This window comes from Oryza sativa, chromosome 6 (genome assembly GCF_034140825.1).
Source record: "Oryza sativa Japonica Group chromosome 6, ASM3414082v1".
NCBI lineage: Eukaryota > Viridiplantae > Streptophyta > Magnoliopsida > Poales > Poaceae > Oryza > Oryza sativa.
The window spans coordinates 19,983,683-20,111,883 of NC_089040.1; the positions used below are offsets into that span (position 1 = coordinate 19,983,683).

General features: G+C 44.6%; 7 protein-coding genes, 2 long non-coding RNA genes and 1 pseudogene across 14 annotated transcripts; 2 read left to right on the top strand and 8 right to left on the bottom strand.

Annotated features, from left to right (window-relative positions):
- Positions 1-7,135: 7,135 nt before the first annotated feature.
- On the top strand, positions 7,136-9,803 carry LOC136356933 (uncharacterized). The gene is made up of 2 exons (XR_010741966.1): positions 7,136-7,736; positions 8,059-9,803. It is a non-coding gene; the product is annotated as an uncharacterized lncRNA (long non-coding RNA).
- Positions 9,804-14,468: 4,665 nt separating this feature from the next.
- LOC107276770 (uncharacterized) lies at positions 14,469-30,146 on the bottom strand. Of its 2 annotated transcripts, none has more exons than XM_066311540.1 (4): positions 29,924-30,146; positions 29,708-29,779; positions 28,823-29,044; positions 14,469-15,463 (listed from the first exon to the last, which is right to left on the bottom strand). In XM_066311540.1, exons 3-4 carry the CDS (start codon positions 28,823-28,825, stop codon positions 14,654-14,656), a joined length of 813 nt encoding a protein of 270 aa, XP_066167637.1. In that variant the 5' UTR covers positions 28,826-29,044; positions 29,708-29,779; positions 29,924-30,146; the 3' UTR covers positions 14,469-14,653. The 2 variants fall into 2 exon arrangements, 1 of the variants encoding a protein (XP_066167637.1); XR_010741962.1 differs by lacking the exon at positions 14,469-15,463 and adding an exon at positions 20,339-20,546.
- Positions 30,147-52,314: 22,168 nt separating this feature from the next.
- On the bottom strand, positions 52,315-54,408 carry LOC136356846 (uncharacterized). Its single transcript, XR_010741873.1, has 3 exons — positions 53,722-54,408; positions 53,241-53,462; positions 52,315-52,960 (listed from the first exon to the last, which is right to left on the bottom strand). It is a non-coding gene; the product is annotated as an uncharacterized lncRNA (long non-coding RNA).
- A 4,172-nt stretch (positions 54,409-58,580) lies between these two features.
- LOC4341165 (glutathione S-transferase T3-like) lies at positions 58,581-63,982 on the bottom strand (annotated as a pseudogene). Its single transcript, XR_003242889.2, has 5 exons — positions 63,495-63,982; positions 61,916-62,153; positions 61,024-61,819; positions 59,009-59,065; positions 58,581-58,821 (listed from the first exon to the last, which is right to left on the bottom strand). The product of XR_003242889.2 is annotated as a glutathione S-transferase T3-like (transcript).
- Positions 59,157-60,304, bottom strand: LOC136356842 (uncharacterized). The gene has a single exon (XM_066311320.1). The coding sequence runs from the start codon at positions 60,232-60,234 to the stop codon at positions 59,476-59,478; it is 759 nt and encodes a 252-aa protein (XP_066167417.1). The 5' UTR covers positions 60,235-60,304; the 3' UTR covers positions 59,157-59,475.
- A 1,943-nt stretch (positions 63,983-65,925) lies between the features above and the next one.
- LOC4341166 (peroxidase P7) lies at positions 65,926-67,200 on the top strand. Its single transcript, XM_015787338.3, has 2 exons — positions 65,926-66,254; positions 66,338-67,200. Exons 1-2 carry the CDS (start codon positions 66,042-66,044, stop codon positions 67,091-67,093), a joined length of 969 nt encoding a protein of 322 aa, XP_015642824.1. The 5' UTR covers positions 65,926-66,041; the 3' UTR covers positions 67,094-67,200.
- A 157-nt stretch (positions 67,201-67,357) lies between these two features.
- Positions 67,358-68,074, bottom strand: LOC107276875 (uncharacterized). The gene has a single exon (XM_015787339.3). The coding sequence runs from the start codon at positions 68,072-68,074 to the stop codon at positions 67,358-67,360; it is 717 nt and encodes a 238-aa protein (XP_015642825.1).
- Positions 68,075-71,048: 2,974 nt separating this feature from the next.
- Positions 71,049-72,433, bottom strand: LOC4341167 (peroxidase P7). The gene is made up of 2 exons (XM_026026637.2): positions 72,063-72,433; positions 71,049-71,965 (listed from the first exon to the last, which is right to left on the bottom strand). Exons 1-2 carry the CDS (start codon positions 72,297-72,299, stop codon positions 71,213-71,215), a joined length of 990 nt encoding a protein of 329 aa, XP_025882422.1. The 5' UTR covers positions 72,300-72,433; the 3' UTR covers positions 71,049-71,212.
- A 4,773-nt stretch (positions 72,434-77,206) lies between these two features.
- LOC4341168 (peroxidase 2-like) lies at positions 77,207-78,703 on the bottom strand. The gene is made up of 2 exons (XM_015786318.3): positions 78,313-78,703; positions 77,207-78,141 (listed from the first exon to the last, which is right to left on the bottom strand). The coding sequence occupies exons 1-2, from the start codon at positions 78,547-78,549 to the stop codon at positions 77,374-77,376; spliced, it is 1,005 nt and encodes a 334-aa protein (XP_015641804.1). The 5' UTR covers positions 78,550-78,703; the 3' UTR covers positions 77,207-77,373.
- Positions 78,704-102,863: 24,160 nt separating this feature from the next.
- LOC4341169 (uncharacterized) lies at positions 102,864-106,485 on the bottom strand. 4 transcript variants are annotated; one of them, XR_010742106.1, is made up of 6 exons: positions 106,025-106,203; positions 105,313-105,910; positions 104,202-105,219; positions 103,643-103,822; positions 103,359-103,556; positions 102,864-103,288 (listed from the first exon to the last, which is right to left on the bottom strand). XR_010742106.1 is itself a non-coding variant. In XM_066311801.1 (4 exons), exons 1-4 carry the CDS (start codon positions 106,057-106,059, stop codon positions 103,815-103,817), a joined length of 756 nt encoding a protein of 251 aa, XP_066167898.1. In that variant the 5' UTR covers positions 106,060-106,203; the 3' UTR covers positions 103,682-103,814. The 4 variants fall into 4 exon arrangements, 1 of the variants encoding a protein (XP_066167898.1); XR_010742105.1 differs by having other exon boundaries at positions 103,643-105,219; positions 106,025-106,485; XR_010742107.1 differs by lacking the exon at positions 105,313-105,910 and having other exon boundaries at positions 103,643-105,219; positions 106,025-106,169.
- Between the last annotated feature and the right edge of the window lie 21,716 nt (positions 106,486-128,201).

Sequence of the window (128,201 nt, forward strand, 5' to 3'; positions counted from 1 at the left end):
TTTGATGCACTTTTCGGAGGTGGATTTGGCCGGAGCTGTGAACCCTAGTTCGCCGGCGCAGCTTTACACTGTAGCAGGGAGTGGGGAAAATGGCGAGAGTTCCGGCGGGGAAGACGAAGCGTCGCTTGGATATCGGATTTTTCAGTTAAGGGTATCGGAGGTGCTAATGGGCCTAGGCCTGAACAGTATTTCAGCCCAATACTTTTAACAGCGTGGCCCATTGTGTTCCTTAGGGACTTAGGCATATTTTGCTTTGGCAATATTATGCGCACAACAGTGTTGCCCAATGCTGATCAAATCCTTTTTACGCGGTCATATAATTCTTTGGAATTATTGCAATGCAAATTAAAAAGGTGCCCGACAGAAAGGCGTTATGCTGTTTTTGCAAGCTTTTTTAGGCTACAAAAGCTGTTTGGGTTAACTAGGGATGACTTGTTTTTATTATAGTCATTTCCTTGGCGTATTATATGCCTGTTTTCATGGTAAATAGTCATGGCCTAGGCTATTTGACTTATTTATTACCATAATCTTTATAATACTTGATGGGTAATCTTTAGAGTTTTTATATTCGGATGCCTGTCAAGTGTGTTCATTCGTGAACTTTTTAGAGTGTAAACCACTCGGATTTCTTTTATTGTGGCTAAAAAGCAGTCGGCTAGCATGCCTATTTAGGCGCCGCGTATGCTTTTGTCATATAATGCACAATTGTGTTATTATTTTGTCTTTCAACTATATGTTTAGTTTGTTAACTAATCACATAGTTGGGGGCTACACCTAATTAGGTGCATCTATTCGATGCACCATATTCTCGCCCTTTACAGTCCACTCGGCAGATTTTGGCTTGAAGAGTTTGAAGTACTCGGATTATCATCTTTGAGAAGGCTATGATGGTCGACTGCAAAGGACTCGGGGGCTACTGTGGAGATTATGGGTATCCCATATCTACACGGCGATGGTATTCGAACTGGGTACAGGATACCTAATGTAGATAGAATATCTTATCTGTATCTCGGGTTTGTTTCTTAACTTGCGTATCAAGGAAACACCCAGAGACTTAGTCGGTTACGACTGTATTTTATCTGTATCTTCATATTCCGTTAGGAATATAGATTATCTTTTGTAATCCGGACTCCTTCCCATATATAAGGGGGGTCCGGGCGCCTCTAGGGGCATATGCTGATTTTTTCCCGAATCATACAATCAATAATACACTCGGCGGATTCATCCCCGGACAGGAGTAGGGTATTACTTCTTTTATAAGAAGGCCTGAACCTGTATAAATCTTTTGTCTCCAAACCCATACACTTTCCTAGCTTGATGTTATACAATGCCTACACGCAGCGCAAGAGCAAATAGAACTTTCAGCGCTAAAGCACCTCCTAAGAATATGTCTCAAACGCCGTCTACTTGTGTCACGCCCTAAAAATCGCCTAAATTAATAATGCATATTTTAAATCATTTTTAGAAATTATTTTTAAAAGCCTACAAGTTAAACTGTAATAAGCTAGGAAAATTTTCAACATAAAATTGAGCTAGATAAAATTTTATTAAATACTTTGCTTGTTCCTCTATTTTCTAGATTTTTCTGGGAATTATTTGAGCAAGGGAAGTATTTTTAATAAATGAAACAACATTTCACAAATTATTTTAATTGAAAAAGTATAAAAAAACCCTCCCCTAGGCCGTTGGGCCGAATCCGGCCCAACACTTCTCTCCCCGCGTGCGGGCGAACCGGCCCAAGCCGGCCCAGCCGACGTCGCCCGCCCCCTCCTCCTCGAGCCGTCACATGTGGGGCCCACATGTCGGGGCCTTCTTCAACCTCCGGCCGAGCCGGCCGAGCCCGTCCGAGCCGCCGCCTTCCTCCGCCGATTCTGCCCAATCCGGTCTCCCCCGTGTCCGATTGATTGAGGGGTTTTGATCCTCTCATTCTCCTCTATCTTTACCCCCAAGATTCGGAGCAAATCGTTGAGTATATTATCCGAATCAAACTCGTTTTCGAGTTTATCCCCAAAACAAACCCTAGTTTTTCCCGGCTCGATTCCTCGCGGTAGGAGTCCGATCTCTCCAATCCAAGGCTATAAATAGGACCCCCTAGTCGCCCTCTTTCGTTTGCCCCCTTTCCCGAGCTCTCTAGTGCCCCGTGGAGTCGCCGCCGTGCCGCCCTAGTCGCCGCCATCGCCGGCCGCCGCTCAGCCGCGCCGCGCCGCCGCTTGCATTGTCGCCGCCGCCTTTTCTCACTGCCGTTAAGTGCGCGTGAGGGAGAGCTAGCTCGGCCGCCCCCTCGCCGCTGTCGTCGGTCGCCGTGAAGCCGCCGCCGCCGTCGACCGATCCGCCGCCGCCGCATAACCTCGCCGCCGGCCACCATCCGTCGTCGTTCGTCGCGTTGGTGAGTACCGTTGAGATCGTGTCGTCGCCCTCTACGCATAGGTGCCCTCTAATCGCCCGGCCAAGGTCCGTAGCGCCGGTGGTCGTGCCGCCCGAGCCGAGGCCGCCATTGATGACGTCAGCATGACGTCATAACCTTTTCTTTTTAGTTTTTTTTAATAGATGAAATAGATTAAAACTTCGGAAAATCATAACTAATTCATCGTAACTTCGATTCGAGTGATTCAAGTTGCTAATTTTTTTCTAAAATTGAGATCTACATGTTAAAAATATCCACATGTACTGTTTATGCTTGTTTTTGTACTGTTTTGTTGATTTTGTCTTTTTGCTTTAGTTTCCGACGTTCCCGAGGAGAACGTTTGAGTCGAAGAAGGTTCGGAAGTGTTTGTGGAAGCTCAAGGCAAGTCACACAGATCCCAAACGACCCTTTGAGCATGTTGAACCCGTTTAAAGCTAATGTTTTATTTCAAATTATGCATTATTTTCAAATGTCATCGGGTGGTGAACCTTTCCCAATTAATTAATGGCCGAAGATGACTTTATTTTCCTATGGGTTATAATTTGATTAGCTTGGACCTTATATATTGGATTGGTTCAGCTAAATGCCGTATGTATGTTTGCTTAGCCATGCTTAGAAACATTAGCTAATTAATGGGATTGTACACAAATTATATTACATTATTATTAATTATGGTTATATCTAATGGTAGCTCACGATGGTTAATCGTGTTATGTTATGTTAATTAATTGATAATTAAAACCTGGTTAAGGTGGGTTGTGAGCATATGGTTTTGATGGTTGTGCTCATGACAATTAAGGACCGGTTCGCGAGATACTGTTGTGAAATATTTACCGTGCCAACCACAAGCCAGCGTGGGCAACGGCTTTATCTTTTGTATAGCATGATTCATTATAGTGTGCCAGATTGTGAAGCGGCGAGAAGTCCGTGGGGGTCGCTGGGGAGTCCATTGCCTCTGGTTTTGAGGGGGAGATTATGATCCAGGAACGGTGCACTGTGGTGAGTTGTGTTGTGCGAGGGGTATTGTCACAGTTCCTTTCCGAGGTACCGTGGTGGTGCTAAGGCGCATGGTGACATGTTGTGGGATTGTATCTTGTGGGTACAGTGGTACACCTCTGATCAGAGTAAAACTATTCGAATAGCCGTGCCCGCGGTTATGGGTGAGTTGAGCAATGTTTTTCGTGATTAGTCTCACATTACACATTAATAATAATTGTGATAAATAATTTGACTCCTAGTTTGGAATGGTATATTCCTGGTATGGAGGTTTGATTTGTACAACCGGGGTTGGTTGTTCAAATGAGGTTGGGGCTATGCAACACGGGTGTGTTGTATGGTGTTTATCTAATACTGTTTAATTATTCAACTTTTTTACAATTCTCTTAAATATTTATGTCACGACCGGAAATAACCCAACGGGCGTTCCTTACGTGCGTGTATTATTCCTTGTCCCAGGAGGCAAGGTACACCAAAAGTTGATACAATTCAGAGTTTAACAAGCGGAAGCGTAAATAGTTAATTTATTACATGGGCAGCGAAGGCCCAGCACACACAACGACAAACGAGAAACAGCGGAAGACTAGGGCGACGACCACAGGCGCTTGACGGCAGGCACGAGCTAGACACCAAAGCCTTCATCCTCCAGGAACTCCTCTTCTGGGTTTGGGAAAAATTGAGCAAGACTGAGTACAACCACCGTACTCAACAAGACACACCCACAAGTGCAGAATAAATGCAAGGGAGTACAAAGGAGTTATACTATAAAGGGTTAGGGTTGCAGTAAACAGCATTTAAAGACACTTGGTTGCGCAAAGCTATTTTGGAAACACGATTCTAGAACTATACAATATTATTTATCAAGGCCGTGAACCCACACGAACCTGCCTTAACCCAAGGCCTACGATGATTCAGACCGAACTGGCAACCCGACCCTGGGTCCCAGCTCGTCCCAAGCCAACCCAGGCCAACCATTCCACATTTTAGTTGTTAAGCAGGTTTTAAGAATTAAAACACTAACTTGGGTACATTGCTCGGCTTGCCCATAACCGAGGGCGCGGCTATTCGAATAGATTTTACTCTGATCAGAGGTGTACATCTTTACCCACAAGACACATCTTCCTCACGTGTGACCACGTGCCACATACCACCACGGTATACGGACGGAAGACGTGACATAGTTTCCAACCCATCCTAGCCATAGACAAGAGTACCGACCCAATCCCACCTACGGCCGGAACCCCCGGGACAGGCAGGCAGGACTGAGCCCCTAGCAGCAGGACACCGGCCCTGTGCCATGACATCTCGACTACCGGGCCGCAGCTCGTGTAGCCTTCATTTGTCCTAGAGATGTCCATCGACCCCCGACTTCTTCCATCTCCATCCGTGTACTTTTGTTTATAACCAGACTGAGCCACAAACTAAGCCTTACCCACTAGACATGTGGAAGTACGGTAGTGCTTTGCAACAGAGGCCCGAAGACCGGTCCTTATATGGCCGAGGTGCTACTATCAAAACCACGCACCCCGAGCCCAGCCTAAAACTATTTTGGGGATTTTGAATAGAGGGGGCGGTGTGAATCCAATTCCACAATAACCAAACCATTCCATAGTGTCCAGGTGATATGAATATTCCCAAAGTCTAGAGTTGAAAAACCACCTAATGTTACCTAATTAAAATAGCGAAGCATCTACCTAAAATCATGCTAGTGGTACCATGAGTAGAGTGTCCACCAGTTGGGGTTTTGTTTATTCTAGGGTGAACAAGGAAATAATAACAATAACAATAATAAGGTCATAACAAAGGTAAATAGGCATGGCTAGATAAAACAGTGATAACTCGGGAATTTAAATAAAGCGATAATGCAATAATTTAAAGCAACATAATTTTATAAACTGGGATTCAATATGCTCAAAGATGATGTGACTTGCCTTGCTCGATTTCCCAAACGTCGGCTTCAACTTCCACGAAGAGCGGATCTTCCGAAGCTGCAGCGTCTACACGACCAACGGAAAAGAAAAGGCTTTTACTCTAATAAACTCCATATAACAAGCAGAAACAAAGCTCAAAATGGGTTCTTGACTTCTTAAGGAAAAATTAGAGACTTGAACGGTCCAATTCCGAGTTCAAATGGCCAAGTTATGGCCATTTGAAGTTTATATGCTCTTTAAATGAATATTTGCGAATTTCTTCATTTAAATTTTAATTTAAAATGGATTTATTGCGTCAGCCGAGGGGAGGGGCGCGCGGACCGGGTCCACGGGGGTGGGGCCCACGCGGCAGCCTCACGGTCCACGGTGGACCGGGCGCACCCGGGCTCGCACCGGCCGGCGCCGTGGGTCCCACGCGTCAGCCGCACCCGAGGGCGCGGGCGGCTGATGGCCGGGCCCCACGCGGCAGCCGCGGGGCGCGCCCGAAGGCGGCCACGCCGGCACAGCCGACGGGAGGCGGCGCGCCCGCGCCCCTATGGTCGCCGGCGGCGGCCATAGGCACGGCGGAGCGGCGGCCGAGAGAGGGGAGGGAAGGGGGAAACGAATCGGCGGTCCACGGCTCACCCCGGGTCGACGGCGACGACGGGAACGGCGACCGGAGCGGAGGAAGGCGGCGGCGCGGCTCGGGTGGACGGGGTCGACGATGCTCCGGCGGTCGGCAAGCGAAACGGAGGGGTGGACGAGGTCGGCGAGGATGCGGCGAAGCCGAAGGAGGCGGCGCCGAGGCGGGAGATGGTCCGGGGCAACGACGGCGGCGGACCGGAGCTCGGCGGCGACGGCGGAGAGAGAGAGCGACAGCGCGAGCTCGATTCCGGCGGGGAGAGAGAGCGGCGAGTGGCGGAAACGGTGGAGGGAGGCACGGGGAAGGTTTATATAGGGTTGGGAGTGAGAGAGGGCGGCCGGACGAGGGGGAAACAGGCGCGGAAGATCCGGCCGCCATTGATGGCGCCGGCGAGGTTAGGGGGAAAGTTTCCAAACGAATCCGAGGGAGAGAGAGAGGGAAAAATGGGGGGAAAGAGGGAGGGAATCACGGGGAATATTTCCCCCCACTTTATTGCGCGCGTGGACGGCGGGAGGCGGCGGGATTCGCGGCGGCGGCGGCGCTAGGGCACGGGCGAGGCGGCGGGAGCGGCGGGAGGTAGGGGATGACGGGTGGGCCCCACCCGTCAGCGAGTGTCACATCCTGATTTTTGTTTCAGGATTTATAGATTATTTAATAAATTATTATTAGAATTTATATTAAATGTTCATTAATTTACAAGTGAAGTTAAATGTGGGAAATAAAATTTCCTAAATATAAAGCATGGATGGATTTTATTTTTTATTAAATTCTCCATGGTTAATTATACTCTCTGGAATATTCTCGGATTTTTCGGAGCTCAATTCCTAATTTTAATCATACAAAGAGCATTGTAATTACCCACATATTAAATTAATCATTAAATGGTCTAGTTATAATTTTGTTAAGTACTTTGAGTGTCCAAGTATTTTCAGGATTTTTCTTGAAATTATTTGAGCATTGGAAGTATTTTTAACAAATCAAAGATCATTTCAGTGATTAATTTAATTGGAAAAGTAATTAAAATTCACCTTTTCCTTTTCGGGCCGAATTAGGAAAAGTCCTCTCATTCTCGGCCCAGTCTCCTCTCAGCCTACAGTCCTTTCCCTCTCTTTCCCAAAGTCTGCTTTTTGTCCCTCCTTTAATCAGTCTTTGGAAGTAGAAGCCCAGCAGAAAGTCTAATTTGCGTCCCCTTGTACTGTTCATCTTCAAGCTTGGACAGAAGCCCGAGCTGCCGTCCTGTACCTGTGCAGCCGCCGCTTCCTCCACCAAATCCGGCCTTTTCTCTTGTGTTTTTCTAAAATTAGTTGAGGGGAAATATTCCTCTTATCCTCCTCTATCTTTACCCCCAAGAATCGGAGCAAACCGTTGAGTATTTTATCCGAATCGAACTCGTTTTTGAGTTTATCTCCAAAACCGAGTTTTTGTTTTCCCGGATCGATTTCTTGCGGGAGGAGTCCGATCTCTTCAATCCAAGGCTATAAATAGGACCCCCTAGTCCTCCTCTTTCGTTTGCCCCCTCTCCCGTGATCTCCCGTGCCTCGTAGCGCCGCCGCCACGTGCTCCACCCCGCCGTCGTCGCCGGCCGAGCTCCATCCGCGTCGCGCCGTCGCCTCCGTCGTCGCCGCCGGTCGCCGTCACCACCGTTAGGTGCGCGGGAGGGTGGAGAAGCCCGGCCGCCTGACCCCCGAAGCCGCCGACCACCGCAGCCCCGTCGCCGCCGTCGACCGAAGCCGTCGCCTCCGTCGTCGTCGCCGGCCGTCGTCGTTCGTCGTTTGGTTCGAGGGTGAGTACCGTTGGGTTCGTCTCGTCGTCCTCTACGTGTACATGTCCTCCAAAGTCGCAGCCGACCATCCAATCTCCGGCGAGGTCGCCATCTTGGTCCGGCCATTGATGATGTCATCATGACGTCATCATCTTCTCCTTTTCCAGTTTTTTCTAATAGATTAAATCTTCTGAAAATCATAACTAAATAACCGTAGATCCGTTTCAGGTGGTTCAAGTTGCTAAATTTTTCTAAAATCAAGATCTACATGTTAAAAATATCCACATGTACTGTTTATGCTTGTTTTTGTACTGTTTTGTTGATTTTTGTTTAATTGCTTTAGTTTCCAACGTTCCGGAGGAGAGCGTTTCCGTTGAGGAAGGTTCCGAAGCGTTTGCGGAAGCTCAAGGCAAGTCACACAGATCCCAAACAACCCTTTGAGCATGTTGAACCCATTTAAAGCTATTATTTTATTTCAACTATGCATTGTTTTCGAATGTCATCGGGTGGTGAACCTTTCCCCGTTAATTAATGGCCGAAGATGATCTTATTTTCCTATGGGTTATAATTTGATTAGCATGAACCTTATATATTGGTTTGGTTCAGCTAAATGTTATATGTATGTTTGCTTAGCCATGCTTAGAAACATTAGCTAATTAAAGGGGATTAAATATAAATTATATTATATTATTCTTATTAATTAAGGTTATATTTAATGGTAGCTCACGATGATTAATCGTGTGATGTTAATTAATTGATAATTAAAATCTGGTTAAGGTGGGTTGTGAGCATATGGTTTTGATGGTTGTGCTCATGGCAATTAAGGACCGGTTCGCGAGCTACTGTTGTGAGACATTTACCGTGCCAACCACAAGCCAGCATGGGCAACGGCTTTACCTTTTGTATAGCATGGTTCATTATAGTGTGCCAGACTGAGAAGCGGCGAGAAGTCCGTGGGGGTCGCTGGGGAGTCCATGCCTTGTTTTATAAGGGGGTGATTATGATCCAGGAACGGTGCACTGTTTTGAGTTGTGTTGTGCAAAGGGTATTGTCACGATTTCCCCCTTTGCAATGCCGTGGTGGTATTTCGGGGCATGGCAACATGTGTGGAATCGTGTCTTGTGGGTACAGTGGTACACCTCTGGCCAGAGTAAAACTATTCGAATAGCCGTGCCCGCGGTTATGGGCGAGTTGAGCAATGTTTTTCGTGATTAGTCTCACACCTCTCACAATAATTATGGATGTTATATCTGGTAATAATTTGCTTAGCTCCTGGTTTGGAGGTTTGATCTGTACGACCGGGGTTGGTTGCTCAGGATGGTTGGGCCTGTGCAGCATGGGTGTGCTGTTCAGTGTTGATTAAAATTTCTGATTAATTACTCCACTGTTTTACTTCTCTTAAATGTTTTGCTTAATGCTGCTTTTGCAAATTAGCCTATATTATGCCATCCTTTGGTATCCTTGTGCACTTGCATACTTGCTGTGTGGCTTGTTGAGTATGTCATATGCTCATTCTTGCAATAATCATCAAACCTCAGTTGAAGATAAAGGATCCAGAAGGAGAAGACGTTTGGCTTATACCCCAGTTGAGCTGCCTGTGGGAGTGGAGCTGAAGCCATCGCTAGACCGTTAATTCCGCTGCTGTTTTCTTTTCTTTTGTAAGTATGTAACGTTATTATTATGATGGGTTTGTATATTAAAATTGTCAGTTTGTGTACCTCGGCTGATTCCTGGACGAGGATTTTATGCACAAATAAGTTCGGAAATTACTAGTGAATTTCTGGGCGTGACAGCGAGGGAGGCGGGCGGGCCCGCCCGTCAGCGGCACGCTCGCGGGGAGGAGGCCGGATGGGCCGCGGGGGAGAGGAGAGAGAGGGAGGGAGATGGGCCGAGCCGGCCTAAGAGGGGGAGGGGGGGGAAAAAGACTTTTTAGGGCTTTTCTTTTTATAAAACCATTTTAACTTTGTTTATTTCTTCTTAATTATTATTTGTGCTCTGAAAATTCCACTAAAATTTATTTACGCATTTTAGGCTTTTAGGAAATATACAAAAATCCTCCAAGCCTTATTTGACTTTTAACTTTGCACATTTTAATTGTTGGAGGCTTTCACATGGATTTTACTTATTCTATGCATAATTTAGAGGATGTATTTTAGAGTCGTTTTGGGACGCGACAAACCTACCCCCCTTAAACGGAATCTCGACCCCGAGATTCGGAAGAACTTGCGAAGAGATCGGGATGGGCTGCTTTCAGCTCGTCTTCACGCTCCCAGGTAGCTTCTTCCTCGGCGTGGTTGCTCCATTGGACCTTGCAAAAACGGATTACCCGGTTCCTGGTCCTGCGCTCCATGGTGTCCAGGATTTTCACTGGCCTCTCCACGTAGGTCAAGTCTTCGCGAACTTCAATTTGCTCTGAGTCGGCCTGCTCGGATGGCACTCGAAGACATTTCTTGAGTTGCGACACATGGAACACATCATGCACGTTGCCCAAGGAGGCGGGCAGCTCCAACTGGTAAGCGACTTCTCCGCGCCGAGCAATGATACGGAAAGGACCCATGAACCGAGGTGCGAGCTTCCCTTTTGTCTGAAACCTGTGTACACCTCGCAATGGCGTGACCCGAAGGTACACAAAATCGTCCACTGCGAATTCCAGGTTACGGCGACGGTTATCTGCATAACTTTTCTGCCGGGACTGTGCCACCTTTAGATTATCCCGAATGGTTCTGACCTTCGCTTCAGCTTCTCTCAGGATATCAGTCCTGAACACTTGACTTTCCCCAACTTGGTCCCACAAGAGCGGTGTCCGGCATTTGCGCCCATACAACGCTTCATAAGGTGCCATTTGTATACTGGCTTGGTAGCTGTTATTGTAGGAGAACTCGGCATAGGGGAGACTCTTATCCCAGGTCTTCCCGAAATCTAGGACACATGCGCGAAGCATATCTTCTAGGATCTGATTTAGACGCTCGGTCTGTCCATCCGTCTGCGGGTGATACGCGGTGCTGAAATTTAATCGGGTACCCAGCTCTTCTTGGAGCTTCTTCCAAAAGTGAGAGGTGAATTGGCTTCCCCTATCAGATACGATTTTCTTAGGAACGCCATGGAGACTCACAATCCTAGCGAAGTAGAGCTCGGCTAGTTTGTTTCCTCCATAGGTGGTCTTCACAGGAATAAATCGAGCTACCTTGGTTAATCGATCCACAACTACCCATATAGAATCATATCCACCTTGGGTTTTTGGAAGTCCGGTGATGAAATCCATCCCAATTTCATCCCATTTCCATTCTGGTACTTGGAGAGGTTGGAGAAGTCCGGCCGGTCGTTGGTGCTCTGCCTTGACACGCTGGCACACATCACAAAGGGCCACGAACTCTGCAATTTCCCGCTTCATACTAACCCACCAGTATTTCTCCTTCAAGTCTAAGTACATCTTCATACTGCCAGGGTGGATGGAATAAGGACTTTCATGAGCTTCCTGAAGTATCAGCTGTTTAAGTTCTCTGTTATCTGGAACGCATATCCGATTTCCGTTCCATAGGGTTCCATGTTCATCCTCTGTGAAACCAGCGGCTTTACCCTGTTTCATATTCTTGAGGAGTCCATGCATGTCTGGGTCGTTCTTCTGAGCCTCGCGGATTTGATCGAGCAAGGTGGGCTTGGCTTCCAGCGTAGCCAAGAATCCACGACCAACTATGCTTAGGTTCAGGGCTTCCATCTGTTGACTAAGTTCGGGTGGAATGCCACGGACGTCAAGAGTGTTGTAATGGCTTTTTCGACTTAGAGCGTCGGCGACCACGTTGGCCTTACCAGGATGATAGTGAATTCCCACATCATAATCCTTGATGAGTTCTAACCATCTCCTCTGCCGAAGATTCAGATCCGACTGGGTGAAGATGTATTTCAAACTCTTATGATCAGTATATATTTCACAGCGATTCCCAATGAGATAGTGCCGCCAGATTTTTAGAGCATGAACCACCGCGGCTAACTCCAAATCATGGGTAGGGTAGTTGCCTTCATGAGGCCGTAGCTGGCGTGAGGCATAGGCCACCACATGACCGTCCTGCATGAGCACGCACCCCAATCCTTGGCGCGAAGCGTCACAATACACCATGAAGTCCTTGCGAGTATCCGGCAAGATTAACACCGGCGAGGAAACCAGCTTTTCTTTGAGAGTTTGGAACGCCTTCTCGCATTGCGGGCTCCACACAAATTTCTCTTCTTTCTTCAACAACTGTGTCATGGGTCGAGCGATTTTGGAGAAGTTCTCGATGAACCTCCGGTAGTATCCCGCCAAACCTAAGAAACTGCGAATTTGAGTGACTGTCTTGGGTTGCTTCCAATCAGTGACAGCGGTCACTGTTTCGGGGTCCACAGCAACTCCTTTAGCAGATATCACGTGCCCTAAGAATTTGACTTCAGACAACCAGAACTCACACTTGCTAAGTTTGGCATACAATTGATGTTCCCGCAACTTTCCCAACACCAGACGGAGATGGTGCTGATGGTCTTCCTCTGATTGTGAGTACACCAGAATGTCATCAATGAACACCACAACAAACCTATCCAAGTATTCCATGAACACTTTGTTCATTAAGTTCATGAAGAAGGCAGGTGCATTGGTTAAACCGAACGACATTACCGTGAATTCATACAGTCCGTATCGCGTGGTGAATGCGGTCTTAGGAATATCTTCTTCACGAATACGTAATTGGTGATATCCGGAACGAAGATCAATCTTGGAGAATACAGTGGCACCTTTAAGCTGATCGAACAGATCATCGATCCGGGGAAGAGGGTACTTGTTTTTGATGGTGACTTCATTGAGAGCTCTGTAGTCAACGCACATCCTCTTCGTCTTGTCTTTCTTCTCCACAAAAATCACAGGAGCACCCCAGGGGGAAGTACTCGGACGTATATACCCCTTTTCTTTCAACTCTTCCAACTGTTTCTTAACTTCGGCCAGTTCATTTGCTGCCATACGGTAGGGTCGCTTGTACAGAGGAGTGGTTCCTGGAGCAAGATCTATCCGGAACTCAATCTCTCGCTTGGGCGGCATACCGGGTAGTTCTTCCGGAAACACATCTCCGAACTCCCTGACGATGGGGATTTCTGACAGTCCTATCTGATAAAGTTCTAAACTACTGACAGAGGTTGGGGGTGCAAAGAAAACAACCGGTTGTTCCGGCTCTCGGTACAGAGTGACAGTGCGTCTTGCACAATCCACTACTCCTTGGAATTGAGCCAACCAATTCATCCCAAGGATCACATCCAAGTTCTTGGTGTCTAGAAGAATCAGATCCGAGGGAAAAGGAATCCCCTGAATTTCTATAGGGACGGCAGGACTATAATACTTTGCTGTCATAACCCCTCCAGGGGTGGTGATGAGCAGAGGGTTCCTAAGCCTTTCTACCCCCAACTGATTTCTCCCCACGAATGGCACAGATATAAACGAGTGGGAAGCTCCAGAGTCGAACAAAATGGTAGCAGGGATGGAATGAATGAGGAACGTACCAACGATGACGTCTGGAGTTGTCAGCACGTCCTCGGCCGTCACGTGGTTCACACGACCCCGAATGACATCCTTACCACCGTTGTTGGAGCGGGGAGGCGCTTGGCCTTGCTGGCGCCTCGGCTTCGGGCATTTATCCGCAAAGTGCCCGGGCTCGAAGCAGTTGAAGCATAGACGCTGCGGACCTTGAACGTCCCTGCGGCCTTGACCAGGCTGCACGGCTGGCATAGGAGGACGGGGCGCACGAGTCCCTTGTTGACTCTGCTGTTGCTGCGGCTGTGGGACGCGCACCATGAATTGAGGTCGGGGTGCGGAGCGAGGTTGTTGCTGCTGTTGCTGCTGCGAGGACGATCCCCCTGGATAGGGATTGGTGTAGCGGACCCTTTGGTTAGCACCCTGTTGATTGCGGAAATTTGCCAAGCGGCGCTTGTGCGACTCCAGTTCCTTGTGCTTGGCTTCCAAGCGGATGCTCTTGTCCACCAGACGTTGGAAATCCGGATAGTCACCGGAGACTAGACGCACGGACAACTCAGGGTCCATTCCTGCCAAGAACTTCTCCTGCTTTTCCTCATCTTCCCGTACATCCTCCGGGGCGTACCGGGCCAGGTTGTTGAACTCATGCAAATACTCCATCACGGAGCGGTTGCCTTGCTTCAACTCTCGGAATTCCCTTTTCTTAAGGGCCATGACTCCGGCGGGCACATGGGTCCTCCGGAAAGCGGCGGTGAAGCGGGCCCAAGTAATAGGCTGCCCCTCTGGCTGCGTAGCCTGGAAATGGTCCCACCATAGAGATGCGGGCGGCAAAGACGACTTTCTCCTCATCGCTGCACTGCACAGTGTCTAGCTTTTTCCCCACGGCATGCAACCAATCCAACGCATCCACGGGGTTATTGGAGCTAGAGAAGGTTGGTGGACGGATGCGGAGGAACTCGGCGAGTTTAGAGTGTTGTGGGGGTGGTGGTGGAGCATTATGTTGTGGCGGATTTTGGATGTGGTGGAGGAAAGCAGCCATCATGTTGGCCTGCTGGGCGAGGATTTGGGTGAGAATGGCGTTGGTGTCTGGTGGTGGTGGTGGAGGCGGAGGAGGAGGTGGAGGTGGGCTGCCATGGTTGTTGTGGTTGCTGCCCTCAGGTTGGTTGCCATCACCGGTATTAGCACTTCTCCTGGTCGTCACCATCTGAAAACCCCACACAGAACCAGCAAACAGAGAGAGCTGACAATTAAAGCTAACCATCCACGACTACCATAATTCTTGAATTTATTACTGCTATTAAATTGGTTCATTAAAGTTCAAGTTGCTTAAGCAAATAAAATAAAGACAGGCTCCGACACAGTTATACCACACACCGGCATAACCATGCCCCACACAACTCCAACAAGAAGACAAACGAGAAAGAACACACGCGCAAGCCTACTAACTGCTCGTCTACCGCTGCGACGGGCCAGGACGGAAGGTGAGCAACAGCGCATCCTCCGTGCTACCAACGCCGAAGGCTTCCCCCTCCTGGGGAACCACAGGCGCGGGCTCGGCACGAGGGGTCTCCACGAAGCAGGTCCACGCCAGGGACTGACGAACAAGCTCGGGCCTGGAGGTGCTCTTGCGGGCGGTGATCTTCTGGCTGCGGCAGACGCGGCGGCGCTTGGGGCGACAGACCTCTCCCTGGGCGATCTTGAGCTGATGCAGCTGCGCCTCCACTGTGTCTAGGTCCTTCTTCAGCTGCAGATTCTCCTGACGCAGTTCCAGGATCTTCATGTTGTTCTCGACCATCCCACGGCGCACCATCTGATGGAAGTCGATACGAGCCGCGTCGTACGCCTCCACCATGCGCGCCAGGTGCATGATGGTAGCGTCATCCTCCGAGCTAGCATCCCGGAAGGTGGCGTAGTCGCGGGCTCCTCCGCGACGAGGGTGGTAGCGGTAGGGCGAGTGCTGCAACTCGTCCGGGTAGCGCTGGTGAAGAGTGCCGATGGCGAGGAGAGCGGCGTTCTGGCAAGCGGCGGAGAAAGAATCTCCACCCGCGGTGACTGCCAACGAAGTCCTCTCGGGTGAGCCAGTGAGGATCACTGTAGTGACCTCCCAAGCAGCGTGGGGCTCTGCGTCGTCACCCTCCTGCTCCGGGAGCGGCCTGCCCTGGTAGTCCACTCCATGCGGATACCCCAGGACAACGCACATGCCCCGCAGCTCCAAGACGAAACCAGTCAGGTCCAGACCACGACGGCTGATGCTGCCGGCCATCTACAAACAAAAACAAAAAGAAAAGCAACATTTAAAAGGTCAGATTTTGGCGATAAATGAAGCAGCAGGACAGAGAGAAACTAGAGGATTTTCACAAATAAGAAAGGATTTTTTTATTTTTGAAAATATTGCTAAGGCTTGGGATCTAAGGCTCGTCCTAGGGTCAAGGGGGCTCTGATACCAACTTGTCACGACCGGAAATAACCCAACGGGCGTTCCTTACGTGCGTGTATTATTCCTTGTCCCAGGAGGCAAGGTACACCAAAAGTTGATACAATTCAGAGTTTAACAAGCGGATGCGTAAATAGTTAATTTATTACATGGGCAGCGAAGGCCCAGCACACACAAAGACAAACGAGAAACAGCGAAAGACTAGGGCGACGACCACAGGCGCTTGACGGCAGGCACGAGCTAGACACCAAAGCCTTCATCCTCCAGGAACTCCTCTTCTGGGTTTGGGAAAAATTGAGCAAGACTGAGTATAACCACCGTACTCAACAAGACACACCCACAAGTGCAGAATAAATGCAAGGGAGTACAAAGGAGTTATACTATAAAGGGTTAGGGTTGGATTAAACAGCATTTAAAGACACTTGGTTGCGCAAAGCTATTTTGGAAACACGATTCTAGAACTATACAATATTATTTATCAAGGCCGTGAACCCACACGAACCTGCCTTAACCCAAGGCCTACGATGATTCAGACCGAACTGGCAACCCGACCCTGGGTCCCAGCTCGTCCCAAGCCAACCCAGGCCAACCATTCCACATTTTAGTTGTTAAGTAGGTTTTAAGAATTAAAACACTAACTTGGGTACATTGCTCGGCTTGCCCATAACCGAGGGCGCGGCTATTCGAATAGATTTTACTCTGATCAGAGGTGTACATCTTTACCCACAAGACACATCTTCCTCACGTGTGACCACGTGCCACATACCACCACGGTATACGGACGGAAGACGTGACATAGTTTCCAACCCATCCTAGCCATAGACAAGAGTACCGACCCAATCCCACCTACGGCCGGAACCCCCGGGACAGGCAGGCAGGACTGAGCCCCTAGCAGCAGGACACCGGCCCTGTGCCATGACATCTCGACTACCGGGCCGCAGCTCGTGTAGCCTTCATTTGTCCTAGAGATGTCCATCGACCCCCGACTTCTTCCATCTCCATCCGTGTACTTTTGTTTATAACCAGACTGAGCCACAAACTAAGCCTTACCCACTAGACATGTGGAAGTACGGTAGTGCTTTGCAACAGAGGCCCGAAGACCGGTCCTTATATGGCCGAGGTGCTACTATCAAAACCACGCACCCCGAGCCCAGCCTAAAACTATTTTGGGGATTTTGAATAGAGGGGGCGGTGTGAATCCAATTCCACAATAACCAAACCATTCCATAGTGTCCAGGTGATATGAATATTCCCAAAGTCTAGAGTTGAAAAACCACCTAATGTTACCTAATTAAAATAGCGAAGCATCTACCTAAAATCATGCTAGTGGTACCATGAGTAGAGTGTCCACCAGTTGGGGTTTTGTTTATTCTAGGGTGAACAAGGAAATAATAACAATAACAATAATAAGGTCATAACAAAGGTAAATAGGCATGGCTAGATAAAACAGTGATAACTCGGGAATTTAAATAAAGTGATAATGCAATAATTTAAAGCAACATAATTTTATAAACTGGGATTCAATATGCTCAAAGATGATGTGACTTGCCTTGCTCGCTTTCCCAAACGTCGGCTTCAACTTCCACGAAGAGCGGATCTTCCGAAGCTGCAGCGTCTACACGACCAACGGAAAAGAAAAGGCTTTTACTCTAATAAACTCCATATAACAAGCAGAAACAAAGCTCAAAATGGGTTCTTGACTTCTTAAGGAAAAATTAGAGACTTGAACGGTCCAATTCCGAGTTCAAATGGCCAAGTTATGGCCATTTGAAGTTTATATGCTCTTTAAATGAATATTTGCGAATTTCTTCATTTAAATTTTAATTTAAAATGGATTTATTGCGTCAGCCGAGGGGAGGGGCGCGCGGACCGGGTCCACGGGGGTGGGGCCCACGCGGCAGCCTCACGGTCCACGGTGGACCGGGCGCGCCCGGGCTCGCACCGGCCGGCGCCGTGGGTCCCACGCGTCAGCCGCACCCGAGGGCGCGGGCGGCTGACGGCCGGGCCCCACGCGGCAGCCGCGGGGCGCGCCCGAAGGCGGCCACGCCGGCACAGCCAACGGGAGGCGGCGCGCCCGCGCCCCTATGGTCGCCGGCGGCGGCCATAGGCACGGCGGAGCGGCGGCCGAGAGAGGGGAGGGAAGGGGGAAACGAATCGGCGGTCCACGGCTCACCCCGGGTCGACGGCGACGACGGGAACGGCGACCGGAGCGGAGGAAGGCGGCGGCGCGGCTCGGGTGGACGGGGTCGACGATGCTCCGGCGGTCGGCAAGCGAAACGGAGGGGTGGACGAGGTCGGCGAGGATGCGGCGAAGCCGAAGGAGGCGGCGCCGAGGCGGGAGATGGTCCGGGGCAACGACGGCGGCGGACCGGAGCTCGGCGGCGACGGCGGAGAGAGAGAGCGACAGCGCGAGCTCGATTCCGGCGGGGAGAGAGAGCGGCGAGTGGCGGAAACGGTGGAGGGAGGCACGGGGAAGGTTTATATAGGGTTGGGAGTGAGAGAGGGCGGCCGGACGAGGGGGAAACAGGCGCGGAAGATCCGGCCGCCATTGATGGCGCCGGCGAGGTTAGGGGGAAAGTTTCCAAACGAATCCGAGGGAGAGAGAGAGGGAAAAATGGGGGGAAAGAGGGAGGGAATCACGGGGAATATTTCCCCCCACTTTATTGCGCGCGTGGACGGCGGGAGGCGGCGGGATTCGCGGCGGCGGCGGCGCTAGGGCACGGGCGAGGCGGCGGGAGCGGCGGGAGGTAGGGGATGACGGGTGGGCCCCACCCGTCAGCGAGGGAGGCGGGCGGGCCCGCCTGTCAGCGGCACGCGTGCGGGGAGGAGGCCGGATGGGCCGCGGGGGAGAGGAGAGAGAGGGAGAGAGATGGGCCGAGCCGGCCCAAGAGGGGGAGGGGGGAAAAGACTTTTTAGGGCTTTTCTTTTTATAAAACCATTTTAACTTTGTTTATTTCTTCTTAATTATTATTTGTGCTCTGAAAATTCCACTAAAATTTATTTACGCATTTTAGGCTTTTAGGAAATATACAAAAATCCTCCAAGCCTTATTTGACTTTTAACTTTGCACATTTTAATTGTTGGAGGCTTTCACATGGATTTTACTTATTCTATGCATAATTTAGAGGATGTATTTTAGAGTCGTTTTGGGACGCGACAATTTATGAAATGATGTTTACGCAAATGAGCTTTATTATGCCATCCTTTGTTATCCTGTGCACTTGCATATTTGCTGTGTGGCTTGTTGAGTATATCATATGCTCATTCTTGCAATATTCATTCATCAGAGGAGGAGTACTTCAGTGAAGGTGATGTTCTGGAGGACTAGGCTTGATCTAGGTTAAGTTGCCTGTGGAGTGGAGTCGCCATAGCTGTTCCGTAGTTTGTTTTTATTTTTCCGTTGCGTAGAATGTTATTCTTTGAGAGGAACTATCCACCTCTGTAATAATTTATTATTTGCGAATATTAATTAGCTGTTTATTTGTACTCTGTTATCAATTTGTTATTGTGTGCCTCGGCTGATTCCTGGACGAGGGTTTAACACACATGTAAGCGTTTGGAATTTTGGATAGAAATTCTGGGCGTGACAAGTTGGTATCAGAGCCAACTTGACCTTAGGACAAGCCAAATGGTAAACCTTAAGTAGCCTTCAAAATATTTTGAAAAATAGAACTGCTCTTCTCTATTCTCTTACAAACTAATTAAGTTGGCAGCACATGCAAGGTTATGCACAAAATTTATTTAATTCTATTTCTTTTCTTATAAAGCAAAAGGCTGTTCTTCTCAAAAATTTTCTTTTTCTTTATTACTCAGGGTATTAAATAGTTTTCTGAACTTCATTGATTAGTCGGCACTGTACATCTATTATGGTATCAATTTAATCAGGATAGCACTAGTACTACTCATCCCTTATAATGGTGACACTGTACCGTGCTAACAGTAGGTCTTAAGTATTCTGGTTTTATTTTATTTATTTGTCTAAAATTATTTGTCTCTGTCCAAATTTAATTTAAATTCCAATCAATATATATATATATATATATATATATATATATATATATATATATATATATATATATATATATATATTTGTTCCCTATGTTTCTTTTCCTTTATTTTATTTTCTTCCTTTTTGGGTCAAATCAATTAAATCTGGGTTGTGCAGCTAACTTAAAAAATATGCATTAATTCCTTCTTTCCATGTTTCTTTAGATGCCGCCTCATCCACCGAAAAACTTGATCAAGGTGCTAGGATTCGTCACGGAGTTGAGGTTGATGGCATTTGAAGTAGGCTATGAGGTTGCTCCCGAGTATCGCCAAATTCCCCATGACCCCAATGAGGAGTAGTGTCGTGTTCGTGTAACGTTGGCTAGCGATCATGAAGACCTTCCGTCAATAAAGTTCGAAGCTGGAGGCAGAAAGTACAGTCATGCTTGCCAGGAAGCAGCTTTGGTGGCCATTGAAGAGTTGCGTCATCGCTTTGAAGAGGAGCTAGAGTCGTCAGTTTTCCAGTACCATCCCCACAAGCCTCATGGTCAAGATTATGGAACCTACAACTGTCCTGATGGAGAAGATAGTGCCACACTGACACATGCTGTGCATATGCTTAGTGCTATGGATGTAGTAGGTGTGGAGCGAGAGAAAGCAGCTCATGACAGGGAAAACTGGAATCGAGGCAAGATTTGCAAGTTGGAGAGCAAGGTGTACCGTCTACAGAATCGAGGCAAGATTTGCAAGTTGGAGAGCAAGGTGTACCGTCTACAGAAGGAATTAGCTGAGCTTAAAGGAGAAACACCGCCGCCAGCACCCAAGCTTCGCCTCACTGCAAGGAAGAGAACTTGTCCACCACCTCGTCTCCAGTTAGCTTCGAAGACTCGTGTGGTGGGAGACGCTGTGCCTGATCATGCCGAACCTGTCATCCATGTCTTAAGTGATGAGGAAGAAGAGGAAGACCCAGAAGAAAGAGAGCCAGCTACTCCAGAGGAAGAAGATCCATCGCTTCGTTCCGACGCAAGGCGGGATTAGTCGCTTAGTTAGATCGTTGACGTAGTTCGCTGTGTTAGATTGCTTGCTTAGGTTTGCTTGTGAGTGTGTGGGTTTTAGCATGACCTAGAGTTGGCAGCGGTAGTGCATGCATTGAAGATTTGGCGTCATTATCTTTTCGGTAACCATACGAAGATCTATACGGATCATAAAAGTTTGAAGTACATTTTCACTCAACCTGATTTGAACATGCGTCAACGAAAATGGTTAGAGTTGATCAAGGATTATGATATGGAAATTCATTATCACCCGGGTAAAGCAAATGTTGTAGCAGATGCTCTCAGCAGGAAAAGCTACTGTAATATGTCAGAAGGACGACATCTACCTTGGGAGTTATGCCAAGAATTTGAAAAGTTGAACTTGGGAATAGTCAGCAAAGGTTTTGTGGCCGCTTTAGAAGCTAAACCTACTCTGTTTGATCAAGTCAGAGAAGCTCAAGTGAATGATCCTGACATACAAGAAATTAAAAAGAACATGAGAAGAGGTAAAGCCATCGGTTATATAGAAGATGAGCAAGGAACTGTGTGGCTAGGAGAAAGAATTTGCGTGCCTGATAATAAGGAGTTGAAGGATACTATCATGAAAGAAGCTCATGAAACTTTGTATTCCATTCACCCCGGAAGCACTAAGATGTAACAGGACCTGAAGCAACAAATCTGGTGGGCCAGTATGCGACGTGAGATAGCAGAATATATGGCTCTATGTGATGTATGTCAGCGAGTCAAGGCGGAGCATCAGAAGCCAGCCGGTCTGTTGCAACCGTTGAAGATTCCAGAGTGGAAATGGAAAGAAATAGGAATGGATTTTATAACCGGTCTACCCAGAACGTCGGCAGGACATGATTCCATTTGGGTAGTGGTCGACAGGCTTACTAAAGTCGCTCATTTCATACCTGTCAAAACAACTTACACGAGAAATAAGCTTGCAGAGTTATATATGGCAAGAGTGGTATGTTTACATGGTGTTCCCAAGAAGATAGTGTCAGACAGAGGTAGTCAGTTTACTTCAAAATTTTGGCAGAAACTACAAGTAGAGATGGGTACTCGTTTGAATTTTAGCACGGCTTATCACCCTCAAACTAACGGTCAGACCGAAAGAGTAAATCAAATTTTAGAAGACATGTTGAGAGCCTGTGTTCTAGATTTTGGTGGAAGTTGGGATAAGAATTTGCCGTACACAGAATTCTCATATAACAACAGTTATCAAGCTAGTCTGCAAATGGCTCCACATGAAGCATTGTATGGCCGGAAGTGTCGTCCGCCGCTCCTTTGGGATCAAACTGGTGAGCGTCAAGTTTTTGGGACAGACATATTGCGAGAGGCAGAAGAAAAAGTGAAGATTATCCAAGAAAGGTTGCGCGTTGCTCAGTCGCGTCAGAAGAGCCATGCCGACAATCGTCGTAGGGATTTGGCTTTCGAAGAAGGGGATTATGTGTACCTACGGGTTACGCCGCTACGAGGAATTCATCGTTTTCAGACCAAAGGGAAATTGGCACCATGCTTTGTGGGACCTTTTAAGATTGTGAGTCGAAGAGGTGAAGTACCTTATCAGGTAGAGTTGCCTCCGTCAATGGCGGGAATACATGACGTGTTCCATGTGTCGTAGTTAAATAAATGTTTGCGTGTTCCTACGGAGGAAGCAGATCCTGAACGTATAGAGCTTCAAGAAGATTTAACTTATGTTGAGAAGCCAGTCAGAATCTTGGAAGTGAGTGAAAGGAACACCAGGAATCGTGTCATACGGTTCTGTAAGGTTCAGTGGAGCAATCATCCAGAAGAAGAAGCCACTTGGGAGCGAGAAGATAAATTGAAGTCAGCTCATCCTCATCTCTTCGCCAGTTCTTCTAAATCTCGAGGACGAGATTCCATTTAAGGGGGGTAGGTTTGTCACGCCCTAAAAATCGCCTAAATTAATAATGCATATTTTAAATCATTTTTAGAAATTATTTTTAAAAGCCTACACGTTAAACTCTAATAATCTACGAAAATTTTCAACATAAAATTGAGCTAGATAAAATTTTATTAAATACTTTGCTTGTTCTTCTATTTTCTAGATTTTTCTAGGAATTATTTGAGCAAGGGAAGTATTTTTAATAAATGAAACAACATTTCACAAATTATTTTAATTGAAAAAGTTAAAAAAAACCCTCCCTAGGCCATTGGGCCGAATCCGGCCCAACACTTCTCTCCCCGCGCGCGGGCGAACCGGCCCAAGCCGGCCCAGCCGACGTCGCCCGCCCCCTCCTCCTCGAGCCGCCGACATGTGGGGCCCACATGTCGGGGCCTTCTTCAACCTCCGGCCGAGGCCGTCCGAGCCGCCGCCTTCCTGCGCCGATTCCGTCCAATCCGGTCTCCCCCGTGTCTGATTGATTGAGGGGTTTTGATCCTCTCATTCTCCTCTATCTTTACCCCCAAGATTCGGAGCAAATCGTTGAGTATATTATACGAATCAAACGCGTTTTCGAGTTTATCCCCAAAACAAACCCTAGTTTTTCCCGGCTCGATTCCTCGCGGTAGGAGTCCGATCTCTCCAATCCAAGGCTATAAATAGGACCACCTAGTCGCCCTCTTTTGTTTGCCCCCTTTCCCGAGCTCTCTAGTGCCCCGTGGAGTCGCCGCCGCGCCGCCCTAGTCGCCGCCATCGCCGGCCGCCGCTCAGCCGCGCCGCGCCGCCGCTTGCGTCGTCGCCGCCGCCTTTTCTCGCCGCCGTTAGGTGCGCGTGAGGGAGAGCTAGCTCGGCCGCCCCCTCTCCGCTGTCGTCGGTCGCCGTGAAGCCGCCGCCACCGTTGACCGATCCGCCGCCGCCACATAACCTGGTCGCCGGCCACCATCCGTCGTCGTTCGTCGCGTTGGTGAGTACCGTTGAGATCGCGTCTTCGCCCTCTACGCGTAGGTGCCCTCTAATCGCCCGGCCAAGGTCCGTAGCGCCGGTGGTCGTGCCGCCCGAGCCAAGGCCGCCATTGATGATGTCAGCATGACGTCATAACCTTTCCTTTTTAGTTTTTTTTAATAGATGAAATAGATTAAAACTTCGGAAAATCATAACTAATTCATCGTAACTCCGATTCGAGTGGTTCAAGTTGCTATTTTTTTCTAAAATTGAGATCTACATGTTAAAAATATCCACATTTACTGGTTATGCTTGTTTTTGTACTGTTTTGTTGATTTTGTCTTTTTGCTTTAGTTTCCGACGTTCCCGAGGAGAGCGTTTCAGTTTAAGAAGGTTCGGAAGTGTTTGTGGAAGCTCAAGGCAAGTCACACAGATCCCAAACGACCCTTTAGCATGTTGAACCCGTTTAAAGCTAATGTTTTATTTCAACTTATGTATTATTTTCGAATGTCATCGGGTGGTGAACCTTTCCCAATTAATTAATGGCCGAAGATGACTTTATTTTCCTATGGGTTATAATTTGATTAGCTTGGACCTTATATATTGGATTGGTTCAGCTAAATGCCGTATGTATGTTTGCTTAGCCATGCTTAGAAACATTAGCTAATTAATGGGATTGTACACAAATTATATTACATTATTATTAATTATGGTTATATCTAATGGTAGCTCACGATGGTTAATCGTGTTATGTTATGTTAATTAATTGATAATTAAAACCTGGTTAAGGTGGGTTGTGAGCATATGGTTTTGATGGTTGTGCTCATGACAATTAAGGACCGGTTCGCGAGCTACTGTTGTGAAATATTTACCGTGCCAACCACAAGCCAGCGTGGGCAACGGCTTTATCTTTTGTATAGCATGATTCATTATAGTGTGCTAGACTGTGAAGCGGCGAGAAGTCCGTGGGGGTCGCTGGGGAGTCCATTGCCTCTGGTTTTGAGGGGGAGATTATGATCCAGGAACGGTGCACTGTGGTGAGTTGTGTTGTGCGAGGGGTATTGTCACAGTTCCTTTCCGAGGTATCGTGGTGGTGCTAAGGCGCATGGTGACATGTTGTGGGATTGTGTCTTGTGGGTACAGTGGTACACCTCTGATCAGAGTAAAACTATTCGAATAGCCGTGCCCGCGGTTATGGGTGAGTTGTGCAATGTTTTTCGTGATTAGTCTCACATTACACATTGATGATAATTGTGATAAATAATTTGACTCCTGGTTTGGAATGGTATATTCCTGGTATGGAGGTTAGATTTGTACAACCGGGGTTGGTTGTTCAAATAAGGTTGGGCCTATGTAACACGGGTGTGTTGTATGGTGTTTATCTAATACTGTTTAATTATTCAACTGTTTTACAATTCTCTTAAATATTTATTAAATGTTGTTTACGCAAATGAGCTTTATTATGCCATCCTTTGTTATCCTGTGCACTTACATATTTGCTGTGTGGCTTGTTGAGTTTGTCATATGCTCATTCTTGCAATATTCATTCATCAGAGGAGAAGTACTTCAGTGAAGGTGATGTTCTGGAGGACTAGGCTTGGTCCGGGTTAAGTTGCATGTGGAGTGGAGTCGCCATAGCTGTTCCGTAGTTTGTTTTTATTTTTTCGCTGCGTAGAATGTTATTCTTTGAGAGGAACTATCCACCTCTGTAATAATTTATTATTTGCGAATATTAATTAGCTGTTTATTTGTACTCTATTATCAATTTGTTATTGTGTGCCTCGGCTGATTCCTGGACGAGGGTTTAACACACATGCAAGCGTTTGGAATTTTGGATAGAAATTCCGGGCGTGACTTTTCCTAGATTATTAGAGTTTAACTTGTAGGCTTTTAAAAATAATTTCTAAAAATGATTTAAAATATGCATTATTAATTTAGGCGATTTTTAGGGCGTGACAACTTGGCCTGGCAATGATTGAGCGTGTGAAGAAAAGGCAGGCCTCCCGCATAGCGAACATAAGAGAGGAACACAAACACAAAATTTTTCCATCTCAAAATTAACGCGCGAAGAAGAAAGAACAACATTAAAAGATTGCACAAGAAAGGCGACTAGGTTGTGACCCACGATGACAAGGAGATCGTAATCTGCGAGCACTTTGGAAGGATAATGGGCTAGCCGAAGCCAAGAACGTGTGAGCTCAATTGGCAGGCACTACATGTTCCGACAGCGGACCTCTCACACCTAAACGAACCTTTAACAGAGCAGGAGATCTACCGGGTAATTAAGAAGATGCCAATTGATAAGGCACTAGGGCTAGACGGCTACACTGAAAACTTCTTCAAGGTCTGCTAGGACATCATCAAAGTAGAAAATATTGTTGCAGTCTTCAACTCGACCAACAACCTATGATGCGCAAACATGAGTCTTTTGAACTCGGCCAAGACTGCCCTAAATCCTCACAAGGAGGGTGCATAAGAAGTGACAGATTATTGACCCATCAACCTAATGCATGGCATAGCAAAGATCCTCTCTAAGCTGTTGGCGCTGCGCCTAAGACCCGATTATGTGGACAGTCATCTCAGTCAATCAGAGGCCTTTATCAAAGGCAGGAGGATCCATGATAAGAAGGTACCATAGAACGAGGCAGTCAATGCTACTTTTCAAACTTGACATAACCAAGGCATTCGACTCAGTGCGCTGGGATTAGCTATTGGCTATGCTACAGCACGATGGATTCCCGCAGAAGTAGACATATTGGGTGACAACCATATATTGCACCTCCACATCGCAAGCAATCCTCAATGGGATCCCGGGTGGCAAAATCCTACATGATAGAGGCCTAAGGCAAGGCAACCCACTATCGCTGCTTATTTTCATCCTGGCAATCGACCCCCCCCCCTATAATAGTTCCTTTCCAAAGCAACAAATCTAAAGGCCATACCAAGCTACAGGGCAGAGCAACCCGCCTAAGAATCTCCATGTACCCCGATGATGAAGTGGTCTTCATCAATCCCATCAGGAAGGATGTCCTGACCTTCATTGACATCCTTATGTGTTTCCAGCATTAGACATGGCCTAGCCACAAACAAGCAAAAATCTCAGGTAGCCACAATCAGATGCGAGAGCATAGATCTGGACTCCATTCTAAATGGTGTGCCATTGGTGCGGGCACACTTCCCTATAAAATACATAGGACTGCCACAACTCCTTGGAAGGATGGGCTAGATGGATATAAAACCAACCTTTCACAAGACTGCAACGCGGGTCATTGGCTGGAGGGGGAAAAACATGGGACCAGCAAGGTGGTCAACACTGGTCAAGTCAACACTGACAGTGCAGCCCATCTACCTTCTCATGCCCTCAAGGAGACCAAAGAAGCCCTAGGTCTCCTTGACACAAAAGATAAGGAAGTTCCTATGGGCGGGGACAAGGGCCATCACAGGGGGGAAATGCATGATTAACTGGAAAAAGACGTGCATCCCAACCACACCAGGAGGACTGGGAGTTCTCAATATGCAGAAGTTCATGAGGGCCCTACGACTAAGATGGCTCTGGCACGAATGGAAAGACCCCACCAAGCCGTGGGTGGGCCTTGAAACACCACCTTACGAAACAGACAAATTGCTCTTCGCCGCGGCCACTAAAATAACCATCGGGGATATCAACACAATTCGCTTCTGGGACTCTGCCTAGCTAGATGGGCAAAGGCCAAAAGACATTATGCCACTAGCCTATGTAGTGTCCAAAAAAAGAGGAAATTCCTTGCCTGAAGGCATTGAGAACATGGTATATGTGATCAATGAACTCGTGTCCCTATGGGACGCAACCCAGGGCATCCTTCTCGACCAAATTGAGCCTGACCAAATCACTTGGAAGCTATCGAACCATGGAGAATACTCAGCCTCACCAGCATATACTGCGCGCAATGCCTAAGAACCAAAGGTACCAATAAAAATGACTTAATTTGGAGAGCACGGGCCCTGCAAAGTGCAAATTTTATGCGTGGCTAGTGACACACAATAGCACAATAGAGTATGGACATCCGATCAACTCGTTGCTAGAGGCTAGCCAATCAATGAGATATGCCCCCTCCGCCACACGAACAAGTTGGCAAGCCACCTAATTAATCACCCACTGTAGATACAACAAGAGGATTTGGAGCCTAACTGCCTCCTGGGTGGCATGCCAGCAACGGGACACGAGCCACTGGGATCCAAGCCAGAGCGTCCAAGACTGATAGGAAATACTAGCCAACAAAAAGGAAGTACCCAAATGAGGCCTACGGACCATATTACTATTCGTCGACTGAGAAATCTAGAAGGAAAGAAACCAACGGGTTTTCGAGCACTAGGAGACCGTGGCTCCTAGCGTCCTGACAAAAAAACAAAGGAGGCAAGAACTTGGGCTATGGCAGGAGCAAAGGCGGCTTAGGGAATTTCTACTAGACCAATCAAAGGCTGTGCATAGCACTGTATAGTCTTTTGTTTCCTTACCCCAAGGAGTTCTATTTTTTTACCTCTATGTTCAATGAAATAGCACAATCTCGTGCTGATTTCTTTCAAAAGAAGATTGATTTGGTGTGACGCGCACCGACAACACTTCTGCACACTAGCGGTTCTTTTTAGTTTTGCTAAAAATCCCAGGACTCTATCTTTTTCTATGATACACATAACCGTTTGAGAAAATTATGTAATAAGCTTTTCCTATGGCGGTCAATTAATTCTCAGGTTCAATTCTATGTGGGTCTAAATTATTTATGTGGGTCTAAATTAAATAATTAAAGGCAAAATTACATAAACCACCTCAATTATCAACTTTTTTCTATATTTCGCCCCATAACATACATTGTTGCAAAACCACACATACCCACCCAACTCTTCTAGACCAAAATTGGCTACTTCCCACCGACACTTGAGCATTGGGTCATATCACTATACCAGCCAGGTCAGGCTTGTCCCGAGTGGTGTGATGAGTTTGACTCAAATTAACTCGTCCTTAGCTAAAGAATGGTGTTGCTTCCAGCTCACAGTAAACATGTATATAGGTCCAATAACGAGCTTGAGCTGGATTCAGCTCTTAGCCATGCTGGGCTGATATGGCCATGGTGAATTCATGTTGGATGAAATGGGCTGAATCAGTTACTCATGTACGCAGATCAATTTTGGATGATTGAGATTTTACAATAAAATGGGTTATGTGGTGGAATATTAATTAAAACAAGGACGAGATCAATGTAACAGTTTACATAATTCTATCATTGTTAAAAATATATAATTAATGTAGAATATGGTAAGGCGTGAGCCGGGTTTAATTACCATTGGCAGGGTTGACGCCACGGTTCTTGAGCTCGCGGTACATCTGGCTGAGGGAACATCTGTCACAGAAGAGCTGCAGACAGCAGTCGGCGCAGGGCTCCGGCGCCATGCCGAACGTGGCGCGGAGCTTCTGGCGGTAGGACCAAGAGTACATGGTGTGCATGCCTGGGAGCACCGTGCTCGGCCGCATCCAGCAGTAGGTGATGCCTGCTATGGCGCAAGCTGCACACGTCCGTACACAAGCAAACATATAATTTAATTATGTCACATAACTAAAGTCATACTCCCTCCGCCTCAACAAAAAAAAAAAAAAAAAAAAAAAAAAAAAAAAAAAAAAAAAAAGACAAACCCTGGGTTTCCGTGTTCAACATTTGACCGTCCGTCTTATTTGAAAAAATTATGAAAAAAATTAAAAAGACAAGTCACATAAAAAGTATTAATCATGTTTTATCATCTAACAACGATAAAAATACTAATTATAAAAAATTTCATAGAAGACGGACAGTCAAACGTTGGACACGGAAACCCATGGTTTGTCTTTTTCTGGGATAGAAGGAGTAGTAGTAAATATCTTTGCTAAATATATATAAGAGAGTATAGCTACTCCCTCCGTCTTATTTTAAGTGCAACCATAAGTTTCCGTGTCCAATTTTGATCGTCCGTCTTATTTGAAATTATTTTTAATTAATATTTTTGTTGTTATGAGATGATAAAACATGAATATTACTTTACTCATGACATATGTTTTTAATTTTTTAAAAAACATTTTCAAATAAGACGAACGGTTAAAGTTGGGCGCGGAAAACTATAGCTGCACTTAAAATTAAAATGGGACAGAGGGAGTATCTAGCTAGCATATGTAATTAATTGATGGCAGTTCGTTACAGATGCTGCCCCTGTCGAGGGTCTCGGCGATAAGGCCGAAGGCAACGCACGGGCAGAAGAACGTCAGGCAACCTGCACATACAATATTGTGCACCAACCATCAGATTGCTTAATTAGTAGCTAGCCATATTATTATTAATTAACCCTTCAATTCAGTTCATATATGGAGTACTACAACTAGCCACAGTGTACAAAACTAGCTCTAGCTGAGCTCACAGCTGTTGCAGTCGTCGCAGCAGTCGCAGAGGCCGGTGGTTCATGCCTGCCCGACCGGCGCCTCCGGCGAATCTCCGGCCATCTTAATTAATTACCTAATTTTCAAGGTATAGCGCTACTACCTAACTTGCTTGCTCGCTCAAAACTTACTTGATCTAGCTAGAAAACTATATATGCATATGTATATAGTAGCATTAGCAATGCAATGGCGACATTGCCTGCATGAATATGTATTACAGTGTATTTATAGAGCACACCAGCCAATAGCAAAGAGTCTTCGTGAGGCTGGGAAGAGTCGACGACAACGTTGACGCCGCACAATGCTATATCAAAGTCACGTATATGAGACAATATGCAGAAAAAGCGTGGCACTGACATGTACACATCATGAGATGTTGATCTCTCCATCACTCGTTTAGATTCACTAACATCTATATAAATTTAGACAAAAATATATAAAACAGATACAAGAAAACATGCATAAATCTATTAAAAATCCAAAATATATTATAATGTAAAATAGAGTCATGTACTCGTAATATCATCGTGAACCGGACCCAAATTTACCATACCTCGAGGGCTAGGTTATCATGCCCCGGTGGTAAAGCACGATAAACGTGATAACCATGGCAAACCAGAGTTTCATGAGTTCCTGCACAACTATCATTAGTACCTGGCGGTAAGACCAATTATCGCGATAACTAACACTGTTGGGGAGTTCATTTTTGCTCCTGGTTCACAACGCAACTTAGTCTACCAGGACGCACAATCCAAGACTAGAGATAACTATTTTTAGTCCCGGTTAAAATAACCGGGATTAAAAATACATCTTTAGTACTGGTTGGTGGTGTTGATTTGTACTACCGGTTATTGCCACCAACCGGTACTAAAGATCTCGGGGAGCCTGACATGCTCCGATAAAGTGTTAACCGGAACTAAAAATAATCTTTAGTACCGATTGGTGTTACTAATCGATTCTAAAAATTGCAATATGCCGTTGGGTGTTTTAACCGGTGCTAAAGAACGTCTTTAGCACTGGTTCGTTATACATCCGAGTTATTTGCTGTTTTTGCCGATCGAGCAAAGATCGATTCTCCAGAGAGAGTAATTAGTAGTCCAATAGCCAACAGTATTGTCGAGACTCTCAGTTTAACCGGTTTCATACTTCTAAAGATAGAACACAGCAGCACATACATATAAATTACTACTCCGTATGTGGCCTGTTCTTTTTGCTATCGCGGATAAAGGTTGATAATTTTTTTTTCCCTGAGGTTTACAGAGATATGGACTAGACCTTTATACTGACTGAATTATATATCACAAAGTTTGATGGACAATTCATCTCAAAAAAAAGTTGATGGACAATATCAACATAGTTAATTATGTAAACAACGTACATGTAAAAAAGTATCGGATAAATCATGTCGAACGCGTGATGAATAGACCGGTGAGTAAGGTGCCGAATATTGAGAGCACTAACTCCTCAAAAGTATAACTAGGATCGATCAAGTGCGATGAGTTGGTTGTTGAAAAGGACTCACAGCTCCATATTTCTGCATGGGTCCATATGCTTAACGGCCACGGGGCTAACTTGTATAGTCGATGTATGTGGGGGAATTAAAATACCGATTTGCATTCATCTATTTTCGACACATGGCACCTAGCTACGTCTGCATTCTCTGCTAGCCACAGGAAATGAATAAAAGATGGTTAATTACCTTATCCGAAACTTCAAAACGATATAGGATGTAAACGACCGAATTTGAATTATAGAAACCAAATCCGTTTTCAAGGGGCCACTACTAGTCTATTACTGGCGGACTAACAAAACAAACGCTAGTAAAAATATATTGGCGGAGTCTGGGTCACAAGCCGCCAGCGAAAATCGATTTTCACTGACGGACGGTTAGGAGATCCGCCAACAAAAATAACTCAAATTTTTTAGGCGGACCTCTTAAGGGTGCGCCAGCAAAATTTAGGTTTTTGCTGGCAGTATGTAAAGAGCACCGCTAGCAAAAACAATTTAGTAATTAAAAACCCAACCTCCCACCGCCCTCCTTCCTCTCCTTGGTTCCCTCCTCTTCCTTAGCCCTACCCTTGGCTTCTCCACCACCACGGTACTCTCATAGACGATGACAGCGTCCGTGGCGGCAAAGGCGGCTGCAGCAGTAACAACGACGAATCCGGTGGCGCGCAGGCGTGCGGGTGGCGGGAAGGCACCCGAGCAGCAGATCCGGCGACAGGGAGGAGCACGCGGCGGTGAGGATGCGCCCAGGCGGCAGATCCAGCGACGGGGAGGAGCGCAGGCAATTGATCAGGCAGTGGGAAGGCGCCCGGCGGCACGTATGGTGACGAGGAGGACCGGAGGAGCGCGGGCAGTGGATCCGGCGGCGAGGAGGAACCCAAGCGGCAGATCCAGTGGTGGGGAGGAGCACGGATGGGCCAGTGGAGCTTGGGCAACGGGGAGTCTCACGGCGGTGAGCAGGCCAGCGGAGTTCCAACGTGGCTTCGGCTACAGGCGGGCAGCAACGGTGAGGCTATTGATAGTCCTTAAGTACCAAATCCGACTGTCAACTCCTGCACACAAAAGCAAACAAAAGAATATAAAATGGAATATCATAGTTGGAGGAAGTGGTTATTACTAACCATTTCCACATGTCTTGGTGAATATTTGTATGCTGTTGAATTATGGACGAAAACCACCCGCCAAGCGACAAAACAAGCATCCGGCTAATCAGACGCGAGTACCCACAAACCACAGAAAAACCAACAAATTTGAGGACAACCCCCATGTGCTGTCATGAGGGCCCACTGGACAGTGACCTGGCAAAAGGGGAGGCTGAGAGGAGCCAAAAGTGGTTCGGCCGAACCACTTTTGTGGCCTCTCAGGCTCAACCTTGGCAGGGAGGTTCCCACCGACCTAGGAGTCCATTCAGGCCTGCATGACTAAATACAGTGGATCCAAGGGTGTTAACAACAGAATTTTGCATCGGATTCAGAGAAGAAGGAAGAAGATCGAAGCGGATTTGGTGTGGAATCGAGTTGAATTTGGAGTCAAACTGCGCATCGGCTCGATATCATATCGGCTAGAAAATAGAGTGTGAGTTGATCAAGGTTGATAAGGATGATAACCGATACAACCGATATGGTATACCTTGGGCTCGGTTTGCGCCTAAATCATGATAACCGTCATTGTCAATTAGAGATAGAGCTCAATTAAGGCAATTATATCTATTAATTAGGATAGTTATGTCAGTTGTGATTAGTTTTGGTAAGAGACCACTGTATATGCTCTTGCTTGTATTTTATCTTTAGAAAGGTTTCAGTCATGTCCATAATGGACTAGTTTGTACTCGGGGTATAACTATGAACCCCTTAGCACTGTAAAACGGGGGACAATCCAATACAACTTCGGTGCATCGCTACCCTTTTCGTTTTTACTTTTCAACGAGTTCGCTTCACAAGAGGTAACACGTATCGATGGCTTGTACTATCGGGGCTATTATGTCGCTTTAGATGTTTTAGTCCTTTTATCATGGTCATCTGCTATCATATGTCTTAACTAATCTAGTCTTAGTATCTAGATTTATCTCTATCGGCTGGTTCTCGCTTTAGGGTTCTTGACGGTATCGGCTAAATCTTCCTACTTGATTACATTAGTTAAGGCATCTACCATCCTGAAAAATAATTGTTTACTTGATTGTTTAGACTCTAGGTTTCTTTATCTACTTTGCGATGCATCATCCCTAGTCTTTTATTCGAGCCCTAGAAACTAACCTGGAAACAATCATAATTAAGGATAGTATCAGAGTTTCAGCCGATCTTACCTAATATACATGCTTATTTACTAAGTTTTATGTATATTTACCACTTATATAGATAGATCATCCTATATAATCATATCAAGCTAGATCGGTATCCGCTGGGCTATCTAAATTACTAACTGATCATGATTTGATATGTTTATATAGATTGATCTGCTTATATAAGTCTGTACTAGAGTATTAGCTAGTACTTTATCATTATCTATATATTCTACTTTAAGCATTGTTCTATCGGCTATTTTCATAATATTGCCGTAAGCTTCTTTATCAAACTTGATAGGCAATATTACAGCCGATGAGGCATGTTTAGGGGGTCTATTATTCAATGATCTATCCAGTCCATAGCTGATTTGGTCTAACTACATCAGCTATGACCACCAATGATACCCTATCGGCCTATCGGCCAATCGGCTATTTACTGACTAACTTTGCTTTTGTCTTTCTTGCTGATTGCAGGATCAAATCAACTGACACGCCCTTGACACACTCGAGGCTAGCCTTAGACCTGGACTGGAATTAAGCAGATCTCTCAGGCCACCGTGTTTTCACATCAACAAAGGGTCAGCCGAACAGACATCGGCTCCCGTCACCATCTGCTGCCACGTGGAGGACTAGGATGCACTCTGAATGACGGTTGTGGGTGGTTGCCTCCCTATTAACCGTCATAGCTACCCTATAAAAGGAGTTCTCCATTTCACTCACAAGGCACAACACAACAAGTGGAGTACAGCTCACTTATGTACTTAGGCATTGCTCTAGTAGAGTACGAAAAGAGTGAGGGGAAGCTCCGAAAGGAGTGCCCCAAATATCGGAGTTTTCTTCGGAAGTTCCGGAGGAGTGCCGGAGATATCGGCATTCTTCTATGGGAGTTTTGTAGGAGTGCCAGAGATGTTGGCACTCTCTCCGATTTTGCCGGAGATATCGGCATTCTTCTATGGGAGTTTTGTAGGAGTGCCAGAGTTTTGTAGGAGTTCCGGTGTTGACGGGAAACACGGCGGCTTGGGAGATATGCTTAACCGCAGTGCAGTTCCAAGGCTTGCCTCGAGTATGCTAACGGCGTGCTAGCTGGTTTGATCTTGCAACTAACAAGGAAACAACAAACATGATTAGTTAACCGATAGCCGATCGGCCGATAGGCCGACGACGTATTGTTGAGGGTCTCAGCCGATATAGTTAGACCAGATTGGCTGTATACTGGATAGGATAAAGCATGAAAAAAAAACCCTTAATAAGCTTATTAGCTGTAATATTGTCTGTTTAGTTTGATAATTCAATTTTCAGACAATATTACAAAAATAACCGATGGAACAGTATTGAGAGCGAGATAGGTAGATAAATATAATGTACTAGCTAATACTCTAGTACAAACTTATATAGACAAATCAATTTATAGAAATATATCAAATCGAGATAAATTGTCAAATTGATAGCCCAACCAATACTGACCTAGACTTGATATATTTATATGGAGTGATCTATCTATATAAGTGGCAAATATACATAAAACTGGTAAAGAAGCATGTATATTAGGTAAGATCGGCTGAAACTCCGATACTATCCTTAATTATGATTAATTCCAGGTTAGTTTTTAGGGTTCAGAACAAGACTAGGGATGATGCATCGCAAAGTATATACAGAAACCTAAAGTCTAAATAATCAAGTAATTAACCACTTTTCAGGATGGTAGATGCCTTAATTAATATAATCTAGCAAGACGATTTTGCCGATATCGGCTAGAACACTAAAGCGAGAACTAGCTGGTAGAGCTAAATCGAGATGCTAAGACTAGATTAACTAAGACATATGATAGCAGATGGTTATGATAAAAGGACTAAAATATCTAAAATGACATAATAGCCTCGATAGCACAAGCCATCGAGACGGGTTACCTCTTGTCGAGAGAACTCGCCAAAACAAGAAGAACAAAAGGGTGGCGATCCGCCGAAGTTGTATTGGATTGTCCCCCTTTTACAATGGTTTGGGGTTCATATTTATACCCCGAGTACAAACTTAGTCCGTTATAAACACGACTCGAACTTTCATAAAGATAAGATACATTCAAGACCTTCATGGTGGTCTCTTGCCAAGTCTCTAACAAAACGACGTAAATACCCTAATTAATAGATACAATTGCCTTAATCAAGCTTTATCTTTAGTTGGCAATGACAATTATTTCAATCTAAGCCCAAACCGAGCCCAAGTCATATATACCGTATCAGCTGCTTGCCATATCGGCCAAGTCAAGCCCCTGCCCTGTTTTCAGCCGCTGCGCAGTCCGACTCTGAATTCAACTCGATTCTCCATCAAATCCGCTTCGATCTTGATTCTTCTTTTCCGAGGCTAATGCAAAATTCCGTTGTTAACAGAAGGATGCTTCATTTATAGGTAAGTATTCGTGATCTCCTTTGGTATTTATTTTTATTTTTCTTATTTAAGTAAGATATATTCTAATCATTATTGGTTCATTGCTTTGCTTAGATAGAGTACCTAAATATTCTATGTGACATCGGGATTAGGGTAGTAATTAGTAGCATAGACATGATGTCTAGGCTGGATGTTACCTTTGTTTGTTGTGTGCTCCACGGGTTGTAGAGGTATGCACGGCAAGTGGTGACAGCCTTGTCCATCCTTTGTAATCCTCCACGTTCGGTTACATCATAGAGCTATAGGCCGGAGTCTCCTTGGCAAATTAGGGGTAAGCCGGTGCACAAAACAATTGATAGAGTTTTACCTACCTTAATTAAGAAAATTAACCCGTGGAAATCCTCTCTATCCTCGGTCTACCATTTAGTTGTTGTCCTTGGATGAATGCCGTTCTTAGATTATACACACACGTTCCCTATGGATACAATACCTTAGAACACTTTTGGCTGAAGACTAGAACGATATCTATGCGCTTACAGATTATTCTGTAGCCATAATAAATACCAACAGGGAGTACAACAACTGAGTGACCGCGCTCCTTCCTCTATGCCAACAAGCTTGATGTCGACACGATTTGTTAATCTTAGTGTACTGCATTTTGTGGTTTATGATTTCTTGAATTTGTGATTGTGGGATTGGAGGATGTCATGTTTGATTTATGGAGGATTGAATTTGTGATTTTTTTTTGGCAAAAATATTTTTTGCTGGCGGTGGGTTTTAAAAATGATTTTTTTTTTGCAAAAATCTTTTTGCTAACGGAACGTAGCCACCAGCAAAACCTGATTTTCGCAAGCGCATGGGTCTGCCTACGATGGTCATCTATTTTAACTAGCTTATGGTCACATAGACGGCTAAATGGTCTGCTGGTGAAAATGTGATATGGCTGCAAGGAAAAATGATCTTTTTAGTAGTAGGCGGAGCTGACGCTTGGGTTTGTCGGCGAACCCTCTATTATATTATATTATACTACTCCCTCCATATTTTAATGTATGACGCCGTTGACTTTTTGTTCAACGTTTGACAATTCGTCTTATTCAAAAAATTTATGTAATTATCATTTATTTTATTATGACTTGATTCGTCATCAAATGTTCTTTAAGCATAACATAAATATTTTCATATTTGCACAAAAATTTTGAATAAAACGAATAGTCAAACGTTGGTCGAAAAGTCAACAGCGTCATACATTAAAATACGGGGGGAGTATATTTTTGTTAAACAAATTGATGGTAGAGTTTCCATAGCTAACTCTAAAAACGCTATGTATATTTAAGTTTGTCCAGGGTCAAAATTAATTCTCTCTGGTTATGCCACAGATTTTACATTTAGGTCGCCGAGTATATATATACACAATGACCATGCATGATCTCTAAACAAACATGCATTGCACATGCAATGACAGTGTTAGGCGGGCGCACAATTAGGCCATCCATCTTTTGGCGAAATGTTCATAATACGTTGTACATCGTATTAGCAAATTAATAATAAAAATTTATAGGTAAAAGTTTTATATATGTGACCTTACTGACTTAAAACACAATGTTGAACAAAAAAATTCGATGAAAAAACTTAGGGCATGGGTAAAATATTCGATGAAAAAATTCGATGAGAAAATAAATTTTGATAGAGTTGATGCCATGTAGGGAAAATATTGGGCATGGGCACCTTACACTACACACCTCCCATATATCTTGAGATCGACGAAGTACGCCTCGTTGTCAATGGCTATATCACCTACCACTAAAAAAGTAATTTGCCATAAATATTAGCACCCGTGTTTGTAGGATCAAACAACAAGAAACCAAGCCTACTAGAGCGGGTGAATGGTAAATTACATCGGTGAAAATCAAATAATCGAACTTTAATAGATCAAAACACACCCAACCTCAAAAACTAAGGGAACACACGCATAACGGTCTATCCGACCTACTAGGGTCGGTTTGACTGAGGTCTGGCCGGTCTGCCCATAGGTCCTCTCATGGTTTGACCGTTAGCACAAAGCATGACAGAGTTTCGGTAAAAGTGTGTTTTCTCCAAAACCAATCGTTGGATCGAGTTGCAACTTGTCCCAATAATATAGATAAACCAAGAAATAACTCCACCAGACAGATTTGCAAACTAATAAACGGTTTAATATAAAACACCCTTGAAGGTCGGTTATCACATAATTTCAGCATATCTAAACAAGACCTAAAATTTAAACAAAATCGAATCTAGCCAGAACCAATCAGCGTAACCTTCCAAATCTGATCTATGAAACATTAGAAAGGTTTTGGCTGGATTAACATGAACAACATAGCAGCAAAACAAAGAATCACAAGTCAATGCAAAAACCAAAAAATAGCGTAAAACTTATGAAACCGGCCGAAGAGATCGTCGATGCCTTGAAAATTGAATATGATCTTTTTTGCTCAAGTATTGTTCACATGATACAACCATAGCACCCCCTCACAGGTTTCTCATGAAACCATGATACAAAGAGCTATCAACTCTCTGATCTCTCAAACTTGACTTAACACATCACATGCATCGATCCGTACAGTACATAGTTGCATGCTACAGTACAGTACCACGTGTACTGTGGCACCATATACTCTTCCACGATTTCCCCCTCCAATGATCATCGACACTTGCATACACACTTTGTGAAGCCGGCCCACTGTGAAGATCTCTATTACACGGTTTCCATTTACCGTGTGTCATCTCGTATTCAACTTCATCACCGGCTTCGTCACCTAACATTCTTGATCATCTGGTCGACCGATTAACTCCCCACTGAGTATATATATAGTCATGATCCCATTATTGATCAAAGCTTACCTTCAATAATCCTGACTCTAGTCACCTTCTCACATGGTATGCTGACCGTACCAGACATCTATTTCTCCCTGAGTATAATGTCGGCCCTCACCATTGAACAAAACTAACCTCAAGTCAAATGCACAAAATCCAACAAAACAATTATTTCTGGGCATAGATATCACAACCTTACTCACATTAGTCATACGCATTCACACCAACATGTATATATCTTTCCAAACAAATTTAATTGAATATCATTTCCAAAGCTAATTGTTCATTAAAAAAAGTATTAATCATAACAATAATTTCATGGTATTAAGTCTATAATTTGAAACGGATATACTAGTTCTACCATAAGAAACTTACCCAGTTGACCTATACTCACATGGTAAACCGACCATGATATGTTTCAAGAAAAAAACCTTCGGATATGGTCAATGATATGGATGCCATGCCTTTCATGCATGTAATGTACGTACGTATGTCTCACTCAAAGGCACGGTATAGTATGGTAGCTACGAACTCAGCCCTCTACGTGCGTCTTCGTACCCTATATTGTCGCTGTAGTGGACTCAGGCCGGCAACATTATATTGCTGGACGAAAAGGAAAATAGATTCTTCAAAGATAGCAACATTTCATCACCTGGTGCCGCGTTATTGTGGTTGTTATATGGACAACACACTCAGCTTTACTTAGCATTTCCATATGTTATAAGTGGGCAGACAACATCACTTGTACTACTACAACTTTATATTTAAAAAAATTCTGGAGCTAAGGACACACACGAGAATAATATAGATTCCTTCCCAATGTCAACCAAGCAACCCACCATGTACTCCCTCCGTTTTAAATTATTTTTCATAGTATATATATTTGTCCTAGTTTCAAATATGTATATATATTTGCCCTAGTTCAAATATGTCCTATCACTAGTAGAAACGATCTTTGCAATCGGTATTTTCTCAAATGGGGCACAACCACGGCGAAAATAGGCTTATTTTATAAACGGGACTCTTAATTAATACTTCACCAGTGAAAATATATTTTTGCACATGGACCAATAACTTTTCAAATCTTTTTACGTACTATATCCTTCTTTTTGTCTGCCAGATAAACAAGGGGGGTGCATTCACAAAATTTATTTTTTAAGTAGTGTATCTTTGATTATTAAATTCTAGAAATTTATATAGTTAACGATAACGTGCCTCCAAGGGGAACAGTTGTGTTCGTCGCCCCGGTGTTGGGATAAGGCGTGGGCCCGCCACCTAACGGCTCTAGGACTTAAGAGTAGAGTTGATTCACACTTATTGTGCTCATACAAGGTTAGACAGTAGTCAATGTAAAAAGTCTTGTTATGACCTCTAGACCCCACTCAACCCGAGAGTGCGGTAGTGGTTTGGCCAGCACAAAGCAAACTATAGTGTTCATATCACATAGGTAAAGCTATACAAACTCTCTAGAGTCGTCTACAACTAATCAATTAGCCGTGGTCACGATCATGGGCGATATCGTCATGTGATGTGTGTATACTATTATGTTTTACAAATGTTTGTGAACTTGTGTGTGTGTGTGTGTGTGTATATATATATATATATGACACTCATATGGGGCACCATGGTATCTAATGCACAAAATCACTTAAATTTTTCAAAATTTTCAAATTGTGAGTATATACCTAGTTATAATAATTCGATTCATACCTATACATATCCACAAAACAACTCAAATTTAACTTTATTTCACAATCCATAATTACATACCTAACTAATTATATGTATGGATGCTATATACCTAGAATCAAAATCTAACAAAAAAAAGTTTAAATTCAGTTCAAACATGCTTTGAACTAGTTAGTAAAGTAGTTAATGTTAATACCTAAGTAATTGAAAAAGTTTCATACTCATTTGAATTGGGTATATACTCAATTTCAACAATGGTGCCCGGGCACCATGGAGCACCAAACAAATTTAATATATATATATATATATATATATATATATATATATATATATATATATATGATGACCATTTTGTACTCCCAGGTGTATGTACTCCCTCTTCGTAGTGGATATCCATTAGTTGATAATAAATAATTAGATTAAAAGGGAAATATAAATTACCATTCGCTTCTGTTTTTGTTTTTTGAATTTCTGCATGCATGCAGTCAGCCCGGTACATAACCACATGCATCAGGTTCAAATTTTGATATGGTTGAGTATATACTTTTTTTTCCTCGGTGTACGTACTGTTTAAAAAGTAGTATATGTCACTGATTAGATTCACAAATTAACAGTATATGCTCTTGCTTGTATTTTATCTTTAGAAAGGTTTCAGTCGTTTCCATAATGGACTAGTTTGAACTCAGGGTATAACTATGAACCCCCTAGCACTGTAAAATAGGGGACAATCCAATACAACTTCGGCGCATCGCTACCCTTTTCGTTTTTACTTTTCGACGAGTTCGCTTCGCAAGAGGTAACACGTCTCGATGGCTTGTACTATCGGGGCTATTATGTCGCTTTAGATGTTTTAGTCCTTTTATCATGGTCATCTGCTATCATATGTCTTAGCTAATCTAGTCTTAGTATATAGATTTATCTCTATCGGCTGGTTCTCGCTTTAGGGTTCTTGCCGGTATCGGCTAAATCTTCCTACTAGATTACATTAGTTAAGGCATCTACCATCCTGAAAAGTAATTGTTTACTTGATTGTTTAGACTCTAGGTTTCTTTATCTACTTTGCGATGCATCATCCCCAGTCTTTTATTCGAGCCCTAGAAACTAACCTGGAAACAATCATAATTAAGGATAGTATCAGAGTTTCAGCCGATCTTACCTAATATACATACATGCTTATTTACTAAGTTTTATGTATATTTATCACTTATATAGACAAATCATCCTATATAATCATATCAAGCTAGATCGGTATCGGCTGGGCTATCTAAATTACTAACTGATCATGATTTGATATGTTTATATAGATTTATCTGCTTATATAAGTCTGTACTAGAGTATTAGCTAGTACTTTATCATTATCTATATATTCTACTTTAAGCATTGTTCTATCAGCTATTTTCATAATATTGCCTTAAGCTTCTTTATCAAACTTGATAGGCAATATGACAACCGATGAGGCATGTTTAGGGTCTATTATTCAATGATCTATCTAGTCCATAGCCGATTTGGTCTAACTACATCGGCTGTGACCACTAATGATACCCTACCGGCCTATCGGCCTATAGGAAAATAGATTCTTCAAAGATAGCAACATTTCATCACCTGGTGCCGCGTTATTGTGGTTGTTATATGGACAACACACTCAGCTTTACTTAGCATTTCCATATGTTATAAGTGGGCAGACAACATCACTTGTACTACTACAACTTTATATTTAAAAAAATTCTGGAGCTAAGGACACACACGAGAATAATATAGATTCCTTCCCAATGTCAACTAAGCAACCCAACATGTACTCCCTCCGTTTTAAATTATTTGTCATAGTATATATATTTGTCCTAGTTCAAATACGTATATATATTTGCCCTAGTTCAAATATTTCCTATCGCTAGTAGAAATGATCTTTGCAATCGGTATTTTCTCAAATGGGGCACAACCAAGGCGAAAATAGGCTTATTTTATAAATGGGACTCTTAATTAATACTTCACCCGTGAAAATATATTTTTGCACATGGACCAATAACTTTTCAAATCTTTCTACGTACTATATCCTTCTTTTTGTCTGCCAGAGAAACAAGGGGGGTGCATTCACAAAATTTATTTTTTAAGCAGTGTATCTTTGATTATTAAATTTTAGAAATTTATATACTTAACGATAATGTGTGCCTCCTGGGGGAACGGTTGGGTTAGTTGCCACGGTGTTGGGATAAGGCGTGGGCCCACCACCTAACGGCTCTAGGACTTAAGAGTAGAGTGGATTCACACTTATTATGCTCATACAAGGTTAGACAGTAGTCAATGTAAAAAGTGTTGTTATGACCTCTAGACCCCACTCAACCCGAGAGTGCGGTATAGGTTTGGCCAGCATAAAACAAACTAGAGTGTTCATATCACATGGGTAAAGCTATACAAACTCTCTAGAGTCTAAAACTAATCTATTAGCTGTGCTCACGGTTATGGGCAACATCGTCATGTGATGTGTGTATACTATTATATATGTTTTACAAATGTTTGTGAACTTGTTTGATGTACTTGAAATGATGAATTTTGCTCGGTATGGGCTGAAATGGATATAAGTTGGTTGTTGCCATGGAGAGCACAAGAATGATATTACGATGTTATACTATGATGCCATGCCGTGCTATGTTAATTATGCTTTACTCTTTGCAAATGTTTTCCTTAAATACGTTGCAAAATGTTTGCGAAATAAAATTTGCTTTATGCTAAAATTTAGACTAGATAGAAGACTTCCTTGATTTAGAGCCTTCATGTATGTTGATTTGATTTTGCTCTTGCAAGTACATTAATTTGATTAAGGCAAAATTTGCTACAGGATATCCAAAAAACGTGTAATTAGCTAGGAGACATCGTAAGAACGCATATTTGCTATAGGGCACCGCAAAAAACTGGTATTTAGCTGCTGGACACCCGTGGGTTTATTTTATTATCTTTGGAGGAATAGAAGAGAGAAACAATCATTAAAGACAAGTTTGCCCTTGGCTTAAATGAATCCAACGTGGGTCCAACATGTAAGCCCCTCTCTCTCTTTTTCTAGGTGGGGGCGGAGGAGCGGCGATCACTGGAGCCGACGAAGGGTGGAAGGCAGTGGTGTCGCTGATCCCATTCTTATCTCAACCCAGATGCATCGCCCGCCCTCACTCTCCACTCCAACACCGACCAAACCGAGGAGAGGAGCCCCTGTTGCTCTCTCCCATCTCAAATTCGTCGCCAGCTGTGAGGAACACAAAGGCTGCCATTGCCGATAAGCCATCGCCATCGCTAACTCTCTCCCATTCTATATTCCCCTCACCATGCTGAGAATATTCCTTTTTGACGCCACACTATTTCATCCATTGCAGCGACGGGAACGCTGCCGTGTCATCGCCGACTCCGGAGCGAGCACCGAGTGCCACCGTCGCTTCTCTGTCGTTGCGCCGGTCACCGTGGACCAAACCAAGCCAAGCCTTCGCGCCAGCATATTCTCCTCAGCATCCTCATCAAAAGCCCCCAAGAATCTCCAAGAACCGAGCCTCGAGCAGGCAGAACGGACGTTGTCTTCCCCAGCTCCGACCACCGTCTCCATCTCAGATTCCGTTCCTCCGATGAGTCAAGGTTCAATTCCTCGCATGAGTAGCTTCCTAGGGACCTATCTAACGTTGTAGACGTGCATGCATGCCAGCCCTTCGGGGAGATTTTGCTGTCGCTGTTTTCCAGAAATGAAGCGCCGCCGGCCGCCGACAAGCTACTACGCGTGCTGCTGCTGGATAGGGATTTCGGGTATGGGGGTGAACGATGAGTGCCCTGCCAGCACCACCGTCGTTGCTTCCCAGCGCTGCTTGGCCGCCGCCGCATCCAACCGAAGCTGCCGTCGTTGCCAGAAGAAGGCAAGAGCAAAGGAAGCAGTATAGAACGATAGAGAAAAAGCAAAAAGAAAAAAAATCGTACTTACACAGGTGTTCGAAGGGTAGAATTGTACTTACACCGATGTTTCTCTCTCTAATTCCTTCGGATATAATAAAATAATCTCACGGGTGTCAAGGAGCTAATTACCAGTTTTTTACGGTGTCCTATAGCAAATACGTGTTCTTGTGATGTCTCCTAGCTAATTACGCGTTTTTTGAATGTCCCGTAGCAAATTTTGCCTTTGATTAATGTACTGACTCTTGCCATATGAATATAACTTCGTTTTGTAAGTGATAGATTTAATTTAAATAGATAGCTCAAGACCATTGTTATGCTCAGGACTTTGATTCTAATAGAGGCCTACCCATAGTCGGTTTGCTTGAGGTTTGGATAGCCAAGCTTATCTGAATCTCTTATTATTTGACCGGTCGACCTATGTATAGCCAAAGTGGCCAAAGTGGTTGTAATCTGAATTTTATTTGTCTTAGTTATATTTTCTTATGTGTATCATTGCTTAAAATAAAATTGTGATGCTAGTGCACATCCTGGGAACTAGCGTCACATGAGTATGGGTTTAGAACATTTGGGATGCGACTTTAGCTATTTTGTCAAGTCTCCTGAATGTGTAACACATCTAATCTCCGCTTTCGTGGGGTTTGACGAGTACATCTCAGGCTTCATTCCCAGTGTCTTTTACCCGAGGTTTCGGGTTTTATATTATGCTTTGAGTAAATTGTATCTACGGTGCATCAACTTGGCAGGTGAGTGCAATTTGGTACAATTACTTGAGAAATGAGCGTTCTAGTGCAAAAACTTAGCAGGTATGTGCAATGTAGTATAAGAACTTTATAAGTGATCGTATAAATGCAACAACTTGTAAGGTAGGTACGATTTTGATACAATAAATTAAAAGGTTATGCGACAGCTTAATTATTTGGAGCATTTTTTTATATAAATTCATTTTTTAAATATTTATTTTGAAAATATACTAGCACTGATTTATATAAGTATATTTATATTTTTATCCTAATAACTAATAACTGAAAGTCAATTAAACTGGATGTAGAAATTATTATATTTTGGTTGATATTTGATAAGGTAATTGGATGTAAATTGTACTACAATGTGCAATATAATTCTTAAAGATTAAATTTAATATTTTAAGGTATTATCAGTATGATTACTATGTAATGGCATATTAACATCGTGAAAAAAACTCGCCTAGCATATGCTTAGACAAGTTGATGTACCAAAATACTAAGTTGTTAAGTTCTTATACTAGAACGCACCCACTTATCAAGTTGTTGCACTCAGGTGTTCAATTCTCAAGTTCTTGCATTATATCGCACCCACCTGTCAAGTTGTTGTACAGTCGGTGCAATTTACTATTATGCTTTCTACTTGACTTGATATGTTCATTTCAAATGGCAATTATAATGTAAAATCCGGGTGACCTCCACAGCCCGAGTGGATGCCACTACTACAGAATACCTAAATAGTGCAGGTTGGGAAACCCCCTTCGGTGCAGGTATTTCCAACCGGCACCACGAAGGTGGCACAGATGACGGAACTGATATGTGCCGGGTTCCAGAACCGGCACCTTTGAGGTATGGCCGATGCATCCAGCAATTCCCCCATCCCTTTCAACCCCATTCTCGAATATCAAGAACACAAGAACACAACATGAACACAAGAACCCCGCTCCCGAGCACAAGAACACAACATAAACAACTTCTTCAAGGGGAAACGCAACATGAACAACTTCTTCAAGGGGAACACAACATGAACACAACATGAACATAGCATGAGCTTCTCCCGGCGTTGCCGACTCCCCTCCCGGCCAGATATGGCGGAGGGGAGGGAGCCGCCCGCTGCCTCCCGCCACCGCAGCTGCTGCCGTAGCTATGCCACAGCCAAACTAAGTAGCATATATGGACATTTGGCCATTTAGATGATTAATTGACTATTTGGTTTGGTAGAAACTCTATTTGTTTGATTACTTGGATGTCAGGTCTATGGTATGACTGCCTTGTGTCTCTAAAAATGAATGAATTGCCTAATAACAAAATATTAACCCATACAAGTTCAACCTCTAGTAAAATATCCACTTGTTTACTGCATTTTTTTTCTTAAGCATAACTGTTGATTGGACTGACCGTCCAATGCTCTAACCAGAAGGCACAATAGAAAGCAACAGCGGAAAAAAAATTTAATACAAGAGTAAGCACACATCTGTAAAATGGGAACACATTCTGAAAATTATTACACTAGTCAAACTTACATAAAAAATTCAGGATTATAGCCTTTGTTAATTGTGCGTAGTGCTATATTTTCTAGCTAATGAGTGTAAATATAGTGTGATTTATGTATAAACAAATTTTAGCTTATTTGTTGAAATTACAACGCTGTTCGATGTGCCATGTTAATCCGCCATAGCTAAAATTTAACGTTGGGTCCGCCACGGGCCTCCTGCCGCTACAGCTGCTGCCGCCCCCACCGCCGCAGCTGCTGCCACCGCCGCCTCCCCTCCCGCTAGATCTGGCGGAGGGGAGGGCTGATGAGAGCGAGAGAGAGAGAGGCGCGGATGAGAGCGAGAGAGAGAAGCGCGGGACACGTGATGAGACCGAGAGAGAGAGGCTCAGCGACTCGGTCTTATCCGCTCCTCGGTCTTATCTGCTCCTCGGCTCGGCTCGGATTTAAAAGCACCTATAATTTATTATAAGTGCCGGTTTTTAATATTACAGGTTTTGGTTTTTTAAAAAAACCGGCACAAAATACAATAGGTGTCGGTTTAATTTTATTTAAAACCGATACCTATAATTACTTAAAGGTGTTATTTTTTTTTGTGATTTTAACCCGCCAAGATGGGAAAAAGTCTATAGGTGCCGGTTTTATCACTACCGGCACCTATAATGACGACATATATTTGATGTTTTGTAGTGTGCGGCTACTGCAGGTAATGCTGAACTGCCATATGGTCAACAATTGATGGCTTGCTTTTTCTTATTGTCAACTGTGCAACCCGTTCACCACCCTTCCTCTCCATGTCAAATCCGGGCTTCAGAACACGAGCTTGCCCCGCCGCCGCTGTCCTAGCTTGCCGCCTGCAGCCGGCTCATTCCAGTGGCGGTGAGGTAGAGGAGGATGGAGGAGAGGCGGTGGAGGCGGGGTTTGGCCACCTCCGGTTGTCACCCACGCGGAGGACGACGCAAGGCTAGCCTAGAACAATGTTTTATTCCAGCCTACACGAGAAAGGATTAGGAGGTGCTCGTCGCAGTTATACATGTTAGGAATTCAACTTCATCTATCCGGATAGCCCTTAGCAACAAAGATTTACCTAACTGTGACGTCATCCCCCTACCTTTCAACAATGCCGAGTATGAACACTAATACAGATCCTTCTATCTGTGACGGCCTCTAACATGCCTAGAAATAGCGGGCCGTCACAAGGAAGTTATCGCAATCAGGCCGAAAAAGTGCCCGATTGAGATATGGTCACACCCATATGTTAGATGGGCATAAAACTTAAGCCCGTCACGGATGACATCTATCAGTGACGGGCCGTAGTTTAGACTCGATTGAGATAACATTCCATATCTCAAACGGGTCTGAAGTTGGGGCCCGTAACAGATGACCATCATCTGTGACAGGCACCAACTTTAGGCCCGATTGAGATAACATTCTATATCTCAAACAGGCCTCAATTTGGTGCCCGTCACAGATGACCATCATCCATGACGTGCACCAACTTAAGGCCCGATTGAGAAAACAACTAGGCCCGTCACAGATGACTCATCAGTGACGGGCTTTATACTAATACCCGATTGAGATGACTTAATCTCTATCGGCCATTAACTAAAGCCCATCACCGATGAGTATTTTTCCATTTTTCATTTGAAATATTTATATTTGTAAGTTGAACTATAGCAAAATAATTAACTGTAGTATAATAATTCATTTTATGAGTCAAAATAATTTTACGGGTAGTAAATGATTTCAAATGGAAAAATTGTCAACAACAAAGTTGTATAACTTATCAGGATTTACAACTTTTAGGTTGGTCATTTTTCTATATAACATTTTTTAAACAGTTTGAATTTGAATTTAAAAATATGACAACTTCAAACAACATTTTCAAATACTAAATGATTTCAATTGAAAAAGTCATCAATAATAAAATTGTATAACTCATCAAGATCTAAAACTTTTATTTTTGTTCTTTCTTCATCCGACAAAATATTTGTAATATTGTTCACAAATTTTACTTATATATGTTATAGTTTATAAAATCAGATAAGAGATATGTCAATTTTGTGAACAATGTTACTATTACTTTGTCGGATGAAGAAATGACCGAAATAAAAGTTTTAGATTTTGATGAGTTATTCATCTTTGTTGTTGATAACTTTTTCAGTTGAAATCATTTAGTATTTGAAAATATTGTTTGAAGTTGTCATATTTTTAAATTTAAATTCGAACAGTTCAAAAAATGTTATATAGAAAAATGGCCAAAATAAAAGTTATAGATCTTGATGAGTTATAAAACTTTGTTGTTGATGACTTTTTCAGTCGAAGTCGTTCACTTATCTAAAATTCTATTTGAATTTCTCAAACTTTGAATTTCAAATTTCAAATTGTTTAAATAGAGTTAGATGAAGAAATGACCAAAATAAAAATTTTGCACCTAGATGAGTTCTACATCTTGGGTTTTGGTGACTTTTCCATTTGAAATCATTTATTAGCCCCAATTTTTGTTCGAAGTTGTCAAATTTTCAAAATTCAAAATTTGAATCGTTCAAATGAACTTATTTGTACAAAGGCCGTTACAATAGTTGTTGATCTCAATGAGTTATACAATTTTGTTAGTTTATGATTTTTGCATTTGACACACAAAAATCGGCCTAAAATTAAATTTAAAGTTCTCATCTGTGACGGGCTTTATTTTTGACAGATCTCAATGACTTCTACAACTTTGTTTTTGACAGCTTTTTCATATGAGTTTATTTAGTATTATAAAATTCAATTCGAAATTCATTTTTCCTAGAAGTCTGATTTACCTCCTCATCATGATAATACTTTCTAAATATATATTTGATCCAATTAACTCGGTTTTACTAGTGAAATATGTGAATGGATATGAAATATGTGATCAAAATGGATGTTATGTGAATGTGGTTGTGTTAAATATATTGATGGTTGTGTATGTGAATGAATGTATATGAATGGGGGATGTTGGGGTGTGACATCCTGGCCTAGGGCTTAATAGGATTAATAGAATACTCATACCAACAAGTTACCACTACTTTTCCGGAAACCGATCTCCAAAGAACTTTGATGTTAAGCGTGGTTGGCCTGGAGCAATTTCGGGAGCGTGCTTGGCCTGGAGCAATTTCGGGATGGTGACCGATCGGGAAGTTCTTCTCAGGTGCACACGAGTGAGGACATAAAAGACTGGCCTGGGAGAGGCGGGACGGCATGACATGCCTAGCAAAGGCCTAAGGCTAGGCAAAAAAATAATTTTATTTTTTTTATTATAGTCATCTGTGACGGCCATTAACTTAGGCCTGATTGAGATGATGGTCATCTATGACGGGCTATAGTTAATGCCCGTCACAGATAAGGGTCATATGTGATGGGCTACAGTTAATGCCCATCACAAATAAGGGTTATCCGTGACGGGCGCTAGTTGTGGCCCGATTGAGATAGGTCATCCGTGACGGGCTATAGTTTGACTGGTGGTCTGGGTCAAAGCTATCGGTGATGGGTTTTAATTAACGCCCGATTGAGATAGCTTTATCCGTGACGGCCATTTGCCCGATTAAGATAGCTTTTCACATCTATGACTTCTAGGCTGTGACGGATGCCGTGCCCGATTGAGATGGGGGTTGCCGCCCGATTGAGATGGTGGTTACCGTTCTAGTGGAAGTAAGACACGGTCAAGCGCATCACAAATCACAAATGCCCCCAAAAAAAAGTGAGAGAAAAATATAAACAACAAATTGTCAGTATCCTCTCTTACTATAAAGTTATATCCCACCAATTCATAAAGTTCAACATGTAAAGATGCTACATCATCATCTATTAACAATTATTGCACTTAAACATCATACAAACATGCTATATTATCCATAATTTAATAATTTACTAAATTTTAGAGAATTAAAATATAAGCATGTCAAATCATCCCACATAATTCACATAATATTTCAATATATCTCTACATCATTTTTTATAATATCCTATATACCTATATATAGTTAATCCACACTTAGTTTACACTGGTGGAGAAATGTTTTTTAATCCCGGTTAGTAACCCCCTCTAGTCCCGGTTTTCCAACCGGGACTAAGAATTTAGGACTAAAGATCGCTATCTTTAGTCCCGGTTCAAATACCTAGGAAAGATCGCTATCTTTTAGTCCCAGTTCAAATACCTAGGAAAGATCGCTATCTTTTAGTCCCGTTTCAAATACCTAGGAAAGATTGCTATCTTTAGTCCCGGTTCAAATACCTAGGACTAAAGATTGGTAAGATTTTTTTTCCTTTTTTTCTTTTTTTGCTATTTTGTATATCTCCCGTCCATTATCTCAAATCATTCACAGCAACATAGTTCATCCCAAATCATTCACAGCAACATAGTTCGTCCCAAATGATCCACAACAATATAGTTTGTTCTAAAAATCATTCACAACAATATAGTTCATTCTCAACACAGATCGAATCACACATTAAGAAGGAAAAGAGAAAAAAAAAAGAAAAAAAAATCGGTGCAGCTGCGCCGGTCTCCATCACCTACCGCCGCCGGGCGCGGCCCTCCACGTGAGGCTGCCGCCGCCGCCTGGCCGCCTCCCCTTCCGGATCCGCCGCGCGACACCGCCTCCGCCGCCGCCTGGCCGCCTTCGCCACCGTCCGACTGCCGCTGTGCGAGGCCACCGCCGCCTGAGAAGTGGGGAGGAGAGGGGAGGGGGCAGATCTAGAGGAGGAAGAGGAAGAGATGGGGTGAGTGAGGAGAGGAAGAAGAGATATAGGTGAGGGAGGAGATATAACTTATTAATTGATCACGTGCGCCTCCTCCTCCTCGATCTCGCACGCACGCCTCGTCCTCTCCACGCATGCCGATCTTTTTTCCTGGTTGTTTAATAGCCGGGACTGAAATAGATCTTTAGTCCCAGTTGGTAACACCAATCGGGATTAAAGATAATAGAGGGATTTGACACCGCCTGTCGTTTTTTGAACTAGGACTAAAAATAATCTTTAGTCTAACACCAACCGGGACTAAAGATCAAAAAATAGCTCGAGTTTTTTGAACCAAGACTCTTTAGTTCCGGTTTTTATTGCAACCGGGACTATTGTGGAATTTGGTTGACCGACCAAAGATGGTTTCTCCATAGATCATGTTATTTTTTCTTCTCTCATTAAGCCATGTCATCTCAATTTTTTATCCTTTAGATGTATGTTCTAAATTATCTTCCTTCTTTTATTCTCTCATAAAATCACATCATTTTACTTTTACATTTGAATCATCATTCTACATACTATTTAAATTTAAATCACATCAACCTAAGTAATTTAAAATTTATATAATCTTATATTGTTTATGCTATCTTACATATTAATTTATTTATTGCTATCATAGTAAATTTTCACAGCAACGCTTGAGATTTCACTGGTATCATGGAAACGCGGGGTAGTGGGGCGACCTAGAGAATGCTCGCTAGTACAGCCGATGCTCTGCACAACCTAGACGTGGGTACTCAGTAATGGAAAAAGTACACCAAAGGTCCCTCAACTTGTTAGTGAGATACAAAATCATCCTTAAACCGCAAAACCAGATATGCGGGGTCCCTTAACTATACAAAACCGGTCACCCGAGGTCCCAGGGCAATATTGACGCCGGATTTGTCCCATGTGGCGGCTGAGTCAGCGTGGGTCCCACGTGTCAGATGCCACATCATCTCTCTCTTTCCCCTCCTCTCTCTCTCATTGGATTGGCCGGGCCGGTGGATTGACGCCGCCACCGCACACCGCCGCGGAGGTAGACGACGCCACCAGCTCGTCGCACCACGGGGAGGGCCTCCTCGATGGCCATCGGCGGAATCACCCTAAACTCAGCTGGTGGAGCTGGAGCGCCGCCGACGACGACGACGCCCAGGCTGCCGCCGAGCCACCGACAAGCGAGCGAGCGAGACACGGCGGAAGAGCGCGAGGGGGAGACGGCGGTCCGTGGGAGGAGGACATGGCGGCGCGGCGATGCGGGAGCAGGAGGCGTCGGCGCCGTGCAGCGGCGACGTCGACTTCGCGTGCCTGAAGCCGCCGCGGCGGCTGCGCATTCCGGTGGCCGGGCTGCTCGAGCACTTCAAGCTCATCGGCTGCTTCGACAACAGCAGCGTGGAGTTCATGACCGTCGCTGCACGTGGCATGGGTAAATGATGTTAATTTATGCTCAACGTGGATGGAAATTGATCAAAACCATTTACAGTTGATGGATTACAGAAACACAACTGCCACCCTTTTGGAACTCACAAACCAAGATTTGCGAGACAGCAAGAGCTACATAGCTTAAGAATATTAACGCAAGAGGAACTACTAAAAATGCAAACAATAAAACCAGGGCCTCCTTTTGTTTCAATGCAAGACCTTTTGTTTTGACAACACGGGAATATGAAAATAAGCAGTTCAATACGCACCTTGATTTTTGCTTGCAATTTGGTGGTTGTTCTTGGTTCCTTCTTAGCATTTGGACTCTCCAGGTTTTCCTTGTCATAATTTATGTTCTCAGATTGCCCGCCACTTGCCACTGCCAGCACCTCACGGGCTTCTGCCAAAGCAGCAGCAGTCTGCACATTTATCTGCTTCACCAATCCTAGCGCATCGTAGGTTCTATCAGCTGGGCTGACGAAGTATGAACCCTGGGAGGAACATATGGCCACAAGAAGTTCAGCAGAGAAAACAACAGCAAGCAATGTCCCCAGTGCGTGACAATATCAGTGATTAATGAAAAAAAAAAACTCTCAGGCATGACTCAATAATAAGAAATATATTTCCATCCGCTTAGATTTAGCCATAGTCCACCAAGTTATATGCTTGTTCCAAACACTTGAGCTCTGCATTTCAAATACATAAATTTTACAAAGTGCTAAATGTAACTGAAATTGCATATCTACGAACCAAGGGGACTTCCATGCTGAAGGAGATTCTAGTCCTCTTTTGATGCCTGGGGTATCAGCCAATCTAACAAGAGCAAGGCTTCAGAATTCAGAATGACATATTAAAAGGAACAAGGATCAAGTAATCTCTTCATACTTCAGTAATATATAGGGAACAAGCGGGGTTTAATTCCCTAATGAAGTATCTTAAATGCATTCATCAGTAGGATTCTAGTGTTCTTCAACGTTCTCGTCGTCAGCACCGAGATCGTCACCGTCGGCTGGTACAGCGGCAAGGACCAGAGAAAGCTCCCCCTCAACTGCTACTTCCGCACCGGCTGACGAGCCCGACACGCGTCGCCGCTGCACCTGCACGGCGCCGACGCCTCCTGCTCCCGCATCGCCGCGCCGCCATGTCCTCCTCCCACGGACCGCCGTCTCCCCCTCGCGCTCTTCCGCCGTGTCTCGCTCGCTCGCTTGTCGGTGGCTCGGCGGCAGCCTGGGCGTCGTCGTCGTCGTCGGCGCTCCAGCTCCGCCGGCCGAGTTTAGGGTGGTTCTGCCGATGGCCATCGAGGAGGCCCTCCCCGTGGTGCGACGAGCTGGTGGGGTCCGCCTCCGCGGCGGTGTGCGGTCGCGGCGTCAATCCACCGGCCCGGCCAATCAAATGAGAGAGAGAGGAAGGGAGAGAAGAGGGGAAAGAGAAAGATGATGTGGCATCTGACACGTGGGACCCACGCTGAATCAGCCGGCCACGTAGGACAAATCCGGCGTCAATACTGCTCTGAGACCTAGGGAGACCTAGGGTGACCGGTATTGTATAGTTAAGGGACCCTGCATATCTGGTTTTATGGTTCGAGGACGATTTTGTATCTCGCTGACAAGTTGAGGGACCTTCGATGTACTTTTTCCCTCAATAATCGATGGCACTGATTTGGGCTTGTGGCCGAGGCACGGCCCATTTCCTGGCAGTAAGTACGGACGCTGCGGTCACGCGTGCGAGGGACAGAGGATACACCTGCGTAAATCCGCAAAGGCATATGCAGGTGGGCCGTGGAGTCGTTAGTGAACAGCAGGTGCATCAGGAATACACAAGCAGTGAGTCTAATACAGGTCCCTCATATCTTGTTCTTGTTCTCTCAATCACCGTTTTCAAAAACCAGTGCAAATCGACTATTTCGATAATTTGAGAAATGGTTTCTACTAACGTGGCTAAGATTGACCACGGTTGAATCGCTGAGTAAGCACAAGCTAAACCAACCATTCCTTTCGGCAAGCCACGGCCTAAATGGCAAGGTTAATTTTTCAGTTTAGGAATAGATATGTAAATAAATAAAATTATTGCGGTTCTTAACGATTATGAGGTAGCAACACAAGTGATCGATGGCAGGTACCTAGGCCATAGTACGAAAACCCGGACCGGACGTTGAACCGGTGAGAAGCTCGGTTCACCGGTCCAGCGGTCGAACCGCGGTTTATACGGTCAAGTATATTTATTATTTTACCATGGTTAGAACTGCATGTGTAGCCTAGTGGTTGTCCAAGCGTTGCTCCAACCTAGCCACCTAGGACTAGGATCTATCCTCCTCCCCCCTCACTCATTTTTGCACATAAAAACCAGTCCACCTCCATTTATCAACCAATTGGGCTATTGGGCCCTAAGTGCTCACGCCATCGGGTGGCCCAATGGCATGACCCGGCGGTTCAGAGTGTTGCCGGTTCAGCGGTTTAATGTAAAAACCATCCGGTTCAGCCGGTTCACCACCGGTCCAACTACGTGAACGGTCTTTCAAACAGACTGAGCCGGTGTGGTGTCTGGTTCTGGTTCAACCGCCAGTCCGGTCCGGTATTTTGTACTATGACCTAGGCATCAAGGCGAGCGACGATGGAAATGATGGATTCATGGATGGACAAACAAACCAGTCGGCGTAGATGCCGGTTCTTGCGCCTGAGAATCTCCAAGCAAATCAACTTCCGGCCTTTCTGCTCTGGTGGCTGCTAGCCGCAATTTTGACAATTTGACTCTTTTCAATAACTTATTTCGAAACTGAACTAGGCAAAAAAAACTTTAACCAAAAATAAGTTTTTCAAAAGTACCAATTTGTCAAATTTGTACGACTGCTAGGCGAGAGGGTATGAGCTGGCGGCCCGCGTGGCATGCATGGCTCATCGATCGTACCCACTGTTGTTACCAAGGGAGTTATTATGAAGGGGGCCAGATTTGTGTCCTAATATAAAATGCCTTCAAAATTTTTAAACCTGTATAGAAAAATAAGAAAAGTTTGAACTTCTAAGAAGAGAATATATTCTAACCGTTAATCTATCCTTAATTTGATTGTCACTAAACCATGCGTCTTCATGAGTCTTCATGAGACGATTCGGCCATAATAACCTTAAATTCCTTTCTTTTTCGCTAAATAACTTGAAGTTTCTTGATGTCCCAAATTTTGCTTGTAGCAATATTAAATGGTATGTATTCAGATGGTATGCTTGATAATTTTTCACTTGACCCAAAAGTCGATTCAAAAGTCATATAACCTTGATCTATCTTCTAAGTCGATAATGGTATTTAGGTATATCTGAACTAAATTTGCTCTTATGACATAATTTTGGAACAAACTATAGTCTTACATTTTAATAATATGGATGCCCATGCATCACATAATCCATCCTCCTAGTTACTTCAGGGTTCAATCTATCAGAAGGTGGAAAATTTTTGGGGTAGCTAAATAATATAATTTTCGAAATTTCGGAAATCTTTCGGAAATTTTGAACGAAATTTCCAAAAAAGTTTGACTTTAAACAACAAAAATTACTGAAATTTGACATAGACAGAATAGACAAGAATCGAGCCCATCCAACCGAAAGCAGAGGGACAGGATCGGAGAATGAAACGCAAGGATATATTGTGTCGTCGTCGCGTCCTGTGCGGCTTGCGGGCCGTGTGTCGTCGTTGCGGCCGTGCCCGACAGCCACAAAACCGCCGCCGGCCACTCCATCGACACGAGGATGCGAGGCCCGTGGCTTGTGTCGCCGTCGCGGGCACTCCAGCCAAACCCGAGGATGCGAGGCCCGCGCTGCCGCGCAGCTTGTGTTGTCGTCGTCGCGCCAGAGAGCAGCGAAGGTGCCGCCGACCACTTAAGCCACCCGGCTGCCTCCGGTTCAGGGATGCAAGTAGGTAGTCTCGCTACCGACATGAAAACCTGTACCTGTTTGCTAGTTCATTTTTATAGGGTAGTATAAAATTTAAAAGAAAAATAAACTAGAGGTGAGATAAGCAGGCTAAAAAAACCCGCTTGTCCGTCCCGCTTGCATCACTGTTCCAGCTTGGGGAGGATGGCGGAGAAAGTGAGGTGGGGACTGGGGAATGGGAATTGGGGATCTGAACCATGAACAGTGTTTTGCCTATAAATTTTTGATCGGATGTATCGGGAACCCAACGACACACCCGAAAATTCTTAAATTTCAGAAATCTTGTTCCGGAATTTCGAATCTAGATGTTACTCCCATAAAGTTGAAGAAAAAAAACGTTTTTCTACAACAAAGTTTTATTATATAAATATATGTTAGTTTATGTTACAACAAAATAAAATCAACATTTCTTTACTATCTAATTTAGTCTACAAATTTGCGACGACAAAGATGTCATGCTCGTATGCCTGGTTTCAAACTGGCCACAGGATTAATAAAAGATTAATTGTTCCAATACCAATCATTGTTCATCTATACGTTGTTGGAGATCGACATGGAATAGTTCAACAGATCGACGACCAAGTTGCATCGCATCACAAGTCAGCGAATGATTTAGAACCATGTATATATAATACTCCCTCAGTCCCTTGGTTACATAAAAATTTGACTAAACTTATAGAAAAATTTAGTAACATCTACAACACCAAATTAATTTCATTAAATAATAAAATAAATATATTTGATAATATCTTTGTTTTGTGTTAAAAATATTGCTATCTTTTCTATAAATTTGGTCAAACATAACAAGTTTGACTATAAAAAAATCAAAAACTACTTGGAATATGAATAGGAGGGAGTAGTAGTATACTACAAACACTTCAGCTACATATATTTCACACACAGAAACCATGATTCAATCATTACTACGAAATAAGATTCTCCAGACGGTAAAAAAAAAAAAGAAAAATCGTAGGCGGCCCAGCTCCCTGCCTGCGACTGAAAGCCAATGAAAATGGTAATCTTCACAAGCGGGCCTTCACCGCTTGCGAAAATTAGCTAGGGTAAGCCGATCACCTGTGATGATAATTTTTAGCACAAAAAAATAAACAAATCACACAGCCAAATCTCGTTTTGCCTGCAATTTCCCAAATACATGAACAAGCAAGCATCAATCTTTATACAAAAGATCAACTTGAACACATCAACGGCCACAGAATATCAGGTTGAATATGAACAAACAGTAACACAACACATCGCAAAAACATCAACATGAGTCTCGTCGTGGCTGCGGGACACTCGAATAAGGGCAAGGGAAATAATAGAGTAAACATCTTACTATTAGTATCCTCCACATCATCTATAGATGGTTTAACAGACGACATTTACAATAAGATAGTACATGCTGTCTCTAAGCCGTCTCTAGCAAAGCAAGCTGCATTTAATTCTCTAATTGTATCTTTCAAGTTATGTAGGATCAACTGTAAACATCACTTGAGTAGCCACTTATATGTCAACCATAGATGGAAGACTATGTTCAATCAATAAAAAAATAAATCATGTGATTTATCACAAAGCAGATGGATTTATCAACAACAATGGTGTAATATTCCTAATTCATTCGAACTAATTCATTCGAACTAAACAGTACAATAGTGATTCAGATTGTTACTTGATCGAAAGAATATTCACAGATTGACAAATAACTAATTCATAGACCGACAAAATAACTTAGTCTGTTGCAATGATCCATACATCAACATTCGACAAAAGAAATTAGGCCATTACAACGATCCATACTGCCAATAGATGGTAACAACACAAGTGTTCTTACATGACACCAGCGAATTACTAAAAATTACTTTATAACTAGATTATCTTTCTCAAGCAGAACCAAAACAAGCTGCCAGCCTTCCAAATTGAGCATCTTCACTACCTGTCATTAAAGCAACATTATTTCCATGGAATATAGGAGGCTGATCATTATAGAACAATTGTAGCATATAATCTGGATGGCAAAACAACTGGAAGGAAGTAGTACTACTATTTTAAGTAGACTATTAAAGGACTTATTTGATTATGTTGTTCTTTGGACTGTACAGTGCAAGTAGACATGTACATACCTCTCAAAACCATAGCAGAAAGCACCAAAAAGCTAGCACCAAAGTTTTCCATTGTCCCTGAAATAAATAAATAAAATGATAAGTGAATTAAGATGCTTGCAATTGTAATTGAAAATGTGAAAACAAGATGCTTAATGTCCTACCACAACTAAGTACGACGGGTATTGCTAAACTTTTGCCAAATATGTTCAACCAGATCTTTTTTTAGTTGGGAATGTGGTGCACGAGCACGTATTGCAGCTTTCCTACGCAGCACCTGATCAAAGCATGGATTGTGCCCAGTAGTTACTTCAGGAGGAAGAGCAACCGATGCTCCAGGGTCCACATTCAGATCAATAGGAATTTTAAACCCCCCCTCTCTCATTTTCAACTATCATATTATGGAGAATAATACAAGCTTTCATGATTCTCCCAACACTCTTCCGCTTCCACGACCGTGCTGGGTGGCGCACAATATTGAAACGGGACTACAGGACCCCAAATGCACACTCCACGTCTTTCCTTGCCCCTTCTTGATACTGTGCATATAGCTTGTGCTTCTCTGTTTGTGGAGCAGCTATTGACTTCACAAAGGTAGCCCATTTTGGATATATTCCATCAGCAAGGTAGTATCCTGTGTTATACTCATTACCATTGACAGAAAACTTTACTCTAGGAGCTTCCCCTTTCAGCACATCAAGAAATAGTGGGGATTGGTTCAGCACATTGATGTCATTATTTGACCCCGTGACACCGAAGAAAGCATGCCATATGCGGAGGTCACGAGTAGCAACCGCTTCGAGGATAATTGTTGGCACTCCATAGTCACCGCGGGTAAACTGCCCTCTCCATGCTGTTGGGCATTTTTCCCACCTCCAATGCATGCAATCAATACTGCCTAGCATCCCAGGGAAGCCCCTAGACTCATTAACTTGAAGTATACGCTCCACATCCTCATATGTGGGACGTCGCAAATACTCTGAACCAAATACCTCAATCACCCCTCGTGCGCACATATCCAAGCACTGCAAGGACGTGCTCTTGCCAATCTTAAGGTACTCATCTAGGCTATCAGCAGGGCTGCCATACGCTAGCATGCGCATTGCAGCTGTGCACTTCTGTAAAGGTGAGAGCCCTTGGCGACCACTGCAATCTACCTTTAGTGTAAAGTAAGGAGACCACCTTCCAAGGGCACTCACTATGCGAAGAAAAAGGGGTCTTCCCATACGAAATCTTGTACGGAACATGCTCTCAGGGTAAAGAGGGTCTTCACTAAAGTAGTCAGCTATGAGACGATGATGTGCTGCTGTGTGATCCCTCTTGATTGTCTTCCTTGTCACACTCTTCCTTCTGATTTTTCCAATTCTAAGCTTGGTCTTGATCTTTTCCATGACCCTTCTTGCAAAAGAATCTATGAGGTTCTGCTCAACAATGTATTGGTCTATAATTTTGGAAGGATCTAATTCACCAGAATCATCTGGAGACATGGTGGAGACAAGGAGTGCAAGGAATGGGAAAGAAGTGTTGAAAGGAATGGGAAAGAAGTGTTGAAAGGAATGGCAGAGGGATGGATAGTTAGCACCATTAGACCAATATATATATATATGGGCCAACAGTACACTGTTGGGAATGCATACTAGCTAGTAGCATGTTTATTTGAATTACCCTTAATTAGATTATTGGGAATGCATACACAGAGCATGTTTATTTGGATTACTATTAATTAGACTATTGGGAATGCATACACAAAGCATGTTTATTTGGATTACTATTAACTAGACTATTGGGAATTCAAGACTGCATGTTTATCTGCACATTGTTGACTTGACTGCATGTTAATTTTGCAACTGCTGACTTGACTACATGTTTTTCTGGAAATAATAGCTACATGCTGATTATATTACAAGTTAGATTACATCAATATTTGCAACTCTTTGAATTGTGCAAGAAACATATATATGTTTGCAGGAAGTTCAATTGCAGCAAGTAAAAAAAAATACAACAAGCTTTAATTAGAGACTGGAAAGTGAAGATACCTTAGTATTACGGAAACAACTTCTCCCTCATACACTTCAATGCCATCAAATGCTCGGATCTAACATCATCAGGAATATCTTTTGTATCTTGTAACATGAGAGACCGATATGTTTCCAACATAACAGCCTCCTTGTGCTCCATGGCTGCAAGGTGCGCTAACTTTTTTGATTCAAGGTTATCACTAGCAACACGCCTCTGAGTCTCTAGTAGTTCATCACGACCTTTATTTGCCATCTCCTGAACTTCTTTAAGCTTGTCAATTTCATCATCAGTATCTGATAGATAAACCTTTGCCTTCCTTTTGCGTCTGCCTTTACCATTACGTTGCGCCTTAGCAGTTTTTGTTCCTATTGGACGTTTAATATCTTCAGGACTGTTAGGAGTGGACATTTGCTCCATCACTTCCACTTAATCATCCATCTTTGGTTTGTTTGGCTTCTCAAGTTCCTCCAAGTAAGAATGCCACTTTGGTTGGTCACGAAGAATGTTCCAACAATGCAGAAATGAAAATGGGCCTTCCTTGTAATCTGCTTGATATGCTGCTTCAGCCTTTTCCCTGAGTTGCATATCATTTTGTCCACTAACATATATGGATTTAACCTCTTTATAAACACAACAGAAACGGCCAACATTTTTCTTAATTTTATGAAAACGGTCTTTGATTTGTTTTTCTTGCCTTGTCCTGTTTTTGGGAGTGGTGCTATTATACTCAGCAGTAACATCTCCCCAATAACGATCATTTTTCTTAAAATTACCACTGATCGAATCATTCGAGTTGTTTAGCCAAGCACTCACCTATAATCAAAACAAAACAGGATTAGTCCTATACTAGAAATAAAGTAACAGTCAATGAGAAAACACGATTCATTGCCTACATCCTTATTTACTTACTAGTCTTATGTCCTCCTCTGTTGACCATGTCAACCGCTTCTCAGTCCTAACAGTGTGGGCTTCTTCATCACCACTATCAATGTTGACAGGTTGTTGTGCTCCTGGACGTAATTTTGAACATGGTGCTACTTGTTCAGCAGGATAATAATTTGGAGGCACAAAAGGTCGATGATTCTGTAAAATTGATGGATCCTGAAAGTAACTTAAGAAACCACCAGGCGGATGAAAGTCCATACCACTGCAAGAAAAAGACAGAGATCCAAAATTATTGCCAGATAACATCCTTAGCACTTTTTTTCTCTTCATCTGTAAATGAGTACATTAAAAATTGACAAAGCACAGCCTATGATACTAATAATTCTCATGCCATATAAAATTACTATTTTTGTGTTTGTAGATAAGTTGATTTGTCTGTTCACTACCTATGTAGTAAGAGTTCTTGATTATTCAAGAGTAAAGTCCATCACCGGTCCCTAAACTTGTACCGCTGTGTCATCCTAGTCCCTAAACTCGCAAATCGACCGTTCAGGTCCTCAAACTTGTTCGACTGTGTCATCCCGGTCCCTAAACTTGCAGATCACTCATTTAGGTCATCCAACTTGTTCAATTGTGTCACCCCGGTCCCTAAATTTGGATTTGAATATCATCTGGGTCAAATAAAACGGTCTAAAGACTTTATATTTAAAAATAATTCATAACTTTTTCATGTGAATTATAATGAAGACAAACTTTATATCAAACTTGTAGCCCTCGACGTGATCTACAACTTTGTAGTTGATTTTTTTTAATTTAAGTCATTTTTTGTCCCAAAATGTAATTTTAAAATTAAAATTTCAAAATCTATAAACATGCAACAATATTTTGGGACCATAAACAGTTTTAATTCAAAAACCTTTCAACTACAAAGTTGTAGGTCGTGTCGAGGGCTAGAATTTTGATATAAAGTTTGTCTTCATTAAAGTTCACATGAAAAAGTTATGAATTATTTTTTATATAAAGTTTTTAGACCGTCCTGTTTAGAGACCGGGGTGACACAACTGAACAAGTTGGAGGACCTAAACGAGTGATCTGCAAGTTTAAGGACCGGGATGACACAGTCGAACAAGTTTGAGGACCTAAACGGTCGATTTATGAGTTTAGGGACCAGGATGACACAGCGGTACAAGTTTAGGGACCGGTGATGGAATTTACTCATTATTCAAAGTGTATGTGTAGATTAGTACAAAAAATTTGGCCATGCACTGACCTATGTACACTAGTTATTGCTATAAAATAAATCTATATGTATCTGTAGCCCTTGCTTACTATCAAGTTATTCTCTTGCCATAAAATTTTTTCCCTTTCCGAATATAGCAAGACTTAACTTTAGTATGAGAAACATATGTACACGTTGATTCTTGACATATTAGCAGGGGATATGCTAATCTGCTAGCAGCAGATCAGATCGTGAGGGGAAAACTAGAATACGGCAAGAATAAAACTTAGTTAGTCAACACCATTAATTTTCTAATCAACATGGAGGTACACGGAACTTCCGGAGCAAATCAATCCAAAACCATTCAATATCAAAAGTACATACCGTTCTTGCAGATCTGACAAATCAATGGCACTACGATCCAATCCTTGCTTCATTTGGGCCATGGGAAAAGCAGAAGCAGCGGCGCCGTACGCGTAGAGCAAAGGGTGCGGCGGCTGCGGTGGCGCCGGACCTTGCCAGGCACCACTGCCTAAGGATCCCGGCAACATCATGCCAGATGCGAAGGATCCCGGCGAGGCTTGCGACGGAGATGGCGGCGGCGGCGGCGCAACCTCCCGTTTCGAGCGACCCATTGTTTCAGCAGATTGAGTTGAGGGATTACTAACTAGATGGGGTATTTCAGTAGGAATTTGACGCTTCGACTAACTAATTTGGCGCGTGAAGTGCGATTTTTTTTCCCGCGGATGGGGATTTACCGCCAAATATACAGAGAAGGGATGAGCCATGGAGCATGGGATGCAAAAGGCCAAGAAAGCGCGTTATTGGTCGACGGCATCGGCTCCTGCATCGTCTCCACGCCTACTCCATCCATCTTGTTGCTCGTGCCGAGCTGTCGATTAAACATGCGCCCGCTTTCTTCTCTCTCTTCCTTTCTCTGTCCTCCAGCTTCTCTTCCTTTCTCTGTCCTCCAGCTCAGATTGTGATGACCTGGACGGGCTAATAGTAGGTTGATTAGTCCTTATTGTACTTGCCCTAAGCTGTGGAGGCTAGATCTACCACCCACCGTCATCACTAAGCACCGTGTTTGTCAGGTTCACTATTCCCACGCTGTTGCCGTTGTCCCCGAGGGCCTCGTTCACCAGATCAACCGCTACCGTCGTCGATCCATCGTAGTCGCCAAGGGTCATAGCCGCCGGATCCACCACTCCCAAGCCTGCCGCCGACGAATCTAGGGAGGTGGGCACACCATCATTGATCCGCGCCTCAAAGACACATGGCCGCTGAATCCACGTCCTAGGGACCCGAGGCCATTGGATCTCCCGTTGAATTGAAGCCGCTACCCGGATCTAGCCGTCACCTTGACCACCATCGCTGGATGTGGACGCACTAATCGTTGCGCGCGCGGTTGAGGGTATCGTGCATGGCAGAGCTTGTGCGGCCTTGGTTCCGTGTGTCGCCGCCTTGATCTGCCGTCGCCGAGAGCCCCCACCTTGGATTTGCTCGTCGCAAAGCACAACTGCCAAGCCCCATCTGGATCTGCCCGCGTGCTACCGCCAGAATCCGCCGTCGAGCCCCGCCTGGATCCACCCGCATGCTGTTTCATGGATCCGCTGCCAAGCTCCACCTCGGATCTGCCCGAGCACTGCCACATAGGGGTGCTGCCGCCTCGTGCTTGGAGAGGAGGGAGGAGGGATCAAAAGGGAGTGAGGGTGGTGATAAGCTTGAGAGATTGAGGATTAGACTTAAGAAACGTATGGGTGGAGAGGATAATTGCTTTTATTGCGCTTGAAGTTTATTTATTTTTTAATAGTGGTTAGCTAAGAGAACTGTTTGTGAATTTTTTTTTTACAAACTGCCCCGTTACCCCAACCGTAAGGAAAAATAGTGTTATTTTCACCTGCGGTCCTTTTAGGACGAGCACTTATATAAGTTGATTGTCGCAAGTCGTTACTCCCTCCGTCTCATAATATAAGGGATTTTGAGTTTTTGCTTGCACGATTTGACTACTCGTCTTATTTAAAAAATTTTGGAATTATTATTTACTTTTTTGTGACTTACTTTATTATCCAAAGTACTTTACGCACAACTTTTTATTTTTTATATTTGCATAAATTTTTTTGAATTAGATGAGTGGTCAAACACTACAAGCAAAAACTCAAAATCCCTTATATTATGGGGCGGAGCCGCGGAGGGAGTACTAACCAAGGATTTTCCGATTGCATTTTCACAAGCGAAAATAAGGTGACGTCATGAAAAAAACATTTTTTTTAAGTAGAGAACGTTCAAAAGCATCCAAGTGTACAACGTGATCTCCATCCCTTCAATTTTTCTATTAGAGTAAGTTCAATAGTATAGCCAACTACTAGCTCCAATTAATCTATAGCCAATCTAATAGCTCATCCATACAATAGTTACATACTACACTATTAATACCTGGTCCCACCTGTTATAGACACACTGCGTCTTGGAGTCCGTGCTACAGCCGGCTACAAATCTGTAGCCCGCTGCTATTCTCTCTCCTGATTTATCTTCTTAAAATATGTTTGCAGCTGACTTATAGCCTGCTATTGTACCTGCTCTTAGGGGTGCACATAAGTTTCAGCTGTCAGTTGATTCTTCCGGAGTTCGTGACCACGTCAGAGTTTTCCGCCTAGCATGCGTGCAGACCGACGACCAGTCATGCATGCATGCTGATGGACGCGCGCTCGTACGTGTTTTCAATTTTCACCAAGCGGAGCCGATCCCGCGTACGTGCGCGCAGCAACCAAGAGAGAGGAAACTATATAAAGCACACCTCCGTTCCATGAGCTCCACACTCATCATCCACAGCAAAGCAACTCAAGCCACCACCGATATATCCCGGTGAGTTACCTAAGATCTCTTGCTCAGAGCGTGTCGAAAGAGTACGACCTCGGGCTTTCAGCAGCCATGGCGTTGTCCAAGGGTCTCTTCGTCGCTTCGTTTACGCTATTTCTCCTCGTGGCTCTGGCGTTCGCCGACGAGAGCAGGCCGGAGCTCTCACCGGCGTACTACAAGAAGACGTGCCCCAACCTGGAGAACGCCGTGCGCACGGTGATGTCGCAGAGGATGGACATGGCGCCGGCCATCCTCCGCCTCTTCTTCCACGACTGCTTCGTCAACGTAAGTAGTATATCACTCTCTCATAGTAGGTAGGAGGACGCCATTACGAGTGCTTTTATCTCACAATATTCGATGGCATGCAGGGATGTGATGCCTCTGTTCTTCTTGACCGGACGGACTCCATGGAGAGAGAGAAAGACGCCGAGCCGGCCAACACCTCGCTCGCCGGATTCGACGTCATCGACGAGATCAAGTCGGTGCTCGAGCACGACTGCCCGGCCACCGTCTCCTGCGCCGACATCCTCGGGCTCGCCTCCCGCGACGCCGTCGCCCTCCTCGGCGGGCCCAGCTGGAGCGTGCCGCTCGGCCGCATGGACTCGCGCCGAGCCAGCAAAGACGACGCCGAGAGCGTCGACAACCTCCCGAACCCGAACAGCGATCTCGGCGAGCTCCTCAGGGTGTTCGAGACGCACGGCCTCGACGCCCGCGACCTCACCGCGCTCTCCGGCGCGCACACCGTCGGCAAGGCCCACAGCTGCGACAACTACAGGGACCGCATCTACGGCGCCAACAACGACAACATCGACCCCTCCTTCGCCGCGCTCCGCCGGCGGTCGTGCGAGCAGGGCGGCGGCGAGGCGCCGTTCGACGAGCAGACGCCGATGCGGTTCGACAACAAGTACTTCCAGGACTTGCTCCAGCGGCGCGGCCTCCTCACCTCCGACCAGGAGCTCTACACCCATGGCGGGGAGGTAAGCGACCTGGTGGAGATGTACGCGACGAACCGCGAGGCGTTCTTCGCGGACTTCGCGAGGGCGATGGTGAAGATGGGGAACATACGCCCGCCGCAGTGGATGCCACTGGAGGTGAGGCTCAACTGCAGGATGGTCAACAATTGATGGCTGGGTGCATGCTTCAAGTTGTAAGGCAAATTCTTGTACAAAATAACACATTTTTTTTTTCCAAAACTTAACATCGATTGAATATTGTGCCTGTGTGGCACTAGTACGAAAAAACAAACAAACAATGATCAAGATTTTTAAATTTCACTCGTTCATGTACAAGGCACGCAGTATAGACAACGACAACACAATTACTACACATCCCTACGCATACGGTACAACGATCAATATATTTGCGTAACGACGGCGCCGGCCGGCCGCTCAGAGCGTGGCATGGTCGTGGCACTCCTGGCTGCGTATCCCCATCTCCGGGACGCCGAAGACGACATGGCAGTCGGAGTACGCCACCGCGTGCAGCTTCAGCACCCCGAACACGGCCACCTTCCCGGGGATCCTCGCGCTCGCGTCGAACGGCACGGCGCCGGCCTCGATGTCCCTGATCAGCTCCGCCATGACGTCCCCGGTGAAGCTGCTCGACAGCACCGTCATCTCCATCTGCACGGCGCCGTCCCCTCTGCTGGGGATGCGGCCGGCCTCGACGACGGCGTCGCCGACGTGGGCGCCGCGGTACGTGAGGTCGGCGTGGCCGCCGGAGTCGGACGAGTAGGTGAAGGACGCCGGGTTGGGGTTGTGCACGGCCACCGTGAGCAGCAGCGTCACGTTGATCTGGGGCGACGGGGGCGCCAGGTTCGGCGAGACGCCGACGACGCGGACCGACACGAGGCGGGTGGCCGGGTCGCGGACGCGGAACACGGTGAGGGAGAGGACGAGGACGGCGACGCCGAGGAGCGCCAGCGTGGCGATTGTCACGACGAGGCAGACGACGCAGCACCGCCGCCGCTGATGCTGACGCCGGCGTGTCTCGCCGTCTGGGGCGGCCTTGGAGGTGCACGCCTGGTGTGTGGGGAGGCCGTCGGAGGCGGAAGGACGGAGACAGACGTCGCCACTGCCGTCGGTGGTCGTGCAGGCAGTGGCCATTGCGTGGTCGATCGAGCGGCAGTGCAGTGGATGGCTGGAAGCGAGTGAGCAGAACTAATGGAGACGTTCAGTAAATTTGATTTAATTTGTGGGTGTATCTGGTTCCGTTTGTATCAGTATTTATAGGTTCTGGTTAAACGTTTCCTACCGAATTGGATTGGAGGAAATAGTAAATGATTTTCTTCAATTTAACGGATGGATGATATGATGAAGCCAACCTACTTGGACCGGCAGGCGTGGCGGCGCCGTTCCGTCTAAACTTGTTACAGTTTTTTTAATTGTTGGAGGGCAGTTGATCGTGTGGGGAATGGGTGAGTTGCTTTCTTCTGAATAATGAGCTGAAACGAAAGTGGAAGCATGTCGAAGAAACGGTAGAACTGACGTATTTCCCACACTCAATTTTTGAAAGGAACCCTTGCTCTTTTAATTCCAAGTTGCTAGGGTTTTGTTTGGAGGAGCTCAAAATTCCGAGAAACAATTTGTGAATAACACGATAGTAAGTAATAGAAAAGCTAGATTCCAAGCTTCTATATTTTAATTTGTTTTCTGAAATATATAATAAAAAAAATCTAGCTTCGTATCTAAATGAAAATATGTACTGTTTGGAATGCTGGAGATTCTAGAGGAGATTGTAGCTACCAGATACTGTCTCCGTCCCATAAAAAAACCAACTTAGTACCTATCCAGATCTTCTATGGGACGGAGGGAGTACTCCCTTAAACATGGCCTATGGATTAAGGTATGGGACAGCATGTGAGTCGGATTATAAGTTTATTCGCTTTTGGAAATACATATCTGTCAACGTTTGATGTCGCGATTCCGGTATTTGCACAGTATGGGGATCGTTGGTACTAGGATATATGCGAGACCGAGGTAAAAGAGATGGAGACAAGGATTTTTATACAGGTTCGGGCCCCTGAATTATCAGGTAATAGCCCTACATCCTGTTGGCTGAAGCCGGTCGTTGCTCTTATTCACCATAATCACACAAGTACAATATTTGGGGTAGCCTATCTAACTGTTGTCGATATGGCGGTCTGAAGGTCTGACTCGTAGTCGACGACACGGTAGTCTTCCTCCTCGATTCCGCATCCGGCGAGATCAGAGACAACGCTATATATCCTGACGGTATCCATAGGCACCGTAAGGAACTAGCCATGCCTGCCTCTGAAGTCGATATCCGACGTCTTGTCTTGGCGTATGTTGGCTTGTATGTTGATCCTGTGTCTTGATCTATTTTTCTGTGTCCCCTCTCCTCCTAGGGGACCTTGTATTTATACCAATAGGTGTCCCCTTTTCCATGTAAAACTAGGGAAACCAATATGGATACAATCCGAGTAGTCCTTATCGTTTCCATGTAGAACTCTATTCATCATTCCTTATGCGGAACTCCTCCTATATCCAGAGGTTGTATTCGTATAAGACATGGTATGTGGTGGGTCCTGCCGAGATTTAGTCAACTACTATTAGGTATGTGGTATTCATAACCCTGACAATATCCGTATTTAAGTCGGTTTTCAAGATCGTTCACTTTTGGTAATACAGAAGGAGTCATATAAGAAATCTGTTTAAACAAACTCGCATACTAATTTGAGACGATCGGATTCCTAACTGCAGCTCATGATTTTCTAAAAATATATAAATCCAAGCAAACTCCCAGAGTGAATTTCATCTTAACTAAACTATATAACAATAATAAGATTAAAATAAACTTCACCCATTGTAACACACGGGTATTTTTTCTAGTATAGATGAATTTTATCTTTCGCTGACTATGCCATCATTCAAGGTTTCAAGCGCCACATTAGAGAAAAAAAACGTATCGTTTAATCTTAATATTGTAAATGGATTGAAATGATTAGGGAAGAATAATTGTTTACAAGTTTTCTCTCTTGGATTTGGGCGCGTCTAGGACGCGAACGTTCGCATAGCACGAACGCATCAGCAGGGTAAATTCCAACAAGTCCATTCCGTGTGCATGGGCACCTTTCACTTTCGACCGACGTGCTAGCTGGCTCGTTCGCTTGCAGCCCAATACATACAGCCCACAATATTTTAGCCTAATTTATTTTTGTTTCTAAACTTTATAGGCATATACATACATACCACATATAAAATTTATACCATAGAAAAAATCAGTGTAGGGATGTTACGCATAGAAACACATTTAGTATACAAACTTTGCATATATAAACTTTATACCATGAAAAAATTCGGTGTAGGAATTTTGCACATCGAAACAATTAGTATAATTTATACACGTTAATTTTTTTAGACAGAAATACACGTAAATATTTGGTATAGAAACTTTATATATAGAAATATTGAAAACAAAACAAGCAATAGAAAGTACAAAAATGTCTATTGTGGGTTGCATGGCCCATGTTTTCTTGCTACAGCCTAGAAGGCCTTCATTTGAATAATTGGATTAGGTTCAAGCCCGTCATAAGGGTAAAAAAGAAGAAAGGTTGACCTCAACGAAACAGGCTTGGCCCGAAAAGGAAACAGTGGCCCGTTTGCTGGCACGATCACCGCGAACGTTCACGCACTAAGTATTTCGGCTCAGTTCTGCTCGCAATCTGGCTCGTTAGGCTTTTAATGTATTTATGTCACCCTTGTAATATTAATTTTGTTGTTTTATCATACATTAACATAACAGTAAACACTAACCCATAAAAGAAATAACTAAATACAATTAGTTTGGAGGTAACTAAAATACTAAACAAAAGTTAATTAATAAGCACTAAGTATATATAATAATATAATATAAAGATATGACGATGTTTTATATATACTAATAAGCTAAATGAATAGCTTAATTACAAGATAGCTTACTAAGATCACGAGTTTAAAGCCTAGCTCATCTTGGCTCGTTATTGAAAAATAAATGAAAAATTCATTCCTAAGGTTCTTATTCTTCGAATTAAGAATGGCCCCAAACCATTTCTTAGTGTTGAATTATGACTGCGCCAAGTTTCTCAGTGTTGGGATGTATAAACATATATAATAAACAAAAAGAATACAGTTACAGTATTTTGTACAACTTTCTTTGTCAAAAGAAAACTAATTCAGACCTACATCTGATTCCCACATAATCGGGCTGCACACCTGACAATAAGAAAAGGTCAGGGTCAGCCATCAATTGTTGACCATCCCGCAGTTGAGCCTCACCTCCACCGGAATCCACTCCGGCGGGCGTATCTCCCCCATCTTCACCATCGCCCTCGCGAAGTCCGCGAAGAACGCCTTACGGCTCTTCGCGTACAGCTCCACAAGCTCACTAGTTACCTCCCCGCCATGGGTGTAGAGCTCCTGGTCGGAGGTGAGGAGCCCGCGCCGATGGAGCAGGTCCTGGTAGTATTTGTTGTCGAACCTCATCGGCGTCTGCTCGTCGAACGGCGCCTCGCCTCTGCCCTGCTCGCACGACCGCCGGCGGAGCGCGGCGAATGAGGGGTCGATATTGTGGTCGCCATAGACGCGGTCCCTGTAGTTGTCGCAGCTGTGGGCCTTGCCGACGGTGTGCGCGCCGGAGAGCGCGGTGAAGTCGCGGGCGTCGAGGCCGTGCGTCTCGAACACCCTGAGGAGCTCGCCGAGATCGCTGTTCGGGTTCGGGAGGTTGTTGGCGTCCTCGGCGACCGCTTTGCTGGCTTGCCGCGAGTCCATGCGGCCGAGCGGCACGCTCCATCTCGGCCCGCCGAGGAGGGCGACGGCGTCGCGGGAGGCGAGCGCGAGGATGTCGGCGCAGGAGACGGTGGCCGGGCAGTCGTGCTCCAGCACCGACTTGATCTCGTCGATGACGTCGAACCCGGCGAGCGAGGTGTTGGCCGGCTCGGCGTCCTTCTCGCTCTCCATGGTGTCCGTCCGGTTCAGAAGAACAGAGGCGTCACAACCCTAAATGTGTCATGGATGATTGTGAGACACAAAAGCATTTGTGCATTCTCCTCTCATATGGGGTGTCGTGCAGTACGAGACTAGTACATATACTTACGTTGACGAAGCAGTCGTGGAAGAAGAGGCGGAGGACGGCCGGCGCCATGTCCAGCCTGTGCTCCATCACCGTGCGCACGGCGTTCTGCACGTTGGGGCACGTCTTCCTGTAGTACTTGGCAGACAGCTCCATCGCCACCGGCATTACGACCGGCTGGTGGCTTCCCTCGCCGGTGGACGCGAGAACCGCGAGGAGCAGAGAAAGCGAAGCGACGAAGAAACTCTTCGAGATTCCCATCTGAAAGCCCCAGGAGCCCGAACTCGCCCACCTGCTGACGGACGCAGGTTCGGAGAGAGAGGATCGGACTAAGCTAGTGATCGACGATGATGGCCAGTGAATTGCTAGCTGATCGCAGTGTTGCTGTGGGTGTGAAGCTCATGGAGCGGAGGCGTATGCTTTATTATATAGGTTTGCTTCTCCATCCTCGCGGCGCGTACGCGGGATCGACCATGCATGAGAAAGCGGCGGGAGTTAGTTGCACGCATGCGTGTGCACGACAGCACGACGACGTGTTCGCCGGTCTCCATGAATGCAAGGCTCGTGCACCTTTGGCCGGAAATTCTGACATGGTCATCAACAAGAGGAGTTGACAATTACGTGTGGGGACGATAAAGTAGGAGTCACTAGTATAGATCCTTCTATCTGTGACGGGCTCTAATATGCTTAGAAATAGCGGGCCGTCATAAGAAAGTCATCTCAATCGGGCCAAAAAGTGCCCGATTGAGATATGGTCGCACAGACATGTTAGATAGGCATAAAACCTAAGCCCGTCACGGATGATACCTATCAGTGACGGGCCGTAGTTTAGGCCCGATTGAGATAACATTCCATATCTCAAACGGGCCTAAAGTTACGGCCCGTCACAGATGACCATTATCCGTGACGGGCCACAACTTGAGGCCCGTTTGAGATAACAGCTAGGCCCGTCACAGATGACTCATCAGTGACGGGCTATATACTTAAACTCTATCGGGCATTAACTAAAGCCCGTCACCGATGACTATTTTTCCATTTTTCATATGAAATGTTTATATTTGTAATTTGACTATAGCAAAATAATTAAGTGCAGTATAATAATTCATTGTATGAGTCAAAACAATTTTACGGGTAGTAAATGATTTCAAATGGAAAAAATGTCAACAACAAAGTTGTATAACTTATTAAGATTTACAACTTTTAGTTTGGTCATTTTTCTATATAACATTTTTATGAACAGCTTGAATTTGAATTTGAAAATATGACATCTTCAAACAACATTTTCAGATACTTAAATGATTTCAATTGAAAAAGTCATCAACAACAAAGTTAAATAACTCATCAAGATCTAAAACTTTTATTTTTGTTATTTCTTCATCCGACGAAATGTTAGTAATATTATTCACAAATTTTACATATATGTGTTATAGTTTATAAAACCAGATAAGAGATATGTCAATTTTGTGAACAATGTTACTATCACTTTGTCGTATGAAGAAATGACCAAAATAAAAGTTTTAGATCTTGATGAGTTATTCAACTTTGTTGTTGATGACTTTTCAGTTGATATCATTTAGTATTTGAAAATGTTGTTTGAAGTTGTCATATTTTTAAATTCAAATTCAAACGGTTCAAAGAATGTTATATAGAAAAATGACTAAAATAAAAGCTGTAGGTCTTGATGAGTTATACAACTTTGTTGTTGATGACTTTTTCAGTTGAAGTCGTTCACTGATCTAAAATTCTATTTAAACTTTTCAAAATTTGAATTTCAAATTTCAAATTGTTTAAATAGAGTCAGATGGAGAAATGACCAAAATAAAAGTTTTGCACCCCGATGAGTTCTACAACTTTGGTTTTGGTGACTTTTCCGTTTGAAATCATTTAATAACCCCAATTTGATATCCTGGACTAGGGCTTAACAGGATTAATAGAATACCTATACCAACAAGTTACAACTACTCTTCCGGAAGCCAATCTCCAAATAACTTTGATGTTAAGCGTGCTTGGTCTAGAGCAATTTCAGTTAACTATGGCTATAGTTAATGCCCGTCACAGATGACTCATCTGTGACGGGGTGCACACGAGCGAGGGCAGGGCTAGCCAAAAAATAAAATCTATTTATTTTTGGATTATACTGCTATAGTTAATGCCCGTCACAGATGACTCATCTATGACGGGCTATAGTTAATGCCCGTCACAGATGACTCATCTGTGACGGGCTATAGTTGATGTCCGTCATAGATAAGGGTCATCTGTGACGGGCGCTAGTTGTGGCCCGATAGAGATAGATCATCTGTGACGGGCTATAGTTTGACTGGTCGTCTGAGTCAAAGCTATCGGTGACGGGCTTCACTTAGGGCCCGATTGAGATATATTCATTCGTGACGGCCGTTTGCCCGATTGAGATAACTCTTCACATCAGTGACTTCTAGCCTATGACGGACGCTGTGCCCGATTGAGATGGGGCTTACCGCCCGATTGAGATGAGGGTATCCCTTGTAGTGAGTCGAAATTAACGTATGAATCTTCTCTTAAAATAAAATAAATTTAAAAAAATGAATTGACGTGATGATAGATACAGTATCGTACACTCGCTAGCTTTTGCTCATTGCGCATGGTTTGAAAATTCAAATTAAATATCGCTTCGAGTATTTAGTTTTATTAACTATATACGTATGTGTTGTACGGACACCAATATTTCTAATTTCTGTAACTTCTGATGAGAAGAATAGCAGTAGCAAACCGGGCACCATGTGTTTATTAGGCCTGGTTTAGTTACAAAAACATCGCATCGAATCTTTAGACACATATTTGAAGCATTAAATATAGATAAAAACAAAAATTAATTGCATAGTTTGCATGGAAATCGCGAGACGAATCTTTTGAGCCTAATTAGTCCATGGTTAGCCATAAGTGCTACATTAACCCACATGTGCTAATGATGGCTTAATTAGGATCAAAAGATTCGTCTCACGGTTTCCAGACGAGTTATGAAATTAGTTTTTTCATTCGTGTCAGAAAACCCCTTCTGACATCTAGTCAAACATCCGATGTAACACCTAAAAATTTTCTTTTCACGAACTAAACACATCCTTAATATTAAAATGAAAAAGGTACTCGACGATCTTTGAAAGTCGTTTGATCCGTTCCAAGTCTCCAACAACATTTATAGATAGCGATTTTTTTTTAATAGCTTAATCGATCCTGAGGGCTGAGCTACACCAGTTTGGGAACAAATTAATTAAACACACATCATCTAGCGACTTCCAAAAATAGATCAGTTTTAGTTGACATTGACCAACGCGATACAAAGAACTTGATCGACAATTAATGAAGAGCATTACATTATTGGGTAAAGAGAAAAATTTAGGACGAAACTGGCAAATAATTTGAGTGTTAATCTTTAGTTGCGATCAGGCCCTCAAATGCAGTACTGAGAGCACATTAATTAAGATGGTTGTGAACTAATCGACTGAAAGCACATAAACATGTATATACTTCTGAATTAATGGATGCCCAGTGGCGCCCTTATATATCTCACTAATTATTTAGGGGACATATCCGGTAAAAATGAGCTAAGTGTTGGAAACTCGTGAAAATCATACCTAAAAGTTTTGTAAATTTATAAAAAAATAATACTAGAGATTGGTATAGATATGAAATACATTTTCACCAAATTTCAAGTTCAAACTCAACTTCATTTAGGGTAACAAAAAAGACAAATTTTAGGTGAATAGTAACATGACACTATTCACCTGAAATTTGTCTTTTTGTTTCTCTTAAACAAAGTTGAGTTTGGAGTTGAGATTTGGTGAGAATATGTATTTTATATCTACACCTATCTTTAGTATTTTTTTATGAATTCACGAAACTTTTAGCTATGATTTTTCACCGGATATGTCCTCAATTATTTATGCCCCAACATCAGTAGAACTGATACATTATATTCGTCTAATTGCAACGCAAAATATAAGCCTAGATGACATCTTGGGCCAACTGCTATTTTGGAAATTCCCGAATAGAGGTTCTAATTAAATTTTGGTTTGAAATTTTGGAACAAAATATTGGTAATTTTGGACCCCATCTACAAGAACAAGTCTCCCTGAAGTTTTCGGATTTTTTTTCAAATATTTATGAATTTTATCATAATTTGTTCAAATTCAATCAAAATATATATAGTAATAGAATTAAAAAAATGGGTTAGAAAACAACAAAATTCACGATTTTTCAATATTTCAGCAACCGCTGGCTACCGAAATTGTAAACACTTTACAGAAACATATTCTATCAAAATGGTCAGAAAAAACCTACTTCTGATCCATTTTCTACTGTGTGCGGAACATATCAGTAACGAAAAGAAAATTGTTGGCCAGTACTTTTGGGAATTCCCGTACCATCCGTTTACACACTCCAATGTGTAAGTGCGGGAATGCTACAAATTGGGATGCTGATGGATCGGACGAACCCTCTCTAAAAATGTTGTTTCTTATTTTTAAATATTTTTTCTCCTAAACTACTTATCCGATCTATGATCCAATCATACATTTGTATTCATTGTAATTAAATCTTTACAGCAAGATATCATATAATTATATTATGTTAAAAAAACATGTGTTTCAAATCGCTAAAACTTAATGTTTCATATGTAATAGTAATATGTTTCAATGCATGTCTTCAGCGTGTTACACAGTATTCCCGAAACTACCTGCTACTTCTCTCTCTCCTCTCTCTCTCCACCTTATACATGCATACATTTAGTGACCTTCGAAAAGTTATTTTTTCCTAAACTACTTATCTAATCTACGATTAGATCACATTGTTATATTCGTTGCAATTAAATCTTTATAACAAGATATCGCATGATTATATTTTGATGAAAGAAAAATATACGTTTCAGTCCATTAACACACAATGTCTCATACGTGATAACAACATGTTTCAACGTGTGTCTCCACTATGCTTCACAAAAATGTTAAATGTCTCACTGATTGTTTTTTTTATTTCACCATGTATAACTTAATGTTTCACTATTGGTCAACTATAATATTTGACCGATTGATAAAATGATCGGGCGCCCGATTCAAAGATTCCTCCGTGTACATGTAGTAGATTTTGATCATTCAAAACGTGCCAATACACATTTTTAATTTCGCATCACATCATATTGCACATATACGAATTCATATACGAATGCATCGTTAGAAGAAACAAAAATTGACATATACAAACGAATACAGTAAACGTAAAATTTTGATTTAGACAAATACAGATGAGTCCAAAAAGAGTTGGGTGGACTCAAAGCTTAAACAAAAGGAGATATGACGGCCGGCCATCAATAATGACCATTGGCCACGGAGCACTTGATCCTGACCTCCGTCGGAGTCCAAGGGTCCGGGCGTATGTTCCCCATCTTCACCATCGCCCTCGCGAAGTCGGCGAAGAACGCCTCCTGGTTGCGGGAGTAGGTCAGCACAAGCTCGCCGGCCCAGCTGCCCGGGGTGTAGAGCGCCTGGTCGGTGGCGAGGAGCCCCCGCTTGAAGAGCAGGTCCTGGTAGTAGAGCATGTCGAACTTCATCGGCGTCCGCTCGTCGAACGGCACGCCGGCCTCCTCGCAGTTGTCCGGCCGCTGGCACGTCCGACGGAGCTCCGCCGCGTAGGACGGGTCGATGTCGTCGTAGCCCTCGCCGCCGTCGATGCGGCCCTCGAAGTTGTCGCAGCTGTGGGCCTTGCCGACGGTGTGCGCGCCGGAGAGCGCGGTGAGGTCGCGTTCGTCGAGGCCGTGCTCGCGGAACACCCCGAGGAGGACGTCGAGGTGGCCGTTTCTCGGGTCCGGGAGCTCCTCCGTGGCGTTCTTGGTAACGAAGCGCGAGTCCTTGCGGCCGAGCAGCACGCCCCAGCTGGGCCCGCCGAGCATGGCGACGGCGTCGCGGGAGGCGAGCGCGAGGACGTCGGCGCAGGAGACGGTGGCCGGGCAGCTGCGCTCGAGCTCGGACTTGATGGCGTCGATCACGTCGAAGCCGGCGAGGGAGGCGTTGGCTTTTTCCTCCTTCTCGCTCTCCGTGGAATCCGTACTGTCCAGGAGGAGGGAGCCATCACAACCCTGCATATATATCCATGTGACCGATGATTGTGAGACAAATGCATTCCATGAAATAGAAGTAATTATTAAAGAATCTTTAATGTAAAAGAAATCATAACAAAATTAATAATAATAATAATATTTTTTAGTAAGTAACTAGCATCATACTAAATAAACGAAGGTAATACTTACATTGACGAAGCAGTCGTGGAAGAAGAGGCGGAGGATGGCCGGCGCCATCCTCGGGTTGGCGGCGACGCTCCGCTCCATCACCGATCGCACGATGTTCTGCGCGTTGGGGCACGTGTTATCGTAGTAACTCTCCGTGTACTCGACGGGATTGCCCTCGGCTGCGGCGGTGGAGGCCAGAGCCGCGACGAGCAGAGCAACCGAAGCGACGGCGACGACGGCCCTAGAGCTAAACGCCATGGCTGACGATGAGCTCGTGTGTCAACCACGAGATCAAGCCCGCCTACGTACCTAGCTCAGCTCAAGCTTGATAATGCTGACCAGCTCCGAACTCCCAAGTGATGGTGAGCTGCTGCTGCTGCTGCTGCTTGCAGATGTTGGCAGTGTGGATGTTGAAGCATGCAGCGAAGCGTGTGTTTATATAGATTTGCAACTTAGCGCGTCGATCTCCTTGTGAGAATACGAGCGCCACACGACGACGGGGTCCTGGTCTGCACGCTGCACGCCTATTGGCTGGCTAGCTCGTGCTCACTGGGCGGCAGCTCAAGACGAGGTCGCAAAAAGAAAAAGGGGAAAATGAGAGGAAAAAATATACGGAAACTAACCAAAATCAAAATAACGTGTCCCTCTATTATATGAGCAAGTTGACACATACCTACCCAATGCTGGCCAGTAAGTGGTCACATCGTACCCTTGCAGCTTGCATCGATGAACTCATCAAGTTAGGATAGATACATCGCCTTAGGATTGACAATTAATTTTCCGATCATTGCATGATCGGACCGTACGAATCTACTTGTAACAATACTTTTCGTAATCACGGTCGTCTCCTTATCATTTGGTGACTTTTGAAGAAATGAGCATGTGTCACTATTCAAGAAAATTAACTCGGTTCGCGATCCTTGATCCATTCCAAGTCTCCAGAACGAGGTAGATTTGATTGATCGACAATGATTTATTTTTCGTTCTAGCTCGCGACAAAACGCTGATCTTTCTAATAATAACACTGGTGGAGAAACCATCTTTTGTCGGTCGGGCGAATTCCACAATAGTCCCGGTTGCAACAAAAACCGGGACTAAAGATCTTTAGTCCCGGTTAAAAAGGGTAACGGGCATATTTGATCTTTAGTCCAGGTTCAAATGCTGTCAGGGCCTGTCAGGCCCCTCCGGGATCTTTAGTCCCAGTTAATAACACTAACTGGGACTAAAGATCGTAACTTTAGTCCCGGTTGGTGTTACCAACCGGGAATAAAGATCCCGGCGATCTTTAGCCCCGGTTCATAACACCAACCGGGACTAAAGTCCCACCCCTATATATATGTCTTCTTCCTTCTCCAGCCCGAGCAAGCTTCAAAATTTCTTCAAAAAAGAGGGGAGGTCATGCCAAAATTTCTAGTGAATTTATTGTGTTGATTATATACAAATCGGAGGTGGCTAAAAGGTTAGCAACTTCATCCTCCAATGTTTTTTTTTCATATTACATTTGGAGCTATGTTTTGCACACTTTTTTGTCTCCAAAATTTTGTTGTTAGTTGATGAGAGAGAAAATTTGTGTGGAGAAGAAAGAATATATAGAAATTTAGTTTATTTGGTAAAGAAGGTTTTATAAAAAAGTTGAGAAGGAAAATATAGTGAAAGTTAATCTTGAATAATAGAAAACAAAGTAAAATGAAAAATTAAAATAAGTACAACACATTAATATTAGTTTAAAACTTTATAAATAGTAAATATATAATTATTCGGTGTAATATTTCATAATATTTGTATGAATAATGATATGTCATTATTGTGTGACTGTTGAAAGAGTATGTAATTATTTTATAATTATTGTATGACTGTCATTATTGTATGAATAATTATGTGTGTACGATTTTTTTTCATGTCATGTAGATGGATCGGCAATGGATGTATGCTGACCGGCGGTCCAAAGAGTTTATTGACGGCGTGCATTATTTTTTGAGAGTAGCCGAAGCTAACAGGCAAAAGGGTTTTATTTGTTGTCCATGCAATAAGTGTAAGAATCAGAAAGAGTATTCTGCATCCAGGACTATTCATTTTCACTTGTTTGAGTCGGGGTTCATGCCAAGCTATAATTGTTGGACATCCCACGGAGAGCAAGGTGTTGAAATGGAAGAAGATGAAGTGGAAGACGACAATATTCTGGACTTTGCTCAGTACGCTGGATTTGAAGGAAATCAAACGGGCGAGGAGGAAAGGGATGCTGATGGTAACAACGTTGCGGATGATCTTGGTCAGATGTTGCAGGACGCCAAGGAGGATTGCGAAAGTGAAAAGGGGGCCCATAAATTGGACAAGATGTTAGAGGACCACAGAACATCGTTGTACCCAGGTTGCGAGCAGGGGCACAAAAAGTTGGATACCACTCTGGAGTTCTTGCAATGGAAGGCAAAAAATGGTGTTAGTGACAAGGCATTTGGCGATTTATTGAAACTCGTCAAGAACATTCTTCCGGAGGGAAACAAGTTGCCCGAGACAACGTACGAGGCTAAGAAGATAGTGTGTCCTCTAGGATTGGAAGTTCAGAAGATTCACGCATGTCCGAATGATTGTATCCTATATCGCGGTGAGGAGTACGAGAACCTAGAAGCATGCCCTGTTTGCAAAGCGCTACGATACAAGATTAGACGAGATGATCCAGGAGAAGTTGACGGGCAGCTAACGAAAAAGAGAATTCCTGCTAAGGTGATGTGGTATTTCCCTATAATACCACGGCTAAGGCGTTTGTTCAGGAACAAGGGGAACGCTAGAATGATGCGGTGGCACGCTGAAGAGCGTCAACAGGACGGGATGCTGAGACACCCCGCCGATGGTTCGCAGTGGCGAAACATCGACAGAATATTTAAAGACTTTGGAAATGACGCACGAAACATACGGTTTGGTTTAAGTACGGATGGCATGAATCCTTTTGGAGAGATGAGCAGCGGCCATAGCACTTGGCCCGTTACGATGTGTATCTACAACCTCCCCCCGTGGCTATGCATGAAGAGGAAGTACATAATGATGCCGATTATAATTCAAGGCCCCAAGCAACCTGGTAACGACATCGATGTGTACCTAAGACCACTGGTCGAAGATCTTAAACTGTTGTGGAAGAAGGAAGGTGTCCCCGTGTGGGATGAGGACAAACAGGAGGAGTTTAACCTATGAGAGCTGCTATTCGTAACCATCAACGATTGGCCTGCACTTAGCAACCTATCCGGGCAGTCCAACAAGGGGTACAAGGCTTGCACTCACTGTATGGATGAAACAGAAAGTACGTATCTTAAGCACTGTATGAAGGTTGTGTACATGGGTCATCGTCGATTCCTTGCAGCAATCCACCAGGTACGGAAGAAAGGCAAGCACTTTGAACATAAGGCGGACCACCATACGAAGCCTAAACATCGCAGCGGAAAAACAGTGTTTGCTATGGTTAAAGATCCTAAAGTAGTGTTTGGAAAGGGGCCTGGCAGCCAGCCTATAGAGAGCGAAGATGGTCACGCGGCGATGTGGAAAAAGAACTCTATATTTTGGGAGTTACCCTATTGGGAATTCTTGGACGTCCGCCACTTAATCGACGTGATGCACCTCACTAAGAATCTTTGTGTAAACCTTCTTGGCTTCCTAGGTGTATATGGAAAGTCGAAAGATACACTGGAAGCACGTAATGATCTGAAGCATATGGAATAACGCGGTGACCTTCACCCTGAACCAAAGGAGAAAGGAAGCCATTACTTGAGTCCAGCCAGCTACACTCTTAGCAAGGCAGAGAAGGAAAGTATGTTTGAATGCTTGGAGAGCATCAAGGTACCGTCTGGATACTCCACGAATATAAAGCGAATAATAAGCACGAAGGAGAAGAAGTTCACAAATCTAAAGTCTCATGACTGTCACGTGTTGATGACACAGCTGCTACCAGTTGTAATAAGGGGTATCCTCCCAGACAATGTCCGGGCAACAATAACAAAGCTATGTGCTTTCATGAACGCAATTTCGCAGAAGGTCATCGATCCTGATAGATTAGAAGCCCTGCAGAATGATGTGGTTCAATGTCTTGTCAGCTTTGAGTTGATATTTCCACCTTCATTTTTCAATATAATGACGCATCTGCGTTGTCACCTTGTCAAAGAGATCGGTATTCTCGGTCCTGTGTACCTACACAACATGTTTCCTTTCGAGAGGTACATGGGCGTTCTGAAGAAGTATGTTCGTAACCGTACTCGTCCAGAGGCAAGCATCGCCAAGGGGTATGGAACAGAGGAGGTCATTGAATTCTGCGTAGAATTTATCGAAGCCCTTCACCCAATCGGGGTACCTGAATCACGCCATGAAGGGAGACTACGGGGAAAGGGGACTCTCGGAAGGAAAGCAATAATGACGGTAGACAACAATTTATTCCGCAAAGCCCATTTCACGGTTCTGCAACAATCTTCATTGGTGGCTCCCTACGTCGAAGAGCACTTGGCTCTAGTTCGCGCCAAAAACATCGGTAAGTCCGATGCATGGATTACAAGGCATCACATCGATACTTTCTCCACGTGGCTGCTACAACATCTCATGGGTAACGAGACGATTAACCAACAACTGGCCTTCCTGGCAAGGGGACCATCTAGCTCGATCGCGACATTCCAGGGATATGAAATCAATGGGTACACATTCTACACGAGGGCCCAAGACATGAAGAGCACGAACCAGAACAGTGCTGTTCGTATCGATGCCATGGGACACGATGGTACGACTGGCACGTATTACGGTGCCATCGAGGACATATGGGAACTTGACTATGGACCTCTCAAGGTCCCTCTGTTCCGGTGCCAATGTGTTAGGTTAACTGGTGGAGGCGTAACGATTGATGACAGTGGGATGACAACGGTTGACCTTAACAAGGTTGGATACTCGGACGAACCTTTTGTCCTTGCCAATGATGTAACCTAAGTTTTTTACGTCAAGGACATGTCTAGCAAAGGAAAAAAGGGCAAAGTGACTGACGAGCCGAAGCGCCACGTGGTTCTGCCGGGAAAAAGAAAAATCGTCGGAGTAGAGGACAAGACTGACGAGGATTACGATCAGTTTGATGGGCAACCACCTTTCACGGTGACAATTGACCCTAGCATCCTCCTATCAAATGAAGACACCCCTTACTCACGTAGCGATCACAAGGAAGGAACAATAGTGAGGAGAAAGTACGTCCGGTCAACCGTCACCGCCAATGTATTGCCGTAATTGTTCTGTACGCGATGTAAACTATGTTGGATGTACCGAATATCTATACTAATCAATTGTTGTATGGCATATGTAAAATAAATATGATTATTAGAATTTTTATCAAATTGAAATCATCCATATGCTAGTTATATATGATCATTAGATTTTTTGTTAATTATGTATGATTATTAGAATTTTAATCAAATTGAAATCATCCATATGCTACATATATATGATTATTAGAATTTCTAAAGGTTTTAAATCATGCATGTGGTATTTACATATGTTAATTAGAATTTTTAACAATTTAATATCATGATATGCTAGTTATATATGATATTAGATTTTGTATTAATTTTAAATCATGCATGTGCTATTTACATATGTTAATTAGAATTTTTAACAATTTTAAATCATTCATGTGCTTATTATATATTATCCACGTATTCTACTACGTACAACAATAATTTTTCGAAGGTTTTATCATTAATTGTTCGAATTTAAATAATTGTAATGCATTATTTACTGTTATCTTTACTCATAATTGTAAATAATTTATCATTATTTACTATTATCTTTACTCATAATTGTCAATAATTTTTCGAAGGTTTTATCATTAATTGTTCGAATTTAAATAATTGTAATGCATTATTTACTATTTAAATAAATAATTTAAATAATTGAAACACATATGCAAAGAAATTGAAGACAAAACTGCTATTATCTTTACTCCCGGTTCCTAACCCTAACCGGGTTTAAAAAGAATTTGGAAATAGCGGGAAAAGATCTTTAGTCCCGGTTGGTGAGAACAACCGGGAGTAAAGATATCTTTACTCCCGGTTGATCAGAACAACCGGGACTAAAGATCTTTTCTTTAGTCCCGGTTGTTGTCAACAACTGGGAGTAAAGATATCTTTACTCCCGGTTGTTCTCACCAACCGGGACTAAAGATCTGGGGGTATATATATTCCGGTTGCGCCCTCGTCTTTTCCACCAACACTTAGCCGTTTTTCGATCTCGGCTTCTCCTTCGCCGCCACCGTGCCTAGGGCAATCCCGCGCCGACACCGCCATCGTCTCTCGCCGTCGCTCGGTGGTCCTCGCCGCCTCCGCCGCAGACGCCGCCGCCGCACTTCTTGGTGAGAGCCGCCGCTGCCTCTCTCTCTCTCGATTTCTATCGATCTCGATCTCGATCTCTCTCTCTCTCTCCACGGCCGACGATCGACGCGGCCGCCGCCGCCGATGACGACGTCGCCACTGCCACGAACGCCGCCCTCCCTCGAGCTTGCCACGCCGCCGGGCCGCTATGGCACGCCTCCGCGACGCCACGCCGGCCGTCGTCGCCACTAGGCCACTTCGCCGCCACCGCCTCGAGGTCGCCACGCCGCCGCTACGCCACTCGGCCGCCACCACCTCGAGCTCGCCACGCCGCCGCTACGCCACGCCGCGGCGGCCGCGCGCCGCCACCGCGCCCGCACGCCGCTGGCCTCCCGACGCCGCTGCCGCGCCCGCACGCCGCTGGTGTCGCGTCCCAAATCGACTCTAAAATTCATCCTCGAAATTGTGAAAAGAATAATTAAAATTCATGTGAAAGCCTCCAACAATTAAAATGTGCAAAGATAAAAGTCAAATGAGGCTTGGAGGATTTTTGTATATTTCCTAAAAGCCTAAAATGTGTAAATCAATTTTGGTGGAATTTTCAGAGCACAAACAATAATTGAAAAGAAATAAACAAAGTTAAAAAGGTTTTATAAAAAGAAAAATCCCAAAGAAGTCTTCTTTTCCCCCCCTCCCTTCTTGGGCTGGCTCGGCCCAGTCCCTCCCTCTCTCTCTCTTCCCCCGCGGCCCATCGGCCTCCCCCGCGCGCGCGCGCCGCTGACAGGCGGGCCCGCCCGCCACTCTCGCTGACGGGTGGGACCCACCTGTCATCTCCCTCCTCGCGCCGCGCCCGCCGCCCGCCCGTGCCCTAGCGCCGCCGCCGCCGCGGATTCCGCCGCATCCCGCCGTCCCCGCGCGCATTAAAGAGGGGGAAATCACTCCCTGTGATTCCCTCTCCCGTTTCCCCCGCTTTCCCCTCTCTCTCTCCCTCGGATTCGTCCGGATTCATCCCGTAATCCTCGCCGGCGTCATCAATGGTGGCCGAGATCTCCGCGGCCGTTTCCTCCCTCTCCGGCCACCCTCTCTCCCTCCCGGCGCTATATAATTGCTCCCCGTGCCTCTCTCCTCCGTTTCCGCCGTTCGCCGCTTGCTCTCGCCGTCGGATTCGTGCTCGCGACGTCCACCTCTCTCTCCGCCGTCGCCGCCGACCTCCGGTCCGCCGCCGTCGTCGCTCCGGACTTCCTCCCGACTCGGCGTCACCTCCTTCGGCTTCGCCACGTCGTCGTCGACCCCGTCCGCCCCTTCGCTTCGCCCGCTGACCGCCGGAGCTCCGTCGCCCTCGTCGTCCCGAACCGCGCCGCCGCCTTCCTCCGCTTCGGTCGCCGTTCCCGTCGTCGCCGTCGACCGGGGTGAGCCGTGGACCGTCCCTTTCGCTTCCCTCTCTTCTCCGCTCTCTCGGGCGCCGCTCCGCCGCGCCGGTGGTCGCCGGCGGTGACCATCGGGGCGCGGGCGCGCCGCCTCCCGTCGGCCGTGCCGGCGAGGCCGCCTTCGGGCGCGCCCCGCGGCTGCCAGGTGGGGCCCGGCCGTCAGCCGCCCGTGCCTCGGGTGCGGCTGACGCGTGGGACCCACGGCGCCGACCGCCGCCAGCCGCGTGCTCCCGGTCCACCGTGGACCGAGAGGCTGACGCGTGGGCCCCACTCCCGTGGACCCGGTCCGCGCGCCCTCTCTCCCGGCTGACGCAATAATCCGATTTTTAATTAAAATTTAAATGAAGAAATTCGCAAATATCCATTTAAAGAGCATATAAACTTCAAATGGCCATAACTTGGCCATTTGAACTCGGAATTGGACCGTTCAAGTCTCTAATTTTTCCTTAAGAAGTCAAGAACCCATTTTTGTGCTTTGTTTCTGCTGTTATGTGGAGTTTATTAGAGTTAAAGCCTTTTTCTTTTCCGTTGGTCGTGTAGACGCTGCAGCTTCGGAAGATCCGCTCTTCGTGGAAGTTGAAGCCGACGTTTGGGAAAGCGAGCAAGGCAAGACACATCATCTTGATCATATTGAATCCCAGTTTATAAAATTATGTTGATTTAAATTATTGCATTATCGCTTTATTTAAATTCCCGCGTTATCACTGTTTTATTTAGCCATGCCTATTTACCTTTGTTATGACCTTATTATTATTGTTTTTGTTATTAATACCTTGTTCACCCTAGATTAAGCAAAACCCCAACTAGTGGACACTCTACTCATAGTACCACTAGTATAATTTTAGGTAGATGCTTCGCAATTTAATTAGGTAACATTAGGTGGTTTTATAACTTTAGACTTGGGAAACTTTCATATCACCTGGACACTTCGGAATTGTTGGTTTATTGTGGAATTGGATTCACACCATCCCCTTTATTCAAAATCCCCAAAATGGTTTTAGGCTGGGCTCGGGGAGCATGGTTTTGATAGTAGCTCCTCGGCCGTATAAGGACCGGTCTTCGGGCCTCTGTTGCAAAGCACTACCGTACTTCCACATGTCTAGTGGGTAAGGCTTAGTTTGTGGCTCAGTCTAGTCATAAACAAAAGTACACGGATTGGAGATGGATGAAGTCGGGGGTCGATGGACATTCTCCAGGGCAAATGAAGGCTACACGAGCTGCGGCCCGGTAGTCGAGATGTCAAATAGCACAGGGTTGGTGCCCTGCTGCTAGGGGCTCAGTTCCGTCTGCCTGTCCCGGGGGTTCCGGCCGTAGGCGGGATTGGGTCGGTACTCTTGTCTATGGCTAGGATGGGTTGGAAACTATGTCACGTCTTTCGTCTGTATACCGTGGTGGTATGTGGCACGTGGTTGCACATGAGAAAGATGTGTCTTGTGGGTAAAGATGTACACCTCTGATCAGAGTATAATCTATTCGAATAGCCGCGCCCTCGGTTATGGGCAAGCCGAGCAATGTACCCAAGTTAGTGTTTTAATTCTTAAAACCTGCTTAACAACTAAAATGTGGAATGGTTGGCCTGGGTTGGCTTGGGACGAGCTGGGACCCAGGGTCGGGTTGCCAGTTCGGTCTGAATCATCGTAGGCCTTGGGTTAAGGCAGGTTCGTGTGGGTTCACGGCCTTGATTAATAACATTGTATAGTTCTAGGATCGCGTTTACAAAATAGCTTTGAGTAACTAAATGTCTTTAAATGCTGTTTACCGCAACCCTAACCCTTTATAGTATAATCCCTTTGTACTCCCTTGCATTTATTTTGCATCTGCGGGTGTGTCTTGTTGAGTACGGTGGTTGTACTCAGTCTTGCTCAATTTTTCCCAACCCCAGAAGAGGAGTTCCTGGAAGATGAAGGCTTTGGTGTCTAGCTCGTGCCTGCCGTCAAGCGCCTGTGGTCGTCGCCCTAGTCTTCCGCTGTTTCCCGTTTGTCTTTGTGTGCTGGGCCTTCGCTGCCCGTGTAATAATTCTATTTACGCTTCCGCTTGTTAAACTCTGAATTGTATCAACTTTTGGTGTACCTTGCCTCCTGGGACAAGGAATAATACACGCACGTCAGGAACGCCTGTTGGGTGATTTCCGGTCGTGATAAGTTGGTATCAGAGCCTCCCTTGACCCTAGGACGAGCCGTAGATCCCAAGCCTTAGCAATATTTTCAAAAATAAAAATCCTTTGTTATTTGTGAAAACCCGCTATTCTCTCTCTGTCTTGCTGCTTCATTTATCGTCAAAATCTGATCTTTTAAATGTTGCTTTTCTCTTTGTTTTTGTTTGTAGATGGCCGGCAGCGTTACCCGTCGTGGTTTGGACATGACTGGCTTCGTCTTGGAGCTGCGGGGCATGTGCGTGGTCTTGGGGTATCCACATGGAGTGGATTACCAGGCCAGGCCGCTTCCGGATCAGGAGGGAGACGATGCGGAGCCCCACGCTGGTTGGGAGGTCACTGCAGTGATCCTCTCTGGCTCTCCCGAGCGGACTTCGCTGGCAGTCACCGCGGGTGGAGATTCCTTCCCCGCCGCTTGCCAGAACGCCGCTCTCCTCGCCATCGGCACTCTTCACCAGCGCTACCCGGACGAGTTGCAGCACTCGCCCTACCGCTACCACCCTCGTCGCGGAGGAGCCCGCGACTACGCCACCTTCCGGGATGCTAGCTCGGAGGATGACGCTACCATCGTGCATCTGGCACGCATGGTGGAGGCATACGACGCGGCTCGTATCGACTTCCATCAGATGGTGCGTCGTGGCATGATCGAGAACAACATGAAGATCCTGGAGCTGCGTCAGGAGAACCTGCAGCTCAAGAAGGACCTCGACGCGGTGGAGGCGCAGCTGCATCAGCTCAAGATCGCCCAGGGAGAGGACTGTCGCCCCAAGCGTCGCCGCGTCTGCCGCAGCCAGAAGATCACCGCCCGCAAGAGCACTTCCAGGCCCGAGCTTGTTCGTCAGTCCCTGGCGTGGACTTGCTTCGTCGAGACCCCTCGTGCTGAGCCCGCGCCCGTGGTTCCCCAGGAGGGGGAAGCCTCCGGCGTTGGTAGCACGGAGGATGCGCTGTTGCTCACCTTCCGTCCTGGCCCGTCGCAGCAGTAGACGAGCAGTTAGTAGGCTTGCGCGTGTGTTTTTCCTCGTTTGTCTTCTTGAGTTGTGTGGGGCATGGTTATGCCGGTGTGTGGCATAACTGTGTCGGAGCCTGTCTTTATTTTATTTGCCTAAGCAACTTGAACTTTAATGAACCAATCTAATAGCAGTAATAAATTCAAGAATTATGGTAGTCGTGGGTGGTTAGTTTTAATTGTCAGCTCTCTCTGTTTGCTGGTTCTGTGTGGGGTTTTCAGATGGTGACGACCAGGAGAAATGCTGTTACCGGTGAAGGCAATCAACCCGAAGGCAGCAACCACAACCACCAAGGCAATCCACCTCCACCTCCTCCTCCGCCTCCACCACCACCACCAGACACCAACGCCATTCTCACCCAGATCCTCGCCCAGCAGGCCAACATGATGACCGCTTTCCTCCACCACCTCCAAAATCCGCCACAACACAATGCTCCACCACCACCCCCACAACACTCTAAGCTCGCCGAGTTCCTCCGCATCCGCCCACCCACCTTCTCTAGCTCCAACAATCCCGTGGATGCGTTGGATTGGTTGCATGCCGTGGGGAAGAAGCTGGACACTGTGCAGTGCAGTGATGAAGAGAAAGTCATCTTCGCCGCCCACCAGCTGCAGGGGCCCGCATCTCTATGGTGGGACCATTTCCAGGCTACGCAGCCGGAGGGACAACCGATTACTTGGGCTCGCTTCACCGCCGCTTTCCGGAGAACCCATGTGCCCGCCGGAGTCGTGGCTCTTAAGAAAAGGGAGTTCCGAGAGTTGAAGCAAGGCAACCGCTCCGTGATGGAGTATCTGCATGAGTTCAACAATCTGGCCCGGTACGCTCCGGAGGATGTGCGGGAAGATGAGGAGAAGCAAGAGAAGTTCCTGGCAGGAATGGACCCTGAGCTGTCCGTCCGTCTAGTTTCCGGGGACTATCCGGATTTCCAACGTCTGGTGGACAAGAGCATCCGCTTGGAAGCCAAGCACAAGGAACTGGAGTCGCACAAGCGCCGCTTGGCGAATTTCCGCAATCAACAGGGTGCTAACCAGAGGGTCCGCTACACCAATCCCTATCCAAGGGGATCCTCCTCACAGCAGCAACAACAGCAGCAGCAACCTCGTTCCGCACCCCGACCTCAATTCGTGGTGCGCGTCCCACAGCCGCAGCAGCAGCAGAATCAACAAGGGACTCGTGCGCCCCGTCCTCCTACGCCAGCTGTGCAGCCCGTTCAAGGCCGTAGGGACGCTTCAGGTCCGCAGCGTCTGTGCTTCAACTGCTTCGAGCCCGGGCACTTTGCGGATAAATGCCCGAAGCCAAGGCGTCAGCAAGGCCAAGCGCCTCCCCGCTCCAACAACGGTGGAAAGGATGTCATTCGGGGTCGTGTGAATCACGTGACGGCCGAGGACGTGCTGACAACTCCAGACGTCATCGTTGGTACGTTCCTCGTTCATTCCATCCCTGCTACCATTTTGTTCGACTCTGGAGCTTCCCACTCGTTTATATCTGTGCCATTCGTGGGGAGAAATCAGTTGGGGGTAGAAAGGCTTAGGAACCCTCTGCTCATCACCACCCCTGGAGGGGTTATGACAGCAAAGTATTATAGCCCTGCCGTCCCTATAGAAATTCAGGGGATTCCTTTTCCCTCGGATCTGATTCTTCTAGACACCCAGAACTTGGATGTGATCCTTGGAATGAATTGGTTGGCTCAATTCCAAGGAGTAGTGGATTGCGCGAGACGCACTGTCACTCTGTACCGAGGGCCGGAACAACCGGTTGTTTCCTTTGCATCCCCAACCTCTGTCAGAAGTTCAGAACTGCATCAGATAGGACTGTCAGAAATCCCCATAGTCAAAGAATTCGGAGACGTGTTTCCGGAAGAACTACCTGGTATGCCGCCCAAGCGAGAGATTGAGTTCCGGATAGATCTTGCTCCAGGAACCACTCCTCTGCACAAGCGACCCTACCGTATGGCAGCAAATGAACTGGCCGAAGTAAAGAAACAGTTGGAAGGGTTGAAAGAAAAAGGGTATATACGTCCGAGTACTTCCCCATGGGGTGCTCCCGTGATTTTTGTGGAGAAGAAAGACAAGACGAAGAGGATGTGCGTTGACTACAGAGCTCTCAATGAAGTCACCATCAAGAACAAGTACCCTCTTCCCCGGATCGATGATCTGTTCGATCAGCTTAAAGGTGCCACTGTATTCTCCAAGATCGATCTTCGTTCCGGATATCACCAATTACGTATTCGTGAAGAAGATATTCCGAAGACCGCATTCACCACGCGATACGGGCTGTACGAATTCACGGTGATGTCGTTCGGTCTAACCAATGCACCTGCCTTCTTCATGAACTTAATGAACAAAGTGTTCATGGAATACTTGGACAAGTTTGTTGTGGCTTTCATCGATGACATTCTGATATACTCACAATCAGAGGAAGACCATCAGCACCATCTCCGTCTGGTGTTGGGAAAGTTGCGGGAACATCAATTGTATGCCAAGCTTAGCAAGTGTGAGTTCTGGATGTCCGAAGTCAAATTCTTGGGGCACGTGATATCTGCCAAAGGAGTCGCTGTGGATCCCGAAACAGTGACCGCCGTCACCGATTGGAAGCAACCCAAGACAGTCACTCAAATTCGCAGTTTCTTAGGTTTGGCAGGATACTACCGGAGGTTCATCGAGAACTTCTCCAAAATCGCTCAACCCATGACACAGTTGTTGAAGAAAGAAGAGAAATTTTTGTGGAGCCCGCAATGCGAGAAGGCGTTTCAAACTCTCAAGGAAAAGCTGGTTTCCTCGCCAGTGTTAATCTTGCCAGATACTCGCAAGGATTTCATGGTGTACTGTGATGCTTCGCGCCAAGGATTGGGGTGCGTGCTCATGCAGGATGGTCATGTGGTAGCCTATGCCTCACGTCAGCTACGACCTCATGAAGGCAACTACCCTACCCATGATTTGGAGTTAGCAGCGGTGGTTCATGCTCTAAAAATCTGGCGGCACTATCTCATTGGTAATCGCTGTGAAATATATACTGATCATAAGAGTTTGAAATACATCTTCACCCAGTCAGATCTGAACCTTCGGCAAAGGAGATGGTTAGAACTCATCAAGGATTATGATGTGGGAATTCACTATCATCCTGGTAAGGCCAACGTGGTTGCCGACGCTCTAAGTCGAAAAAGCCATTGCAACACTCTCAACGTCCGTGGCATTCCACCCGAACTTAATCAACAGATGGAAGCCCTGAACCTAAGCATAGTTGGTCGTGGATTCTTAGCTGCGTTGGAAGCCAAGCCCACCTTGCTTGATCAAATCCGCGAGGCTCAGAAGAATGATCCGGACATGCATGGACTCCTCAAGAATATGAAACAGGGTAAAGCCGCTGGTTTCACAGAGGATGAACACGGAACCCTATGGAACGGAAAGCGGGTATGCGTTCCCGATAACAGAGAACTTAAACAGCTGATACTTCAGGAAGCTCACGAAAGTCCTTATTCAATCCACCCTGGCAGTACGAAGATGTACTTAGACTTGAAGGAGAAATACTGGTGGGTTAGCATGAAGCGGGAAATTGCAGAGTTCGTGGCTCTTTGTGATGTGTGCCAGCGTGTCAAGGCAGAACACCAACGACCGGCTGGACTTCTCCAACCTCTCCAAGTACCAGAATGGAAATGGGATGAAATTGGGATGGATTTCATCACCGGCCTTCCAAAAACCCAAGGTGGATATGATTCTATATGGGTAGTCGTGGATCGATTAACCAAGGTGGCCCGATTTATTCCTGTGAAGACCACCTATGGAGGGAACAAACTAGCGGAGCTCTACTTCGCCAGGATCGTGAGTCTCCATGGCATTCCCAAGAAAATCGTATCTGATAGGGGAAGCCAATTCACCTCTCACTTTTGGAAGAAGCTCCAAGAAGAGCTGGGTACCCGATTGAACTTCAGCACCGCATACCACCCGCAGACAGATGGACAGACCGAGCGTCTAAATCAGATCCTAGAAGATATGCTTCGCGCATGTGTCCTAGATTTCGGGAAGACCTGGGATAAGAGTCTCCCCTATGCCGAGTTCTCATACAACAACAGCTACCAAGCCAGCATACAAATGGCACCGTATGAAGCATTGTATGGGCGCAAGTGCCGGACACCACTATTGTGGGACCAAGTTGGAGAAAGCCAAGTGTTCGGGACTGATATCCTGAGAGAAGCTGAAGCTAAAGTCAGAACCATTCGGGATAATCTAAAGGTGGCCCAGTCCCGGCAGAAAAGTTATGCAGATAACCGACGCCGTGATCTGGAATTCGCAGTGGATGACTTTGTGTACCTTCGGGTCACACCATTGCAAGGTGTACACAGGTTTCAGACAAAAGGGAAGCTCGCACCTCGGTATGTGGGTCCTTTCCGTATCATTGCTCGGCGTGGAGAAGTCGCTTACCAGCTGGAGCTGCCCGCCTCCTTGGGCAACGTGCATGATGTGTTCCATGTGTTGCAACTCAAGAAATGTCTTCGAGTGCCATCCGAGCAGGCCGACTCAGAGCAAATTGAAGTTCGCGAAGACTTGACTTATGTGGAGAGGCCAGTGAAAATCCTGCACACCATGGAGCGCAGGACCAGGAACCGAGTAATCCGTTTTTGCAAGGTCCAGTGGAGCAACCACGCCGAAGAAGAAGCAACATGGGAGCGTGAAGACGAGCTGAAGGCAGCCCATCCCGATCTCTTCGCCAGTTCCTCCGAATCTCGGGGTCGAGATTCCGTTTAAGGGGGGTAGGTTTGTCGCGTCCCAAATCGACTCTAAAATTCATCCTCGAAATTGTGAAAAGAATAATTAAAATTCATGTGAAAGCCTCCAACAATTAAAATGTGCAAAGATAAAAGTCAAATGAGGCTTGGAGGATTTTTGTATATTTCCTAAAAGCCTAAAATGTGTAAATCAATTTTGGTGGAATTTTCAGAGCACAAACAATAATTGAAAAGAAATAAACAAAGTTAAAAAGGTTTTATAAAAAGAAAAATCCCAAAGAAGTCTTCTTTTCCCCCCCTCCCTTCTTGGGCCGGCTCGGCCCAGTCCCTCCCTCTCTCTCTCTTCCCCCACGGCCCATCGGCCTCCCCCGCGCGCGCGCGCCGCTGACAGGCGGGCCCGCCCGCCACTCTCGCTGACGGGTGGGACCCACCTGTCATCTCCCTCCTCGCGCCGCGCCCGCCGCCCGCCCGTGCCCTAGCGCCGCCGCCGCCGCGGATTCCGCCGCATCCCGCCGTCCCCGCGCGCATTAAAGAGGGGGAAATCACTCCCTGTGATTCCCTCTCCCGTTTCCCCCGCTTTCCCCTCTCTCTCTCCCTCGGATTCGTCCGGATTCATCCCGTAATCCTCGCCGGCGTCATCAATGGTGGCCGAGATCTCCGCGGCCGTTTCCTCCCTCTCCGGCCACCCTCTCTCCCTCCCGGCGCTATATAATTGCTCCCCGTGCCTCTCTCCTCCGTTTCCGCCGTTCGCCGCTTGCTCTCGCCGTCGGATTCGTGCTCGCGACGTCCACCTCTCTCTCCGCCGTCGCCGCCGACCTCCGGTCCGCCGCCGTCGTCGCTCCGGACTTCCTCCCGACTCGGCGTCACCTCCTTCGGCTTCGCCACGTCGTCGTCGACCCCGTCCGCCCCTTCGCTTCGCCCGCCGACCGCCGGAGCTCCGTCGCCCTCGTCGTCCCGAACCGCGCCGCCGCCTTCCTCCGCTTCGGTCGCCGTTCCCGTCGTCGTCGTCGACCGGGGTGAGCCGTGGACCGTCCCTTTCGCTTCCCTCTCTTCTCCGCTCTCTCGGGCGCCGCTCCGCCGCGCCGGTGGTCGCCGGCGGTGACCATCGGGGCGCGGGCGCGCCGCCTCCCGTCGGCCGTGCCGGCGAGGCCGCCTTCGGGCGCGCCCCGCGGCTGCCAGGTGGGGCCCGGCCGTCAGCCGCCCGTGCCTCGGGTGCGGCTGACGCGTGGGACCCACGGCGCCGACCGCCGCCAGCCGCGTGCTCCCGGTCCACCGTGGACCGAGAGGCTGACGCGTGGGCCCCACTCCCGTGGACCCGGTCCGCGCGCCCTCTCTCCCGGCTGACGCAATAATCCGATTTTTATTTAAAATTTAAATGAAGAAATTCGCAAATATCCATTTAAAGAGCATATAAACTTCAAATGGCCATAACTTGGCCATTTGAACTCGGAATTGGACCGTTCAAGTCTCTAATTTTTCCTTAAGAAGTCAAGAACCCATTTTTGTGCTTTGTTTCTGCTATTATGTGGAGTTTATTAGAGTTAAAGCCTTTTTCTTTTCCGTTGGTCGTGTAGACGCTGCAGCTTCGGAAGATCCGCTCTTCGTGGAAGTTGAAGCCGACGTTTGGGAAAGCGAGCAAGGCAAGACACATCATCTTGATCATATTGAATCCCAGTTTATAAAATTATGTTGATTTAAATTATTGCATTATCGCTTTATTTAAATTCCCGCGTTATCACTGTTTTATTTAGCCATGCCTATTTACCTTTGTTATGACCTTATTATTATTGTTTTTGTTATTAATACCTTGTTCACCCTAGATTAAGCAAAACCCCAACTAGTGGACACTCTACTCATAGTACCACTAGTATAATTTTAGGTAGATGCTTCGCAATTTAATTAGGTAACATTAGGTGGTTTTATAACTTTAGACTTGGGAAACTTTCATATCACCTGGACACTTCGGAATTGTTGGTTTATTGTGGAATTGGATTCACACCATCCCCTTTATTCAAAATCCCCAAAATGGTTTTAGGCTGGGCTCGGGGAGCATGGTTTTGATAGTAGCTCCTCGGCCGTATAAGGACCGGTCTTCGGGCCTCTGTTGCAAAGCACTACCGTACTTCCACATGTCTAGTGGGTAAGGCTTAGTTTGTGGCTCAGTCTAGTCATAAACAAAAGTACACGGATTGGAGATGGATGAAGTCGGGGGTCGATGGACATTCTCCAGGGCAAATGAAGGCTACACGAGCTGCGGCCCGGTAGTCGAGATGTCAAATAGCACAGGGTTGGTGCCCTGCTGCTAGGGGCTCAGTTCCGTCTGCCTGTCCCGGGGGTTCCGGCCGTAGGCGGGATTGGGTCGGTACTCTTGTCTATGGCTAGGATGGGTTGGAAACTATGTCACGTCTTTCGTCTGTATACCGTGGTGGTATGTGGCACGTGGTTGCACATGAGAAAGATGTGTCTTGTGGGTAAAGATGTACACCTCTGATCAGAGTATAATCTATTCGAATAGCCGCGCCCTCGGTTATGGGCAAGCCGAGCAATGTACCCAAGTTAGTGTTTTAATTCTTAAAACCTGCTTAACAACTAAAATGTGGAATGGTTGGCCTGGGTTGGCTTGGGACGAGCTGGGACCCAGGGTCGGGTTGCCAGTTCGGTCTGAATCATCGTAGGCCTTGGGTTAAGGCAGGTTCGTGTGGGTTCACGGCCTTGATTAATAACATTGTATAGTTCTAGGATCGCGTTTACAAAATAGCTTTGAGTAACTAAATGTCTTTAAATGCTGTTTACCGCAACCCTAACCCTTTATAGTATAATCCCTTTGTACTCCCTTGCATTTATTTTGCATCTGCGGGTGTGTCTTGTTGAGTACGGTGGTTGTACTCAGTCTTGCTCAATTTTTCCCAACCCCAGAAGAGGAGTTCCTGGAAGATGAAGGCTTTGGTGTCTAGCTCGTGCCTGCCGTCAAGCGCCTGTGGTCGTCGCCCTAGTCTTCCGCTGTTTCCCGTTTGTCTTTGTGTGCTGGGCCTTCGCTGCCCGTGTAATAATTCTATTTACGCTTCCGCTTGTTAAACTCTGAATTGTATCAACTTTTGGTGTACCTTGCCTCCTGGGACAAGGAATAATACACGCACGTCAGGAACGCCTGTTGGGTGATTTCCGGTCGTGATAGCTGGCCCCAACGCCGCCACCGCGCCCCCACTCTGCCGGGTCCCCACGCCGCCGCCGCCGCCGCGCCCGCACGCCGCCGGGCCGGCCGACGGCGCCCCGACGCCGCCGCCACTGCACGCCACTGCCGCGCGCGCCCGAACGTGACCGAACGCGAGATACGTGGACGACCTTTGAACGAACGCGAATGAACATTCACGAAACGCGAACGATACGATTACGAAACGTTAACGAACGCGAAGGAACATAACGAAACGTTAACGAATGCGAACGAACATGCACGAAAGGTTAACGAACGCGAATGAACATGCACGAAACGTTAACGAACGCGGACGAACGTAACAAAACGTTAACGAACGCGAACGAACGTGAACGATACGATCACGAAACGCGAACGAACGTGCACGAAACGCTTACGAACGTGAATGCACTTGTACTAAAAGTGTTAGAACGAACGCGTTTCTACTTATACGATTTACTGGTAATACATATATGATTATATATGTAACTTGGCCCATTTAGACTAATAGATTTTCCTGGTAATGTTGCAGAGAAGACGTCGGCATCGTCCCTCAAGCCGAAGTGGTAGCTAGCCATCGAAGGAATTTGCACAGGCAAGTGATGTAAATAAGTGATTGTTAGAGATTTAATATAAGATTGTTAGACTTAGCATATATAAATGATTATTACAATTTTAATATGAGATTAGTAGCCATTTAATATAAGATTATTAGACTTAGCATATATATATATATGACTATTACAATTCTAATATAAGATTATTAGAGATTATATATAAGATTGTTGGAGATTTAATATACGATTGTTAGACTTAGCATATATAAATGATTATTACAATTTTAATATGAGATTAGTAGCCATTTAATATAAAATTATAAGAGATTTAATATAAGATTAGCAGAGTTTCAATATTACGGTTAGCAAATACATCATATATACCTAACAAATACTTTTTGTATGCACAGATGGCTGATCGCGATGAGGAACATATACTATACGATACAATCGCAGAGGGAAGCAGCCAGTACTGGAATGAAGAAGAGGGGAACGAGGATCCAAACCAGTACTTGAACGAGGAGGGGAACGTGGAGAGGGATGCGGAGGGGAATGATGCGGAGGAGGCTAGTGGAAGTCAGCCCTCTGCTGGACAGAAGAGGGCACGCGAACAACGAGGTGCCGCGAAGAAGATAGAGGGTCGGCACATCATAACTGAGGTGGACGAAGACGGCCGACCTAGTGCACCGGCAGAAGCAGCCAAGAATTTTGTACGCCACAGCGGTTGGGTTGTGAGGGACAATGTGCCTGTCAGCACGGTGTACTGGCGCAGAACAAGGGCACGCGGGGATGATGACAGCTTTGTCCCGGACTCAGAGAAAGAGATGTTGTGGACCACAATGCTCGAGACGTTCACGCTACCCGCGGGTACGGATAACTTAGTGAAACAGTGGACTCTGAAGAAAATGGCGGAACAGTTCCAGAGCTTCAAGGGAGATCTCTACAAGAAATACATCCTGAAGGGACTAACACCGAACTTCGACGTATTCCCAAAGCTAAGGGATCATTGGGACGAGTTCATTGCTTACAAGACAGGGCAACAAGGGCAAGCGATGATGGCCAGAAACAAAGAAAATGCCGCCAAGAAGAAGTACCATCACCACTTGGGGTCAGGCGGATATAGCGTCGCGAAGCCGAAGTGGAAGGAGATGGAGGCTAGCTTGCTTGAGAGGGGTATCGAACCGGCCACCGCTAATTGGCCGGATCGATCGAAGTTCTGATACTATGCCCACGGTGGAACGCTTAACCCAGTTGATGGCTCCCTTGTCTTCAGCGATCAGATACGCGAGGCTGCCAGTCGCGACTAACGGACGCAGTGGTAGCCTCTTCTCAGGGCACATTCCGACCTGACAGAGAGAAGGATGAGCTGTCACTCGCCCTACAGACTCCCGAGCATCCAGGACGAACACGAGGGAAAGGCGTGATTCCCTGGAAGATTGGATTTAAGGAGGACATCCACACGTACAGGAGTCGGATGAGGAGCAAGAGAGATACCGAGGCGAAGATTGCAGATCTTGAGTACAGGGTATCGAGCTACGAGCTCAGCATGCAAGAGGAGGTGGCAAGGAAGGTGGATGAACGTATGGCCGTACATCGGTCCCAGGATCCCCAGCCGTACATTCATCCTGCAATGGTCAGCCCATTAGGCAATCGTAGCAGCTGCGCCTCAACGGGGCAGGTCGGATCACAGAGCATGGACACCATGCAAACCCAGGACGAAACCTCCTGCCCCGTTGATGAGATCACGCAGCGGATACCATGTGAGCTGCATATTCCCTTCAAGAACTTATCAATCAAGGTATGCTCGTAGTTTGATGATTTTTGACTTGTACATTCCGCAAGTTGCTGCTTAGGTTGATTACTAATAGATAGCCTCTCATCACGTGAAGGTGGCGTCGGAAATGGCCGTCCCAACGGACCCTTCCGGGACTTACCACTGCAGGCCGATTCCAGCAGGATACTCGAGGGTCGAAGTTGAGCTGGTGGAAGCCTTGTACGAGGACCTCGAGTTGGACTACCCAGGAGGGGACGATGAGACGCATCTACGAGACACAAGCCACGCCATCATACTATGGCGCAAGCGGTACATCATCCTTCCTGGGCGACAAGCGGCATTTCGTGCACCATCTCCTCCGGCTCCGCCATCTCCTCCTGCACCATCTCCTCCGCCACCTCCTGCTGCACCATCTCCTTCGGCTCCTCCGCCACCTCCTGCTGCACCATCTCCTCCGTCTCCTCCGCCTCCTCCGGCTCCACCGTGTCCGTCTGCACCTCCCAAGACAAGGTCTCGCCAAGCTCCACCGCCTGCCCGCACAAGGGCAAGGAAGAAGGCGAAAGTTGACACCACCAAAAACAAGGAGCCACCATACGATTGCAGTCAAGAGGAGCTTGATGCTTATGTGGCAGGAGAGGTGAAGAGGCAACTCAAGCCTCGGAGTCCTGAAAAGAAGATACCTATTGACCCGAGCGTGAAGAAATTCTTCAAGGGAATGTCCAAAACAAACAAGGAGGCGTTACAGATATCGGACTATGACCGAACACTTCAGAGAGCCTATCACAAGAAGTCCAAACCAGTTCCTCAGCTTGGAGAACAACCAAACAAAGAGGTCGAGCCGTTGGTGACCGGCGAAGATTTTGGCATAACGGATTTCATTGCAGACACCGGTCTATCTGTGGATCAGTTGGTTGGAGCCGCACTAATCCCGAAGGCGGAAGTGGCATACAAGTTTGAACTCGGTAAACCGCTTGTCAAACCTGAACAGCTGGAGTCCCAACCGACACAGATGTACAAATTCCACGAACGGTACATGGAAATGAGCGCCAACGGTAGAGAGATGTTCGGGGCGAGGATCAGAAACCCTGACTTCTTGCAAGGAGACGATGTTCTCTGGATCCATTTCAAGGATCTCTTCGATCTGTACCAGTTGGATGCCCTCGACGTCTCTCTCCTGAGCGCATGGATTTTGTGAGTATCTTTGAGTTCGATTTGTTTCGTTCAATAATTAGCTCCTGGCATATATGTAAGCAATAATACTTTCCTTTCATCGTTGCAGAATGGAGATTCAAAGGGCCCGACGGCGGAGGGTCTACAATACTGGGTTCATCGACCCTCAGAAAATCAACTCCGAAATGATCAACAAGTATGAGAAAGACACAGAGGACAATCTCGTCCATCTCCTAACGCAGCAGCATTTCTAGACGTACATACTACTGCCGTACAACACAGAGTGAGTTTTTATTGTCATTCGAACAAATTTCATTCCCATACATATAGCATGTACATTTTCGATCATATATATCTCATCTCACGCATATTCCAGATTCCACTAGGTCATGTTATTCTTCGACTTGGATGCATGCAGAGTCACTGTGTACGACTCAATGAATAAAGAGGAGAAGATTTTTGACAAGGTCTTCAAACTGATAGACAGGTAATATAATGCCATCTATTCGAAAGTCGCGGGGAATCTATTGCTATTATGTTGATCTCAGGTAATAATTAATTAATCATTGCTTGCAACTACATATGTAGGGCTTGGGATCGGTTCCGTCAATTGGTCCGCGGGACTTGGAAAGAAAAACTTGGACGGAGGTTTCATTTTCCAGTGAGTACATGCATGATCCAAAATTATATTGAATTGAATCTCTAATTACAGTTAATATAAAGAGTATATTAAATCTCTCTTTGTTTCTCGTGTAGTGTGGAAAGCAGGAACAGGGAACTAACTTATGCGGCTACTACGTATGCGAGTATGCCCACTGCCTATCAAACCAAATATGCACAACACGAGAGCTTGATGTACGTATACATAAACCATTCAAAAGTTCATTGCGTATCGATTTGTTAAGTTGTTTATTAATTTCATATATTGATACATCATTATTTTTGGAATGATAGCGTATTCACATGAGGGATAATCTCCCACACAAGGATTTTATCACGGCTGTTCAAGAACAACTGATGGGATTCATCAACGAAGAAGTCCTTAATCCCGACGGTGAATTCTACTACGACGGATCAACAATTCATAACGTCGGTCCTTCCTCTTCTGACATAACGCCGGCGTCGAAGTCGAAGTCGTAGCTATAGCTACCGAGCAAATGAATTGTACTATATATGCATGTATATATATATTTATATATGTACACATTTGCTTTTGTGTTAATATATATTTTGGTAACATATATATATATATATAGCACATAAAATGTTAAGTAGCTTTAATTAAACATATGTGTGTGTATATAATATATGATTTATACATACACACACACATATATATATATATATATATATATATATGTATATATATATATATATATATATATATATATATATATATATGACTATATATGTATTGTAACATATGTATGTGTATATATATATATATATATATATATAATCAACCATGCAGCAAACAGGGCCATGCAAAAAAAAAAAAGGTCAGCTCGATCTTTAGTCCCGGTTATTTCACCCGGGACTAAAGATAGTTATCTTTAGTCCCGGATTCGTAGTCCCGATTGGACAACCGGGACTAAAGGGGGGTTACCAACCGGGACTACAAACGGTTTCTCCACCAGTGTAACTTAATTTGATCGTGTCTACTTTACATATGGTTACCTCGACCATGGCTCCCTCACACACTTTTCGGGAGAAAATTGTGATTTTGCTATCGCAAAAGAATGGTTTCGCTGGAATACTATCCCTTCAAAGTGATTCATTAAAATGCTATCCTAAACTAGGGGTGTTCACTGAAATGCTATTTTGGATCTTTTTGATTATTACTAATGTTTTTACTCTCTTTTATTTTTTCTCCGGACCAAAATGCCCTCGTCTCTATGTCCTCCTTTCGCCCAGGATAATGGCAGGTTAACATTGCTCTAGCAAAATATATTGCTATATATTTGTGAAACCTATGCACGCCTCATGCTCCGCTGCGTGATATGTATATACTAATTGATCACTAACACTAATACAAAAGCTCCCGTGCACTGGTTTGAAAGTCAAACAACACCTCTCTGGTTTTGACACATGCTTTGCTAGAGCAATATATTTTGCTTTCACATTTGTACAATAAAAATGGTGTGTAGTCCAGTTCAGTCACAAGCGCGCATACACATCAAGATATAATGGAGAAGCTAGCTTAACCCATAAAATTTGGGCATGAAAAAATTGTAAAAACAAAATAGAACAAATTTGGACAGCATGTAGACATAATATTGAATAGCATGTGGTTCACAAAATACCTCACATAACAATGGTTCACAACATAACAGTGGTCACAACATAACAGTGGTTCACATGCACCATGGTTCACATGCACCATGGTTCACAAAAGACCTCAAATAACAGTGCCTCACATGCACCAACAACAAAGGTGGTTCACATACACTAACATGGTTCACATACACCACCATGGTTCACAAAATACCTCTTATAACAGTGCCTCACATGCATAGCACACAATCAAGTAGGCTTCATTTTCTTGGGTGTGAGCTTCTTTGTACATGTCCTCTTTGAGCTTGATTCAGCAATATTCAACCTCCTTTTACATGTCACTTGTGAAGCAAGTGCCGGTTGTGTGCTTGTCCCTCCTTGTTCCATTAACATTGCAAGCCGGCTACAAGGAAATTGTTGTTGTTAAGCAAAAATACATCTAGGTTAATGTAATTGTAGTTGGTTGTACTAACCGTCTTGTCACAACTGTTGGGCTTTCTTGAATAATGGTTTGTACAGTAGGCCTAGTTGGGGTATGTGGTATAGGAGCAGGAGCAACATGAGCAGCAGGAGCATCAGGAGCATCAGGAGCAGGGGCATAAACCACATCAGGAGCATTAGGAGCAGGAGCCGGCCCATACCTCATTGTGTTCCATCTTGCCTTTCGTTTCCTACAAGGTGAGATAAATATATTTTAATTTTACAAGGAAAAACAAATGTAGTACAATAGAAAAAAAATAATGACATTTAGACTTACGGCTTCTTCTTTGTACCATTGAGCTTGCACTTGTAGCTAGTTTGTCCATGACCCAACTCACCGCATTTTTTACACCTCTTTTTCCTCTAATCGTTGCCTTCTCTTTGGCAGTCTTTAGGCTTGCTACCACCACCTTCCAAGCAACCCTTGATCCTTAGTTTCCTGTACCTTCCTAGGTTCCTTTTTGCAAGGGGTGCACCAAGAACAAAAGGTAAATCCACCTTAGGCCATTGTGATTTGTCAGGGAGTGGCTCAATAATTGAGTTGTATGCATTCCAGAATAGGGCCACAGAGTAGTAGGGATTAATGTAGTTCTCCAACTTTACATCCCTAATTTGCTAGGAGGCAATCACTGCCAAGGCATGTTGGCAAGGCTTGCTAGTGTGTTGCCACTCCTGACATGTACAAGACTGCTCATGTGTCCTCACAACATGCCTAGCATGGCTGCTACTATTGTCCCAAACCTCAGCAGTGGTTATGTCAGCATGCACAACTGACAAGTGGCCTAACCCTCGAGTCCTAGCTCTCAACTGGTGCAAAATGGCAGGTAGAATTGTACCTGTGAATTTATTTCCAATCCTTCTCCTCCTATTCCACAGGGTCATTATCATCTCCCTACATGTGTCAGCAAGCTCACAAATAGGTAAGGCCTTTATATCTCTGATCCAATTGTTAAAGCACTCTGCAAGATTGTTAGTGACATAATCACATTTAATTTCAGCATTGAAGCCACTCCTGTACCATATCAATTTATGGTAAGTGTCAAGCCAGAGAGCCACATCGGTGCATGCTTTCTTAATTGTATCCATACACTCCTCGTGCACTTGTGCCCTATATGATCTAGCTACAGGATACATCTCTTGGAAGACAGATCCACCATATTTCTTGATTAGATTTTGCGTAAGGTGGTTAAAACATTCTCTATGTCCAGCCCAAGGGAAAACTCGGTGCACTGCAATCTCTAATCCTTTGCATGCATCAGTACAAATTGCAAGAGGAGATACTTTTCCTATGGCCTTGAGCAATTGAATCATAAACCAGGTCCAATTATCAGTAGTCTCAGCATCAAAGAAACCAAAAGCAATGGGGTACATCCAGTTGTTTCCATCTATAGCTATGGCAGATGCTAAATGTCCTTTCCACAAACCATTTAGGGCAGTTGAGTCTACACTAAGGTATGGCCTACATCCAGTTAGAAATCCAGTAATCCATGGACTAAGTGCACAAAAGAATCTGTTAAAATAAACCTTCCCATCAACCTCAATAGTGTCAATCTCAATAACACTACCAGGGGACCTCTCCATGACTGCAGCCCTCCACCTATACAACATATGGAAATTTTCTTCCCAACTACCTTGCAATTGGATCATAGCCAAACTCCTACCCTTAGCCACAGTATCATAATTGATTTTGCATTTCTGATCCTCTTGCAACCTTTTTTGCAGTTCTTTAGGGCCCATACCTGAGTCTGTCCTAAGGATATGGATGGCCTTGGAAGCAACCCAGGCGCTGGTTGGTGTGGTAGTCTTTCTTCTACCGCTAGATGTACACGTGTGATAATTAGTAAACTTTGTCACCTGCAAATTAAAACAAATAAAACATGGCATTAGAGCAAAATAAAGAAAATAACATAGAAGTGAAAATGTCAATGACATTAGGAAAAAAAGTACCATTACGGTTCGCTCGTCAGCCTGTCTACGCCCATTCACATGCCAAGGGCAATCACTTGCCCCTTTGCATGCTCCTACATATTTTTTACGATCTGTCGCCTTTACCCAAAGTTCAAACTCCTCATTGATAGCAAACTGTCTAACCGCCAATCTAAAGACCTTCATGTTGGGATACACAGTTCCTTTGACCAAGGATGGCTTATTCGCGTCATTCACCATCATCCTTTCTCCCGCAACCTCGTCCTCGACCGGAGGCTCAACCTCAACCTCATTTTCATCGTGATTCCGATTTTCAGCACCATTGCCATTGTTACCATTACCCTGTTCAGTTGTAGCCGCCGCTTGAGCATTCTCGGCGGCTTCATCCTCAGCCCTCAAACCCAAAAGCACATACAACTCGTCATCATCCACGATGTTTACCCTTCCTTCCTCATCTAACGATTCGATAATCTGTAGGTTTTCCCAATCAACAATAGGTGGTGGATGTGGTTCTGGCTGTGGCTGTTCTCCTTGAGTAGGAGGAGAACTACCACCACTATCAGGTTCATCAGCAGGTGATTGTACAACTACTAATTGACTCCCAGGCTCCTCCTCGAGCCTAGAGAAAAAGATGCAAATAATTGCAAACAATAGTCAGATCTATCTAACCCCTTACTTCCAGCAAATCAATCGTGTAATCATGTCACTGAAAAAAAAATAGAGAAGTGCATACCTCCCAACAATCTGTAGCCAGGTGGAGTCATCCATGGAGTCAAACCCTAACCACACATTGAGGGAGGGGAGGAGGGAGTGGAGGGCGGGAAGAGCTGACCGAGGGGCAGCGGCTGATGGGGGTGGCAGCGGATGGAGGTAGCGGTGGATGGGGGCGGCGGTGGCGGCGGATGGGGGTGGTGGTGGATGGGGGCGGCGGCAGATGGGGGTGGCGGTGGATGGAGGCCGTGGTGGATGGGGGCGGCGGCGGATGGGGGTCGCGGTGGCGGCGGCGGATGGGGGTGGCGGTGGCAGCGGAGGCGGATGGGGGCGGTGGCGCTGACTGGGGGAGGACGAGGTAGGGGAGTGGCAGGGGCGGGGGCCGGCGCCGGCGCCGAAGACGAAGCCGATGCGGAGGCGCGCTGCTGTCGCCTCTGCCGATGCCGCTCCCAGCTTCTCCCTCAGTCAACACCGACGCTGGATGGCTGGAGAGATCGATTCGATCTGGTGATAAGGACACAAGGGTATTTTGGTCAGAACAAAACTTAAAATAGAGTAAAATCATTTCTAGAAACCAAAAAGATCAAAAATAGCATTTCAGTGAACACCCCTTAGTTTAGGATAGCATTTTAATGAATCACTTTGAAGGGATAGTATTCCAGCGAAACCATTCTTTTGCGATAGCAAAATCACAATTTTCTCACTTTTCGGCAGGGCCGTCTCCAGAAATTGGGGGCCCCGGAACGAAATATAATTTGAGATTCTAAATTTACTTTTGATTCAGTCGATTATTTAAATTAGTAAATTATATTCATGGTAATTTGATTTAAAAGAATAGTACTGAAACATTCAATTCAATTGATCACGCATGGATACATGCATGCAATTCAACAATTAAGTATCAACAATTCAGCATTTGACTTAATTACCAGTTGTCTAGTCTACTCTAATATGGTATAGACTAGGTAGTTGGCTAGCAGCTTTGGGCATCGTCACTGTTGATCAAGGATTCAGAAGCTGGTTTCGCATGCACGCACATGAACACATATTGTTGATTATGGCTGACTGGTTGTGCTGGTGCAGCTGGTCTCTCTGATTTGGGGGACCCCAAATTTTTGTGGGGCCCTGCGCTGACGGCTCAGTTCACACGCCCTCGTCGACGGGCCTGCTTTTCGGTTCAGAAACCTTGAAAATGACAGAAAAGCTAACTATGATTTGTGTTAAGCACTCTCGTTGGTTTTTTCTTCAGTCTAAGCATTCATACTTAAACTGCGAGGAGATGTTCAAGTATATATATGATTGTAAGAGATATATTAGGATATGATTGATTTGTCTTTCTTATTTCTAATCATTTCTTATGTCTACCCATATATATTCTAAATATATATACTTGTCCTCTGAGACTAAGTACAACACGTCAATAGTATCTTTCTGATGTACTATTCAACATAACCTGGAATTAATTAATTTAAGCTACTAACATGTCTCCATTCATCCCCAAATTCACAGCAATTTAATTTTCTTCAAAATTCACATCTAGGAACCCTAGCCCTACACCAGATCCAATGCTCCGAGCAACCCTACGTCGGATCCATCACATCCACCAATGTCACCCATCCTCTTTGCCACAGTTGCCGCCCCTTCCATCCCCTTCATTACCTCCACCAGATCCGGAAACTCCACCACTGTCCCTCCTATCTACTTTGCCGCCGCCACTACAGTCGCGTTGTCTGCTAGAGAGGGAGAAGACGAGGAGAGAGGTGGGAGAGGGAGGGTAGGGAGGAGAGAGATAGTGCATGGAGAGCAAGAAAAACCGATGGGCAAAGGGAGATCGTGGAGAGTCACAGGGAGCAAAACTTAATAGCGAGCCTGTGTTGACGGTTGTTAAGTACTATCTCTGTTTTAAAATATAAGAACCTACGACCGAATAGCACATTTCCTAGTACTACAAATCTGGACAAACTATCTGTCCGGTTCTAGGTTCTTATATTTTGGGGCGGAGGGAGTACCAATTTTGTCCATTAACTATATTAGAAAAAGTTCCGTCCGGTTCTAGGTTCTTATATGACGGGGACGTCAGATCCTTTGAGGGGGGTGTCTGTGACATCATAGTGCAATTAGGATGTGGCCTATGTTTTTTTTTTATTTAAATGATGTGACATGTGTTGTTCATAAGCATTGTGTGCACTCGAGTAGTACCATCTTTGCTAGTTAAGCAAGAGTGTATAGCCAACTTGTAAGGCATTGCCCCTCCAACCATATTATTTTTAGGTTGACTATTTTACGTGAAGCGAGAATGGAAGCATAAGTGAGGTGATATTTATAACTGAGCGTGCTAGTTGGATGGAGGCTGGCCTGCCTTGTTCCGAAGGATTGGCTGTTACAAATTGTAAACTAAAATTACTTGCATCATGTTATCTTAAATTTATGAGAAAAAAATGTCGCAACAATGGAGCTGGTTCATATGAAACTATCATTTTTATACTACATGTTTTCATTTTTTAAAAAAAATATTTAGCATACTAATTTAAACTTTTAAGAAATATTTTTTCTTGTATACTAAAGATGTCTGTATAGATTTTAGGATATATTAATTTATGAAATTTTATATTAAAAATATGATAATATAGCTTCTTTATCTAATTAAAGACATACTCATGTACTTCTACTTGCTTCTACTACCTCCATCCATAAATTGAAGGATTCAACTATTATCCTAAAATATAAGGGATTTTTAATACTACTCGTTCCATCCAGCCATTCTTAATTTAATTTCTATCCAACATTATTCTAACCATCTTCTAACTCTCTACATACCCCTTATTTAATGATGGGTATCTTAGTTTTTTTTTCATTTCTCCTTAATTCCTATAAAATTTTAGGATCCATTATAGGACGGAGATATATAGTAATAAAAAAGTGCTTCATTCATAGACTGATTTATTTGTACCTTTGTAGATTATTTACCTTTACATATTTGTATAGGTAAATAGACCTCGTATATAAGTTGAGAAATATAATTAAGTAGGTATAAAGTCATTAGATGTCTAATGGTATGAAGTAATTGGTCCACCAATTTTATTAGAAAATTAAGGTGGATATTTTTTTGGGGTAATTTTTAGGATCTTCTTTTATTTGGTGGTTAACTTAATTGTTGTAAGAAAAACAAAGAGCCAAGAGCCAGTGGGTTCGTCTTGTCCGTGAGGAGGGAACTGGATACATGTGTTGTACATATGATCAATAGGTGGTTTTTTTTTAATATATAGATCTACAGTTTAAAATAAGGTCCATTGGTTTGGGTATGATGACTTCAGCTCAATATAATGCATACTCCTACCATAGTTACTACAATGTAGCCAGTTGAGATCCATGCTTGGCACCCTTCAGGGTATGAGTAAGAAAAAATGGAGGTGATGAAAATAGTTTTTTTTTTGTCTTGACTTGATTTATTGTATAGACAATACATAATTTGTTTATGGTGTTAATCGATACTACTAAATTTTAGTGGTACTTCTGGTGGTACATATATAATTTTCTCTTTTAAAAATTAGCAGGGTTGATCATTGGACTCTACTTCGAAAAATCTAATAGCTTCAGTGGTGAGGACCACGTAAAAAATATTTGCTCAAACTGTGACCCTTTGCTAACATACAAGTTGATATAGGTTTTTATTTTTTTTCTTGTATTATACATCTAATTTCCCTATGCATGTTCGTGGGGATTAATATTTGATGAAATTTGTTAAAACTCTTTGTGCTAATTGTTAACACTATTTGGATGGGGACGCCATAACAAAGAGATATAATATAGTTACATGTATGTTTTTTTTTCTAGCGAATAGTAGTCTCTCGTATGGACACTTTTTTTTTCTTCTCGGACAAATATTAGTCTATCATAGGAATAGGGTGTTCATAATGTGCGTCTGCATGCATGCATTTATATGAGCTCATGTGATTACCTTTTAAATTGTTAGTAAAAAAGTACTTTTAAAGTTTTGATGGGAAGAGGGTGGAGCAACGGGTGGCATAAGACGACGCCGTGGCATGGCTTCTTTTACCTCCTCGCAAGGAGTGGTCACTGCATATATGCTCAATTTAGAAAAAACCTTAGAGCTGGAAAGAAAGAGAAAACTACCATATGGGTCAAATCATATACACACTCTTCTTATTTTTCTTTTTATATATCTTCTGTAGGTATGTACATAGGAGTTTTAATTTGTATGTACATAAGGAAGGATTATATGGTTTTTAGACAGAGGGATTATTGTCATAGATATAATTTAATGGTTGAAAAATAATGGATCACTGTAACAGACTCAAAATTTCAGGGAAAAAATTTTGCGAAATGTTTTAAGTCCTGCTCTTCTCGATTCTTGCATTGGAGTGATCTTGCTTTTAATCTTTCCTTTGATTTTGGACTTAAACTTTATTTGTAAAGTTAATCGCTCCCTTTTAAATTTTATAAAACCTTTCCATTTATTTTATGTAATCTCTAACTTTGGCTCTAAATTATATTTCCTTTGAATCCATTCCCGAACACCTCCAACAAATACCCTTTCAATTCCCGTTCAACCATCTCTAGAGCACATGAAATATCAATCTCTCTAGAGTTAATACCTTTTTATTTCGAGCTTACCACACTACCACCAAATCCAGTTTTATCTTCCACCAAATACTTCTCCTTTGATCTTTACCCAAACACATGAAATACCAATTCTTATTTTTCCTAGAACCAATACCTTTCCTTTGGATCTCCACCTAAATATTCCTGTAGTCCATAAAATATCCTTTTAAATCTCCCTGAGTCAATATACCTATCCTTTAGAAGTATATCAATCTACCACCAATTCCGTTCCTGTAGAAATTCCCATCCACATATACTTCCAAATCCAGTTCTATACTCTAACAAATATTTCCCCTTTGAAATCTCGTTCATCTAAATTATCCATTTAAGATTTCAAAGTCTATTATTCAACTTGGGCCAATATTTGCTCGATTGGTCGTCACTTTGTTACACCTCCTCATCAATTTTTATCCCTTAGACTAAACCGATATAATTTCAAATTTTCCTAGAATTTATTCTGGATCAATTCCTTGATCTAGACCTATCATTAGAAATCGCCATTTTTTCTCCTTTATACAACACCTTTCATAAACCCCTTTGACATTCCCAAAATTCTCCTATTCTGATTGAGCCGCCAATTTGATTCCTATGGCTTGATCATATCCTTGGCACAAAGAACAATATCATCACCAATATTAAATGATTGCTCTTGTGCTAAGAAATCTAGTTTCATTCCCTTTCATTCAAAAATCCAAATTCCCTTTAGCCATAACGAATCCCCAGAAATCTGTACCACATAATGTCGGGCTGAAGTCCAATTTATTTACCACCATCCATTTTTGCCACCATCCTAAATTTATCCAAAGTTAGAAGTTAAATTATTGCCTTTTTGATTATTTTTGTGACAAGTTTTATATATTTGGTTCTTATTGAATTAAATAAAATTAGAGTATTTTGATCCTTATTGAATTCCTTTAAAATTGGAACATCTTTATTTTTATCCTTTTCAAAATTTATATCTTAAAATAAATATTTTTGATTTTATTTTAAGAATATTTCAAACTCCTTTTTGCTTTAAAAACTTTATATTTAAATTCTTTTTATAAAGTTCAAAAGACCCCAAACTTTTCTCTTTTAAATTTTATCTCCTTTAAAATCTATTTAAAGCCTTCCATTCAAAATTCCCCTAATTTTCAATTCCTTTGAATCCTATTCAAATTCCTTGTCCAAGTTCAAAAAGTCCACAATCATTTATCCTTTAGTTTTCATCGCCTTTGAATTCCAATCGAAATCCTCTAGACTCCTATTCATTTTGGGCCGAAATTCCTCATCAAGTTCCGATGCCACTCGCCCCTTCCCGATGCGCCGCCACTGACGCCGTGCCATGCCTTTCCTCCTCCGGCGCCCAACCCTACAACGACTGCCACATATTCGTGCCGCTGTCATCGACCAATCGGAGCACAGAGCCGGCGCCGTCTCCTTCTTTTCCACGTTGCCGTCGCCGAGTTCTCCTTGCTTTCTGTTGATGTGAAAACACGAGGCCTGGGAGATCTGCTTAACTCTAGTGTAGGTCCAAAACTTGCCCTTGGGTGTATGAGCGTGCCAGTTGATTTGATCCTGTAATCAACAAGAAACAAAGACAAAGAAACCATGGTTAAATCCATAAACGATAGCCAATCGGCTAGGTGCCGATGAAATATCATTTATCTTTGAGCCGATACCATATATGCATCGATCGGCAATCATTAATAAGTAAAAAAGAAATAAATCTACTCGATCAGCTGTAGATATTAACAATATATAATCTTTATGTCGATATATATTTAAATCAAGTGATTGGGATAGATCGGTTGCCATGCCGAGACAGTATAAATTACTTAGATCGAAATATATATTAACAAACAAGATTATATATGTTCATAGCATAGCCGATCAGATAGATCTAGCATGTATCGGCTAATACTCCGATACCACTCTATATTAAGATATTAAAGCAAGTAGAATATACCAAACAAAAAGCCTAATATACTTAAATGCAACAAGATCTTAACATAAAGGGCAGATTTAACATGTCAATAAAACATATAATATAAGCTTAGTTAAATCAGATAAGATCGGCTGAAACTCCGATACTACCCTAATCGGCAACCAAAGACAGGCTAGAGATTGAGATTCTACTAAGATCAAACTCAACTGATACAGCTATAAGTATGAAAAGAAGGACAATATCTAGACAATCAAGTCGTCGGATGTTTCATAGGGTGGTAGATATCTTATATAATCTAAGTCAACGTCGGTATTTAGCCTAATCGGCTGCCTTTTGATAACAGATATTAGCCGATTATAGGTTAAAGAGCGATATTGCCGGAGATTGTATAAGATATACGATAACTCGCCGGATTACATAAATAAGATTAGAGTATCATGAAGATGGAAGCACTAATCCCGAGAATGCAAGCCGCCATAACAAGTTTTACCTCTTGTTCAAGATCGAAACCGATGCAGCTTAACCCGAAAGCAAGAATTCGTCGAAACAAAACGAAAGTAAAAAGGGTGGCGATGCACCGAGATTGTATTGAACGTGTGTTCATTTGATTACATGGGGCTCGGGGTCTATTTATACGCAATAATTACAAAATATGTCCATATCGGACACGACTCTTATCTCTAACAAACTCTAAGATACCATAAGTCTTTGCGGCAGACTTTTGCCCAAATATATCTTCAAGAAAATTACATAAAATATCCTACAATTGCCTTCTCAGGACTCTATCCATGCGTGGCAATCACCATGAAGCACACCAACCTAACCTGACAACGTATGCCGTGTCATATTGTCAGATTCGGCTCAATCGGCTAACCCTGTCCGACTCGAACTCTGCCGATCCTAGTCGCAGCCGATTTGGACCTCAGCCGATCCTTACTCTGTTTCTAGGACGATCTCTATCTCGAACTCCGTCTCGACTCCTTTTTCACATCCGATCCTTGGATTACCAAATTTGCTCCTTAACACATTCCTCCTCCGCAACCGCCACAAACCACCGCCTCTTGTTGCCTATAAAAGGATGATGAGGTTCCCCCTTCCTTCCCCACACAACCGAGCTTGAGCTCTTTCTTCTCTCTCCACCGTGATCAGCCACAACTCAGCCATCGATCGATCTCCCTCACCAGTGCTCCACCGACCAAACCTTTTTAAAATTTAATTATCCTTTAATTTCTTTAAATGCCCTTTTCTTTATTTTGGGTGAATAGCCAGTTCAGTCCTTCAACTTTTGCTCAAGGGTCAAATTAGTCCTTGATGTTTTATAATGTCCAAACAAGACCCTAAAGATTATCATGTGGCTTAATATAGTCCTTAGACCCACTTAAAACGCCACGTGGACATGCCATGTCATTCATGCATGTAAGATAACATTTAAATGTCCATTTTAACCTTCAATTTTCTATCAAATAAAGAAAAGAAAAACAAGAAGAAGCAATCATAAAACAAAGAAAAATGTCAATTTTTTTAGCTATCAATGCTACATATTTTTGCCAATGGTCAAAACCGGACCTTTAAATATTGAATTTGCATGCATAGATGATGTGGCATATACACATGGCATGTTTAGAGGGTCTAAGAACTATATTGAATCACACAATGAACTTAAGGTACTTGTTTGGACAATACGAAATGTCAGGGACTAAATTGATCCTTACGCGAAAGTTCAAGGATCATTTTGGGTATTCACCCCTTTATTTTAAAATACCATTTTAAATTTTATTTTTTAATCTATTTTAAAACCCCCTTTTGAATTCAAATTTCTTTGATTTATTTAAATACCCCTTTTATTTCTAAACCATTCCTATTTTATCCCTTAGCCACAAAATAGTCGTCGTGGAAACTTTACGCTTACCATGGAGACGCTCGCGTGGTCTTAAACCCCGACGTCAAACCGTTGGTCGTAAAACCCGGCATAACCTAATCCTAAGGTTGAAGTGTTACTCTTCGCGCCCCACGCCTCGATGCGTACAGTGGTAGAATCCTCATTACTCCCTCGGCCTCCACAGCACGCCACACACTAGCTTTCAGGCTCTGTGTGATCCTAGCCGGTCTGCTGCCACTCACGGCAATGGAGTAACAATTTCCATCCTGCAAACCCACAGAAATTTTCTCAACTCTCTAGTCACTGTGCTGCTTAATTGTAGCATCGACTAGACGAGCCAAATATCTAGCCGGCATGCTACCCAACCTTAGCATCGGCTAACCAACCCAGATAATTAGCCGTTATGCTACCATCCATAGAATCGGCTAACCGATCCAAATATCTAGCCGTAGTGCTGCCCTATTCTAGCACCGACTAGAAACCAAATCCACCAAATAAACTCCACCTACCCATTTTATCCTTTCCCTCAATTCCAACGTTTAGAAACCAAAACCTCTCTTTTGTTTTCCAAACTAAAATCTATTCTGAACCATTCCTTTCTCCTCTCACCTTGCTCCAATTTTATTTATTCCTTGGCTTTATCGTTTCTTTGTAGCAATTTGCTTATAGGCTTTATTTGCTATCTTTTCGTATCCGTAAGTTAGACCGTACAACAAGTTCTATCAACATCCAAGGAGCTGACATGGACCCAGATAGCTACGCTGAAGCCGCGGAAAATCATATGGCGCAAGGCAAGACATAACTAAAATTTTGATCATATAGCAACTTTCATATAATCTTCATATTTAAATTTGATGCATGATATTTACTCTTGTAACATCTCATGGGCAGATGTTATATTTCATAATAACATTGTGGTGGTTTAAAATGATATTTAATGCTTTTAAGCATTGTTATATGAGATTATGGAAAGATACATTGGACATCATTGTATGTGGTTTATTATTCAGACATCTTTACAAATTTAGGAATCCGGTTAAAATGGGCATTTTTGAATGATATATATATATGATGAAGTTTGTTGGTGTGGGGAGTTTGGAAAATTTTTGGTGGTTTAACCGGATTATAATTACCCCCTTATACCGTGGAAATGACATAGTTGCGTTCATCCACACGATCAAGTAATTGGACTTAGCCTAGTACATTGTCCCACTATATGAAATACTGTTGGTTGGCTCACTAGGAGCAGGATTGGGGTGAACGCATGTATAAGGAGGTTGGGGGCATGGTTCACAACGGTGGAACCCGTGAAAGCAGCGACCAAGTAGCTAGCCTTGCCTAGGCTTGGCAAGTGCCCGACTGCTAGGACGGATCAATAACTAGTAACTAGTAGTAAGTGGGACCTTCGAACGGCTCTGTTGTTCTCAACCTAGCTAGCTGTGGGCATTGTGTGGGTAAAGCTGGACAGTCTCTACAGAGGTGAATTAAATTATTCGAATGTGCTGTACTCCCGGTTTTGGAGTTGTGTCATTAGGGTGATTCCTACTCCTGAAGTATAAGTAGTTTTAAAATTAAAATGTTAAGGATAAAGAAGATTTATGGTTTTTATTATTCCCTTACTTTATCATTATTTTATTTATTCATATCTCTTCACAAGTACTCACCCTTGCATAATTTGACATATAGAGGAAATGTGCTAACAACGAGATCAGAAGGAAGCAAGGTCTACGACAACGACGAGTTTATCTAGGCTAGTATACACTCGAGCTTTTGCCTGTAGAGTTCTTTGGAATTCTTTGGAGTTTATTAGTTGTAGTTTTAGTAGTTGAAGAGTTTAGGAGTGTAGTACTTTGGATTTTCTTGTATTTCAAATAAGGATATATTAGTTTGGATCTTTTCACCCTTTAACAGTTGTATAATTAGATTTTCTTGTATTTCAAATAAGGATATATTAGTTTGGACGATCACGAGTGGATTTTTGGGGCACCAAGCCTAAATTGGGTTTCCCCACATACTTGGTATTAGAGCTCAGCTTGACTGTAGGCTGACCTAGATTGGTTAGAATAAAACATAAGGACAAACTTAGGCTTAAAATTTTGCTTAACATATATAGGAATTAGTTTACTCCCCACTATTAGACGACTGTCGAGTTGAATTGCTTCTTAAATTTGATTTTTGTTATGAAAAATGTTGTTTGTATTGCGAAAATTTGCATTTTTCTTCTAGATTTTACTAGTTTTTGTAAAATTTTATGAAAAACCGTTGCAAGTTTGACTGTTAAGGGCAGAAATTGAGATATCAGATGGTGAGGATTTTGGCTCATATTCTTGCAACCCTTGGAATAAATTGCAATATTCAAGTGAAGATTTCTTGAGCAATATACATATGCAATACTACAAGTGTCTGAATTTTAGAAGAATCTGTTGAACATAAATGGTTAGACTGCCAGAAGATTAAATCATCTATATTTCATGGAGCAACAAAACCTCTCAAAGCTATTGGCTGGATCCGTAATATTGGAAAGATATTAAATACGGTCTAGAGTAATGACCGTGAAAGGGGACCTTATGCATTTCATAGAAAATGCATATGCTTGTTGGACAAATTATGAAGCTATTCAGAGTGACCAGAATTCTATTACATGAATTCAATACAAAAGGGAATGAGAACACACAAGAGGACCATTAAAATAATTCAACCAAACGAAAGTTTCATAAGAGGTCTAACATTTTGCTTATTTTCCTATGGAATTAGTCATAGGATTTCTCGATGTTTTATATCGGCTCGAATAAAGGGGTAGCACACTGTAGATATTTTATACGATCATAGATAAATCTATAAGCGCATGAATACCACTACAGCATTTCACATGGAAGTATTCCAAGGGTATCGTATTTGTTTTTCCACTGGGAAGGCGGCAATGTAAAGAGTTGGTTCATATAGTCGTAATCATGATGTAATTAATATACCATAGCCTAAACAGGGATAAATGATGTAATAATAATGTATGGGTAGTATTTTACACAAAGGAGATTCATCTCTAATAATAATACACGAGATAGTGAAGAAAGACAAAAGAGACCTAAGGTTCATATGCAGTTCTATATTTATGGTGTTTAGACTACACTTAACAAATACATGCTTACAAGGCTAGAACTAAGTTCTAGCCGCTCAGGCACTGCTGAAAGACAACTCCCTACAGGTCTATCAGTTTGGTTATGGCATTTTACGAACTCTTACATCATACCTGGACATGAAGGAATACAAATGGTAAATAGTGCTGTCACCACCTGCCACCTACCTCATTTTTCGTGAGGTATACCCACATCCAACGACATTTAATTAATCTAACCACCATGCTCACATTAAAAAATAATGGCACTAATTCCCCCCAGTACTCCCATCGTTCGGATGGACAAGTTAGAACTAGTACAACCCGTTAAGATCATTGGACCGATATCGTGGCATATATCGACTAGCCTAATCAAGTGGAGCATATAATTGAAGTACAGATTATACATAACTAATAAAGTAGTCTATGTATTATAAACACTAATAAGTAAAGAAGATAATTTCTTTGTTACTCAGTCTTACAAGAAAAGTAAAATACTAGAGACATACCCGAATCTCTGAGAAGACTTTGAAACCGAAGACTACTCTAAACCTAACTGCACTACTACTAGAGAGAATACAACTATAGGAATGAGAGAATTGTTCCTTTAGTGTGTGTTGCGAGAGTGAGGAAGCGTTCTTTTTTTTATAGCTGCTAATGATGCTTAGAAAGGGCAGTATTTCTCACAACCGTCATTGGGAGCTTCATCAGGAATGTCCATGTGTAAGGTGGCAATGTGATGAGCCAGAGGTGGTTCCGCTGAACAAGGGGTTCGGCCGACCAAAGGTCCCTACCTCTTGCTACCGACCTTCACCATGGGCTGCCATGTGGGCCCCTACGGTGGTGCGCAGTGGCTTGGCCTCGCTGGTACGTATTTTGGTTTGAACTGGTATGTTAGTTTGAACTAAAATGTGGAGCCATCAGCCCGTGTCACTACGCCAGAACCCTACATCTGTGACGGCATACCAGTGACGGGCCTATGAATTGGTCACAGATGACCGTCACCTTTGACGGGCCGCTAGGTTTGCCATCATCGGTGGGGCATCCGGCCATGGCCCGTCACAGGTATCCCCTCACCTGTGACGGGCCGGAAGGAGAAGCCGTCACAGGTGAGGAAGTGACGGGTTTTCCTCCAAACCCGTCACTGGTATCCCCTCACCTGTGACAGGCCATGGCATTCTGAGCCGTCACAGGTGGTGGTCCGCCACCTGTGACGGATTTTTTTTACGGCCCGTCACAGGTAGGTCAATACCTTTGACGGGCAACTCAATTGAAGCCTTGCCCGTCAAAGGTATGACCAACACCTTTGACGGGCCTTTTTAATCTAACCCATTTGAGGTGTGTTGAGTTTATAAAAAATCCCAAACCGCCAACTGCTTTCCATCCCGACCAGTTCACTGTTCACAAATCGGTTGGGAGGGCAAGGGGGGCGATTTTTTGCTAAAATTCAAGGTAAAAAACACATTATTCTCCATTCCTTCTCAATATATCGATCATCATATATTTTTCTTCGTATGTTGTTGATTTCAGATGGATCGTAGATGGATGTACTATGCGCATCGTTCGTCTACCGAGTATAGAGAGGGGGTCACTGAATTTGTCACATTTGCGGATAATGACAGAAAAAGTAGGATGAGCATGCACATGTTGTGTCCATGTAGGGACTGTAAGAATGAACAGATGATCGTTGATAGCGATGAAGTGCATGTTCATTTGATAATGAATGGATTCATGAAGAAATATACCTGCTAGACCAAGCATGGAGAGCAAGAGGCGCCTGATATCGCAGCTGAAGAAGTGTTGGATCAGGATGTAGAGAACACCGCTGTGACTCGAGAAGGCATGTTCGTACCTTCTCCTTTAGGTGGAGAGACCATAGATTTGGACACTCAATGTCTATCTACAATGTTGCATGACATTGAAGACGCAGAGGACAACGACAGAGATTTTGAGAAGTTTAGTAAGTTGGTGGAAGATTGTCAGATGCCCTTGTATGATGGATGCAAGTCGAAGCACAGCAAGTTGTCATGCGTGTTGGAACTCATGAAGCTTAAGGCTAGTAATGGCTGGTCGGACAAGAGTTTTACAGAACTTCTTGAGCTGTTAAAGGATCTGTTGCCAGAGGGGAACAATTTACCGCAGACGACATATGAAGCGAAGCAAGTATTATGTCCGTTGGGCCTGGAGGTCAGAAGAATTCATGCATGTCTGAACGACTGCATTTTGTATTACAAGGAATACGCTGACTTGGATGTCTGCCCTATCTGTGGGGCATCAAGATACAAACGAGCAAAGAGTGAAGGTGAAGGAAGTAAGTCAAAGAGGGGAGGCCCAACAAAGGTGGTGTGGTATCTCCCAATTGCGGAGCGCATGAAGAGAATGTTTGCGAATAAGGAACAAGCTAAGCTGGTGCGCTGGCATGCCGAAGAACGGAAAGTCGATAGTATGCTGAGGCACCCAGCAGATTCAGTACAGTGGAGGACAATCGATAGGATTTACCAGAAATTCTCAAATGACCCAAGAGACATGTGTTTCGCAATGTGTACGGACGGCATTAATCCATTTGGTGATTTGAGCAGTCGTCACAGTACATGGCCAGTTCTGCTTGTTAACTATAACCTTCCTCCCTGGTTGTGTTTCAAAAGAAAGTATATTATGCTTGCCATGCTCATTCAAGGACCGAGACAACCTGGCAACGATATCGATGTGTTCCTTGAACCGATAATCGATGACTTCGAAAGGCTATGGAATGAGGGCACACGAACATGGGACGCATATGCACAAGAGTATTTCAACCTCCATGCAATGCTGTTTTGTACCATCAACGATTATCCGGCCCTTGGCAACCTTTCTGGCCAAACTGTGAAAGGGAAATGGGCGTGTTCGGAGTGTATGGAGGAAACAAGAAGCAAATGGTTGAAGCATTCACACAAGACGGTCTACATGGGTCACAGGAGATTTCTCTCAAGGTATCACCCGTATAGGAATATGAGAAAGAATTTCAATGGACACAGAGATACAGCCGGACCCCCGGCAGAGCTAACAGGGACAGAGGTGCACAACTTTGTGATGGGAATAACCAACGAGTTTGGAAAAAAGAGGAAAGTTGGAAAGAGAAAAGAGAAGAGCACATCGAAGGAAAAAACAGAGGAGCATGTGGAAAAACAAAAGACAAAAGAGAGGAGCATGTGGAAAAAGAAGTCAATATTTTGGAGACTACCATACTGGAAGGATCTTGAAGTTCGCCACTGCATAGATTTGATACATGTTGAGAAGAATGTATGCGAGAGTTTAATGGGATTACTGCTTAACCCAGGTACTACAAAGGATGGTCTCAACGCCCGACGAGATCTGGAAGAAATGGGTGTTCGCTCGGAGCTACATCCCATAACCACGAAATCCGGCAGGGTTTACCTTCCTCCAGCCTGCTACACTCTCTCGAAAGAAGAGAAGATTGATTTGCTAACATGTTTGAGTGGTATAAATGTTCCATCTGGTTACTCATCAAGAATCAGTAGGCTCGTTTCACTGCAAGATCTTAAGTTGGTAGGAATGAAGTCGCATGATTGTCACGTTCTTATCACACAGCTGTTGCCCGTTGCAATAAGGAATATTTTGCCTCCTAAGGTGCGACACACAATCCAGCGGTTGTGTTCCTTCTTCCATGCAATCGGCCAGAAGATCATTGATCCCGAGGGACTAGATGAACTACAGGCAGAACTTGTGAGAACCCTATGTCATCTTGAGATGTACTTTCCTCCAACTTTCTTTGACATAATGGAACATCTTCCGGTGCATCTTGTGAGGCAAACAAAGTGCTGTGGTCCAGCATTCATGACGCAGATGTATCCTTGCGAAAGGTACCTGGGGATCCTTAAGGGTTATGTACGGAACCGTTCAAACCCCGAGGGGAGTATCATCGAGAGTTACACCACCAAAGAGGTCATCAATTTTTGTGTGGACTACATGTCAGAAACATCTTCAATTGGATTACCACGATCTCATCACGAAGGGAGGCTTGGTGGTGTTGGTACTGTTGGAAGAAAGACTATTAGGTTGGATCGGAAGGTGTACGATAAAGCTCATTTCAAGGTACTACAGCAGATGACTGAGGTGGTGCCGTACGTTGACGAACACCTTGCAGTTATCCGACAAGAGAACCTAGGCCGATCAGAGAGTTGGGTCAGAAATAAGCACATGTCTTCTTTCAACGAGTGGCTGAAGAACCGAATTGCCAGGTTGCAGAACATGTCTAGTGAAACACTTCAGTCGTTGTCACAGGGTCCTAAATGGAGTGCCACCACCTGGCAAGGATATGACATAAATGGATATACCTTTCACACGGTAAAGCAAGACAGCAAATGCACAGTGCAGAACAGTGGGTTACGCATCGAGGCTGCTAGTGACGGTGGTCGTCGTGATCAATACTATGGTAGAGTTGAGCAAATATTGGAGCTAGATTACTTGAAGTTCAAAGTCCCGTTGTTTCGTTGTCGATGGGTCGATCTTCGCAATGTAAAAGTTGACAATGAAGGTTTCACCACTGTCAACTTGGCTAACAACGCGTACAAGGATGAACCGTTCGTTCTCGCCAAACAAGTTGTTCAAGTGTTCTACATAGTTGACCCGTGTAACAAGAAACTACATGTTGTTCGTGAAGGGAAAAGGAGAATTGTTGGATTGGACAATATTGCAGACGAGGATGATTACAACCAGCACGTCCACGGCATAGGTCAAGAAATACCCCTAGAAGAGGAGGAAGAAGAAGATGAAGTTCAATATGCACGCGTCGACCATGAGGAAGGATTATTTTTGTAATTTATGTACATAGTTTATGTCTACATGCTGTTATCTGTATGATTCTAATATGTTCGCAATGATCGACAGTATATTGCTTATGAAATAGTCAAATAAAATAATTAAGTGAAGCACCCACTAGAAGTGAAATAAAATAATTAAGCAAGTATAACCATTGGAAATAAAATAATAAAATTAGTAAAATAATGTAGTGCAATTACTACTGTTAGTGAAATAAAATAATTAAGTATAACAAAATATGTAGTGTATGTGGAAATATGTTAAAGAAAATAAAAGGACTAAGTGAAATAAAATAAAATAAAATTGTTGTAGGCAAACTCATATGTGACGGGCTCTAACTGTGGGGCCGTCACAGGTGACCTCACCTGTGACGGCCCAGAGTGTTGGGCCCGTCACAGGTGGTCTCACCTGTGACAGCTCCACAGTTGGCGCCCGTCACAGGTGAGGCCACCTGTGACGGCCCCATAGTTGGCGCCCGTCACAGGTGAGTCTGACTAGGGTTGACCTAGGGTTGGACATCTTCTAGAGAGATCCAGATCCGGCACCGCTCTCACTCTCACTCAATCACTCTCTCGACCGCCGCCGCCTCACTCACTCTCTCGACCGCCGCTGTCCTCTCCGCCGCCATATCCACCATCGCCGCCACCCTCTCCTCCGCCATCTCGGCCGCCCTCTCTGTCGCCATCTCCGTCCACTCCGCCGCCCTCGCCGCCTCCCTCTCCACTGCCGCCTCCTCACTCACTCTCTCGACCGCCGCCGTCCTCTCCACCGCCATCTCCACCGTCGCCGCCTCGACCTCTCCGCCGCCCTCTCCGCCGCCATCTCCGCCGACCTTTCTACCGCCATCTCCGCCCTCTCCGCCGCCCTCTCCACCGCCGCCTCAACCTCTCCACCGCCACCCTCACCGCCGCTCGTCCTCTCGCCGTCCGTCCATCGACTTCCCCGACCTCCCCGACCCTGACCTCCCCGACACCGGGATCCACGACGCTGGGATCCCTGACCACCGCCGCCCTCTCCATCACCATCTCCACCACCACTGCCGCCTCGACCTTTGCACCGCCGCCCTCTCCGCCGCCATCTACTTCCCCGACCTCCCCGACGCCTGAATTGACGAAACCGGCCAGCACCGCCGACCGCCTCGACCTCTTCGCTGCTGCCTCTCCGCCGCCGCCACTGGGATCCAGGACGACTACGGCCTGCGCCGCCGTCTCCAAGTACGCCGCTTCTCCAAGTACGCCGCCACCCTCCCCCATTCCTCCTTTTTTCGATGGATGAATGGCATTGTTTAGATGAATGAAATGTGATTTGTTGTTTCGATTGTTGGTGCTGCTGTATAGATGAATTAAATGTGATTAGTTGTCTGCGGATGTTTTGGATGAATGTAGGGGCTAGATTTTATATACATGATTTTGGTGCAGTGAATCTTAGCATCAATAGAGGATCTTAGCATGAATTTTGCTGCAGTGGATGTTCTTTTCTTTATGGATAAGAACAGATTATCTACACTTGTTAATTTATATACCCTTGTTGTCTATGAATAGTTGAATTGCATGAATTGTTGTTTACATACATGATTTATATACCCCTGCTGCTGCTGCCACATAAATTATTGTGGGCTGTTTTATTATCTACACTTGCCCCTTGCTATCTATGTTTGCCCATGCTGCTGCCTATGGTTGCCCTATGTTAAATGGCCAGTGATGAATGCTCAAGAACAGAAATACCTCTAAACTTGATCTTTTTTTAATGCATAAGAACAGATTATCTACACTTGTTCTTTTTTTATGCATAAGAATTGCCCCTGATTGCCTGATTTTGATGAATTTTGATGATTTTTATAAAATGAATTGCCATGTGTATGATAATTTTTTTTGATGCCTTGTTGACTATGTTTGCCCATGCTGCTGCCTATGGTTGCCTTATGTTAAATAGCCAGTGATGAATGCTCAAGAACAGAAATACCTCTAAACTTGATCTTTTTTTAATGCATAAGAACAGATTATCTACACTTGTTCTTTTTTTTATGTACACTTGTTCTTTTTTGATGAATTGTTGTTGCTGCTGCTACCCCTGCTGCCCCTGTGCCCCTTATTCATTTTTTTGTGCATAGATTATCTAAACTTGATCTTTTTTTAATGCATAAGAACAGATTATCTACACTTGTTCTTTTTTTTATGTACACATGTTCTTTTTTGATGAATTGTTGTTGCTGCTGCTACCCCCGCTGCCCCTATGCCCCTTATTCATTTTTTTGATGCCTTGATGTCTATGTTTTCCCATGCTGCTGCCTATGGTTGCCTTTCCCTCCTAGTAGCTGATTTCCTCTTTTTTTCCCTTCATGCAAATGATGGTAATTGATGCATAATTTCTGAGCAAAACTGAGGCCATATGTTTTATAGTATACCCCGTATTACATTCGATCTAATGCTATTTAGTATAATGGTAGGAAATTCATAAGCTTTTTCGCAAAAATTAGACCATGACAACGCCCGGCGCAAACCCGCCCTCCCCAACACCTGCGAGGATCCAGGAAGAAGCAAACCCAGCCACGGAGACAGTTGCCGAAGGTCATCCCTCGACAACAGCGGTCGAACAACCCGAAATTCATGGTAATTTATAGGATAAATTTTCACCACATGACCACATAAATTTTGGCTAGCACCCCTTAGCATATGTTGCCTTCTGTTTGTGCTGCAGAATTGCCGCAGGAACAACATACGTCGATGTCGGGTGGGACAAGTGCAAGTAGGTCTAGTAGAAATCCCCGGTCACAAAATATATGGCCGACCACAGTGCAAGTTATAAGACAGGTTGACGCTAGTGGTAGGCCCACGGCGCCCAGGACTGTCATTGGAAGATGGTCTAACTGCTACGGGCTAGCGGCACGTGAGAACTTCGGGATCCTCCATAAAGATACCGGGAAGGTCACAGAAGCCGAGAAAGAGCAAGCTTGGACAACAATGGAGAAATGGTTCACATTTCCGGCTGAAGCAAAAGATAGGCTCAAGCGGAAGGCATTCCATAAGATGGGCAAAGCTTGGAAGAATTGGAAGTCGAAGCTCTTCACCGAGTTTGTCAACCCGTCCGGCAATCATACGTCGTTCGATGAGTACCCTCAAATAACCAAAGCGGTGTGGGAGGAATTCTGCTCTCTCAAGAACACCCAAGACTTTAGGGAATCAAGCGAGGCACATCGCCTACTGCAATAGCGGAATGAGCACCCGCATCGGCTGGGCACCGCAGGGTACATCGGCAAGGAGGCAATATGGGCCCAAGAAGATGCAGCCGCTGCAGTAGCGAATGTCCCTGCCCCGTTTTCAGACATCCCTGAACAAAGAGCTCGCAACTGCGCGCGGGCAAGGGGTAAGGTCAACCCGGACGGCTCTGTCACATTTGAGAACAAAAGTGATGCCGTCGTCTATCAGGAACTGGTGAGTGCACTACTTAACCTATCTAATTTCCGTTCGTATAAAGTATAAGTTCGTATAAACGACTCTTTTTTTTCTAGTTGGGCTTGGTTGCTGAACAAGCTTCACAAAGCGAGGTTGAGTCCGCGCCGAAGAGGCGCGAAGATGACATCCTCACAAAGGCGCTCGGAACCAAAGAACATCCTGGCCGGACTCGGGGAATTGGTAGCGATGTGCCCTGGAAGCATGGACTCCCGCAGTACAGCTCCCAATACAGGAAACGGAAAGTCTCCGAGGAAGAGAGGGACGCTCGTTTGAAGGCCGAACTTAAGGTTGAGGTCATTCAAGAACTAGAAGCTAGCATGAATGCAAGGGTGGAAGAAAGGGTTAACAAGGTCCTCGCCGACATGAATATACCCCGAGGAACAACACCTGCTGTGCATCCAACTCCTCGTGCACAACACGACGCGAGTCCGTCACAGCATAGGAGTAGTTGTTCATCCACAGAGGTGCCGGCCCCTGGTCTCCCGGTCGCACCACTAGCTGCAGTGGACCACATCGAGGTAATTGATGTTATCCGATCCATATCTAATAAAAAACCTTTACACGTTCCAATATTAAATTCAAACTTTCACATATGCAAGGCGCAGCATAGTGTGTCCTACTAGCGAGAGTCCACCCAACTTTCGCTCCTGAAGTCGCTGAGGGCATGGATTTCAAGCCCTCGGTTACAGACAAGGTCCACGGCGCAGACCTGCTAGCTGGGTATACCAAGGTGTCCATCGATACAGTAAAGGACACCTGGTCAGGCTATCCGCTGCCCGTGCCCCCCAATGATGAAATCATGACTTTGGGCGATGCGTGCAAGACGTTCATACAATGGCCCAAAGAAGACATAGTTGTGAAGATGACTCCTCGTCCAAGTCGACCGACAGAGCTTACACCTCCCAAGTCTAAGCTATCAATTGAGGCTCCCCATAGACTGGCATTGTCAGTACCTCAATCTCCTGGTGGAGCTGATATGGACTTTGCAGATATAGCTCAAAGCTTGGCTCCAATAAAGACCACAAGAAAGGCCGATAGCTCCCCACCACTTGTCAAGGGCCAGAAGCGTGAACGTGGCAAGGGGAAGGTCGGGGAGTTGGCACCGGAGCCAAAAAGGGGCAAGGCTGCGACGTCGATGCCAGTGAGCAAAGCGGGGAAGGTCGTGAGGGCGCCAGCCCAATTTGAGCTAGGCATGCCATTGGTGGAGGACAATGTGTTAGCCGTGATGGGTATTGCTTGCCGAGAGCTACATAAGCAATACATGGAGCTAAGCAATGCCAAGCGGAAAATGAGGGAGTCATCCATAGTTGGACATCACGACCACCAGCCATTCCTATCGTCGCTTGCCTATATAACTATAGGCTTTGATGACCTCTTCGACCTTTTCAGGATCCGGAAGTTGGACACTGGTCTTCTAAAATGCTACTCCTTGTATGTGCATACCTTCTATACTTGTGATATGATTGGACTATATCTCCTAATTAAATTAGTTCTAATACATAAATGTTTTAAGGTTGTGTTGGATCGAGAGTCGTCACCTTGGTAATCAGGTTGGGTTCCTTGATCCATCCATGGTGAACGAGGTTAATTTACGACAGAGCTTCACTGAGGTGATTCACTATGTCAACCGGTGTTTATGGGCCCATCAAGACAAGGAGTACATCATGTGCGCACACAACCAAGAGTAAGAGGACAATACTCTTCGTGTATACTGTTTTTGAAGTTAAGGTTCTTAGTAATAATGCTACATAACCACTGCGCAGGCGACATTGGATTCTCCTAGTCATCGTACCTAAGTGGAGTAGGGTTACCTACCTTAACTCCAATAAGTCCAAAGATTATGATTTCAGTGAAATCACCAAGGCCTTAAATATGGCTTGGGGCCCATATGTGGAAAAGGGTGGTAGGCACAAGGAGGGCAAGGACGAACTTTATCATGACACCAAGTTTGCATGTGCACAACAGATCGGAGACCAATGTGGTTTTCCACGTGTACCACAACATGTCAACACTTCTAAGAGAGGTGAAAGATTTCGACCCTGAGGTTGTTGCTAATAGCGAATAAGCTCATTTCAATACCAACATTGCTATTCAAAACGTGCTAATTAACCACTTATTTATTAAACAGAAAGGCAGAGCTGGCTTCAAGATCTCACCCATCAACCCCCCGCTATCAGAGGCGAAGTGTGCGCCTTCATTCTTGCAGAAATAATGAACAAAAAAGGATGTTTTCATGTCAAATAGACTCATGAACTTGGCTAGATAATTTATTGTGATGTAAAAAAGATGTTTTTATAATTTCTTGTGATGTAAAAAAATATGTTTTTATGGAGTGCAATATAATTTACTTTCATATATGCAATATTTATGGTAGTTTACTAAATTGTC

Bases quoted from the DNA above. Each gene is read 5' to 3' on its own strand.
- LOC136356842 (XM_066311320.1), bottom strand. From the start codon at position 60,234: ATGTTCCGTACAAGATTTCGTATGGGAAGACCCCTTTTTCTTCGCATA.
- LOC4341166 (XM_015787338.3), top strand. From the start codon at position 66,042: ATGGCGTTGTCCAAGGGTCTCTTCGTCGCTTCGTTTACGCTATTTCTC. The intron at 66,255-66,337 runs GTAAGTAGTATA...GATGGCATGCAG, and splicing joins TCCACGACTGCTTCGTCAAC to GGATGTGATGCCTCTGTTCT.
- LOC107276875 (XM_015787339.3), bottom strand. From the start codon at position 68,074: ATGGCCACTGCCTGCACGACCACCGACGGCAGTGGCGACGTCTGTCTC.
- LOC4341167 (XM_026026637.2), bottom strand. From the start codon at position 72,299: ATGGGAATCTCGAAGAGTTTCTTCGTCGCTTCGCTTTCTCTGCTCCTC. The intron at 71,966-72,062 runs GTAAGTATATGT...TGACACATTTAG, and splicing joins TCCACGACTGCTTCGTCAAC to GGTTGTGACGCCTCTGTTCT.
- LOC4341168 (XM_015786318.3), bottom strand. From the start codon at position 78,549: ATGGCGTTTAGCTCTAGGGCCGTCGTCGCCGTCGCTTCGGTTGCTCTG. The intron at 78,142-78,312 runs GTAAGTATTACC...ATATATATGCAG, and splicing joins TCCACGACTGCTTCGTCAAT to GGTTGTGATGGCTCCCTCCT.
- LOC4341169 (XM_066311801.1), bottom strand. From the start codon at position 106,059: ATGGATGACTCCACCTGGCTACAGATTGTTGGGAG. The intron at 105,911-106,024 runs GTATGCACTTCT...CTTTTTCTCTAG, and splicing joins TGGCTACAGATTGTTGGGAG to GCTCGAGGAGGAGCCTGGGA. The intron at 105,220-105,312 runs GTACTTTTTTTC...TTTAATTTGCAG, and splicing joins CTGACGAGCGAACCGTAATG to GTGACAAAGTTTACTAATTA.